We start from the raw sequence: 142,983 nt of genomic DNA, 5'->3' as shown, positions 1-142,983 counted from the left end.
ACAGTCTGCTGGTGAGGACAGGTTGCTCAGGGATATCAGATAAGGGTGCTGGTCATTAAGGTGTGCCAGATGTCCCACAGCTGAGGTAACAGAACATCTGTGTTAATATGATCTCTACAAGACATACTGGAGTAGGTGGAGACAGGTCTCATGCAGGGAGGGTATGGAAACAAGGTTAATGAGTCCAGTGAGATCTGGGATGACCTTGTGTGTAGGTAGTTGTATTCCTCAGCACCATGCAATCCAGTTGTGACAAATGGGAGCTCAGAGACCTCTGGGGTGAACCTCTGCGCAGCAGCTCTGGCTGGGGATGTCTCCTAACTTCAAGGTATCCCCAGCTCATTCAAAAAATAGCGTTAGCAAGTCCTGGCTTTCAACACCGTTATAGAACTGTCAGAGAATCTCAAACTCACTTCCTGTAGCCAACTGCTCCTTACCCTTACACTATGCTTGTACAAAAACATCTTCTAGACCGCTTGCAGATCAGGCCTATGGCCCATAGAACAGCTGTTCCAAGGTTCTCCCACCCACACTCTGAGTAACGGTGCTAGCTATTTCTCATCTTCAAGCATGGGCAACCTGCTAGCACAGAACATGCTCAAACACATTTAGCTATTTGTCCCATACCTCAGCAGACCTTGAGATGATTGCTAGAAGGCGTTTTAGGAATTTCACTGCATGAGATGTATTCAGATCGTGTGAGTTGTGCCTGGGTCAGTTGGGGCTGGGTGTGGAACAGCAGTTCTGTGAGTCACTAGGCATCTGTGAGATTGGGAGCTGAGGTCTACATAATCTTATTGAACTATAAGACTATAAGACAGTTGAAGTATTCAGGACACAGATTTGGGGTGGCTATTGTGGTTGTCCATGGAAAAGCTTGAGAGTTGGCAGAGTGAGTCTGGGCATCTGATCTAGAACACAAACATTACCTCAGGACTCATAAAATGAGAAACGGTTCTGTTAAGCAAGAAAAATGTGCAATGTGTTAGTAAATACAGCTCACCCTAGAGACCAGCTCTTGTCATTGCTTAGCAATGTTATGAAATCATACATTCCCCTCCCAGCACTGGGCTAAGCAGTGGAAACCAAAGAGTTTTGATTTTCCCCCACACAGAGGCACAATGCTATCATTCCAGTCCAAGCTATCATTCCCCAGGAGATGATAAGCACCCTCCGCTTTACCACAGAGGTGGCAAATGTAGTTGCTGAGCTCTTGCAAGTCAGGCTATTGCATTATGTTTTAAGAATAGACAAAATGCTTGATTTCAGACATCTGCATTCGAACACGTTGGCCTTAAATTGCTGCAGCCAGGTTGTCAGGGTCAGGATTTATGCCAGACCTTTTACGTGCAAGAACAGGATAAATAGCTGTACACAAAGCTGTAAAGAAAGCTAATCCAAAAGAAAAGGTCATTGATTTCAATCTGCGTGAGAAAAAGCTTTTGGACTGGAAATGTTAGTGACAAAAGACAAAATGGATAATTTGTTGTTATTGCAAGCTGGACAACTTATCCCAGGAGAGTAGAAACTGGAAGACTGGGATGGAGAGCTCAGATGTTGTGCTACCTTCTCAGGGCCACTGCAGTGCGGCAGAGAGACTGCTGAACTGTTTGATGACATGGCAGAGGGGAAGGCAGATTCCCTTCTGGCAGCACAACAGGCTGTGATAGATGAACAAAAGGAAAGAACAAAAGGTCTGTAAGAGGGCTTGGAAAGGGGGACAGGCAGGTTCCAGTTGAAAGGCACAGATTCAGAACGGCCTGCTCAAGACAGAACACCTGGCTTAACAGTTTTGGCTCCTGTTGGTACTACTCTTGGTTGCATGTCCCAGCTGAGGAGGAAACATCATTTGTCTCAACAGGTAGGTGACATATGCTAGGCAGGATGGAGCTGTGCTTTATTAGCTCTGTCTCCATGCGTATCTGTACATGGTATATGCTAGATCTGGTGAGAATCTCTGGGGCCAGTGTATTAAGAGGCCTTTCACACTGCCCCACTCCTCATGAAACCCAAATCTGTCAAAGGCGTGGTTGAGTTGTGTTGCCCCTGGAAATGACAAATTAACATCAGCTGTGAATCTAGATTCCTTTCAGCCATTTATGGCCTTATCTGAGCCACAGTCCCTGGAAAAGCTAGTCCTATTTGTCAGTGAGACATTCCAGAGAAAACATCATGTGTTCGTTTCACAAAGTGAAACAAGAGCTTTGTTCTGCATGTTTTTTTCCCCCTTTTCTGAATGAGGCAGTTTTGTCCAGGGATTACAAGCCAATGTTCCAATCCCTCACAGACGTTTCCCATTATCAGCGCTGCCTCTTGTCCTCCAAACCATTTTCCACAAGACTTCTGTAACTTAGGCTGGGAAACAAAGCCAGGAGCTTTGAAGAAAGGACCCTATTCCAGACTGCTGACAACACTGAAAAACGCTGCAGGGTGTTGCCGGGACCACCCAGATTGAAGCACCCTCAGCATGGGAGCAGCTGAAAAAGATGCTAGTGGTGAGAGGAGGCTCACTAAATGCTGTACAGCCATTTAAACAGCTTGGTAAATTAGCTTGATGAGATATAATTGCATTGTGCAGAACTAGTTAAAGACTGCTGATAGACAACTGTGACTGATTATTAACCCTGATGCATACAGCAGAAAGGGTCCTTGTGTTGCATCCCTGAGACCTCCTTACAACCAGTGAGACTCCCCAGTATCTGGGAGGCAAAATTAGCCCTGCTCTGGAAAGCTACTGAAGTGGATTAAAGGAAGGTAAGGAAAAAGTGGGGCTTTTTCTTTGCATTGTTTTTCTCCCCCTCAAAGCATCATCCTCTTCTTGGAAGAGCTGGACCACCTACTTACTGCACAATTGCAAACAAGTCCCTTCCAAACAGAAACCACCAAATGGCACAGCATCAGGCTCTGTTCCACGGATCCCCCTCCCACTGAGCTCAACTACAGCAGGGTTCATTAGGCTGGATGGGCCCCAGCAGCCTCCTCAGTGTTGCCATGTTTGCACACTCCTTCGGGGTATTCAGAGATACTTTTCTGAAAATTTACAGAGAAATGCAGTAATTAAATCAAAGGTGAGACACCTTGATTTCCCAACCTCAGTACAGATCCTGGTGCACATTCTGTTCTTTTAAGCCAAACACTTGTGAACTGAAATAGAGCTGTCAGCCATTCTGAGAAACTTCCTGAAGCTGGATAGATCTTGAGTTTAGGTAGCCTGAATCAGTCCCTAAGACTTTGGTACTATGGTCTACAGAACATTGAGAATTAGCTTGAATTTAGGCTATGACTCCAAATTAGGAGTTATGGTCATCATAACATTTTGTGTTCAGTACTTAGCATAAACTCTCTACAACTCTAATGCTGACTGAAAATACATAAATAACACATTCTTTCTTTCCTACAAATTTTTCCACTTTCTTTCGTGATTGTGAATAAATATGCATTTGACTGCACAGAGACATCTCCTGCTTCTGTTCCCCTGTTCTGATCAGCACAGGGTTCTTTAAAGGCCTCTTCTCTTTATTTTCGAGCACAGATACAGTAAAAGAAGGAAAACCAGGCAATTTTAGCATAGACTAATGGTGTACTGTTTCACCCAGTTGATTTACTCTCCCCTTTGGGGCTCATATCTATTCTTCCTTTTCTTGCAAACATTATACTGCAATGGTAAACAAAATTAAAAACAACTTAGTTACATCGTTCAGTCAGAGCAAAGATCAGGCAATTTCCCTAAAGCCATGGTGATTTTTCTGTGGCTGCCAAGATACGCTGCCCAAGTGAAATCTGTTCTGAACAGATGAGACACTCTGCTAAGGAAGCAATGGATTAGTTGTCAGCTCACACATGTTAAAGTAGAGATACCGGATGCCCAGGGAGAGATATCAGCTTTTGCAACCAAGAAGAAAGAAAAGGGGACAGGGAAAAAGCAAAGAAACATTGATGTTTGAAGAAACATGACAGAACTGAGGCAGATAAACTGGAAAAATTCAGATCTGGAGGGATGCATGAGAGAGTGCTAAGACTGAATGGGTGATAAAAGCTATGGAAAGAAAATAATTTTAAAAATGTTATCTGCCCTTCAGTGGGAAGGTGAAACCTAGTCATGTAAGAGAGTAATTAATATAGGAGTGTTTCCTTGGTGTAAGTTACACATGACTGCCTGCATGGCATGGTTTTCTTCTCAAAAATTGGTGCTTGTTTGCATTTCAATGTCTTTTAATCACTGCTCCTGGTAGAAAAAATTAGGGTTGAGGTCGTACTATCCTTTCGAGTTGTGGAGTGAATATTCAAGAGATCTTTACAAAGCCATCTGCAGAGCACCTTCTACAGCAGCTCTGGACCAGGAGCTGCCTCTCTCTTGGGAGGACACTTCTGGTAACACATTTCTTAGGCAGCTTATAAGGAGCCAGAATTGCTTTTCCTTCTGGACAGAGGCTCAACTTCTCTGGATTTCAGAGATGCTGGGCTGTGCAGACAGCAAGACAGCAGAGGGCACACTGCAGTCAGTCACTGCAGGTACAGGATATCAGAACAGCCTGAGATAAGACAAACCGCATACACAGATGTCTTCTGAGGTGCTGTTCAGTGAGAAGATCAGTGTCCTGATGGTTTGAAGCATTTCAACTTGGCAACGTTCTCACCTGTCCTTTCTGAGTTTTTCAGTAAAAAAACAAAACAACAGCAACAATAAAATTCCATGCTGTGGTATCAGATGGATAACTACCAAGGAAAACAGCGAAGCTGGAGCCTTTACCAGAAGATATTAAGCGGCAGTCTTTAAAATGGGCCAACACGAGGAGAGGATGCTGCCCGTGTGCCTACTGTGTCCCACAGATACCTGTGGACAGAGGAGGAGTGACTCTGTGCAGGAACAGACCCTGGAAGCTCCTACTGACAGCACGATCCAGCCTTGTGTTCCCAGTCAGATTTTATTTCTGCCTTGCCTTCTTGTTCCCCATGGCTGGTTTCTTTTTCCAGTCCCCTTTTCCCTCTGGTCATTGTCTCTCAGTCTTGGCCTCTGGTCTTTGTTCACTCAGTCCCCAAAGCACCTGCCTACCTGAGCCCTCAGGCCCACTCTCCCTCCTTTTCTCTGGCATTTCCCCAGATATACTTCTCCTGCTACCAGTGTCCCTTCTCAAGCTCCTCAGGCAGTCTGAGGTCCCTAAACCTCAGCTGCTTCTAACTTTGTCTCCACTCCTCCCACGGTCCAGAATCTACCCTTTCTATCCTACATATTCCTGGTCACTCCATGCTACCCAGAGTCACTGCCTTTTCTCTATTTCAGCGTAAGGAAGCTTGTACCATTATAACTCCTTTAATTCCCATCTTGTCCTTGACACTCTGTTCTGCATTGAAGGTAAATGCCCTCCCTTCTCTAAGATACTTCGGCAACTGACAAAAGCAACCTAGGAGTACAGAAAGAACAGACTCTGTCTGAAAACTAACTGATACTTTTCCACTATATTTCCTGCAAAAGAAAAAACATTCCAACAGGCACACTTTTATTCCTTAAAAATGTGGCTGTTGGTGCCAACAAGACAACCCCTCTCTTACAGTGTATTAAAAAACCCTGTCAGCTCCCAACTGCTAAAAACTCACCGTTTTTACTGAAATTTTCCGTTCTTGCTCTCTGCCTCAGACATGTACTTCCTTTTAAGTTCTCACAGAAATAGCATCATTGCTTTCTGAAAGAGGACTTGGGAAAAGAATAGTTTTAACAGCACAGACTTGTTTTTCCAACCATTCCAGAAAGGGGTAGAAATTCGGAGAGCTGTAACAGGAGCTTTAGATTACAGAGAGGAGGCATCTCCTTCATTTCTTTTCTTGGATCCTTGAGTGACCATGTCACACCCCTCAAGAACTTGTGTTTGAATTTATCAGCACAAATACTAGTCTTTTTGAGCTACAGCTACATGATTGCTAACTGCTAACTGGTAGAAAAAAAACACAGGAGAACCTGGTTAAAAATTGTGGATTTTGATTCCTCTGATTTTACAGAGGAGTTCACACTCCTAAGTCTTGGCAGCCCCACACATTCCTCAAGATAAAATAAAAAATTCCTCCCCCTTCATTTTGTGACTTTCCTTTTTTTCTTTCCATACTTGCAGCGTTGCAGTAAGACTATGAAATTTGGCAGGATACTTAAATCAGGGTGAGAAATACAACTTTTTTTTTTTTTTTTTTTTTTTAATGTAGTCTCATGAAAATCTGTTCAGATTTTGGGCTGAAGTACAAAATGTCACAAGTTTTCACTTCCCATCTGTGATTGGCATAGCGCAGCTTGCAATTCTGGCCACGTGCCATAATTCCGTGACAGTTTTACTGCCATGTGCAAGTCCTGGCCCTGTGTCTCATTCTACCACTTTCCAGAGAGCTTTACTCCAGCTGATCTGTTGCCAGCAGAGAAGATGTGGCCAAATGTGATACAGGAAAACTCTAGGATGGCTGACGTCTAGATGCATATGTATTTCTCCCCAAGCAAAACACTTGTTGGATTACTGGAAAATCGGTCAACATGGGGAGTTATGGACTAGATGGGTGGACTACAAAGTAGGAGAAGCAGGCTGGACAAGTAGGCTCAAAATGTAGTGGTCAACATTTCAAAGTCTACTAGGAAGCCAATTGCAAATAATATTTCTCAGAGGGTTAATTCTGGGACTGGTATCATATAACATACTCATCTATACCGTGGAAAAGGGGGGTAGAGAACACCTTGAAGAGTTCACAGATATCAAACTCAGAGAAGTGGTGGATGCACTGAAGGGAATGACTGCCTTAATAAGCTGGAGAAGCAGGCTGGGAAAAACTGCACAAAGTTCAATAGTGACAAAATGGGCATCTTGTGAAGCCCCCATTCCCAGTGCAGGCTGGATCCTTTCTGTCTAGAAGGCAACTTTGTAGAAAAGAGCCTCAGGCTCCTGGAGGACAGCAGCTGACAATACCCAGAAGTATGCCTTGACAGAAATAGGCTAAATGCATACTAGACTGCAGAGGCAAGAGAGCAAATTAGGGAAGTGATCATTCCCTTTTGTCAACTGCTCATGAGGCTGCATCTGGGACAGTTTCAATTTCTGGTCTTCCCTGGTCATGAGAGATATCAATATACTGAGCTGGGTCCTCCAAGAAGATCAGGTATCTGAAATAGAAAGAGAGGCTGAGGGACCTGAATTTGTTTGACCTAGGGAAGAGAAGGTTGTGGGGGACCTAATTGCTATCTCAGACTACAGAAGACGCTATGAGAAAGCCAGACACTCCATAAAGGTCCAGATTGAAAGAATGAGAGGAAATGAACACAGGTTGCAGCAAAAGAAATTCCAACTAGACTTAACACACACACACAAAATCCCATCAGCAGAGCCAAGGCGAGTGGCTCAGAGTTGGGATTTTAGGACTCATTTGAACATGAGCAACCTTATCTAACTTTAGAATTAGGCCTGCTGGGAATAAGGGAATGGATTTGAGACTCAAGTGGTCTCTCCCAATCTATCCTCTGATTCTATGAATACAGGCAGCAGTAGCACTTCACGAACGAAATGTCAGGACTGACATTTGCTTGAACTGATCTTCAGTGTTGGAGACTGGCATATGGTTAAGGTTGGCAATCCATAATTCAGAGCTACAAAACCTCTCAGCTCCCACTATTCTGAGCATTCACCTTGTAATTGATTAAAGCATCTTGACTTGCAGAAAGGAAATACAGAGTATTCATCATTCTTCCCTCTTATATGACATCCATTCTGGGTATATGGACCCTCTTGCTCACAAACTCTGCTTCCTCAAATCAGTATTGGAGACATCTGAGCCCTCCTGCTTAAGTAGTGCATTCTCTGGGAGCTCAACCTTTAGACATCTGTTGGCCAAACCCTTCAAAGACAAGTGCAGTGGGCTTGACGGTAATGGAAGTCCTCACAAAGGAATTCCTTAAATCTCATGAAAGAGCTTACATTTCTCAGTGTCTTAAATTACAGACCTTAGGAAACAAGAAAAGCCTCAGGAAGCACTGCTACGCATTTAGTGAGCCTGGCCCTCAAGGTTGGGCCAGAACTCACTTGTTTTTTCAAATGGAAATTGAATTTGATGTTGGTTACCTAGGTATCGAGTATGAGACTTAGAGTGCGCAGTCCTGCTGCCCACCTTTCTGCCCTTGCAAAATCATTTCAATTCTGTTGAGATGGACCAATAATTAGATGGCAGCTATCACAGACAAAAAGCACAGTTCAGGAATCAGAAGGAAAGTAAAATCCTTACTTCTTTCTTCCAACACCTGTAGAACGTGAATAGCTATTCCTGTTTCGGTGCTTGTACTGGCCCCTCATGGAAGTGTGGGAAATCTGAGGCTTGCTTCATGCTGAGTTGTCTGAAAAAAAACCCAGAAAAGTTGGCAAAGTCGTTCTTTTGTCCTTGATTCTAGATGGGTCAGGTTTTTTGGTCTAAAATTCCATTTTTTCTTGGAATTAATGGATGTCTAAGTCCTGACAAAATTAAAGGAATAGTTTTGGTACCACATTAAACATCCAAAGTCTTGTGTTGTCTTAGCTGTGGTTGCCCACAGCAGTAATCAGCATTTAATGAAGATAACATTTCAAGCTGCCCTCCCACTGCTCAGTTCATCTACACAGATGTACAGATGCACACATACAAGAGGAAACTGGATTCCAGAATCACTTTCTATGTCTCTGTTAAAACTTACCTCCCCATCTTTACATCCCCTCCACAAATAAAAGAGCTTAGGTCATATTTGATTAAAAAAGGGGCAACAGGAGGAGGCAGTGGACAGAAGACAGAGAGGTTGTTACTGCATTTAAACTGCATTTGTTTCATTTGATGAGCACAACCCTTTGGGCTTAAATGGCCTTCCTGCTGGTGACAGTGTTTCTAAGGCCAGCTTAGAAACTGTAAATCATAATATGTATGATATTGTATAGCAATTGAGTACATGTCTTCATCAAGTGCATTTTGTTGGCAACTCCACCCACGACAGGGGAGTTGAAAGTCGATGATCTTTAAGGTCTCTTCCAACCTAAGCCATTCTATGATTTTATGAGTCTGTGATCAATAGCTGGCTTCCCAGTTCATCACAACCCCATGACACATTAATTACACAGACAGCACATGATGTTCCGGGGACTTTTCCTAAACCACCTTACTCCGATACCTTTTCTGAAGAACTGCAGGCATCATTCTGTACTAAGTGAATACTGTCTTTGTGGTATTTGCCACAGTGCAGGAAAATCTGTAAGCTAACAGGGTAGCTAAACAAGACCTAACTTCTAATGATAAATCACAATTAGCAGGCTGTGGTATCTCTTGTATTGAATGCATCGATTGTCAGTTGCTGCCAGTAACACAAAAGATGATTCATTCCTTGCAGTTCTGTTTTCATCTGAGCAACAGCATCTCATCTTTCCTTCTACCTGAGCCTTCAAGCCATGACAAAACAGTATATTTACTTTTTACTTTCTTTCTGCAAAGCACTATAGTAAAATGCCCTTACCAATCCTTTTTTTTTCCTTCTCTTTTTTTCTTTTTTTTTCAGGTTTGTTGTATCCATTTGGCTAGGAATCACTATTTCTCCTTATCCTTCAGCCTCAGTCTTGTCTCTGCAGACAATGTTTTTTCATTCCAAGAGTCTGCAAGAGCCAAGGGAGCTTGTTATTCTTGCACAGGTCAGTCTGCTTTCTTTGTTTCCTTTTAAAATCCAGCACATACCACACTCTGCTTCACTGGCTATTTCTAATAATTTATTTGTAGACACTGTTCAGTGTTGGACTATCAGATGTATTCCTTCCTCATACTCTTCCTCCATTTTTTCCCTTATTCTGTATGAAATTTCAAGAAAGAAAATATACTAAAATAATTTGTCTTTCCCTGATTATTTTTTCACTTGCAGGTTAAATCCTTCTGATTTTAGAATTGTGTGCTAATAACTTGATGGTACAGAATCTTGAGGCTTGTGAAGAACATTCTGGAGGACTGTGATTTGCTTTCAGTCTTAGCCTGTAGTCAAGCATATGACAGAGAAAATTCAGACACAGGAATACAGTTTTGCAGCATTGGCTTTAGCTCATCTGTATGCTACCATCTTCCTATTATTTTAGCTATCTGGAGTGTTATTTTCCTTACTTTTACTATAACTGAACCTGATTTCAAAGCAACTGCTGTGGAGGTCTTGTCGAAGGTTTATTTGTCAGAACCCTTCTTAGCCTTCCTCATTTATACCTCCCTTCGGACTGTAAACTGTGCATTTATACTCCTCATGGTATAAATCTTGATAGATTTGTCAATATTCCTTGTGCAGTTGCTGACTTTGAGAGGGAGGTTGCTATTCATTAGCTGTTTTTTTCATTTTGAATCAAATCTGATGCCTCCTCTTTCTGCAGCGTGGCCAAAATAATTCAGTTCCTCTGTGTGGATTTGCATTTTGCCATGGCTGAATTTTAGATTGCATTATCTGCCTCTTCTAGGCAATGCTATTAGGTTTTTTTGTCATGTTTCTCTCTGGGTCTGTCACGCATGAGAACGTCATCAAGAGCAACTCCAGCTCTTCACAGTCTGTGTTATTTTGTGAATTGTTCAGGGCATATCGCCAGGATAGACAGTGTTTTAAGAGGCAGCTGCTTGAAGTGCTGTCTTACACTCATCAACATGCCACTTTCCTAGGCCAGCCTGAGCTGCCAGTGCCCAGATTGAGTGTTTAGTTCAAAGAGTGTATTTGCTGTATAGAGCAGACAGGTGATCTCAGCTTGGGTTTGTAAGTAGCACCGTTTTCTCTTACTGCTTTCTTTGTGTCTCAGTAGTCTACGCAGCTACAGATTATAATTACGTTTCTCTCTTTTCTTATGATTACTGTACAAAATCATTCTGGTGCTTCCACCACTCACTTACAGCACACATTCTGCTCTCCCATCCTTTCTCAGTCTCACCAGTGCTGGATGCCACTGTGTATGTGCCACTGAGTTCATAATTTTAGGTAGCTGCTTTTCTATTGCATGGAGAGGACGTTCAGGTATGGAAATCCCAAGGGAACCCAGGATGTCATCCTCAACAATTCCTCCTGTTTCTTTGCAGAAGGGGAGAAATTAATTATTCATTATCCCCAGCCGCAACACGACTCCACTGCTAGGCAAGTGCCACTTCCACAGCCTGGCAGCCACATGGCAGGGAGCAGCAAAGCCCAAAGTGACACCACTCATGGTGGTGTTCATCAGGTAGTCCAGGCTGTGCTTTTCCTTTAGACTGTCTCAGGAGGCAGTTGGCCTGTGCCCTGATGAGAATATCCAGCATCACATCTGTGCCTTGTGGGCCCTGCTGTGAGAATTACATATGGCTCATTGCTTTTCTCCTGTGTTGTGTCAGGGAGAGTGCAGTGCTACTGCTGCTGAATAACTGTCCTCAATGCTGTTCTTTAGTCACACACTCAGGTTCCTTTCTGGCTGCTTGAAGAAGCATTCACACCTGCACTCCTGAGAACTAAGTCTGCTTGTTGCTTTGTGTGATGCAATTCATGCACCAAAGTCCTGCTGATGTACCTTTGCTACGTGCCTCTCTTTGAATGCTGAACATCGCTCAAGCTCTCTGCTCTCTTCCCCCTCTCAGCAGAGTGTATGACTGTCTAATGTCCATGTTTAAGCAGTACTGCCCCATGTTCAGCACTAGGAAGATCTTCTCAATGCCTGTGCTCTCTGAGCTCTCTCTGTTCAAATGCTAAATGGTTCTTCATTACTGATTTTCTTTGTATGCCTTTCTGGCTTGATCCTCTTATGATCTTTTCCATCCGTACACTGTGAAAGCAGCTTTTGTTATAGCTTCAGCTATCCACTCACTACTAGTCCCAGCCTGCCTAGGACTTTTTTCCTAGAAAACCTGTGTTTGTGCAGAAACATTTTCCTTTGCAGAGCTTCCATGCACTGTTCCTCTCTAGATCATTCTGTCACCCTGTACACCCTTAGTTCCTCTTCAGTTCCCTCTGCTCGCAAAAGGCTCTGCTCCACCCCATCTCTTTTGCTGTCTTTCCAGAAATTCCCCAGTCCCTTGCTCTGCTCCCCTCTGCTACTTCTCCTACATCCTTGCTTCCTTTCCACCATACCCCCACATCTGCACTCTGCTCCTTTCAGGTCAAGCAGCCTTGCTGCCTTTGCAATGGCCTCTCCCTTCATGTCCACAAGGAAGAAGCCAAACAGCTGGCTTGGTCAGGAGATGTGGATTTGAATTTTTTTCTAGTCTGAGATCTGATTTCTGGTTTCTCAAGCACTGAAGTGAGCTTCCCTGCTTTATTTGTCTCTCTGTACTGGAAATTGGGCTTCTCATCCCAAACAAAAATGCTCAAGGAAGGCTGTGAAGATCAGGATCTGATTCTTGCACAGACTTCTTCCATGCCCCGGAAAGATGAGTGTGCATGCAAGAAAACAAGTGAGGCAATACTCATTCTGAATTACTCCTCCCTTTGCTCCAAAGGAAGCTACAACATCACAGCAACACAAGATGGCTCAACATGTCCTCTGTTCAAAAACATGTAGTTTCTGAAATATGGGATTTACTGGAAGTGTCTCATCTTACCATCTCAAGGGACATCGAACTATGGGTCACCACTGTAAGGCTAAATCCTGCTCCTGCACCCCTGCGAGCTCTCTCCCCAGCACTGCATACCTTAGCAGTGAGTCAGACCACCAATTCATCCACTGCACAAGTTCCTTGGTTTACTTCCAGCCAAATAACCAAGCCGATTTGAATTACTCAGCAGCCTCACATGCAAGCTCATGTGGGCCAATAAAAGGTGGTCCAAAATCTGAGAGGGAGTGGTAGAGGTGGAGAAGTGCTATGGTCTCTTTTGGCAGCACTCCAGCAGCAGATTAGCTAAACAAGACCATGCACAGTGGGAGACATCAGTGAAGAGCTGCTGTTGGGCTTCTTTTCATAGAATCATAGAATCACCAAGGTTGGAAAAAATCTTCAAGATCATCCAGTCCAACTGTCCACCTGTCATCAATATTTTCCACTAAACCAGGCAGGTCACTCGATCATAGGAGATGAGGTTGGTCAAGCAAGACCTGCCTTTCATGAACTCATGCTGGGTGGGCCCGAACTACCAGTTATCCAGCACATGCCATGTGATCTCCCTCAAGATGATCTGCTCCACCACCCTTCCTGGCACAAAGGTCAGGCTGGCAGGCCTGTGGTTCCCCAGATCCTCCTTACAACCCTTCTTGTAAATGGGAGTCACCTTGGCAAGCCTCCAGTCCTTCAGGACCTCTTCAGTTGGCCAGGAATACTCGTAGATGTTGGAAAGTGGCTTGGCTATCACCTCCACCAGCTCCCTCAGCACCCTCAGGTGTATTCCATCTCGCTGCATGGACTTGTGTCAGTCCAGGTGCTTCCACCTGAATCGTTGGGGGGGGAGAGGGGGGTTATTCTGTTCCCCACCTGAGACTTCCAGGCCAGGGGGTAGAGTACTCTGAGGATAACTGGTCTGACTTTCAAAGACAGATGTAAAGAAGGAATAAAGAACCTCAGCCTTTTCCTCATCCTCAGTGGTCACGTTCCCTGCTGCATTCAATAAAAGATTGAGATTGTCCTTAGCCTTCCCCTTACTGTAAACATATCTGTAAGAAAGCTTTTTGTTCTCTTTTACCCCAATGGTCAAGTTGAGTTCAAGCTGGGCTTTTGCCTTTCTAATTTTCTCCCTGCATATCCTAACAACTTATCTGCACTCTTCCCAAGTTGCCCGTCCCTTCTTCACAAGAGGTAGATTCTCTTCTTCTCCTGGAGCGTCAGGAAAACCTCCTTCTTCATCCATGATGGTCTTCTTCCCCACTGGCTCATCTTGCAGCACAGAGGGACAGCCTGCTCCTGCATCCTTAAGACTTTCTTCTTGAGAAGCAGCCTTCCTGGACCTCTTTAACCTTCAGGACTGAATCCCAAAGGACCCTCCCTACCAGAGTCCTGAACAGTTTAGAGTCTGCTCTCTGGAAGTCCAAAGTAGCATTTTTGCTGGCCCCCTCCTGAAAAGAGGCCAGCTTTGCTTGCCCCTTTAGCAGCCTGATGATGGTTGCAGACCTTCTGCCTTGCAGGGCTAGATTCAAATATCTTCCTTTTTTAGTAACACTCTCAGGCAACAAGCAAATTAGGAAATTTAGCGGCAATTAGTCTCAGAAGCCTGATCAGATAAAAAAATGTGGCTCTGCACACCTGAAATCCAGTGTTAGTAACAGCAAATATGGACCAATAGGCATAATAAAAATAATAAAGAAAAGCACCAGTGAGGTCTGGCTGTGTTTTGTTAATCTAGGGAAACTGTACTCAGACACTGTCTTGAAACTGGTGTAAAATGGGTGTAAAGTGAGAGCAAAATGAAGCCCTGTGAGTCTAGATCTTACTTCATGCAAGAAAGATTGTTCAAGAGGAGCTCCTCCCTGAAATCAGAGGAAAGTCATTGTATTGCTTGGCACCTGCCCAAAATGATTTCATTTTCTGTTGGGGATTAAGATGCATTAATAGCCTGAGGACAGCATTTTCCTTGCCAGAAATGTCTTTCTTCCCTCCTCTGATTATTTTAAATATGAGGGCTTGCAGGTCAGGAGTGAACACCCAGCAAGTATTACTTGAACCATCAAATGAAAGTGCAGCAGTATCATTTTCTCTTGAGCAAACACTGAATTAATTAAAATGTGCATTCTGAACTTGGCAGATTTCACATTTTTCATAAGAAAAGTACAGGTCTGTACATTGAAAAGGCAGACTAAAAATAACCAGAGATATGACACCTGAATGGCAGTCTTTAAGACTTTAAGCCACACTAAAAGTTTTTCTGGCAAAACGCTATCTTTAAGACTGTCATTTACCCTCAGCCCGCTCTCTACCCCTGAGCAATATAGCAAAGCTGGCAAAAGCCTTCATGTAAATGTGATTATGCTGGCCAGAAAATCCTTTCAGCGGCAGAGCTGTGCTCTCTTTGGGGAAATGGCATAACCTACATGGGCCAAAGCACTCCTGCCAGCCGAACAGTACCCCACAAGGGAGCAAGGCCGGTATAACAAATAATGCAGTGAAAAATGTTTCTAGCACTTGGAAGCCCAGGCTGCGGACATCAGCTACCAGGCTTCCACCAGCTCATGGCTGCTGTTTGTCTATAGCAGGCTCATGATAGCAGGAAGCTAATATATCACTATTTACATCTCTGTATCAACTTGGAAGAGCTGTGCAGTTCCCCCTTCAGATCTTGAGAGGGAACTGAGACCTCACAGAAGCAGAATGCAGGGTGGGACTGGACAGATATGGGGCAAGAAACCTGAACGGCTCAGTGCCACCAGAGCTGATGCCAAATAAAAGTAGCAGCAATCTATGTTGACAGAGCCAAAGCAATTTTTCTTCAAGATTTTGTGCAAAGGATACTGCAAAGGTAGAGGGAGAACAGCACTTCTCTTGAATACCACATTAATAAGTATCTGTACACAGACTGAAGGTTGACTTACCTTTTCTCCCCCTCCAAAACTCCTTTCTCTTGCTCTATTCTTATAATCCAAGTTCAGCTGATTTGTGTAGTGACACACAAGTATGAAATTTTCCTTCTCTTCACTGCACTTGTCATTCTCCAGCAGATTGATCTGAAAACACAAAGTCACTTTAGTCATCTGAAAATACCAGGCAAAATGTTTTCATTCCTACCTGTGTGAATCTGGGACAATCTCATCTGCTTCGGTACATTTGTATAATAGCTGAAGGAAGCCAAATAGCAAGCTGAAAAGGCTTTGAAGGTCGGCTGTCTTTCTGCACATCCAAAAGGCTTTTTTTGTTGTTGCATAGTGAGATGATGTGGACTTCCTGCTTAAATTCAGCCCTTGGCTGTAGCATGGGGAAACTGGAGGGATCCTTATAAAAGATGCTCAGAGAGGACTCAGTAAGTGGAGGTGAGGAATTCTTGCAGTACCTTGAAGCAGAGACATAGTAAATCTTTGATGAACTATGTGTCTAGGTTTACATTAAAGAATAAAACATTTGTGCAGCAATCATTCTGGGCTCAGCAGTTCCTAACCTGGAGAACAGGCTGGCTTGCTAACGGATGAATTTCCTAATTCTCTGTGTAGGCAGAGCAGAAGGGTAGAACTCTCCCAGCAATATATGAAAATTGCCTTCAGTGTAGGCGGAATGGCCAGCAGCACACCATGCCCATCCCAAGAGAACTGCCAAATGACACTGGGGCTATAGGAGCCACAGGAGGATGAGGGAATGGCTGCCACTCAGACCCGGCACTGCAGAGACTGGTTGGGATCACAGGAAATATCTGACACGGGTCTGAGCACAACAGCATGGACTGGGCTGACAGCTTGTCTGCACCAGGAGTCGTCCCATCCTCATCTTTCTGAGCGGGAGCTCCATAGGATGGCTTCTGCAGTACGGATAGGTGCCAGACTCCACTGTGATCTGCTGGGAGGCATCTGTTCATCCCCAGTGAGATGTTCTCTTGTGTCTGCCCTTGCCTCCACAAAGGAAATAGAAGCACGTGTGGTGGAATCTGCAGCATCTATTATGCATTAAGTGAATAACAAGGAAGTGTTTGATTTTCATCTAAAGATCATCTGCATTAGAATGCACTCTCACAGAAACCATAAGACTTTAGGGGGTGTGTTGGAAGAAGAGGGTATTAAGCAGAGTAAAGCATCTTCACTGTAAGAAAAGTTTTATCAAAAAAAAAAAAAAGGTGAGCCAACACTCAGCTACAAAATAAAGACAAGTGTTCCAGGCAAAATATGACTAAAAAAGGAGACATAAATATCTCCAAAGGCATCTACAAGGAGAAGAATTCAGGTTATGCACTGAAATCCCAAAAGGCTCATATTAGGAGAACATCTGTATAGGTACCCTTGTAAAATGAAACAGCTCTTCAAGAACTTGCTGAAATAATGAGCAGATAATAACTGTCGTGGGGCACCCAGGTTTCAACAGCATGCTTAGCCTGACTGAGAAGGTGTCTGGAGGTGTGAATGGGCAGAGTGCCACTGCTTATGGAAGACACTACACCTGATATTGACAACCTGGAACAGCTGGAGGCAGGGGCAGATGTGTCTGAGATGGCTGTTTCTATTGTGCGGGTGGAGATCAGACCCTGAAATGGGTCTCTGCAGAGAACAGAGAGCTGACTGCATCCGCTCTTATTAAGGAAGTCTATGGACAGTGAGTCTATATGTCATGGAGATGTAGCAGTCCCACTCCATTTCACGGTAGATTTGTGCCGCTCTGAATGTGAAATTGCCCCTTCAGCAGCTGTTCCAGAGTCTTCCAAGGGCTAATTTTGTGAAGCAATATCTGCCTGCCTGATATCCATTTGCTACTGAAAGCAAAGAAACAGAGCAAATGTAACTCTGCTCAACAAACAACGAGTCCGAAAAAGATAGTGGGAAGAGAATGGAAAGCTATCAATATCCAGGATGGTGAAAGGCACAGGGAGTAACTGGAGGCAGCCAGCATGGCATGAAAGTCAAAATCACTGCCCTCTCTTCCCCTCTTAAACTGACAGAAATAGAGACAGATGATAAATAAATGCAGCTAAGTGGGATGAAAGCCTGAGGGAAGCTCCAGGAGCAGCTCGGAATGCACCAGCTTTTAGCTGATCTCTAGGTCTGATGGAGCTGCCAGTGGCAACGGAGGAGCTGATGTTAATGCAAAACTGATTCAAGATGTTCCTTAAACACCAGGCAACGAAACTCGTTTGAACTGCAGCAACAGCATTATGTCTGCCATAGTTAATGGCCCACAGCAGCAGTTCTCCTCCAGCTCTCCTCCTGCCTACCTTCTCACCACTGCTGAAAGAATGTGACACCTGCTCAGGAGCTGGTGGTCATGAACTGCAGCACTGATCTCTGCTCCTTGTCCCCAGACTCTTCTCCTGGCTGGACAAAGTATTAAGAATATAGGTGAGCTGAGGACAGTCAAGAGCAAAAACATCTATTATGCTGAAACATTTATTATCACAGGCTTGCCCAGCTTAGTTTTTTCTAATTGAGCAAAGCAAACTTTGGTATCTGGATCAGTCTGTTGTAGCAGACCAACCGTGGTCTGTGTAATAAGGTCTGGAGAAGCCTGATGCCAGAGCTGCTTCCCCTGCTTATGCAGCAGCAAGCTTGGAAATGTTCCTGAATGACAGGAATAGTGCTGCAATCTACAGGGTACATTTTGCTGAATCTGGAGTGAATCCTGGGCTTTACCTCACATCCTCGAGATAATTTAGATATTAAAAGCACCTAGGATCAATCTCGGAGTGTGGTTTGCTTCAAATTTATGTTATAGCTAAGGACCACAGAAATTCTGATGCATATTCAGCAGTGGCATTTCAATAGCAGAGTTGGTTTTCTTAACCTGACCTCCTATATTCCCAATGACAAGCACAAAACATACAGGTTTGGTCTCATCAAAAAGCTCAGCAGCCGCAGTTGCCTTCAGGGTGAATGTTAATCCTATAATCTCCTTCATTTTCTGTGTTGCAGCATAGTGTGTGTAAATGTATTGCAGTAGAGACCATGCAGAATCTGGTTCATGGAACCCTGCATAAGCTTGGGTGAGACCAAACAGAAATGTAAAAGAAGTATCCCTGGGCTTTGTCCCTGACCCATACAGAGGGCTCTGCCATGAGCAGAATCTGAGAGCAGACTCAGAGCTGATTTGTTCATAAGGAAATAAATGGGACCAGTCTTGCACAAGCTCTCACTCAGGTGATGTCAGGGCTATCTCAGGCTGGAGCTAGTAGGCACAGGCCAACGTGCAGCCCAGGGAGCAGGCTAACCATTAAGCAATGCAGATGATGGCAGACAATCTGGTGCTTGAGCTCATGTTTAGATTTACTAATATGGAAAAACCTCTATTAATACAGGCCAAATCTGGTGTACTCTGTCTGAATGGTAGCTCAGTGTCATCAGCCAAGGGCAAAATGCACCTGAAAGCAGCTTGTAACAAAAAACAAGATTTTTTACTTGCAACATAATGAAAAGAGCTCATCTTAGAGCCTAAGAAGTAGGGCTTTGTACACGCCAACCAGGAAAGCTTAGCACAGGGAAGAAGTAATCACTGGCTGTGATGCCATGAGCTCTCCTGGCAGCCCAAAGCTTGTTTCACTCTTTCTTCTGCATGCAACAGCAAAACCATACGCCAAGTGCTAGCTGCAAATTGAAGTGTCTCAACTCCCTAGACAAGAGAAATGTCCCAGCATTTATGAGTAAAGGAATTAAGACTGAAAACAAATCAACACATTTGAATGAAGAATTAAGAAACAGCTCCTGAGACATTTTTTCCCTTAAAATTTTACCTTTTCCCCTCCAGTTAGTGCAGGCTGTTCAAGCAAAAGAGGTGTCCCTCTTAGGGAGGGGAAGAATAGGACAGGCAGACATTCTGCAAGCTCTTTCTCCAGTCTCTGCTGATGCACTGCATTCTGCTAATTTAATTCCTCCAGAACAGAGACAGACACAAGCTTGTGTAATTGGTTGTAGACTGGTGCTTGTAAGACTTACACCACAATCCAACCCCAGTGATGCCCTCCAGATGTGATTGCCTCCTTCAGGTTAGAAAGGTTATCAGAGGAGTCACATCTTTTAAATTCCCTGGAATGTAGGAAACAGGGTGTGTACAAGCAGGATTTTGCAGGCATTGTGTGCCTTTTCTTACCACTGTTATATTCCAAAAGGAAGCCTTTCAGCAAGAGTTGTATTACTCTTAGAGTCGAGCCCACCAGCCTATGTGGAGATAACAGTCCAGTCAAATGGCTGTGTGCTCCACTAAGGTACCCTAAGGACCTAAGTGGCAGAGGAGCCAAGACAAGTTCCCTTCCCTTTTCTCCTTCCTTTCCCTTCCATTACGTCTGCTTGGTGGCTAATAGTAAACTCACACTCAAGCTTAATGGGAATTCCTGCTGCTAATCACTTTTGCAGAAGCCTCAGGGTGGAATGGCAGTAAATGCCTGGGTGTATGGGGCAGTCTGGCTTTGCTTTAAAAATAAACTTTCCTTAGTTATCTTATTCTCCCTTGACTTTCACACTCTCTTTTTGCTAAAAGACAAGCAGAAGAAATGAAGATAGCTCTTCTTTTTCTCTCCCAGACAAAAACCATTTCTTTTCATATCCTCCATCCTGTCCCATCCAAATCTGTTTTGCACATACCACAGAGGAAGAGTTTGGCTGGACCCCAGATCCCCTGCCCTTGCAGGACATGATATGATTTGAATGCAGCTGGCCATGCTGAACAAACATCTGCCAGCTGACAGACAAAGTGAGGCAAGTGAAGATGTAAATAGAGCAGCAGAGGCTGCACAAGGCTTTGCAGGCCACCAAGTACTTGATGTCTAGCACTATGTATATGAAAATATATACCTGAATTCATGATCTCATTGCTATAGTAACTGAGTAATGTAGTTTTGCTGCCCCACAGCCCAGGAGACTGGTTAATAATAAGTTATTTCTCTAATACAGAACATCAGCTAAGTCTTGGCAAGAGCAAATGATTTGCCAAAGACCTTGACGGGAATTTACAGGAGGCAAGGGGACTGAACCTGATGTTTTCAGTCTAATGTTTGCATGAGATGTTCCTTAAAGCTAAATAAGGTGAAAATGGACTGAGAGAAGTGTGAAGCTCCTTTCAAAACTTAAGGTTGTTATTCAAGACTGAGAAAATGACATAACATTGCAACACAGGCTAGATAATGTGATAGAGAATAGGATTTTTGAATTTTGTTTTGGCCCCTGGTTGTAGGTAATTTGGACTCAATGGAATATGGACTACAACAGTATCCAGGAGTATACAGAAGCCTACAGATTATAGGGCACTACAGAAAATATAGGAATCTCACCTGGAGAACTGACATTGTTCATTAAGACACCTTCTAATGCACCATATACAGCAGATTGTATATAAGCAACTAGCCTGGCACTATCAAGGATGTTTTTTTTGTATGACTCAAGAAGACATCACAAATAAATGAATTAGTAGATATCAGAATCACCCACCACGTTACCTCTCAGACATAGAAAAGGATTCCAGCAGCAGGCTGCTTCCTGCAGTCCTCTGTTGCATAAAAGAAGAGTATCACAGAATCAAGTTTCCCCATCAACTACTAGGAGACACAGAATTTCCATATATTCTGTTGCTGTAACATTGCTATGATTCTGCAGAGACTGAGACGGTATTTTAATATTTACTTACCAAAAAAAAGAAAGAAAGAAAGAAAGAAAAAACTCCTTGCAAGCTGATACTTTGTATGTCAGATGTGTATTTGGTTCCAAAAGGATGGCTTTAAATCTATCATGAAATATATAAATAATTCAAAGGATTATATACTGAGTGCATGACAAAAAACAAGCAAACAAAAACAAAAAAAAAAATCAGTTCCCAGACAAGAAAAATCTATTCAAAACTGAAGAGTAGAATGGAATTATAGAATTATAGAATCACAGAATCAGTAAGGTTGGAAAAGACCACTAAGATCATCCAGTCCAGCTGCCGATCCATCACTACCATACCCACTAACCATGTCTCTCAGTGCCACATCTACATGGTTCTTGAACACCTCCAGGGACAGTGACCCCACCACTTCCCTGGGCAGCCCATTCTAATGCACTGCTCTTTCTGAGAAGAAATTTTTCCCAGTATCCAATTCACCTCCCATGAAGCAACTTGAGGCCTATCTGGGAAAAGAGACCAACACCCTCAGTACATTTTAGGGAGTTGTAGAGAGCAATAAATTCTACCCTGAGCCTCCTCTTCTCCAGATTGAACAATCCCAGTTCCATCAACCAATTTGTTGCCCTTCTGTAGATGGGCTCCAGGATCTTAATCATAGAATTGGTTGAGTTGGAAGGGACCATTAAAGATCTTTTAGTCCAACTTTCCTGCAATTAACACGGACATCTACAGCTAGATCAGGTTGCTCAGAGTCCTATCCAGCCTGACCTGAAATGTCTCCAGATTCACCATATCTCTGGATAAGCTGTGCCAATGCCTGACCACCTTTAGTGCAAAGAACTTCTACCTATATCCAATCTAAATGTCCCCTTTTTTAGTTTGAAACCATTTCCCCTTATTCTGTCATAGCAGACCCTGATAAGAGTCTGCCCTTTTCTCTCTTACATCCTCCCTATAGACACTGAAAGGCTGCTATCAGGTCTCCCTGGAGCCTTCTCTTTCCTGTAGCGAGGGGCCCAAAACTGGATGGAGTAAGCTGAAGGTACTCCTTTCTACTTCTTAAATGAATTTAGAATCCTTGAAAATTGCTTTCAAATGGCAAGAATAGCTTTTGCTGCAGGAAAAATATATAGTAAAAAGAGAAGTTGAAAGTTCTCTCCCAAACAATATTTTTTGTCCTCCTGGTTGCTTAAATTATGAATGCTGAATTTTTTACTGATTGTTTTCTCAAACTTCCTATGGTCATCAGACAAATTAGCAGTGTTACCACAAAGACAATATACCAGAGAGTTCAAATTTGAATTTACAAGTAATTTATTTTCCTATTAATCTGTTAAAATGACTTTTGTCTTCTTTGTGTTAAAAAACTTTATATCAAACAGCAAGGATTCCCTCTAAGGGAACTGATATCTTTTTAAGATTTTCATTCAGATCTGACAAAATTCCCATTTCACAACTGACTCTTCAGCAAAATCTCTACAAAGTTAATGAAATGTCAGGCTTAGCATTCTCACCTGAAATAAAAAATCAAGCAGAAAAAATATTAAAACAACAAGCCAACACTTTTATGTTCTTTGTATATTTTGTGAAGAAATATACTCCACAGAATTGTGTGGTCTTTTTCTGTTTGCAAGACACCTTTAAAAATAAGACTCAATCTATTATTTTATCATTTAAAATCAATCTTCTCAGGCCCACTGAGGTTTGTAGATTGAGCAGCCTGCCATGCAAGGAGCCAGGAAAATCATTTCTAAGCTAACAAATTATCACACCAGACTTTCCTGGCAATTATTTTAGGTGTGACTGATCAGATAGTCTTCTCAAACAAGCTGTTTTAATTATGTCAAATAATGCTTTAAGCATACCTAAGCTCTCCTGAGTGTGATTCCACACCAGAACCTCCTAATAATCACAGAACTATGTAATAGCCTACCACAGACTTCTCCACTTGACAAGAGGTCCTTGCAGCTGCAGCAATGTTCAAATTTGTTTTATTTGCTGCTACAGACCCACAAATGAAGTGCACCAAGCAATGCTGGATGGGTGTTACCTTCATAGTGGCCCTCTTACAACCACTGCAATGGGGACATGATTCCTGGGAACTGCTTTCTTCTCTCTCTCCCTCCCTAACTCTGTATATCATCCTCTCTGTACTCTCTAACTCCTGACTAGTGTGTCTCTGTGTGGTTACTAAGACGTTGTAGGTCATTTTGGAGGTGAAAATGGCTTGGTAAAACAACAGCATTTTGTTCAGGATTCAAATTGCAAAGTTGCATCAGCAGGAGTGGATGTAACATCAGGCAGCTCCTGTCTGAGCTGTGCTGCTCTATGAATAAAAGGAGAAAAATCAGTTACTCAAGTGACATTCAGATGCCACCCTCATATCTCACACACAACATTTGGGAACACATTTGGGAATAAGACTGTGTCTTGTGCAGCTCTGCTGATTTTATGCCCCAAAGCACAGACATGGCAGAAGAGATAGCAATGAAGCTTGGAACACTAGGGAGCTGCATTTCTGTTTGCTTCTCCTCCGTGCCAAGTCATGCACCCCATGCATGGCTCTCAACCAGTCCCACAGTAGGAACAGCACAGTATAAACAGATGGAAGACACCTACCTGCAACAGTTTTCTGCCACATTCATCACTGAGAAACATGGGCTGTAATCACCTTAAACATTTTGCCACATTCCTGTAAAGGAAGGAAAAGCAAACATAAAAAAAACTCATACCTCAATGACTTGCAGTTCACACTGAAAGAAGCAACTGAGGCAAAAGGAAAGCACCCAGGAAGGCTTGAGGCTGTGGTTGCAGGTGCAATGGGTGCCACCAAGGCCAAGAGCAGTGTGGCCACTGTGCAGAAGATTATTTTGGAAGACAGAGACCTTGTGCATAGGAAATAAAAGCTTTACAGTTTTACATATTTGGTCAGGGCTATCCTTTCAAGCAGCAAAACTCTTCTGCTTGCTTTTTAAACACATTTGAGACCATCAACTTTACTGTTCAGCATGGACTGTTAAAAGCTTCCTAATTGTGCCATTCAAACAGCTTGTGATATATAGAACAGAGTCGGTACTGAAGCCCTCAAATGATGCTAACCATGGCCAAGTATTTGGGAGCTGCAAAATCTGAGCAGCTTGGGAATGGGGAACATTCTGAATGAGTTGCTCAAGGAATTATCTGAAATCTGCCAGTCTGGCTGACACTGTGTCTAAGAAGAGCAAAGATGCCTTTTGCTGTTTCTGCCTGCAGCAAGAAAGCACTGCCTGCAGAGGAGTGGTCCCTTAGAGTGAAAATCAGTCGAATTTCATTGGCAGCACAAGTCTGACTGGAGGCATGTCCGAATCCTGCTGTGGGGCTGCAGAGAGGACTGGAGGTTTCTTACGGTTTTAGATTTATTTATTCTCTTTTCTGCCACTGGAGGGCACAGCTCACTTTCCTGCAAGGTGAAACAGAAATTACAGGGATTTTGCCTACTGAAAAGGTTTGGAGTCCTTCCCATCTTCCTCTATGCCTGCTTTGCAGCCCTTTGGCTGGACCTGAAGACCCGGCTGAGAAGAAGAAAGTATCTGTGACACAGGTGAATGACACATAGGCACAATTGCCCGTTGACAGGCATTTTCCTCAGCACGGCTTTTTGCTACAAGAGACCTGGTGCCTGCTGATATACAAGGTAGGGCAGCCAGTTCTCACTTTGCACAGTTTGAAAGAGAACCTGATATTACTGATACTCAATGGATTGCATTTAGAAACAGTTCTGCCAAAATGCCACATCTCCTGGTTTTGCTCTGCCCTGTTTGTATGGTGCCATGGGTTTGTGTGGCAATAAGAGCCCTGCTTGGGGGCAGTGATGGCTCTTGGTATCACTGGACAGGCTATGCAAGGGGACAAGCTGTGTAAGACTGTACTGCCCTGCTTTCAATGTCAGGGACTGATTTTTGAGAAAGAAGAGATGCCACCTTCTGCAGAGCAGAGAGTGACCTTTTCTGCAAACAACATTTTATCACCAGTGAGTTTTTATTTAATTTCTCCTTCAGCAATCACAGGCAGAACAGTGTGACAATCAGCACATCCTCTGTTTTGAGATGACAGTTAAAATTTAAAAAGAGCAACCACAGATTTGAGCCCTTTTTTGTCTTATTCCCTTTTACTCTCAGTGCATTTCTGAACTGCCATAGGCTTTCTGATGCTGTGTGAGGACTAAGGACTAATTTCCCAGATGTGCTTTTCATTGATGAGTGTTCATCCAAGTAAATATGCAAAAGCATTTCAGGTTGGGAAGTGCCAGGAAATTGCTCTGTTCCTGATAAGACAGGTACAACTGATCTCCAACAGTGGCATCATCAGTTTTTTTTGGCTTGTTGATTAGAATAATGAAACTTTGCTTTTAAACATTACAAATCAAAAGAAACAAAAGCTGTATTAGTGAAACTGCTTCAGCTTGTTGAACTAAGGTTCTGTGTGTCCTAGTTACTAATAATTTTGATCATGATGAATAGAATTGCTCAAATACAAATACATAAGGAGTTACAAATACTGTAATCTTCCATCCAAATGAACAAAAGTCCATATAAAATAGGAAACATGATCTTACCACAGCAGTCAATTAGTAAAAAACAAACATCAATAGTAAAGATTATTTCAGTTTTGTGGGAGTTCTTTTTTTCTTCAGAGAGAATGGATATTAATGAGAATTTGGCAGATGAACTGTAAAAGTAAAAATAAAAGACACTCCATGATACTGCTATGTCCAAGTGCCAGCTATCAGCCTGCAAAAGACTAGGACACTATGAACAGTGACTTTGAACATGCAGATTTCCCAAGCAACAAGACTGCATTTCCATGCAAACTATCAGGCTGCTAAAAATAAATGCCAGGAGACTGAAAGGATCCACATTATATAAGCAGAAATGCATATAAATCAGCATTTCATGAAAGCTCACCATAAGGCATCAGCAAGTCTTCAATGGGTGTCTTAAACATCTGTTTTTGTTCTCTGTCTCTGACAAGTTGGCTCTCCAAATGCACCAGCTGCCAGGCTACCAGCCCTGGAAACTCAGAGAAGGAACAGACAAGTATCACCAGCAAAGAAGAGCACGACATGACTGAACGGTGTGTTCCCAGGTGCCTGAGGGAGTTCTTCTCAAAAAACTCAGGAAATGTAGGTGCTAAAACTATGGGCTGCAAAAGCACTGCAAAAGCCCAAGGCAGGGCCCTGAAGACACTGTGGGTAGATGCCCACAGTGCCATATGGCCACAGATGTTACTCCACGCTTGGTCTCCAGTCTGGGAGCTGAATCCCTCCACCAAAAGCAGTAGCAATAAGAACATTCATCATCATGGTAAATATCCTGTAATGTGACCCATGAATTCTTTTGGTATCTCGTGTCCAACACGAGACAACTAAAACACTCCCTCAGTCCCCTTTCAAACTTACACCCGTTAGTTGCCAGATGGCTCTAAGTCTCCTTAGCCAAAAGTACAATATAGATGGTACTGAAGGACTTTGCTCTGACAACACTGAAATCCCACTGCATTAATCTTAGGTGAAAATCTCTGGTGCTAAAAATGGCTCTATACCCAAATATTAGGCAAAGTGAGTAATTTGAAACATCCCTGAGAAAAAGATTAAGAACTCAGAAAAAGCTGGACTTTCTCCTGAACTACATTGAGCACATAGATAATTTAGATGTCAAATCTCTTTCTAGTCAGTGTTTTAGCCAGGGAGGATCTGCTCTAACGCTATTTTGCAAGAACTAGAAAGTATCTTTACTGAACTTCCCACAGATAAATTTATGCTTCAGCTCTTTGACATCAGGCAGTGTCTCTATTGACAGTAGGGTTAAACCTCAAGATGATTATGCAGTAATCACGACACTCCAGATTTACTCCTGGGTTCCTGGGAAAATTGAACAAGCAATCTCCATTAAGAGGTCCCAGAATATGGGATGCAGTCTGCTTCTAATTGCCAACATGGTCAACAAAAAAATGGTTTAAAATACTTTTCAGAGAAACTTTAGTAGACAGTAGGAGAGATTTCCCAAAGTCAGTAAGAGATGCAGGAACAAAAGCAGGCCCTCCCACTGCCTGCTGTTAGTCACAACACACAGGCCACAGCTTGTAGTGGTGAAGGATGAATGAGCACCTCCAAAAAGGAGACAGACAGCTGTCACTGTAAACGCTCTTCAGTCACATTGGTTTAATGGGTAAGAACTTAAAACACATCTGAACCTGAATGTCCTACTGATAATGGCAGTTGGGGCCATAGGCCAGACTGCACATCACAAGCAAAGCCCACTGTGCAGGTTGATGGTAAATCCCTCAGTCCTGGTGGGAGATCATTATGCACAAACCTCTTTGCATTCCCCTGCAGGCAGCAGGGCTGCACAATCCTGCCCTGCTGAGAGCTCTTCTGCCTTGAAGAAATGGTACACAGCTCCAACTCACTCTTTTGTAGCGTAGCATGTTGTGCAAGGGCCTTTCAAAGCAGCCCCAAGAGTGGGTTTTGACGACATCACCAGATGGCCAAGGGTTTTGACATTTAATAATCCACCAAGACTGGGGACTGGAAGTATATTTTCTTCTCCTTCTAGCCCTCCCACACATTGTATCTTGCCTTGTCTACTTAACCCAGCAGAGATTGCTTCTGCCTTTCCCCTTCCTGCCTTTTTGCAGAGCCAGTGCACAGACTTCTTTCTTTTGAAGAATCCTTAGCTTCACTGCACTCCTGCTGAGCATCCAGCCTCCTTTTTTCACTGAATTCTTCAAAGCCTTCAAATATCCCTCTAAATGGATCCTCAGAGATCTGGTTCAGCTCAGCTCAAGATCCTGTGTATTCTTTTTTGCCTACAGTGAAGAAAGGGCTCTGTTTAAAGAAGGATCTTATATTTTCATTTTGCCCTTGATTATTTCTTTTGGAAAAGTTAAACAGCAGCTGGAAAATCTCTATTGCAACTCGAATATTATTTTCTGAACCAGATACTTATTTTAATGCTGTACACAGAAACAATATGGAGTTTCTCTGGAAGCAAAAGCACTGCAGCTTCTTTAAAGCCATCACTATTTTGGCAGCAGCTATTTTTACCAGCAGAAAGAAGCCTAGGGTTAAGAATTAAGCTTTAGAAACCTGACTGATCAGAGCTCCAGTCACCTCAGTGCTTCCTATCATAATCTCCCTTTTCTTTTTCCTCTGGGAATTTTTATTTGGGCTGAAACCCAGCATAAATAAAACTGGCCAGAGTTATTGTTGGTCCTTTAACTTTTACTGTTGTAGCAGCTCTACATGTTGAAAACACATATTAAGTTTTGAATTAGACCTAGGCTCCCTTCCCTTCTGAGCCCTTCTACTATTTTAGAAGTTTGAGGCTGTATTGCTCAAAACCCTAACTGCATTCACCTGAGCATACTGTTGACCACCTAATGGAAAATAATTCTCATGCTTTGTAAAGAGTATTTTTGCTAGAAGATGCTTAATGTCAACTATATGAGAATAGAGGCTGTTTCAATTCTCTTTTACTCTCTGAAAGGCACTGTGAACACTTGTAGACAATATCTCCTTTTCCAGGAAACAGTCTTGTTGCATCACTGCTATTAACCTCTTGTTTTCTGCAGAGTTTGATTTTGTCTCAGGAGAGGTGGCAGAAGAGCAATAATATTCCTCTCTGAGCAGGACCCAAGCACAGTTCTGCAAACCAGACCAGACCAGCATATGTGGAGTCTCAGCAGACTTCCATCAGTAGTGCAGAAAGGAGTAACTCCAGGTTAGGTCAGAAAGTGAAACACCAGATATGGGTAACTGCTAAGGAAATAAATAACAAGGAAATAAGCCTATCCTAGCAGCTGCTGTTTTCTGTTAATGCAAATCTTCAGACTTCCAAGAAACAGGAGCGGTCATTCTTTTTGTTTGCTATTTGTAATGAGTTGAAGAAATGCAACATTCCGGTTTGAATAACAATAAAATATGTTTTCTTATGAAGGTGCCCTTTCCCAGAACCCACAGGGAAATAGTTGGTGCATACACATTTGTTGGCACTTCTCTGAATCTACTTGTTACTCTCCAGATTTCAGAGAATGACCTGCTTCATACCTATCATTGATCTGTAAGGGGAGCAATTCTTTTCCAGAAGAAGTCACTGTGAAATATCCACACTCTGATCAACTACAGTTTTGAGCAAGTCATTTCTCACCCAGTTGCTGACTTTTCCTTTCCTCTGAAAATAAGTTATTAGTCAATGACAAACAAGTGCTAACAGCTGAAGATATCTGCTTTACTCTCAGAGATGGGAGTGTACAGCCAGAGGTATCTCTGCTTTCAGACTGCTCTTCAGGTCAGAATGACCTTTTCCATCATTGACTGATGAAAGGGAAGCATTGCTGCTAGGAACAGATTTTGCCCATATGACCCATCCATAAAATGAAAACTGTGAGTAAGAACAAAGGATCCAAAGGCTTCAGCTTCATAATTTCACAGATCTTACAAAATATGCAGTAGATTTTTAAGATTAGGGGATCAGTTTTCCTGCTTGGGCCAAGCTGTGGAAGTAAAAACAAGAATGGTCACAGAGTTGATGTAGTTCTAATGGGCAAAGCAAAGGGATGGGAAATGGAGTCTTGCTTTGTGCTTAGGAGTAGTTATAAAACTGCAAAGAACTTTGACTTGTGCAGAGTGATTTTTTTTTTCTTCTTTAAATTTCAAATATTATTTGAATTTGAAACTAACAGATTTTTGGCATATCAACTTCCCCCGTGAGTATATCGCATTCTCAGCCCTTGGTAGAAAGATCTTGGAAAGAATTAAGCAGGTTGAGAGGTGTGTCACTGCTCTTCTTCCTTCAACTAATGGCATATATTCACTGTCCAGGGAAATTATGGAGAAACACAACCTCCCTACTCATTGATCCAACAGAAGAAACATCCCAGCCAGTTGTGAAAGACTGATATAGACATAACATGTGGCTTTGTCTTTTCCCTTGGACTCATTCAGTGTGTAACCATGTCTATGAGTATGTCTTGACAAAGAGAAGGCTGCCTCTTTGAAGCAGCTTTCAGCAACCACACAGAGACCAGCGAGACAACGCTTGTGCCTGAGCAAAGCCAAAGTCACTCCTGACAGTGCAACAGCACACAGCGAACGGAAGAATTACTAGTGAGAAGCATTTTCACAGAGGTGGATGAGTCCTTCTCTTTAGCCCTCAGCATAATGCTGGTCTGTAAAATGGGGATGGAATGAGGGGTAACAGGAGTTTAGGGAAAGCACCACATCTAAAGCAGTCCTGCAAGGGTCACAGGAGACATAGCAATCTTTCCTCCAGGGCTGCAAATCACAATTATGTTAGCTAGGCTATGGAGACATAACACTATAAACAGAAGTAGTTTATTCAAAGAGCAAACCTCTCTTCTAAGATGCTATTCAGAGAGGTATGAAGATGCCAGTTTAGGAGGCAATTATTAACCTTGGCAGCTGCCTCACCCACTCTCAACAGTGAGGAATATGAAACCTGATAGATACAAGGTTCTGTAATGCTTAGGGACATTTCTGTTTTAGTTTATATTTCTGATTTATATAATAATAACAAGAACACTAAAAAAGAACCACTCTGCCATTCTGTCTTTATAGGTCAGAAGTTTAAGGTTTTAATATTGCCATCATTTTTTTAAACAATAAAATAGTCAGGCTGCACATTGTATATATATCCCCCTATCTGGCATTCTGCAGTAACCTCATTTGTATTCTGTCTTTTCCTTAGCAAAAAAAAACCCAAACCACCACTCTGCATTGCCACAACTAAGTAGTTCCCCACTGTGATACAGACATTGCCAAACATCTCACTAAATTCAGCATACCGCTGTTAACACATTTTATTCATACTGATGGTCTGCACAGTGCGTTCCTGAAGCCTTGCTTTAAAATTTAAGCTCCAGACCTTTAACAAAAAAATATAAAGCAAAATAAAGTGAGTATCTTTTCCTATGCAGCTGTGCAGTGGAACTGTATCTCCTTCAAGGATGATCTATCACAGTTTTTAGGCTTTTTTTTTTCTTTCTCCTCCCCTCCCACCCCCCAAATCCCATGAATGGCTTAAGTGTCTCCCTGTACAAAGGAGAACACCTTGACTTCTTGAAGAATTATTGCCTATAAAGTCCTTCTTCTTTTCCATACAAAAATGAATTTCAAGCTGTGGAGAAGCTTTAGACTGGATGATTACACGAAGTGAGACCCCCTCCAAGACTGTAGCAGGGTAGCTTCACCAGCAAATTCTCCAACACACAAACCAACACCTGGGGCACTGTATTTCTGCCTTGAGGATTGGGAGTGGGCAGATCTACTGGGGATTAAAGTCTCACTGGCCCTCTTGGTTGGTTCTTCACAAACATGCCAGTAGCCATCATGCTCCAATTTTGTGAAGGGAAGTCCAGCTAAGCACATGAAGTAACTTCAAGTAAGGGAGTGTAGGGAATCGAATGACTTTCTGGGCCAGAATCATTTACTGTAGAGCTCCCCTTTGCTGTCAACAAGGTAAAGTTTTCACCTGTGAGTCTAAGCAGAATATACAGGAGGATCCCTCAGCTAAATAAAGGCTTTAACACTTGGTTCAGAGATATGAAAGCCACAGCACTCCGAAACACGTTGGATTCTCTGGGGGTTGGAGAAAGGGAAGAATTAACCTCACCTAATTTTAGTCCTTTCAAAGTAGAGGTGGTTAGGCTGAATTAGACCCATCCCAGAACCCATGGTAGGCATTCTAGGAGATGGCTCATAGCCTCTTAGACTCATTTCAGGATAAGAGCATTTACGATCTTGAGCTCCCTCTATCATGTCAGATAGAAGCAGTTGAAGTTCACAGCGGGCACCTCAGATATTCAAAGAAGTGAGATCTATCACTTCTTTTGTGGACAGAGCAAAACATCTGTGGAGAAATGGGAAAAAAAATGTCAGTGATATGTGTCGGGAGCAGCAAGACAGAAAAGATTCTTCGCTTTACACTGTGTGAGACATTTTCTGCAACACTTTCCTTTCCTCTGAATCTGGGAACCACTTTTTCAGTTTTTATTTGCATCACTCTTACTCCACCCATTGATGCTACACACAGTCCCTACAATTATTAGATTGAACCCTGCTTCCCGAGTGACAGTACAGTCGGTAGGCTATAAAAATGGGCTGCTCCACAGAGGACAGTGAGCAAGAGCAACAGCAAGGCAGGCAGTGCAGGGACCTCTCTGACCTTGGCGTAGCCCCACAGCACCCAAACAATGTGATCAAGGCAGATCCAGTGCCAGTAACCATCATAAACCACTGTACAGTGATTTCCAGGCAAGTCCAGAGTAATGACGAAGGTGTGAGATCAAGCCAGGAACTCAGGCCATTGAAGTCAAGAAATAACGTCAATCCTTGGCTGGTTAAGTACTTCTTAAACAGACTTGGACTCAGCCAGTAATAGAACCTATCTTTAAACATTCAGCTTTTTAATTATCAGGATACTTTATTCTAATCTCTCTTTCCCACTCTCGTTTTTCTTTAATGCTATGTCAACTAACAATCTCCCCTAAGAGGAGCTGGAAGCAGAGAGAGAACTATGAAAATGAATTATAATATAAGATGATACATTCAATGTCCTGCAAGCAAGCAAGAAGAGACGATCACTGCTGGATTCTCGTTCTTCCACTAGAGCTTCACAAGGCAGCACCAGCTCCATAGCTTGGGCAGCTCAGCCACGGCTATAATTCAGTGTAAGTCAAAAATGTTATTTCAGCAGGAACAGCTGAAATAGCAGAGGGCTTCTTGTCACCATCTCTGGACAAACCCAGGAGAGAGAAATGGCTTGTTTTATGCTGTCTCTCATTATTCCTGGCACTTTATGACTCATTAAGTGTCCTAGTTTTGTGACTAACTCCTGCTGAGCTCAACACTTGATATACATTTATGGGTGGCCTGTTGGCTGTAATAACAACTGAACTATTCATAATTCCCCTAATCATGTTAACTCCTTCCTTTGTGTGCCAGGTTTCCTTTAAACAATAGTAAGATAAAGGTACTAGGGACCTTGGTTCTAAACACAGAATGAATTACCTTTATCTCGACAATTAATTAAAAAAGCTTTTTACAAGAAAGGGAGAAAGGAGGACCTGGGCAACTAAAGGCCAGTGTGCCTCATCTCCGTGCCTGGGAAGATCATGGAACAGATCCTCCCAGAAGATATGTTAAGGCACATGAGGGATGAATGGGTGATCTGAGCCAGCCAGCATGGCTTCACCAAGGAAATCTTGTTCCTGACCAACCTGGTGGCACTTATGATGGAGTGATGTGGACAAACGGAAGACAACTGATGTAATTTAGGTGGACATCTGCAAGGCCTTTGACATGATCCCCCACCAAATTCTTATCTCTAAATTGGAGAGACATGGACTTGAAGGGTGGACTATTCCTGTAGATAAGGAATTGGAAGGCTGCAGGCAGTGGGTTGTGGGCAATGGCTCTATGTCCAGGTGGAGGCTGATAACAAGCAGTGTCCCCTAGGGGTCTGTCTTGGGGCCGGTGCTCTTTAAGATCTTCATCAATGACATTGGTAATGGAATCGAGTGCACCCTCAGCAGGTTTACTGATGACACCAAACTGAGTGGTGAGGTTGATAAAACAGAAGGAAGGGATGCCATTCAGAGTGACCTTGGTAAACTCAAAAGGTGGGCCCTTGTGAACTTAATGAGATTAAACAAAGCAAAGTACAAGCTTTTGTGCTTGGATCAAGGTAATCCCAGATATGTATACAAACTGTGAGAAGAACTCCTTGAGAATCATCCTGCTGAGAAGGACTTAAGGGTCCTAGCTGATGAAAAACTTAACATGAGCCAGCAGTATGCGCTTGCAGCTTGGAAGGCCAATGAGTTCCTGAGTTCCATTAGAAGAGGAGTGGCCAGCAGGGCAAGGCAGGTGATTGTCCCATTCTGCTCTGCCCTCATGAGACCCCATCTGAAGTACCGCATCCAAGTCTGGGGCCTCCAGCATAAGAGAGATGTAGAGCTTTTGGAGAGGGTCCAGAGGAGGACCATGAAGATGATCAAAGGTCTGGAGCACCTCTCCTATGAAGAACTGAGGAACTGAAGGAACTGGGCTTATGCAGCCTAGAAAAGAGAAGGCTGCAGGAGACCTCATTGTGACCTTCCAATATTTAAAGGGACTTTATAAACATGAGGGAAATCAACTTTTTACAAGGATAGATAGTGATAAGACAAGGGGGAATGGTTTTAAACTCAAGGAAGGGAGATTTATATTAGATGTCAGGGGGAAGTTTTTTACTGAGAGAGTGGTGAGGTACTAGAACAGGCTGCCCAGAGAGGTTGTGGATGCTCCATACCTAGAGGTGATTAAGGCCAGGTTGAATGGGCCCCTGGACAATCTGATCTAGCAGTTGATCTAGCAGCTGGCAACCCTGTCTGTGGCAGGAGGTTTGGGACTTGATGATCCTTGAAGTTCCTTCTAACCCAAGCCATTCTATGATTCTACGCTTCTATGCTTCTATGATAGCTGTATATTGCAATTAGACACACTTGTTCTGAGCCTAAACAAACCATGCTGTGTCCCAATACATTTTATATTATTCCCCTTCTGAATCAAGCATTCTTTTAAAATCCATGTAGATGGATGACTAATACTGATTCCACTCAGAAGGCTTGGCAGCAGACACATAAGTGTTATATATGAGAATTGGTACCAAATGACTCTTCCTGTCCATTACAGGTAGGAATTCAGAGTAAGGAACCATTGTTTGTGAATGTTCTTGTGGTATTAATGATCTTGTCAGCTTCTGCCCTTTTTTTCAGCTTGCATTCTTTGCAAAAGGTCAATGACAATGCAAAACAGAGCCCAGCAGCATGCTGATCCAATCTGGCAACCAATGCAAACAGGGAAACTACAAGCAGTCCACAGAAGCTTGACAGACACAAGTATTTTTTGAGATTACTGCACATTTAACCTGTCTCTTCTAAAAGCATCATGCACAATTATCTCAAATATAGACATATCTGTGCCTTGGCTTAATTTTCCTTTCATTCATTTGAAACACAGAGCCACTTAGCCTGGCCACTCTGAAAAATGGCAACTTTTGTGTTATCAGTTGAACAAAACTAGTCTATTTTGGAACATAGCTGGTAAGTCACCACCAGCCTCACAGAGGTCTAAAATGAAGATTATCTTGTGTTACTTTAAAACTAAGCTTGAGCCAGAGTCTGCCACAGAAGTGTGCCCAATTTCAGATTTCTGATTGGGAAAGCTATGTGCAGAACTAAAGATGCAAGTTCCTACCATATACTGTGTTTTGCATTTGTGGCTAAAACAATGCTGGTAGCACACCTATGTTTTGTCTACTGCTAAGTAGTACTTTCATAGATTGAAGCTTTTCTCTTTAACATCTTTCCACTTCCCCCAAAGGCCAGTAAGCTGGAGCTGGGCAAGAAGTTGGGAAGGGACAGCCAGGACAGCTGACCCCAACTAACCAAAGGTCCTACGCAAGGGATATGACATCATGCTCATCAATAAAAGCTGAGGGAGATGGGGAGGAAAGGTGACAACTGTGGTTGCAGTTCTTGTCTTCTCAAGCAACTGCTATGTACGCTGAGGGCTTGCTTCCCAGGATGTGATTGGACATCTGCCTGATGATGAGAGGTAGTAGGTGAATTCCTTTTTTTGTTCTGCTTCTGTGCAAAGCTTTTGCTGTTTTTATTAAATCGTGTCTATTTCAACCTGTGAGCACTTCTGTCTTATTTTCTCCCCCTGTTCTGTGGAGGAGAAAGAGAGAGAAGTCAGCAGAATGAGTATCTTACAGCCAGTCAGGGTCAGCCCACCACAGAGTTCTGGATAAAGATTAATTTTCCTGACTGTTTTTCTCCATTTCTATTGCTGCTTATAAAGAAAACAGATGATATACATTTCAAAGGCACTTCCATGTAAGAACTGTCAATTTGGGGTCTTACTTTTTAAGTCTTCAAGTTTGAGCCCACAAGGATGTGGTTTTATGACCAGCATATTCTCCTTCCAGCCTGTGTTCCCCTCATGAGAGCAGCCCCATGCTCACTGGTGTCTATTTTTACATTGTTTGACTTAGGTCAACAATAGCTACTGTACAATCAAGAGGAGAGCCAAATGAGCTTCCTGATCTGACTGGGAAAAATAAGTACAGTTTGTTCATTCTTGCAAAATATTTTGATTCTAAGTTGTTTTGTACTGTGTTTTGACTCTGCCATAAAGCATCCCAGAATGAGCAGATGATGCAGGAAGCCTGCACAGAAGTCCAGTTTGCCACTACAGCATTTCTCATTATGTGCAGCAGTTCTATCAGCAGGAAAAAAACCTACAACCAATGATTTCTGTCAAGGACTTTAACTGTGATAGGTTTTTTTTTTTCCTTGCATTGTTTTATGCAAATTTTAAACCCTTTTTCTTGGTATCTGGAGCTTTTGCTGAAGGATGATGGTATTCTGAAGTTAGAGACATGGCTGTTATTAAACAGAGAAAATGCAAAGATCACCTCTGAAGGAGTGAGAGCAACAAAGTGCAGTGCACAACCTTGAGCTTAAAGGCTGAGCAGGTTGGAGGTGTTGAGCCTGGAGAAAGGACAGCTCTGCAGAAACCTCATTCTGGCCTTCCAGTACTTAAAGGGAGTTGATAAACAGGAGGGAGAGTGACTTTTGATATCGGTACACAGTGATAGGACAAGGGGGAATGGTTTTCATTCAGAAAAGGGGAAATTTAGTTTATGTGTTAGGAGGAAAGTCATTACTCAGAGGATGGTGAGGCCCTGGCACTGCTGCCCACAGAGCCAGAGAGACCCAAAACTATCGGCACCTGGTCTATGGGACTTGCCTCTGACCATGGAGGGGTTGGGGCTGGGGAGGCTTTAAAGGCCCTTTCAGCCCAAATCAGGTTGGAATTCTATGATTAACACTGCCCTGGATCCACTTCGACTGTTTGTGGGACAAATTTGGGGCAATTTTGCCGTGTTTGAGTTAACTGTGCCATTTTGTTGCCAAGTGGATAGTTGGATCCCACATGGTTGCAGGACACAAAGACCATGGGATGCTGAAATCCCATACCAGCAGCACTGGCTGAGTAGCTTACACTTGGGTGGCACATTGGTTTTTGGGAGTGGTGAAGAGAACTTTAGATAGAAAGAGCTGTCTTAACCCATTGGTTTTGTTTGAAATGTAAGTACTGTCCTAGTGCTTTTTAAGAATAAATTGTAAGTTCCATGCTAAAGCAAGGAAGAACTTCACTGACAGAGTGACACAGCACTGGAACAGGCCGCTGAGAAAGGTGGTAGAGTCTCCTTCTCTGGAGATATTCAAGACCTCCTGGATGCCTTCCCGTGCAACCTGCTGTAGGAAACCTGCTTTATCAGGAGGTCAGACTCTATGATCTCTAGAGGTTTCTTCCAACTCCAACAATTCTGTGATTCTGTAATATACATCTCTGGAAGCAACTTAGTTATTTTCTTATCCCATAAAACAAGTGACGTTGCTCAGAAAAGACTCTAGGGAATTAGATCCTTTGAGAAAGAGGATGAGTTAGTACTGAAGATGAAATGCAAATTTTTTTTAGCATAGTGTCTGGTTATTTGATTTTCAAATACAATAGATTACACTGTTAATGGAAATGTAGCTTTGCACCTTCTGTTTTTCTCCCAGTAGACTTAATCTCAGCACTGTTTGCATGCCAAGCATGCACGCTCACAGCTGTAAGCTCTGGAGAGAGGGAGAAGGCACAGCTTGGACCTGTGCTGATAAGATCACACAGGGTCTGTAACGAGGCTGGGAACCGGCCCCATTGCCTTTGCCAAGTGACTTCACCACAAGACCATCTTTGCTTCTGCCTGCAGGAACTGTCCCACACCATTACAGATAGATCTCAGAAGCCAACAGATTGGGGGAAAAGCATGTGGTTGTTCTGGAGTCCTTTGGGAGATCTGCAGGAACAGGAGTCTTCTGTTCCACTCCTGTGCTCCAGAAAAGAGGTAAAAAACACAGTGTTGCCTACAGAGCAGTTATAACTTCCAGTATGCCAATTGTCTTTCCTAGCTGCACCTGCACTCCACAGCTGCCAGAGTTCCCTCTGTTTCAAGGCTACATGTGTCAGTCACTCAGAAATAACACAGAGCATTGAGGCTTTTAAATTACAGTGAAAGAAGCAGGCCATGCCTGGACAGGAAAAACACGAGCCCCTAATTGCTTGGGAGCCCTTGGAGATGAAAGTACTACAGGAATGCCACATAGCAGTGCTGCTAGCATTCATGCTGTGCTGCTAACTAAAGTAGCTTTCCATATGTACCAGTTATGGAGAGAGACAATAATGGAGCTGGAGAAAATCACAAAGCTCATTAAATCTGATGGCCTGCTATGTAACAACATGGGGAAGTACAAGGAGTAAGCTTCTTCATATAGTGGAAATCACTGTTCAAAGCACTGGCTGTACTGAAAGCGCCAGGAAAAAATGCATTGGGGGAACAGGGAAGATCCTTTGGAGCTAGCTGACTGCAAATAAAGCAGCTGATTAGATTTGTAGCTGTCTCTTTGTGAAGAAAACCAGGGTGGAAAAGCCAGAGGAACATTGTGTTTCTGGAGAGGACTGCAGGGTTGTACTGGAGAGAGGGAGAAGTAGCCTCCTGCTGCGCTGGTATGTGCAAGGTACACTGAGGGAATATCCAGCTCACATTTCCTCCTGCTGGAAGTAAGGCACCGAATTCCAGCTGCCAATTAGCTGCTCAAACTAAAAGCTCATCTATTTTCCAAGCGTTTAGGTAAAAATAGAGAAATCATAAGTTGCGAGGAAAGCTTCTGCTCTATTATTGTACCAAAGCAGAGCATCTTAAATAAAGCCGGTGATACTACTTTGCGTGCGCTTCGGGCAAGCTGTAATCCCTCATCTAACATCACATGAGCCTACAACAGCCCAGCTAAATGGAGATAATTACCATACAAAGACAGCCATCACCCTGCTTGCTTCCAGCAAGGGATCGACTTCTTTTTGCTGGGAGACCCTATCTTCACAACCAGCACTCTGAGCTCTCCGGAGCTTCCCCAGGAGGGAAGAACTGAGCTCTCCAACTTCATGCGGTGTCGTCACCGCTCCGTCAGCCGTAAGGTACCCAACGGCCCCAAGGGCAGCAGGGAGCGCACTGCCCTCGGCGCGCCACGACTCCGCCCGCCGTCACGTCGCGCCTGCGCGCTACCCGCCCGGGGCGGGTTGTGCAAGATGGCGTCGGAGCCGCGTCGTACGGCGGCTGAGAAGTACCGGCCCAACCGCTACGTTTCGTTGCCGGCCGAGCTCGACCCTGCCACTTATGACTCGTCACTGGAGAAGCACCGTGCCGAGGCCGAGCGCTTGGCCATCCGCGCCCGGCTCAAGCGGCAGTACCTGCTGCAGCTGAACAACCCGAAGCCGCCGGCCGTCATCGTGAGTGGGGCGGGGGCGCGGGCGGGGGGCGCCGGGCTCCGGGCTCCGGGCTCCGGGCTCGTCCGCCTCACACGGACGGGGGCGGCCCGCGGCAGAGCCTGAGCCCATCCCGGGCCCTTGCGGGCGGGGCCGTGCCCTCCTCTCCCTGTGACCTTGGTGTGTGCCCCTCCTGGCCTGCGTTACTGGGTCCAGATGGCGCGATGCGGCCTGGGAGGGTCTTGCTGTGCTTCTGGGCCGTGTTTTGGGGCTCACAGTTTTCTCGCTATCTCAGGAAGATCCTGCCTTGCTCCGCTGGGACTATGCCAGGACGCACAACGTGTACCCCACTTTCCGCCCGACGCCCAAGACGTCCTTCCTAGGAGCTGTATTTGCGATAGGCCCTATCCTTTTCTGGATAGCTGTCTTTAAAACTGAGAGGGTGAGTTCTGCTGGTGGCGTTGAGCATCAGGGAACACCAGGTTGTAAAACACAGGTCTGCCTTAAGACTTAATTCCCCCTGCATCTAAAAATGCTTAATACTAGTGAAGTATTAAGGGAAGGAAGGCTAGTTAGTGCCGAACCTTTGCAAAGTCTCATAGCTGAGTTGCAAAGTTCCACTGTGCTAAGAGGCCTGTGTTGAATCCGCAGATACAGCCAGTCACAGTTTCTCTGATTTTGCTCATATATGGAAACCATAATAAAGGTTTCCATGGTTCCACTGACTCTAAATTAATCATAGGATACCACAGTTTTCAGCTATTGACATGCTTTAGATATGTTCTCTAAAGTAAAAAGTAGGGAACTGGTGGATGACAGTCTCCCTTTTTCCATTTTCATGAAGTAGACAGAAGAAATAGTGGTTTTCTTTACAGGTAAAGCTGGAGCAGGCTGCCCGGAGAGGTTGTGGATACCCTGTCCATGGAGGTGTTCAAGGCCAGGTTGGATGGGGCCCTGGGCAGCCTGGTCTAGTATTAAATGTGGAGGTTGGTGACCCTGCCTGTGGCAGGGGGTTGGAGATTCGTGATCCTTGAGGTCCATTCCAACCCTGGCCATGATTCTGTGATAAGGAGGAGCACTTAAGCTGATGACAGTGTCTGATCTCACCTGGGTTTTTGAGCTTTTGGAAGCTTTTGTAACTTGCTTCTGTTGTAAATCTTGGAATGAGGATGTCAGAATCTAAGCAGCGGCAGATCTTTCTGAAAGTAATGAGCTATATTCATTAGAATCATAGAATTGCTTAGGTTGGAAAAGACCTTAAAGACCACCAAGTCAACCACAACCCAACCATACTACCCTAACTCTTAACAGCCCACCATTAAATCATGTCCCTGAGCACCACATCCAAATGGTTTTTAAACACATTCAGGGATGGTGACTCAACTACCTCCCCGGGGAGCCTATTCCAGTGCCTAACTACCCTTTCTGTAAAGAAGTTTTTACTGTACTTTGGGGTATGCTAGGTGAATGCCAGTCAGTGGCTGCTTTTATTTCCCTCTTCTTTTCTTTCAGAAAAATTTTAGATCAAGTCATAAACCAGGAAACACAAACATCAGTATTATTTGGAATAATATTTTCTAGAATGAATCTAAGTAACAAGTGCTAACAAACTTACCAAACATGTTGATACAAATATTGTTGGAACTTCAATATTTCCACAGTTCTTTGTCACTCTGGACTTGTTTCATATGCTAAACCATGCTTGGGCTTAGCCACAAAGTGTGAATCGGCACGTGAGCGTTTGAAAATAAACCCTAATGAGTGACATCCCTGACATACATGACAGAGAATACTGAATCTGAAGTGTTTGATGCTATCTCTAGAACAGTGTGTTTTCTGATTCCTTTATTGGTGTTTAGGGATATTTCCAGTGGTTTATAAAGCACAGTATTTGTTATGTTTCTCCCTGAGGAGTGATTGTTGTATGTCTGGGAAGCTAAAGACAGACTTCTCAGTCTTAAGCAATTCTTCTGTATTTATCCAGGTAAGAAAGAGTCAGGGCAGTTTTCTGTGTGCAGTAACAGTACGTCTCTCTGAAATGGTAGATGACTGCCGTGTGAGATACAAATGGGCTGAAAGTGAGCACATGCAGTGAACATTCCGGCAAGTTACTAAGGAGTTTCACCATACTTTAAACTTGGTGTGGTAATATATTCCTATACTCTTTGCTGAAATATTAGAGTTGTTTTGCTCTTATCCCTGGCTGATTGAAACTTCCTCTCCATTAGAGTAATGATGAATGTTCTCTCTTCCACAGGATTATAAAGAGAAGCTTATCCGAGAAGGTAAATACAAGCGACCATTCAGTGTTTTTTAAGTTGCTGGAACCACAGTGCTGCTCTTGAGACAGAAGTAAATAAGATGTACTGCATGCTGATGTTTCTCCTTCAGAAGAATAAATCTTAATTACTCCTCAGTCGTCTTTCATCTTTAATAATTACGGAAAGTGCAACTGTGCAGAATCTTTATATCTACTGCAAATAGATACAGAGGGCATGTCCTGAGCTTACCAGTTAACTCTTTTGTTACAGAGATTTCTTTTAAAATGTGGAAGTTGCTGCAGTTCAGGCTCAAGTTTAAAATTAATAGCAGGTTAAAATATTAAGCAATCCCTATACAGTTTCCTAAAAATCAACTGCTCATTTACTAGGTACTTCTGTTGTTGGTTTGACTATGTAGTTTGCCCAAATCAGGTAATAGACAACTCCTTTTCTATATTCTAGTTAACTATTTAGGAGCCTGCCTGCCTGTTGTCAATAAGTTGATTTTTCCTTTTCTGAAAAAATAAAATCCTACACCCTATATTTGAAATACAATTACTGTACCAGTGTTGGAAATAGTGAGCTGGACATTGTCACTCTTTATGTGACTAAGCATTTCCACAAATTTTGTGATTCCTGTATGCAGAGGATCAAGAACTAAAAAGATGAGGTGCTTCTTTTTGGCACTGGTTTCTTTGCAGTATAAGAGAATTCAATTTCTCCCCTGGAAACAAGCTATGATATTTATAATAAACATTTAAAAAGCATAACTGAACCTTGTGTCTGCAAAAGTATCTCCTCTGCTTATTCTGTGCCAGGGTCAACTGGTGTAGGGTGGCTACAGAATAGTCACCACAAAGTAGTGAAATGTGAGTGTGAGGAAAAGATCTTAACTCAGTCTTGAATTCTCAGATGGCCTCTAGGTGCCATCACAGTCCAAACAACACTCATTCTTCAGACAGTGTAAAGGAGCTTTTTTTCCTCAATGTTGAGGTCAGTCAAAAATGCAGCCTTAAACGTGAGTTACAAATCCTCCGTCTGCTGTGAGTGCAGCCTACATTACTGACTGCAAAGCAGGTCAGCTCTGGTAGGCATTCTGTCTTGCATGATTAGGATGTTGGTACAGGCCATTTGGAGTCTCCCTCCATCTGAGCAAACTGATGAGCCTCTTCACAGACTCACAGAACAGCTGGGTTTGGAAGGGACTGCTGGAGGTCATCTTGTTCTCTTCTCCTGGCTCAAGCAAGGTCTTGTAGAGCTGGGTCAGAACTGTCCAAAAGGCTAACCTCTCTGAAGCAAGTGTCCTCTGTGGGAAAACTGCTCCAGTGCTGTCACAGTAGATGTGTGTTTGCTGATAGTTAAGACAAAAAAAAGTTTTTAAAGAAGTGTTCCCTGTTCTAACTCCTCACTTTCTTGCCTGGGTCATGAAATGTTTAGGCTGGCTGGAGGCTTGGCACTAGTAGTGTGCAGCAGCTACTCTGGACTTTGGCCTGCTTTTGCAATCCCATATGTGCTTCCAGCAAGCCCTCTGCACCTGTCTGCAACTTGCTCTTCTGCTGCCTTAGCTAAAGCACACTTCAATTATTTTCTTTGCAGAACTGCTTCTAAAAGGTTATTGCAAATGATGCTACAAAATAGAGCTGTGGGTCATTGCTAGAGAAGAGGCGTCAATGCATGGAGAATGTGTTATGTAGGGAAAGAAATAATTGCTTGTCTGAGCATGCTAGATTAACTATCTTCCTGCTGCCATAAACTAATTTGATTTCCCAGGATTCATTTCCTCAGCTAATTGGAACTTCAGTTGCCACACATGTAAATTTTGCTTTGCAGCTGTATTGTTTTAGGCCAGTTGAACAAATTGTTCAGGTGGGTTGTGGATGGGAGCAGCACCTCTGGTCTTCTAGGCCAGCCTTTGGCTGGCTTGATGTGCCTGCAGGAGTGTGTGCTATATCCCCGTGGGTTTGAGCATGGTGCTTGGAGGAAGGCTGCCCTACTTTTCTCTTGTGCTACTTCCAGATCTCCGAAGGCTGTTTTTTGGTTGTTTTTTTTTTTTTTTTTTGTGAGGAACAAGTATGTGTTGCTGGGGGTGAGGTTGGTAGTTTGAGTCTGTGGTGCTGGGTGAGCAGGGGAAGAAGAGGGGGGTGTTTCCCTTCAGAAATGAAGAGAGAAGACAGAAGGGTAAGTGTGCCTGATGGAATTTTACCCTTGACTGATGTGTAACCACTCATTTCTGCTTCAATGATAATACTGTAGCAAAAGAAACCCAAGCCTGCAAGTAATTGGATCATAATTTATGTCCCAAACAGAAAACAAGCTTTTCCTCTCAGCCTGTGAAACATTTAGACCTCATTTATCCCTAGATCAGTCTGATTAAGTCAATTTTTCTGACAAATGTAGCCTCCTGATCGTCATCTTCTGAGTTGGCTATTTTAAAGTAAACATATCCCTGTAGATTATATAACGTAGTGCTTTGTTCCAAGCTGATGTTTTTTTTTTCCCTGAAGGATCTGGTGTAGATCCAAGTCTGATGTACGTAACTGTTCCAGCTCTGCGTTTCCTTCTCTTTTGGGAAATGGAAGATTGCTCCTTTGGAGAAGTAGGAAGCACAGATCCTCCTGGTACCAAACTTAGTAACAATTTTGCATCCTAGTCTGAAACGTACACAATCTTCTTAGTTTTCATGGGCTCAGTAGGAGAAATCAGTTCCCTCAGAAAATGAAATGAGCATGATTTTAAGCAAATTAGTTCAGGATCTGAGAGGCAAAGTGCTTGGCAGCAACATTTAGCACTACCTGTCTGACTAAATTTGACATTTTGAAATGCTGTTTTGATATCACAACAAAGAGTGCATGTGCTAAAGCAGAGACCTGAAGGTTGGTTGTGCATCTCATTCCTAGAATAACTGTTTGGGGTTTCCTTTTCTGCCCGCACCCTGTGGAACAGGAGAGTGGCTCAAAGTCACCACCGAGGCGTGAGGCTAGAGTATTCCTGTGGTTTTTGAGGTTCTTCATAAAAGAGACCTCATCAATTGTTGACAAAGAAGTCAATGTTGATGGACAGCTAAAATAAGATTGAAAAGGAAGCTTTCCCTTAATTAACAGTGAAGCGCTTTGGATTCTTTGACCTTTTCTAATCTGCAGAATGCTTTTCTGACCATAAGGGCTCTTCCTGGCAACCATCCACAGCCCAGCAGGCTGAAATGCCCTGTTCTGGTAGGAGGCTTACATCTGATAGAGCTTTCAGCTCTGTTTGGAAAAGTCTTCCCTTGCAGGTGGCATGAAATGCCTCACTGATCTTCAGCTTCTCCCTGTGAAAGGCACATCACACCATATAGTCAGGAGCCCTTGGAATGGTGGCTGTCACCTTGCATCTACAGCAAGTATAGCATTCATACCAACTGCATATGATGAGAGGCACTCAAGTATTTCAGCTCCAGAGTGGCACCAGGATAGCTTTAATTGGGTACTTGAAAGCTAAAAATAGTGGTTTTAATTTCATTTCCCGAATTACATAGGCATGGTCATTTTGTTGACTTGGTGGCTGCTGAAAATGCCATTCTGCACTCTTGTTGTCTGAGCTGGCTGTGCTGCCACATATAGGTGTGCTGGGTTTCCCTGTTTTCGTTCATACACTGCAAGTGACAAATCCATCTCTTTACTTGCAGTTAGGGTTGAAGTGGCTTTTCAGAGGTTCCCAGCACTTGTAGTAGTTTTTATCTAGGCAGTTGGAGGTCTTGAGGCCCCACTCAGTAACAGCCATACTGAGGGAAGATTCAAACATGAAGGCCTGGTGGGAATAGGAAAGGTAGGTTAGGACAAGGGAGAGTCTGAATCCAGGCAAGGGGGGTCTACTCTAGCACAAACAGGAGCTGTACACATGTCCAGCTCTGCCAAATTCTTCATCTGACCTGATCAGCCCAGGGGAAGAAAACAACTCCCAGCAGGGATAGGCACATCTCTTCAGAGCTGATGCTATAGTGCTGGTCTTAGCCAGGTCCCAGGAGTGACTTTGGACTCTGCATATCCTGAAAGCCAGGTTGCTCAACGAGCTCTAGCTCTGAGCCTGTTGGTGATGATTTAATTTATTTTAGGGAGTAAGAAAGGAAGACAGTTATGCGTTTGACTTCTTTGTCCATAGACTAAGACAAAAATTAAGTTAATCAGCATGAAAATTCCCAGCTTCCTGCTCAGGCAACAACTTATGTGGTCAGAAGATCAAAGCTGCCACATCTCATATCCGATCAGCCAGAAGTGTGAATGCTACAGCAATTTGGTCCAAGAACTTTTCCACCTTGCTTGTAAGAAGCTAGGCTTTGTGAGTGTCTCAGCAGCAAAATGCTGTGCTGGGTACAAAACCTTCCAGGCTCCTTACCATAGTCCCTTCTGCAACTCTCTCAGGCTCCAACTTGGCTTTGCTCGCCTTCTCAAAACAGTCAGCGTCCGGCCCATGTGGAGTCATCATGCTGTGCAAGCTGGCCCCTCCAGGCTGGAAGCCCTCCTCCTTTGCTTCATAATGGCCTTTGATGAGCCCCATGAACTCACTCATGCAATTCCCTAAAGAAAGCATAGAGAAGAGTTTGTGACACAAAAGCAGCCAAGAGCTTGAAACCCACAAATTGGGCAGTATGGGGAGTGGAGGTTAATAAGCATGGCTGCACAAGAGAAGACATCAGGGATCCTACAGGCAGTGCTCGCAAAGTGGTAAAGATTTTATCACACTTTCAGTTATCTGGAGTCAGAAACAGAAAACTCCCTAATATGAAGGTGCATTGATGTGGGTAGACCTGTGTTTTTCCTGCTACATTGAGCTGCATAAGTACTGAAGCTGCATATAGACTGTATGGGTAACTTGGTATCTACAGACCAAAATTAGAGATATTAGATATTAGAGATCTGAAAGCACTGGAAAGGTAGTTCAGTGTAATCATTCCTGTGTTGCAGGTACAAAGGCACAACCACCTGGTGAAACAGCCTAGGCTGGAAGCACAAAACTGTTTTGTTCTATGTCCTTTTGCCACTCCAGTCCAGTCAGTGACTTCAGTACCTTATGCTTTTGATGTACACAGGATCTACTTAGTTCTCAAGAGCCACCATGTGCACAAAGACAAGGAGACAAATTCTGTCTTTGCCTGAGGAAGAATACCTTACGCAGACCCTCTGAAACTAATGGAGTGATGTACCCTAACTTAGCTACAGATGTCCAAAGCCAATAATGCAGTACTTATTAGTTATACTCTCTCTGAAGAAAGTATGTTAACAACTGCCATTGCAGCCTTCCAGCTTTAGTAGATCTGATGTGACTAAACAATATGGCAGCTTTCTGCTGAGTGGTCAGTTTGCTGCAAAACCAGGACATGCTTCTGCAGCTCTGCTATATATAGCCCTTTTTAACCACTTGTTCTGTCTTTGTTAAGTACAACCTGAGGCCTGAAATATTTAACAACAATACTAATTTAGCTCAGAGCACAGTTGGCCTAAAAATGTATGCAAACAGTCATTTATTTTCATCCCATGTTGTCGGCATCTCCTGTAAGAGTCAATTGTACAGGCTTTTCATTGAACTCACTTAAGTGCTGTGCTTGGAGCAATCAGGGAGCAGTACAGGCTGTGAGAGCTTCATTACCAATGTGCCTTCTACATAACTCATCATATCACTTGGGGAGAATGGGCTGGTGAGTAGGAAGCCAGGCAGGGACTTATGTGTTGAGCAATTTCTTGTTCAATTGCAGGTTTCCCATCGGACTTCCAACAACTTTGGTGTGCTTCTGCTCCCTATCTGTAAAATAGCACTATCCTCTCCAAAGACAATGTTGCGAAGTAAAAAACCTCAGTGGCTATTAGATATTTTGTCCTACCAAGATAAGAATCATACAAACACTCTGTCAGACACAGATGCAATATATATTCCTGGTATAAAAGAGGTATCAGATATATTTCTACCTCTGGCCCAAAGACTTTAGGAGTAATTCACAGCCTCCAGGCATGTAGAAAGTGATCGAGAGAAATTGTACTTACAAGTTCCACAGCCATCTTTGTATTGAAATAGTTGTGGTGTCCAGGGATGTCTGCTAAGGTGGCAAATTTTTGGAATACCATGCCTATATTCCTGCGTGGGGCAAAGTTAAGGCACCAAGAAAACTGTAACTCTGAGTGCACCAAAATTCTCTGAACGCTTCTTTGAACAGACGTATTAATGCACACGAGAAGAAGAGGCCGAAGGGGATTTCTGGGAAAAGAACTCTTGAACTCTCTTCAAGACCTCTTGAAAAATGTTCGGAAGAGAAGATTTACTGAATTAGTGTTTCTCCTATCCCCCAGTTTCTTGTCCTGCTATGTCTCTGCAGTGACACAAAGTTCTCATCACAGCACAAATTTCTGAGAGAACTATTAAGCACAGTGTTCTGAGAACTAGCTGTTGTGATGCCAACTGTACCCATTCAAGATTTAGTCCTCTATGCCTGGGCTAGAGTAGATGCACCATGGTCACCGTGGATTCAGTGCTAAGCCTATGGCCAAGGCATTGTGGTCAAACAAATACCTGTGGTGGCTATATGTGTGGACTCTGGTAGGGTAACCCAGTGTGGGGAGCCAGGTTTCTAACATCCATTCAATGCAACATGTGGCAGGGACTACCAGAAAGAAACTACCCCTAGGGGTGATGACAAAATCCCCCAAATACAGCCAGTTCTCAGTCTGAGAAGGAGCTCAGTTCCTCCCTCTGGCTTTTGTAAATGCCAGTGGTACCTCCACCACTGTGCAGGAGTGAAGGGGGGCTCAGGAGAGCCAACCCAACCTTTCACTGCAACTCTGAGCTCACCCTGCTAATTCATGGGCAGCTCTCACAGTGCTTTACTCCATGTGCGTTGTCATATTTTCCATTCTCCCATTCTTTTGTACCCTAATGAGTTGTTCTATAGTTCATGGCTGGATGGCAGGATAGTATCTGTCCAAGTCATGCAGTGCAATTTAAGTGTGCACCCCATCTCAGCAGGAGTCCCTTGGGTACAGGCACAACCACCTATGCAAGCACAACCAGCCCTCACCTCTGAGTTTTCCAGAGATTTTGCAAATAATATCATCTCTGGTTTTATTCATTTTTCAAGGAGAACTCACTGACTTCAAGAAGCTGTGTGTAACTGTGCCAAGGGCAACAAATGAGACTTTTTCACTGTGTGCTTTCAGATAAATGTAGGCTAGGTTTTTCTGCGCCTCTGCACTCAAACAAAACCCACAAAGATCAGACATACTGTGGTAGTAAGGTGGCCGGAAGGTGTTGTTGGCAACCCCCCATCGTGGGGGGAATATGACAAAGTCAGCGATCGCCACTCCAGGACGGGTCGACTTGGCTGTCAAGACAGTGAAGATAGATGGATCCTGAAAAAAACAACAAAGCAAAAAGCATCAAACAGAGCATGACTCAGGTCACCCCATTGATAAATCTGGATATGAATATGCATAACAGACCTTGGCCTTTCCCTACTTTCTTCAATTTGTGGATCTCAAAATAATTTGCTTTCCCTCCCTTCTCACCCTAATGGGTCACAATTCCCCCTTGTGTAGAGGAGAAAGCTGAGAGAGAGGGAGCAAACATGGTATCCTTAGGATTTGGGATGCAGCACTGTGACTCCAGGAGCAGTCTCCAGTGCTCCTACCACCTCTTTCTTGGCAGCTTTTGGAGCACAACATCCTATCAGGGGTATTCGCCTCACAGCACCAGTGGCTGACTAACAGGGAGAACAGAGTGCAGATAAATTGTCACTTGCTTCAAGGATTTTTGAAGTTTCCACTCCAATAGAGCGATTTTCTGGGCTTTGATCCCAAACCTATTTTTCTCCTGGCAGGTTTTTTCAGAAATTAAACAATGCTTTCTGCTGCTTGTCTCGCTAGCGGTGCTTCCGTCTCCTTGCACACCCACTTGCCGAAGCAGTGCCAAGAGATGGTATGGCTGTGGGCACCTCTCCCACTGGGCTGGTTTCCTTTTTAGAAGAGCTGCTCACATTGATTTTGGCTTTAGTTATTTTCCATAAGATCTAGAAATTATTGCAATGAGAGCTGCCAGCTCTTGGAATGTGTTTCAAGAGCTCAGATGAACCATGGGAAGGAGCCTGTACAATTGCAATAAAATCAAAACAAGAATTTTAAGCACACATCTTTTCTCTGAGTTGCATGTTGCATACTGGCTTCAGTATTCAGCCCTCTTTCAGAGCACAGGCTTTCTATGCTAGGCTGTTTAGGAAGCTGATCAAGCTCCAGTTCTGTCATTGCACCACCATGGAGGCTGTCTTTTTTTTTTTTTTTTTTTTTTGGCAAGGGCTTGTTTGAGGCCCAGGAAAACAAATGTGGCAGATTTCACAGTTTCTTATAGCATAACGTATTTTTTAACAGTCACTGGGACCGTGGAGCTCTGGATGAATTCTGATGGTACAGCATTCACAAAGCCTTGCTCTGCCTTGCCTGGCTACAGAACTTACCGCATGGTCAAAGGCAACAGAATTAATGACCATAAAGTTTTCCAGATGGTATTTGTATGGTGTGTAGTTCCCATGCCAGGCTACAACGTTGAAGGGGGAGAAATCCTATCAAAGCAATAGGTACAGAGAGAACGTTACCACACACAACTCTCCACCTTTCTGCACACACACGGGATGCTGCCCCTTCTCAAGTTAAAATGGGTTTAGTGCTGGTGAGATATGTACTGACAGCCTGGAACACAAGGCCCTTCAGGCACAGCCTGATGCTGCAAGGACATGGTTTTCCTCAGCATTCCCACCTGGAGAGCCTTAGCCCTCTCTCCAGGGCTCCACCTCCGAAGAAATTTGAGTGCCAAAGCAGTGCTTGAACAAGGTGGACTCCAGCGCTGGCTCTCCAGCAATTTAAAATTGGCATTGGATTTCCCTATCTGGGAGAAACATGGCTATGTAGGAATAAGGAGGCCAAGACCACCACTGAGTCTTTGGATTAAGTTTCCATGGACTGTTTTTGCAAATTGAGGAGCCTCAGCTGGGGAGATAAAGGAGCCAAGGTGAGAGTACAGTCCTATTCCATTTCAGTCAGCTCAATGTCCTGAGACAACATGCATGCTAACAAGCTGTAGAGACCACATTATGCACTGGTGGCTGCTCCAGTGTTTTCCTGTGGCCTCCTTACCTGCTGGGCTGTGAACAACTTGCCCTGGTACTTGCTGATAACTGTGTAGCCTCTTGGAATTTTCCGGTCTTCATACCATGCAACTGGAACCAAGAAGTCACGAGGGTTTGCCAGGCCATTGGCTCCTGCAAAAGAAAGAAATGTCAGAGCATGCTGGGCAACCTGCTAACAGGGCTCTGTGGGTGCCCTTCTGCACTGGGACTGACCACACTTCTTCTGGATCCATCATGAAATCTCCAATATTCATGTGCTTCTTTGGCTCCTATAAGTAGCTAATTTAAATATATCCTAGCATTTAGGTCCATGCTCCCTTATGTGACTAAGACAAGTCTCCCTCCATTCTTTCCTAAACAGGATTAGTCTTTCAACCTTTATTAAAGATGTGTAGATATTGGGAATTAAGCAAAAAAAAAAAAAAAAAAAAAAAGGAGGGTGAATTGCTCTCTATTTCTGGACATCCTGCTGCTTGGACACTTAGAAATGCAGAAACGTGTCATGAGGGAGCATAATGCTTTTCTGAACAAAAAAGTAATAAAACGAGGGCTAGTGATACTTGTAGACTTTGAGCATACTGAGGGGTGGTTAGAGTAAGGAATGCATTTTCACAATGCAAAGCACCATATGGGTGCTGCAATATTCTTCTCATTAGCATTATTGTTGCAAAGTGTTTTGAGTTTCTTGGATAAAAATGCAAGACATTACTACCTGCTGCTAAAGTTTAACAGTCAGTGCTTTTCTCCAGCTGCCATTTTTCAAGTGAAAAGTGAAGTTAGAATAAAATAAGAATGAAATACAAAGAATCTTGGTCTCTGAGGAGAAGGCAGGTAGGTGGTAAGAAGAGGAGCTCTCGTAATTACCATCTCCTGAAAAGGTCTACAGGCAAGGGCGCTCGTTTTCTTTTCTGCAGAAAGTAAATGTTATAATAGATTCCTGCCTTCTGGAGACCAAAAAGCCCTCCTCTCCAACAGTGTCTGAAAAACTAGCTAATGGGAAAACTTCCCACGAACAGGCAGGTGTAACAATAGCAATAATCAAGTGGAGCAGGCACATAGCATAAGAAGCAAAGTGAAGGCAGGCAATCGCAACTTGCTAAAAGAAAAGCTGATGAAAAATCAGTATAGATTCAGTGTGGGAAAAGCTGTGCAGAGCATGTCGCATGGGACAGATGCTGGAGTGGGGCCCAGCCAGGGGCTGCAGGCTGGGTAGGCTCCTACCTGTGGGCTCCACAGCTCCAGCTTCACTGTGAAAGCTGTGAGGTGCTTTCATAGGCCTTCAGTGCTTTCACACTGTGCCAAGCTTGTTACCAGTTTAGAATACCTATTCGGCTTAGCTCAAGCACAAGCAGTACTTTAGATCTCACTGGGAGCCATAAAACATGCTCAGCCAAGGGGAAAAAGGAGGCAGATGAGGTCTGAGATATGTGAGAGCCCTGGGCCTGTGCTGCCTGAAAGCAGCTCTGCTCCAGCAGCCCAGTCTGGAGGCAAGGCTGATCTGAGCCTTGTGCTGCTCATGTTGCTGATCCCTGCTTCTCCAAGAGAAAACCTTCTGACACTTCTTCCCTCCTTCCTTTATACACTTATTATGGCATGAAAAATAAACACAGATCATTATTTTTCAAACTACAGGCAATTCAGCAAATCCTCAAAGATTCTTAACCAGAAAGGAAAGTTTCACCCAACACTGTGGTTTGTGACCAAACGTTAATGAGCTTTAATGAGGCACGGTGCCTGTGCAGACAGCAGCAATGTGCTCAGCTTGCACAATCAAAACACTAGCCTTGTACACACACACAGACATTTTGTGTTCTCTGCTTTTCATCTGGCATTCCCATTGTGGTGAGTCTCTGGCTGTGCATTAGAAAGCTGAGTCTGGCTATAGAGACGAAAGTGTTTACATAGGCGGGAGGGTTAGGGTTAGGGTTAGGGTTAGGATTAAGATTAGGGTTATTAACTCTAAAATAAGGCTTCAAGTGTATCTGCTGCCTCTGAAATTCAATTTTCCTTTTACCAGCTGACCTCTCTCCAACTACTCCATATCTGTAAGAAGGAGCCATCAAAGAGTCATCAGCCTCAGACTTGCAGACCAGAGGAGGAAAAGGAAGGTGGAAAAATGAGTGGGAGAGAAACAGTCCCTCCAGCCCCAGGGGAAAGTCATGATGGCTGAACTGTCTCTGTTCCCCAGTGCTCTGCTGGGGAATAACAGTGCCAGGATGGAATCTGCCTTTAGGGAGGAATGCGTGCATGGGTGGATGGATTACATGGGAGATAAGAGATAGTTTAGCAATTCCTAACTCTTTCCCTTTGGAATGCACTGTAGGTCTGATAGCAGATGGTTACCAATGGGTCCCAGGTCAGGTAGCTCAAAGTGTGCCCCGTACACCTCCAGGATGTAGCCTCTGGTCTCTCCAAACACCTCCACACTAAAACGCATTCCTTGCTGGAAAATAAAGGAAGAAATCAGGATCATCCCTGTACTTTGCTAACAAACCAAAAGCAACTTAATGCAGGACATGCCAGACATGCTGTGGCTTTGGCTGCCTCTAGCAGGCCCTCAGATCGCCCCAGGCCTACACATAGCTGTGTGACCTTCTGTGGCCACGCATCCCAACATGTGAGGCGCTGCTCTTTGAATTGGGTGCCACTGCATTCTCCACCTGCAATGGGTGCCATCTAGGGCTCTGCTACCTAATGGAATTGGCTTCTGCTGGGTTCCTCTGGTCCCTCCAGAGCCACAGAACTCAGCATGAACCACACAGAGCTCAGGTTTTTGCTGTTTGCTCCAACAGCGGGCCCTCCAGCTAATCACAGCCCTTACCTGGATAACACAGATTTCATTGGGCTCCACTAGCATCTTCCCAAACTCAGTTGTGATGAGCAGTTTTCCTTGCTGGGGCACTGTGAAAATAAAGTGGAGGTAGAAGAGATGAAGGAGCAGGCTGTCACTGTATGTGATGGCTTCCTCTCAGCCCCCTTAGAAGGGGACAATTACATTAGCTAGGTAGTAACTTATTCTTCCTGCTTTCTGAGAGCATAAGTAGTACTTCACTAATGTCTGCAGTACTTTCTTTGGCTTTTTTGGCACCAAATTGCTCACATTTTGACATGGAAATCTGACAGATTTACAAAACCCGCCCTTTTACCTCAATTACTAAAGGAGAGTGGGCATGAATACTATTTTATCAGAGAAATGTTCCCACTGGTGACCAGGAAGCATTTCTGTCCCTTGGCTAAAAAAGATGCAGGTAAATATCAGGCTCTTGGCCTTGTGATGATGTACAGAGTATTTTTCTGCACGCACACTCTTTATGTGCCAGTCAGCTCTCATCATGGCAGTGTTCTTTCTTCAGGCTGGCAGAGTGTGGGAGCTAAGCTACCATGCCAAATCATCTTGGATTAAAGCAGTGAAGGCAATTCGCTGTAAGCTGTTCAGAAATTCTAGAGCTTATGTTTTCCAGAAAACCTCCAGTGTTCCTGCTAGGGATCTGGGAAGGGATTTCTGAGAGCCAGGCTGCTGCTCAAAAGCAACAATGAGTTTTGGCTCCCTCTGTGCTGCTTGGTAGTGATGGGACAAGCCTGACAGCCCAGCTATTGCCAAACCACCACATCTGGATGGCATGTGAGTGAAATCATCCATCCTCAAGTCTTTGCAGATGGCTGCCAGGCTCTGGCTCTGAAGGAGGAAATAAGCAGGCAGGTGGCAACCCAGATATGTCCTGCATGAGAAAGGAGAAGCCAGTGCATCGACTCACCGATCAGGAAGTCACCGTCTGAATTATAAAGACATCTAAAGGAAAAGGAGAACAGGAAGGTCAAGGCTTCACTTGTACATATGCTCCTACAGAATCACAGCACAGCTGGAGCTGGACCTCTGGAGGTTACCTGGCCCAACCTCTGCTCAAGCAGGGTTACCCAGAGCAGAGTGCCCAGGACCAGACCAAGACCATTACAGGGGAATTTTGACCTGGGAGACCAACAGAAATGCGAAACGTGGGTTGGGGAAGGTGACACAGGGGCAGGTGCAGGTTTGATGTGTACAGCCTGGTAGCAGGTTCTTTTCCTACTTTGGTGCTGTCTCTGTGGCCTTGGATGAAACAGCCTTTGGCAATGGGTAGCGATGCTCTCCAGAGGCTGTATTCACCTCTGAGGAACTTTGGTCCCTGGGACAAGAGCCTGTGGGCCTATCACATCTCCTTTGCCTGCATCCCTGCATCCATCTCCCTCATTCAGCCCAGCCTCCAACAATCAGTCTCTGACCTGTCAAGCATGGAGGTGTTGCAGACAAAGATGTGGATGGCGATGCCGTTGCGTCCTCGAGGCTCTCCAGCGCCACACAAAGTGTGCAGTCCCTGTGGGCAGACCCCAGGCCTTGGGAGTGTCAGGCAGTCAGGATGTGCAGCCCCATCCTGCTTCATCCCATCCCTTTGCTGTGTATCAGCCAACTGCCTTGCCACTTTTTGCTTTAGCCAGGTATGCAGTTGGCTTTTCTTTGAAATCCTAAGCCCTGGCACCCCAACTTACGCTCACAAAGTCCAGCTTGTTCTGGGAGGCTTTCGGTATTTCAAAGGGCTTCCATCTCAGCTAGGTTGCAGCAAACAGAAAGCAAAAAGGGAACACGGTGGTTATAAGGTAAATAATGGCAATTCAAAAGGAAGCAGTCTGCTCCCCCTCCCTATTGCCCTCTACTTGCTGAGAAAGCTTCTGTTTCCTCTTTGCCTTGCTTAATTTGGTCTGCAGGTTTCTTTTGATTTATGGAGCTCTTTCCCTTTGAATCATAATTTTGTAAAGTAATTGGCTGGCCTGTCTGAGAGCCAAGGTTGGTGTTGTTTTTTTTTTTTTGTTGTTGTTGTTTTTTTTTAAATCCTATTTGAAAGCTGTCTGTTACTCTATTACTAACAACACTGCTGAGAACAGGGAATTTCCTCCCAAGACCTAGTGGGACCCCTAGGCAGAAGGTGCCAGAAGAGTCCCCAGTGTGCTTGTTACCACTAAAGAGCATCATGAGGGTCTCACTGTATCTCTTCAGAATCAGGTGCCACAGCTATGAACCCATTGCAGGAGGGATTTTGGTATAAATTCACTCAAGCACCTGAAATCTGCAGGATGGAAATAGCTGATGGCCAGATCCTGCTGGCTCTGGCCATCAGAAATGTCTTCTGCACAGATATGCTGTGCCTCAGATGAAATGTCAGTAGCTCTGGGCATGCAGAGCTGAGCATTTCTTTACTATGAGAGTAGTGAGGTGCTGGAACAGGCTGCCCAGAGAGGTCGTGGATGCCCCATCCCTGGAAGTGTTCAAGGCCAGATTGGATGGGGCCCTGGGAAACCTGATCTAGTATTAAATGGGGAGGTTGGTGGCCCTGCATGTGGCAGGAGGGTTGGAGATTCACAATCCTTGAGGTCCCTTCCAACTCTGGCCATTCTGTGATTCTGTGATCCAGGAGAGTGGTTGGGATTGGGCAGCCACTGACAGCATGGACACATGGATGGACAGACAGCAAGAGGAAAACAGAAGGCAGCAGGGATAGAGTGGGAAAAAGAAGAGAAAAAAATTCAGGTTATGAAAGTGGTCTAAAAGTAAGTAAACAGTTGGAGAAGGAGAGCAGAGATCAGCTTGCAATCCAGCCCACAGATCATCATTGAGGATGGTGCTTCTCCTCCCAAATTTTTGCAAGCTGCTAAGCCATTGACTGGTTCCATGTGCTTTTTACCCAGAGGGTCCCTTTGAGTTTACACTTTACCACTGTAAGTACAGCAGAACTGGGGTGCCGAGTCAGACCTCTACATGGTGCTTAAAACAGGGAAGCTATCAGTGGTGTTTCATTTTCTCCCTGCCCAGAAATCGTGGCTTCCTTTGGCCAGCTTCTTTTTATGCTGGAGAGCTTTCTTCTGCATCAGCATTCCTTGCATGGATGCCATGCCTTATTTTTTCACCCTCTTTGTCCCCATCTATGTTTTGTATACACTGTGCTTTTTATAACTTTGCCATTGTCTTTAGGCAGCATTCAAGGCTAAGGGTTTTTTTGTTTTGTTTTGTTTTCCCATTGACCTCAATGAGCTGTGCATGAGATGGCTCCACATGGTAATCCCTTTAGATGGATGACAGTGGGGAAAGCTGTGGTGTGAACTAGGTGAAGCGCAGACTGCCATGGGGAGCTGGGGATGGGCTGGGAGCCTGCACAGCTGCAGTTGAGCTGTGTTTGGGAAGGAAAACTACAGGAACCTAAACAGCAGCCTGTCACCTCTGCTCGGTCAGTGGCTGGAAAACATGTTCCAGCAGAACCAGAGAAGTATTTAGACAAATGGGGAGGCCACCGGGAGGCTGCAGGATGGCTAACGATGATGCATCAGAAGAGGGAGGAGCAGAAATCAATGAGCACAAGGTTATGTCAAGAGGAGCACAGCAGGAGGAGAGAGGCAGATTAGCAGAGCTAAATGTCCTGGGGCTGGCAGGAAAGAAATAATGATTAAAGATGATAGCAAGGCCGTAACAGAGGGAAACAAATGCTGTGCCTCTCCAGAATGGAGTTTGATTTCCCAGGAGGGCTGCAGAGGAGCAGGCTGGCAGCCAGCAGCCTCCTGATGGGAGGTGATGGCAGTGTAGGCCCCAGCGTGAGCCTCTGATGTGGGAGGATGAAGGAGCAGCCTGCATCCTGCAATCCCACATCATACCAAGGGCTGTCCCCCTCCCTGGCTGGAGGGCGAGGTTACCTGGTTGGGGTCAGGCTCCACCTCATCCCAGTTGTGTGTCAGATGGCCCTCCTGCAGAGGCTGAAAGGGCTTGTGGCAGACAGAGGGCAGGATCCGATAGAGCCAGCTGTGGGGAGGAACGTGGATGGGATGAGGCTGGGGAAGAGGTGAGGTCTTCTGCACAAATGAACGCGAGTGGGCAGGGGGAATATTTGTGTTGGTGGCCACTGGAGCAAGTAGTATATTAAATATTGAATGTTGTCTCACAGTCAGAGACTTCCAGAGAGGTAGGGGGAGTCTAGAGGGATTTTATTGTATCTGTAGCTGAAATACAGCTATTTCTCAGGTGGGAACAAAGGCTACATAAAGACTGAAGTTCAGGCAGCACAAGGATGAGTGTAGTACTTAACTAAAAGACCAGAGGAGCTTCAGGAGCTAGAAGATCACAGCCAACACCTGAATTTGGGTGGATTGCTGAAAGTAGCATCCTGTATAACTACATACAGCTGTGGAGTCAAAGTTTTATGGGAGATGAAGTCTCCTAGCACCACAGAAAGTCCCCCATGCCTCCATCACTGTCTGTATTATCTGGAGGTCTCTTCCTGATCACTATAAGAGCTGCCAGCCCCCTGCCTAGTGTGATTCAGCTGCCCAGTTGGCTGTTGAACAGTTTATGCCACCATCCTTTGAGGTTCAGCAAAGTGGTGGGCTCACCATGTCATCCTGAACCACTGGAGCCCATCACCCTTTGCAGGGCAAGCTCTTCTGATAGAGGGCAATGGCAGCCCAAGAATGGACATCTCAGAAGCCCCTCAGAAACACATGAGTCTGACGCTTGGTTTGTCCAAAGCAAAGGTTTCTCAATCCAGGGCTAATGTCAGTGTCCTGCCCCCATGTCCCAAGACATCCAAGGGCACCTGCATGGGTCCTGATTTGTCCCCACACATGCCACCATCGTACCTCCTCCTGTTGGTGGCCCGGGGACAGGTGAAAGCTGAGCCCGAGAGCTGCTCCGCGTAGAGGCCGTAGGGGCAGACCTGCGGGTTGTTCTGCAGCGGGGAGAAAGAGGAACCAGCAGTGAAGGATGTGAGGCACTCGCAACCCCATTCAGTCTGTGAACAGCCCAGGCAGCCCTATATCCCCACTCTCAGGGTGCTGGATGCCCAATATGTACCAGCCCAACCTAAAATCCATTCCTTTGCAGCATCACCTGGAAGCTCTCACGGCCATCAGGAGCTGCTAGCACCAGAATGCAGTGAGAGCATCACAGAGTGTTATTCCCAGCACTTACAGACTGTATATTATTACAATTACAATTTCTCTCTGTCTCTCTCTTTTTTTTTTTTTTTTTGCAGCCATGCACTGTTCACTGCTTCCCTCCCTTCTGCAGGTTCTGGGTGAGAATCCTGTCCCTCCATGCAGGGTCACCCTGCAGCATCACCTGCCGGGGAAGAACCAGTAAGAGGAAAATCTCCCATCACATATTTCCCAGCCTCCAAACTCTGTCTTGTTGGCAAGGGTATGCAGTGGAGCAGGGGGATCAATAGCCTTTGTCATTTTTATCTGAGCCAGCATGACTGCAGATGCTGGTCTTACAAATACTGCAGTGGAGAAAGGATCCACCCTTGGGACTGAAGATTTTCCATCTACTTCACTGTCAGATTTTCTATTAACTCTTTCCATACTGAGCCCAAACTCTGTCCTGATGAGGGCTCTTTGGTGGAGTACTTCAGCAAAGCCAGCCTGGAAATTCCTGCTGACATAAGAAGACCCACGGAAAGGAGAGAAGGGACTGAGTGCATAGCACCAAGTGAAAAGTGAATCCATTAAAACAATCCAACATGGTGCATTTTAATCGAGTGTATTCCAAAGTTGTTTATTTCTAACCACAGATCTGCCTACTTATGACAGCTCATAGAGGGCAGCCGTCATCCTGCCAAAGGCCAGTAACCCCACTGAATTAGATCCATTCCTGCTGAGATCCACAGCAGTGTGCACGGTCCCCAAGCCAAGCCTCAGACTTCTGCTCTGACTCAACCCCCACCAGTTCCCTCCTACTCAGCGTGCTCAAGCCACTTCCATTCCCAAATCCTTTCGGAAAAGCTGCTGCTGAGCAGAGGAAAGCCAGGCGAGTTGCAGCTCCTAAGCAAAACTTGGAGTCTCACAAGTAACTTTAACATAGAAGGCATAATGGGAAGTATTTAATTCTGATTTTTGCCAGCATCTTATTATTCTCATCTTGCATAAGGGAGGCTCCTGAAGACTTTTATTGTGGAAGAGAAAAAGAAAACACATTAATTTAGAAGGAAGCCCAGGGAACAGATACTCATTCTGCTCTTCGTCTTTTTAATTAAGCATTTTCACAAACTCAAACTCTGTACCTGTCCCTCTGGTAGAGCTCCTGGATAGCGTGGGTCCTCAGAAGCATGTTCGTTTCCAAATCCTGACATGTACTGTAAAGTAAATCACACAATTCTTCAGTGTTTCAAAAACACAAGTGAAACCTCCCCAGACAACTCACCCCTCCCTTCCCCGTCCTTTTTTTCCACAATCTTTGCATGCACTGAGACTTTCCCCAAGTGGCCTGCTCGCTTGCTTCCATGCACCATCTTCCCATCTCCCAAGACAGTTTCTCTAGTCAACCCTGTGGTGGGCTGAGAAGCACAATCAGGACCTGCTCTTCTGTTAGACCTGCATGTACATTTTGTTGACATTCTGTGCCAGGGATTGAGACTGGGGGTCATTTGGTTGCATGGTTCTCATGACACGTCTCCATGGCCATCACAAGAAAAGTCAGGACTTAGCTGGGATGAGGAAGGAAAGGAGGCTGGGACTTAAGCATCTCGCTGATTTGCCCTAAATGAGTGTAACCCAGTGGGGTGCGAGGTGCCTACCATGGCAGCAAGCAAGAATTAAGGTGACCATCTAGGGCCCTAGGGCAGTGTACAGGTGAGGAACCCATCCAACATGTTCTGTGTGAGGGCTCAGTGGGGGGCTGCAGGACCTCAGGGGAGGCAGCCCCTCTGATCCTACAGAACGAAGCAGCCCCACTGCATCCTGCATGAATGCAGAGGTATTTTGGCTGCGATCAATTGCTCAGCCTCATGGCCCAGCAACAGAGTTAAATATTCATGCTGCCTGCTGTCCCTCTCCATGCACGCAGCCTGAAGACGCTCATGGTACCGCTGGGAGGCAGCTTGTTCACTCAGACCTCCCAGCTTCAGATTGACCTTTTCAAAATTCTTCAGTTTCAGTGTGGAAACCACTCCCCTGGCACAAAACTTGCTGCAGCCCCGTCTTCTAGGGTAGGCAGGAGTGCATTTAGCTTGAGTTGGAGCAAGGTGCTTGCCCAGCTGTCCAACTTGGACAGAACAGTGCTGCCGTTACCTTGAGCAGAGCCGGATTGGGTTTGTTACTGCGGTGCCTGGATTTCTTCCCCTCATTCTCAGATTTTGCTGAAAAAACATGAGTTTTTCTCAGCTGCCCGTCAGCTATTTGTAAAAAAAAGTCCCTTCCCAAAGGGACTCATGCTGGCCAGAAGCCCTGCCTCACCCGAACCTGCTTTCCGTAGGACTGGGGAAGATGGATCTCTCCTTACGCACTCTGCACTCCACCTGCTTCTGCACGAAGCACATTGATATGCATAGCAGCAGGCCACCTAAACACCCTTGGCAAAGGTATTGCGCTGGAGCATCTCTGCCTTTTTTTCTTTTTTCCCTTCCTTCTGAAAGGAAATGCAGCACTACCTGCTGGAACTGCAGCAGTTCCAGAGTGAACCCACATCTCCCCATTGCATTCTCCTTCACCAGCTGCAAAGGATGGAGGCAGGAGGGAGCCCAGAGGGAGCCCAGAGGCCAGCCTCTGCAAAAAGGGAAAGAAAGGGGCAGGTAAGGGTGCTCAGCATAGGGAGGGTTAATGAAACTGCTTTGCAGAACATCACCCCTGTCTGCAAAATACTCAGGCTTAAAGCTGGTCGTGAGTCTTTTCTGGGGAATGCAGGGAGAAGCTGCTGCATCGTTGTTCAGGCAAATCAGTTTTTCTCTGCTGAGGAAAAAAAAAAATCCTCAGGTGACTGTATTGAGAGGGCTAAAAAAAAGAACTTCCCTCTGGCGGGCAGGACTGCAGTTGTGGGAGTCAGACGATTACCTGATGGTGGTTTATTGTCCTGTAGTTTCATTGCTCCAGGTTTTACCTGGTTGTTTGGTGTGGCTTTTCTCATTCACTCACTTTCTTTTGTCATTCCCCTGGGGAGGGTTGCCTCCTCGCCTTTCCTTCAGGGGTCAGCACAGAACACGATGTGGTTTGCCAAAAAAATCCTGCTCAAGCTCCCACGTGTAAATGCATGGCTGGGGAGTTAAAGCTTGCTATTTGCATGCTCATATTCTGGCTGGGGAGTAGAGAATTTGTTTATTTATTTATCTTCCTTTTTTGATTTTATTTGCCTGTTAGTTTATTTTCTAAGTAAACCAGTGCTGAAGGATAATTAAAACATCATAGAGCTCAGATGTTTTGCAGCAAGAGGAAACAGCTGCTCAGGTCCAGCTTTGAACCCGTCTCAGAAAGGCTGAAAACCTCCTAATGAATGGCTTTCCTTGTCTGTTGTCTCTAGAGTGCAGCCACAGTTATTGGGCTGGCTGTTCTCATCCCCTGCAGGACAGAGGGGCAATGGCGTGTTTTGGGGCATTGCAACCCTTCTTCCCCATGGCCAAACCTTCTTCTCCATTACCTCTCTTTCATCTCCACGACCACTTTTTATTCTCCACAACCAACCCTTCTTCATGACCAACCCTTCTCCATGACACAGCACAGGGCAGTGACCTGCTGCTCAGTCCCTGCTCCTCCTCCATGGCTCCTAGCTGATCAGGGACTTTTTTAGTAATTGGGCAGGTGATTTCTCCGTGAAACAAGAAGTTCTCTGTGGTCCTTTGCTTTCCCTTCTGCTTTCAATTATTGTCATTATTTTGTTCATGATCCCATAGATTTTTATGTAAGCAGGAGTATGTCTGATTCCACCTTGTTTTTGTTTTGTGGCTTTTTCAGTAAAATAGGAGAGATGAAAGCGCAGCACAGCATTAAAAATTCAGCAAAGCGCATTGATTGCACTAACTGGGATGCAAAGCAGAGAGCTCGCAATGGGTGTCACGCTCTGACCTATAAACCATAACCTTTTGTTCACCAGATTAGACAGCAGGGATGGGAAAAAAAATGCATTTGAAGTCTGAACACATGGGCTGCAAGATAATTAAGGCCCTTCTTCAAACGCTGCATAATACATTTCTCTATCTGCTACTGCTGCAGGATGCACGAAAGCAACATTCATCTCTGCACAAACAGCTCACTGCCTTGTCCCAGCTCAGAGGGGCCCACACTGGCACGTTTAAGGCAAACCCACAGGAAGATGAATGAAAATAGGGGCAGTAGTGGGGTGAAAATAAACGGGCTTCCTAACAGTGCCAGCTCCTGTGTCTGGGGAGGAACACGGTGGTCCTGGGATGAGATGTCACCCACTGTAATGATGACCTGGTCCCCTACACCACAAAAATTCTGGCAAAAATTGAGATTGCAGTCCTATAAATAAGCAATAGAACAACATCCTGCCCTCCTTGCAATTCACTCTGTGCTGGGAGAGGAGGGCATGGCTTGTCAGGAGGAACTGGCACTGAATTTTCCATTTACACTGAGCCATCGACCAAGGATGAAGCTTCCCTGGGCCACTGGGGAAGATTGCACCAGGGTTGCAACAGCTGGGCAGATGTTAGTGGCTAGATTTCATAGGCTGAGGGGGAAACACCTCCTGGCAGCAGGGCAAGAGGGAGAGGGGAAGAACAAATAAGGTAATGCAGAGGTCCTGAACAGGCCTAGTCAGATCAAGAATGATTTACAAAGGAGAAGAAAGTGATAACAGCCCATTTGGGTGAAATATAGCAAAGTCCTATATCTTGAGAGGTCTTTTAAACACACCTTAAAACACAAAAGGGGGACAAATTGAAACTAAATGGGACGTTACCTCCAGCTAAAATCTATCACCAGGCCTCAACTGCACAGCTCACTGTCCTGCACCTCACTTCCATCAGCCCCTCCAGAGGGACCAGTCAGGGAGGTTTGGTGCTAAAAGAGGCACGGAGAGGATGACAAGGGCAGGCAGCCCCTGCACTTTCAGTCCCAGCACTCACGGTCTCTCACCTTCAGGCTTGTCATGGTCCTCTTGGTCTTCCTCCTTTGTCGGCAGATGGAAACTCCAAGCAGTTAAATAGCCAACACAGCCTGATGTGGTTTCAGAAGTCTGTGAGTGCGTGTGTGTCCAGCCAGGAGGGCTGCATCAACTCAGCTGAGCTGATCACAGACTGGAAGTGAGAAAGTCCAAGAGAGCTCTGGAATTGTTTGCTCAGCCCAGTCTGTGTTTAATCAAACACCAACCTTCCCCTGGGCCAGTCCCGGGAAGGGTTTGGAAATAAGAAATGGAGGTGAGGGGGACACTGTCACTGCTGCTTTTTCTCATCAGCTTTTAAACAAGGGGTTGTAGTTCCTACACACGGGCGAGAAGATAAGACAAGGCATTTAAGAACAGTCATTTTTGCAACTTATTTATGAGCCTCTACTATAAATCACACCCCTAGCAATTTTTGTGTATGGCCCTCTAAATGAATAAACACACATTTGTTCATTATGCCTCTCAGCCATGTCGCATCTGGTCTTAGGGGACAGAAGGGATCATATCCCCGTGCTGGCGAAGTCAATGATATTGGTGCAACACTGCGTGGCAACATTACACAGCACTTCAGGGGCAGAGGCAGGGGATGGCTCTGTACTTTACCATTAGAGCTGGTGAACAAAAGTTACAAAACTCTGAAATATTAATATTTTGCAGGAAAGCTGTTGCCAAGGAAGGAGCAGAAGCAAGCAGGTGGCACAGAATACTAATGAAAGCAACTCTGCATTTCCAGAAGTAGCAGGAAAAACAAAAGAGCAATTGATTTGATTCGATTTTTCTTTTTTACTTTGAATTCTCCTCTATCTTAAAAAAAAAAAAACAAAAAACAAAAAACAGAAGAAAAAAAAAAGTAGCAATGTTTTTTCCTTTCTGTGTCTTGCTCTACAGGGAGGCACACATTCAGATTTAGATGTGACACTGTGGTCAATGTGCTGTGAGAGGGACAACTCCTAACAGCCTGCCTTCTCCAAAAACCTCCTTACACCACCCTCAGTAACACATCAAGGCCACTGAGGCCTGTCACTTTTTAAGGTCTACAGAGAAAGGGAATGCCTTTGCTCAGTGCTAGTGCTGGGTAGATGCATTGCTCTAAAACAGCTCTTCTCTGTGGATGTGACAAAATGGCTCCAGCTCTGCTGCTTGTTCTTCCAGTGACAGCTCTGACAAACTAGGCTGACTGTTATGAAAGAGTGAATGGGGTATATGAAATAGTGTAGTCAGCAGGACTAGAAATGTGATCATCCCTCTGTACTCAGCTCTGGTGAGGTCACACCTCAAGTGCTGTGTTCAGTTTTGGGCCCCTCACTACAGGAAAGACATCGAGGCCCTTAAGTGTGTCCAGAGAAGGGCAATGGAGCTGATGAGGGATTTGGAGCACAAGTCTTAAGGGGAGTGGCTGAGGGAATGGGGATTGTTTAGTCTGGAGAAGAGGAGGCTCAGGGGAAGCTTTAATAGTCACTATAGGTCCCTGAATGGAGGTTGTGGTGAGGTGGGTGTCAGCCTCTTCTCCCACTTAACTAGGGATAGGGAGAAAGGTAGTGGCCTTTAGTTGCATAGGAGAAGGTTCAGGTTGGATATTAGAGAAAAATTATTCTCAGAAAGAGTGGTGAGGCACTGGAACACACTGCCCAGGGAAGTGGTGCAGTTCCATCCATGGAGTTGTTCAGTAACTGTAAATGTGGCACTGAGGGACATGGTTACTGAGCATGGAGAGGATGGATCGATGGCTGGACTCCATCTTAGAAGTATTTTCCAACCTTAATGACTCTATGATTTTATAAGACTGTGATTAATGATAAGGGGGAGGTAGTTTGCCTTTGATATCCTCTCTTAGGATGACACAATAATACTGGTCAGGAAGGACTTGAGAAAGTCACTACAGCAATATTCAGCTTAAATCAAGGTCAGCTTTAAGATCATACCAGGCTGCCTAAGGCTTTATGCAGTATTGTTTTGAAGACTTTTAAGGATGGAGAATTCACAGTTTCACCTGGCAGCTGTCCTTGTGGTCAAAAAGTTTAACTTCTATGCAGCTCACTCTTCCCATGTTTGAGTTAGTGGTAGATGTCTTATCATGCACTGCTGTGAAGAGGTAGGTGCTATCTATCTTCTTGGTATCCTCCCCACAAGTTTTGGTTCTCCCAAGGCTGCATCATTTACAGGCCAAACCAGCCCGGTCCCTCATCAGAGGAAGGCTCCAACCCCTGAGCACCTTGGCTGGCCACCATTCAACTTAAAGCCATTTGTCAGTGCTATGCTGGGGAGGCCTAAAATTGGATGCAGCGCCTCCTCTTGTCTTCCAAGAGCAGGAACACTACAGCCAAAGCAGTCTACAGGACCTCACCAGCTCCTTGATTGCTTTTTTTTGTTTGTTTGTCCATGTGGCTGACAAGATTTGAGGCAGTCTGTCTTCATTTTTGCTGTTTTGTCTTCATTGTGCTGTTTCACACATGGCAAACACCAAGTGAACAGAAACACAGCAAGCACAGATGCATCTCGGGAGACATGAGCTGTGAGGAAATTACTTGGAAATGGAGATAGATGTAGTCAAAGATTTGTCTGGAAAGATCCAAGACATTAATTGACAGCACTGTCTGGAGTTGGTGCCTCACAACCAGTAGAGACAATGAATGTTGTGGAGAGATGACCTAAGAAAGGAAGTGTCCCATTCTTTCTCAAACTCTGTGGGGATTTCTGTCTGTTCGAGATCAAGATTGGCCTACTGTCTCCAGCCTTCCTTGCTTAGACACTGCTGGGACTGAGTTTAGCTCTTCTGGCTTCATGAAGCTAGAGGTTATGTCACGCAGTCATCAGGAGCAGACTTGGCTAACCTGATCACGCAGTGTAAGGCAGCAGTGCCTAGCTGATGTTTGCTCTAAAACAGATAAAAATTTATTCATATTACAATGTGGGTATACTGGGGACAAGTTCAACTGAGAATATCGATTGTTTTGTTTTGGCAGCACCAGAAAGTCTGAACCATAGACTTGGACTCCCTTGTGCTAGACTCTAGAAGAACGTAGACATAACAATTTCCAAGTTATAAGCTTTCTTTAGTTCTCAGTTACTGATTGCCATCTTACCATATGCCCAGGAAGGCTCTCTATATACACTTACCTCTTCGAGCATTACCATAAGAAATCATGTCAGCACCAAGGAATTCTCCCCTTCAAACAAAGCTGCAAATAATTTAGCTAACCCTGAACAGCGATTCATCATAGCCAAAGAAATTCATCATAGCATTTGCCAGCTACTCTGGAGATTCCTTTCCTACCAGACAGTATGTAAGGGTAGAGTTTATCTCACATTTTCTGACATTGAAGAATTACCTGTTTTGGAAAACAAAGTTACAAAGTTTCAGGGGCTTCAAGATCCGCTTCCCCTTTCTTGAGCCATGCAGTAGGATTTCATCTTACATTCTTTTTTGAAAACCTACATTTCATTTTGCTCAATAGGTTTTTACAGGTCCTGCTCACTTGTCTTCTTCTGATGTGACAGATGAAAGTAAGTACCTTGTTTTTATGTACGATGCTTCAAAAGTAATGCCTCCCATTTATTTCAATGAAAACTACGACAGGTACAAAGAGCACCATAACACTATTTGATAGAGCAAATTCTCAGCTACAAAATACTAGTTTTCAACAGTTACCACCACTAACTATGCATTTTTGCCAGCAATGAACAAGAGCCTGCATGCCACACTTGTCAAAATCTTCATGGCCACCTGGGACATGACTTGTCTTTCATGTTGCTTTGACACCACTGACACCCACCACCACTGCCTCAATGTGTTCACATCCACTGTCTGGTCCATAAATGTTCAGCAAGCATTGATGAATATCAGTGGGTGCCATTTTTTCTTCATGGATGAATTCAATGACACACCTTTAATTCACCCACAATTCCATGTCAGATATCATTTTGTCAGATTGCCCGTCTGCTGCTGGTTGTCACACAGCCACAAAATGGAAGGTTAAACCTTTATTGTCATACCACCAACATCCACCTCTGATTTTGTGAGCTAACATAATCAAATAGGAAACATTACTTTTGGACCATCCCTCCTAACTATGTGCAGACCTACTTCCTACTTGTTTTCTTCTCTAACATAAGGAAATACATGGTGTAATCATTTTACTCACTGGACATGCTACATCAATGTTTCAAAGCTTATTAGCCTGTCTACCCTTGCTTTTCCATTCTACTCAGGGAAAAACATAATGAGATGTTGCTGAACTACTATTTCTGGCCTTTTTGATTTATTGATCTCCAAATTATATGAAATGCAGAAAAGAAAGGTTTTTAACATATCTGTGGTGTTTCTGACCCAGCCTATCCAACTTAGGAGGTAAATCATAAATCTATAGACTATTCCCCATTGCCTTGTTGTCCTTCATGTGTCACACTGCAATATGTTGCCGAGAGCCATTTGTGTCTCCAGGGATGAAGGTATTCAAAACTCAACTGGACATAGTTCTGGACAACTTGCTCCAGTTGTTTCTCCTTGAGCAGGGGTATTAGATGCTCTCAAGAGGTCTCTTCCAACATTAGTGATTCTGTGATTCAGCTTCGCCAACTCCTTTAGTTAGTTGCAGGGTTCTAAAATATAGATCTTATGAAATATTAAGTACAGAGGTACTTTATTAATGTTATAGCAACTGTCTTTGTTGCTATATGAATCATAAATATGATTCATAGTCACAATGAATTGCTATCACATAAACATGATTCATAAACAAAATGAATTGATGGTGGAAGAATGAGCTTTAAGAATATGCAGTGTTTTTTCAGCTATCTTTCTAGGTTTATGACCTTTGTCCAGTGCACTGCTTCACGTGGCTTTTACCCCAGAGAGATTCCAGCTGCAATGTATGATGAAAGTCATGAGAAATGTGAAAAATCAGAGCATTGGCTGTTACAGCCATGCATCTCATGATATATATGCACCTGCAGCTGAGTAGCTGATATCTATTCTCACAAGCATTGTGATACAGATTTACAAAGATGTGCAAGGAGCTCATCTATGTCAGGGAGGCAGAATGAAAGTACCAAGGGGTTTGCTTGAAAATGTAACAGCTTGAAAATGGCATCTGGTGTTCAGCATATCAATGGTGAATGGAAGATTAGAGGGAAAATAGGAAAAGCCTTTCAAATGGAAGATGAGACAGTTTATACTGGCCCAATAGACAAGGGGACTCAAATAACTTGACTTTACAGCAAATACATTGAAACACATTTTTTCCTGCTAAATCACCTTCAAGTTCAGGTGGTGGGGCATTGAGGGGTAAATGACATGGGTGCTGAGGAAAAAGGGAAGGAAAGACAAGGAACTTCTGACCTTTCCTTCCCTGCGTACTCCATAAGCATTTAGTGCCATGTGACAAAGGGAAGGCTATTATGTTTTTCACTGTCCCTTCACTGTAATTCTTGTCCCTTAAAGCATACTTTAGCCAGATCAGAGCCTACAGCTTCTTAAGCAGGTGACACTAAATAGGAAGGAGCTGTTGAATCCTGTTGAGCTGTTGAGGATTGAGAGGCTTTGCAGAGAGATCTTGGCAAACTGGGCAATCACCAACCATACGAAATTCAATAAGAGCAACTGCACCTGGGACGAGACAATCCTGGATCTCTGTCTACAGACTTGGGAAGGAAAGGCTGGAGAGCAGCCCCATGAAATGGGATCAGGGGGTACCGGCTAATGGCAAGTTGAATTGGAGTCAGCAGTGTGCCCTGGCAGCCCAAAGGGCTAATTGTACCCTGCGGTGCATCAGGCCCAGCACTGCCAGCTGTCAAGGGAAGGGGTTGTCCTGCTCTGCTGCATTTCGTCATTTTTTCCTCTATTTTTTAACTCTTTACGCACTGCCAAATCCTACTCTCTAGAGCAGCTGTCTTTATTTATTTACCTTCATACTGCCTAAAATTAAATCCTTTCTTGGAATCTCTCATCATAATATGAGACAAAAAAGTAGTAATATTCACTTTTTTTTTTTCTTTTCTTTTTTTTTTTTTTTTAAAGCACTGCCAACAGCTTTGTGGCAAAAAGGCTCTTCTTAGTAACGTGCACTTTTTTTTGTAGAGTAGTTGTAATGAAATATGTCCTTGTCATTTTTCTGGGACCACTCAGCAGCAGATGCCAGACAGGTTAATTATTATCATTTATTTGTGCAGGAAAGGTCATAGAAGTCATCTGCAGCAGAGAGCACACGCTTCTTGTCACAAAAAAACAGATGCTGCATGGATAGAGGCTGGAGAAGCCACCTGCTCACTTTGCTGTGTTCCTGTGATGCTTCTGCCTTCAGGCTAGAAAAGCCACTTCCAGGAGATGGAAGAAAATTTAGTCACCTTGGTCTGTTCTGCCCTTCCCCCTGAGCAGCCAAGAAGGATGGCTCCTGTTGGACAGTCGCTGAATTTTGTGATACAATCTTCTTTTTTTCATCAGGGATAGGAGAGCCCATCAAGTCCACGTAAGCCAGAGTAGAATGAACCTCACGAAGAGAGGATGGCATCAGATGCCAAGATATAAACTCTGAGCTTAGTCCTAGACCAGATCTACTAGGCTTCCTTGGCTTTTAATAAATCTTTAACCCAAAGCCAGTGGTTCATTTCCACTTTGTAAACGTTAACTTTCAGGTCAAAGGGAACAAGAAGTGCATGATTTAATTGCACACTGTTTTATTTCATGCTCCATCTCCTAGTCAAAAGAAATGACTGCTTTGGGTTCACAAAGCACTGACTTCTGTTCAGTTGATCTAGCCAAGAAAGAAGCTGGATTTTTATTTATGTGTTTGTACTGCATTTGATATCTTGAGAGAAGGCTGTGCTGAGGAGGAATTTGCACACTTTCATTAGGTATGGAGCCAGAGTTTCTGTACATTGACAAGCCCAAGGGGCACAACAAAATCTATCTCAATGAAATAATTTCAAAGCAGGAAAAAGAAAATATGCCTGTACTTCATGTTATTTGCAGTAAAGGTTGGCTAAGAAACTGAACTGACAAAGATAGAATTTGTGGTCTCTTTGAAGAGCACACATAGCTTTAATAATCTAAATCAGCTTCCAAGTATTCTGGGGGACTTTTCCTCCAAGCTGTATTAAAGAACATCTTTCAGAAAACTAATTCTACTCTGAAAAAAATCTAACAATGACAAATGTGCTTTCCTCTACTGTTTCAGGTGTCATCACTCTCACTGTTAGGAAACTACATCTAATTTCAAGATCTGTTTAGACTCTGGCTCTGGGAATCACAGTTTATTTCCCACACCACATTCCTATCACTTGAATCTATCATTGAAAAGATATGCATTTGAATGGTGAAGTATTTGGTGGATAAATAATTGGTTGGATGGCCACAGCCAGAGGATTATGGTAAATGGCTCTATGTCCAGGTGGAGGCCAGTGATAAGTGGAGTCCTCCAGGGGTCTGTCTTGAGATAATGCTCTTCAATATCTTTATCAGTCACATGGGCAGAGGGATTGAGTACACCTTCAACAGGTTTTCGAATGACACCAAGATGAGTAGTACAGTTGACACAGTAGAAGGGAGGAATGCTGTCCAGAGAGACCTGGACAAACTTGAACAGTGCATCCAACTGAACTTAAATGAGGTGCAACAAGGTCAAGTGCAAGGTATCGCACTTGGGTCAGGGCAGTCCCAGATATGTGTAAAATCTGAAAATAACTCCTTGAGAGCAACCTTGCTGAGAAGGACTTGGGGATTCTGGTGAGTGAAAAACTTGATACAAGCCAAGTATATACTTGCAGCTCAAAAGGCCAACAGTATCTAGGGCTGCATCAAAAGAGGGGTGACCAGTAGGGTGAGGGACTGGTCTGCCTTTGTGACACCTCATTTGCATTACTGCATCCGGACCTGAGGCCACCAGTACAAGAAAGACACAGAGCTGTTGGAGTGGGTCCGGAGGAGGGACACTAAGATGACCAGAGGGCTGGTCTTCCTATGAAGAAAGGTTGAGGAATTTGGGCTTGTTCAGAGTAGAGAAGAGAAAGCTCCAGGGAGACCTCAGTGTGGCCTTCCAGTAGTTGAAGGGAACTTATAAACAGGATGGAGACTGACATGGTCTGGTAGTGATAGGATGAGGGCAAATGATTTTAAACTGGAAGAAGGGAGATTTGTATTAGATACTAGGAGAAAATGTTTTACTCAGAGGGTGTGAGGCACTGGAACAGGTTGCCCAAAGAAGCTATGGATGCCTCATCCCTGGAGGCATTCAAGGTCATGTTGGATGGGGTCCTGGGCAACCTGATCTGGTGTGTGACAACCCTGCCCATGGCAGTGGGGTTTGAACAGGATGATCTTTAAGGTACCTTCCAATCCAAGCCATTCTATGGTTCTTTAATGTTATGATTGCAGCTCTGCCTGCACAACTGCAAAGCCTGTATGCTGCTGTTAGTGATGTTGATGTTAGTGATGAAGACTTAGCTCCTTCACTGACCATTCTGATGCACGATGAAGAAAACAAAGGGGTCCCATTCTTCATTTTCCCTGTTTGCTGATCACATATTACAATAAACTACAGTAGTGCAAATGGATAATGCAAAGAACAATGCTGTTTTTAAAGCCAGTGTTTTGGCTATGTAGTGGTTTCTCAGTAGGTAGATTAGTGTAGTTGATAGGACATTTGAAGAGAATTGGGAGTTATTTTTGTCCTCCTTTCCCTCTTCCACTTAACATCCACCTGATGTTTTTTCCGAAAACAGTGCTTGTCAGAGAACCTAATACACAGTGCTGCAGCAAAGAACACCCTAAGGAAAGCTTACCTCTGAGTACTTTCTGGTAACTTGCCAGCCAATGACAGGTTCATCAATAATGATAATGGCGTTTGTCAAAGAAAACTAGTGCACTAAGCTGTAGACATGCTCAGCACTATAAAGGAATCAAAGAATCCAGTATCCTCTTATGGAAAGTAAGATGGAACAAGAGCTCTAATGGGAAGAGCTGGCTAACAAAAGAAAGGGAAATAGAAGGATTAAGCTCTCTTTACTGAATAGCAGAAGCAGCTTTTCTCCTTGTAAAGCCTGTCACCTCCTTATCAACAGAAAAATGATGACTCTAGCACAGACTGCACCACACCTCACTGAAAAAATCTATTGACTGCAAGCTCCAGCACAGCAGTTCATATCTCATTCGTCATAAATGGAGCATATTGAAACTGCCTCTGCAAATATTATCAATAATGAAAACTGATAGTAAAGTTGCCCCAAAACTTCATTACTGCATAGGTTCAACACGCTTAGAGCCAGAGGCACCTTTGCTAAAGAATGCTGTAGAGCAGGCAATCCCGTTGTTTGCTACTAAGCTGAAAACAGCTGAAGAATTTAAGGTTACTTAATATATAAGTTTCCTGTATTTCTGTTCAGAAATCAAGAAGGCAGTTCTGAGGATTTTCCATATTTAGGACATATTCATGCTTCTATGCCCTCAGTGAAGAAGCTGGACATAAACCAACCAGAATGTTCTGCCAGGCCCTTTGGGAAGAAAGGATCAGTGCTCATTTGCTATTCCTCTCACCTGTGCGCATGTTGAAGTCCTTCACATCTTGAAATACATCCATGAATCATTTTCCCTAACACTTTGCACTAAGCATTAGGTACAGAGCATCTGGGAATGTATTTCTGAAAACAGAGATGGAGAAGTTCCAGTTTAGACAAAAGGGGTAAAAGTAATGTGTGTGCCTGTGACAGACACCAGGGAGACAGACAGGAGAGGGAGAGAACAAGAGAGAAACAGAGACAGGGAGAGATGTAATGGGGCACACAAAAGACAAAAAGTCAGAGATAGAAAGTGAGACAGCAAGACAGCAAAGTGGAAAGAAACAGAGAAAGATGGAGGGGCGGGGGAGCACAAAAAGAATAGGGACACGGAGAGGTCAGACAGGGAAAGAAATCAGAGACCAAGAAAGGGAGCTGGAGGGACAGAGAAAAGACAGACAGTAGGCTCACACAAGGCATGAGGAGGGGAAGGCAGAGAAATGGTAGTTGAAACACAGAAGGAAGAGCCAAGCGTGGCACAGAGAAAGTGCCTGGTGCCACAGCCTCAAGCTTGGAGCTGCAGTGTCATGTTGGCAGCTGAAAAGAATGAGGGGCTAACAGCACTGAAACAGATTCTGGTTTCTTACTCTGATTTCTGAAGTGGACCTACCACTTCTCTTAAAAATAAATGTAACTTCATCAACATGTATGACTTTACTACACAACAAAGAAGTTGTTTTTTCCTAAAAGGAAAAAAAATACACATAATTGTGGCAACCTGCTGACATTTAAATAAGTCAGAATCTTTATCTGGACTAGAGATCTATTTGCATTAAAATAACTAAGATGTTAGATTCACAACACTGTGTTAACACAAGCATAAGATGATCTAGCTAGTTACTCTAGCTTATGATAAATAAAAACCAAAACAAACCGGGTTGGGCTGCACAATGAACATGTAAGAGAAAGATGAACATAGTTTTTCTCTAGTGACAATTTCAAACTAATGTTCAATCAGTTTAAGAGAGGGACAAAGCTGAATTGTGGAAGGGATGGGACAGGGAGTAAAGGTAAAATCAATGGAAAAAAAAAAGAGCTGGGATGGTTGTCCCACACCTGGATACACACTACACATATTGAGCAGGCTAATAGTGCCTGCTTGAGTTTATATCAATTCTAGTTTGTCTAATTTATTATTCACTACCCATTCTGCTGCTGTATAACATTTAGCAAAAGAGAAGGTACTACAAATCAAACTACTGCTACAAATCAAAATAGGATGGAGTTATTTAAAGAGAGCTAAAGTGTATGCTAGCTGTGTAAATGCAGAAACCACAAAATAGGGATAGAGCAATTATCCTAACCCCAAGCATGGGAAAACTATGAAATTTCAGAATTATATTTAAGCATAGCTAGAATATGCTAACACCTTTAGCTCAGTCCTGGTGAAATGCTACAAGAAAAGTGGGTAAAAATACTTGGGGAAAAAAAACCCACATACATAAGTATTTTATCAATCAATCTATTTTAATCTGGGACCTCAAATACTAAAATGCTGTAATCATGGTCAGATGGGTCTGCAGTCACTTTTCAGGGCTGCTGACAGAGAACACCACAGAAATGTAGCCTTTGCCTTTTAAAATTACAATCAAATGACAGCTGTCTAAAGGATTTCTTTGCATTAAAATTAACCATATCAAAATTACGACAATGTTAACAGCAGAACAGAGTTAAGGGTAGTGCTAATGGAATATTTTCACAACACAAAGAGCTTGGAAAAACTTTTGTTCTCATTTTCTTAAACATACAGAATTTTATATATATATATATATTTTTTTTTTTTTTGAAGTAAACTCTTTAATTCCCAGTGTATTGAAAGCGCTACAATTTGATAAACAGATACATCAAAGCCATGCCTCCACTTAGTAACTGAGATAGTGAGACTGTCCATGAAGTCATTTGTCAGACCATGCAGCAAGTCAATTCACTAGCAAATGGAAATAACCTGGCATGGACAATAAATATTTGGGAAAAAAATGAACACAGCTTTTTCTGATGACAATTCAAAACAAATGTTTAGACATTTTCAGGCCATCCTGAGTTATATGGCTCACAGGTAGACAAATGAGCCCCAAAAAACATAGCTGGCCCTATAGCAGGAGCCCTGCCCTGAAGCAAACTTCTCTCTCAAACTGCTAACCTTGTACTGCTCGCACACCTACTCTACTCTTTTCAGTACTGTTTTCTTTGCCTTCTCTTCTTCTGTCCTAATGGCATATCTATTTCTAATATGCTCCAACATCCCAACTGTCATAGCCTTCAGTCCCACTTGAGGGACAGGTCCTATGCATTTTTTCCTGTTCCTGGAGCGTGAACTGATAGCTCACACTATGACTTTGTTTCTTCTTTGGGGAGCATCAGGATCAAAGTGCTTGAATACAGCTGAATTGGAATTAGGACTTCCCTACAACATGCTAGACAATGTTCTTTTATTGATTAATTGAAGAGGGCTACTTTGGAAAGCTGTTTCTTACAAATCAAAGACCTTGTGCAACTGTTGTTTCATGTAGCATTTTCAATTAAATGTCCTTCCTTACTCCGCAGCACTGCCAATTCTCTTGAAGAAGCCAGAGGGTGAAGGAAAAAATACTCCTTCCCAGCTTTCTTGTCCTACCCTGCAGCTCCTTGGTAACAGGAGGGACTCCAGTTCTGATTACCGTAAGACAGGATCTGACCTTGAGAAAACAATTCTAGCTTTCGTTATCAAAGGAGCAGAATCAGACATTGGCACTGCCCTGATCTGCATAGCTCATAGATTATCAGCTATGAGTTTTTCAGTACCTTATTTTTTTCTGCTCATAAACTAAGTGTAAATATTTTATATATGCACCTGAAAACTTAATGAACTCAAGTTAGCAAATTTCCAATTTCTGAAAATGGCCTAAGGAAAAGAAAAATATTCATATTTTTAATAAGCTAGACGGGTATACCTAACTGTCATTTTTGTGCCTGATTAGTAGCAATAGGCAGCTTTCCATTTATTTCCAGGCAGCTGCTAGAGAAGGGCTGCAGGCAGATGTAATCTGGAGACTGCAGAACTCAGCTCACTGTCAATTTCACACCAGCATTTTACTTTCGTCTACATCTATTTATTATTAATCTGTATTTATATCTAATTCCAGCTCTTAGTTAGCCTTCGTCACAGGCTTAACCATTAGCAGTGACTATGAGGAAGGAGAGAAAAGCAAAAGGAAACAATGAACTGCCATGAATCAGGTTCTCACCACTCTACATAACTGTGGGGAGGTGAGAAACTCTACAAAGCTTGGGCTATTTACAAAACCAAGAGCAGACAAGGCCAATACACTTTCCACGTTCTCAGCACTAAATATGAGAAGGAAACATCACAGAACTTTCTTTATAGTCATACCTCATTTCTACTTTTACAGGGATTTGTATCTCTTTTACATTTCCATCCATTTGAAGGCTGGATGTTCTTATATTTCACATTTTCTGAATCCACTAAGCTCTCAGACTCAATAAGACCATGCCACATTTGTTGCATATACGCACTGTACAAAAACCTTACTTTTTCCATCAACTTTCAAGACATTGCCCTTTACCTTAACACAAAGTACAAGAACACTCAATTATGAAAAGATAAACGGAAGTATCTGATCTACTTCGTCATCTCTAAAGTAAACAATTCTAATTAAAGCAGCAGAATTTGTTTTCCATTTGTGATTTTTTTAGGCTTAAATACATTTTAATCTTTCACCTATCACTTTTATCCCTTTTCAATATGGCTGAATATTATATTTCAGGTGAAACAACACCACACACTTAATGACAGCATTCTATTATCTTCCAGACCACTCCTTACTCATTCTTACATTTTGCTCACTTGTTCTGTTCATTTTACTGCAAATGAGAAGCCAATTCAGTATCATTTTTCTGTTAGAGGTAAGATGAATATAATTCATTGCAAAGACTATCCATAAGTCTTCTAAATGGAGAAAAAGATATCAAATATAAGTGCTAGGCATGACAGTTTACCACTGCATTGTGGGAGGCACAGAATTTATTGCACACTTTCCCCAAATGTTCCCATATCTTCAGGCAATCTTAAGAAGGACTTCAGGTTTCAAGTTAGGTTTCTGGTAATTCTTCCTAATGTCTTTTCTGGCAAAAGTAGCCTCAGCAGTCTACTTGGCCAAAGCATGATTTCATTTTATTCTGCTTGACATAAGAATTATTGTCTTCAAGCACCCAGTAGGAATGAGAATGTTGTCAGAAACTCAGAGAAGTCATCTTCCACTTCTCTTTCAGTGTTTAGTCATAATGAAGGCTCTTCAGTGTTCCTCCTCCAAATCTCTTTCTTTCCGAGAAGCCAGGAATCTACAGACAGAAAAGATAACTCATTAGAAGTAGCAGGAGTTTCCCTCTCACTCATATTCATGTTTCTCTTACTGCACTCACTGCAACAGTGCCATCCTTTTCCACACTGTTCCCAGAATCAGGACTAAAACACTTCAGACTAGTACTAGAAAAGCATTAAACAAGATGTCAAAGTATAGTATGGATCTTTTGTCCTGTAGAGCTCCTTTAGGAGCCTTTAGGCTTTTTTGGCAAGGTGTGCAATGAATCCTAAACCACTTAATTAGAGATTTCAAAGTTCATGTTTTCCCCCAGATTCAAACGCATAAAAGAATTTCTCCTCCATTCATTCTTAAAACTATAATATCACCACATTCTATTAAACAACTGTTGAGACTTAATGCCTCTAAACTGAGACAGCAGCATTTCATAGTACATTTCATTGCACAGTTGAAAGTACGATGTTATCAACTGGTGAAAGCTTTGAGAAAACCATCAGAATAGAAAAAGCTGCAATAATACAAAGGATTAGCACTCTTATTTTTGCAGACTATCTGTATACACTGATTACATTGTGACAATGAGTGCTTACCAAAAAAAAATCTACTCAAAACCATCAAAAGCTTCTCTGGTTTAATGGTATTTCAAACATTTGCAATCCAGTACAGCCACAAATCATCCAAAGGAAAGAAATATGCTGCTCTCTAATACTGTACTGGATGGCTGTCCTATTGGTGACTCTTAAAACTGTGTGGTTATGATTCAGAATAACTTGAATGTCTAACTTGACATAAGCAGAAACAGCAGAATCAGTAAGCATCCATATTCTCACAGGATATATGAATATTAAAATGGAAGGTGTCAGCCAAGCATTACAGATCATGCTAGGACAGTAAGGGCGTTTGTGGTTGATATGGGGAGAGAATGTAATTCACAGTATGAAGTAGACTGATGGGTTATGTAATTCATTGGTAAGCTGAGACAGCAAAGAGCTTACCCAAAATAAAAGTCCACTACAGAAACACAAGTTAAATCTAGTCAGGCCTAAGACTAAGGTATTCATTCAAGAATTATTTTGTTCAAGCCTGAAAGGCAGTAATCCCTGAGAAAAGCCAGGTAGTTTTACACAGAAGTTCATCTAATCCAAACTGCTTTGGGAATTCAGAAAAGAAAAATGCTGACATTATAACTCAAAAGTAGAAAGACACCATAGCTAAAAACTTATCTGCTTCAGCATTTTCTATGTCAAAGCCAATTAATTAAGAGTAACAATTATTTGTTTATATGAGATCTGATTGAAGCCCAGCTACAAGCAATTTGAAACTTATTGTTCTTTTCATCCTGGAGAATTCTATTAACAATAAAAAAAAAAAAAAACAAACAACAAAACACAAAAGGGATTGAAGAAATCCATTGCAGAAAACCCAAAAAGACATTCATAAGATACACATGAAATAGCTCATTTCAAATCATTATGAATTTATATTGAAGTCACCCATTCCAATTTGGATTTTGTCTTTAAATATGGCTGTCCACAGCTTAAGGTTTGTTTTAAGCTTTTGAGCTGTTGTCACTGAGGCAAATGAAAGTAGTCATCAGCAGGCTGTAATCTTTGGCATGAGATCATAAAGAATGTAAAGTTAATCTGGCTAGCTACTAGAAATGATCAAATAAGAAAATAAAAACCTTACACCACGTAACAAACAGCACACAATCAGATTTCTGCATTAAGCTATTATTCCCACGAAAGGGAATTTTTCTAGAACTTGAGTAGGAGTGGAGAGGGGAGAAAAAAGGGAATCTTGCAGAACTGAAACAGAAAAAAAAGCAAATTTATTTCTAAGAGGCATAAGAACATGCTCACATAAGGTAAGCATTTTATAATTCCAAGTTCACTTTTTCCTGCTCTCCCAAAGGAGTTTTCATCTCAGCTACACTTACTGATACATTTCACACTACTTCTGTGGTGCTATTCACCATAATTTGCAAGCACCTCACAGACCTGATGAGTAGAACTTCACTGTTTTCTGTATGTTAGACAACACATGAGAAAACAGGGGCAACAAAAAGTTGAAACGACTTGCCTGTCAAGACACTCATTTGACTTGTTCTTTACCAACTGTACGGGAAAAAGTTAATCTAACCATTTAAGAATTAATTACAGTATGGTATCATATTGCCATTTTTTTCCTGCAGTTCCACTGGTTCTATGAAAACTATCCATACAAAATAAACAATGCTAGTTTCATCTGTGCAAAAAAGCCCTTTCATTGACCTTCATGACAGCATCTCTGGCTTAAACTTGCAAGCCGACAGTCAGAAGCTGAGAGATTTGAAAGAGATCCTGTTAACCCAATTTATTTCAACTATGTTAGCATACTTAGATTACTGCTGATCACATTACAAACATTTCAGGTGACAGAAGTCAGACATTTTTCTGCCTATCCAAAGCAGTTGTGGTCCCAGATAAAAAAACCCACCTCAACTACTAGCATAAATTAGCATTTAAAGTCACATGAAGTCCATGTTTTAAGAAAGGTCTGTATCAGCAGTTCTTGACACTGGGAGAAACAAAATAAAAAAGAAAAAATTACAAACCTGATTGCCATCTCTTAAGAAGTATCTCTTCTCTATGACCTGGAGAAACAGTAAGAGAATAATTTTAGCAGGCACAACATATGCATAACCTCAGATTTCAACCAATACTTTACACATGAGCACTGAAACTCATGGCTAACAGGGGAGAGATCTGGACCCAAGCCCCATGCTCTAGGCCTACTGCTTTAATTACAGTGCTTTGTTACACACTGAAGGAGTTGCCACCTTCATTGATTCCTGGAAAAGCTGTCATCCTCAACTTCTATACTGCAAATGAAAGTAGCCCTCCTTTAATAATGGGGGGATTGGTGTCTCCTTATTGCATCAGAGTGAAAGTTATTCCTATCTGTCTCTGCAGGTGCAGTAGTTTTGCCACAGAAGCTCAATTTGCAGATGTCCACTGTGCAATAGGTGAGGTTTGACAGAAGGTAGCCATACTTCTCTCTGTGAGAATGATACACAAACTGACCATGCTGAAGGGCACCTATGCAGCCACCACCACCAGTCTAAGAATCAAAAAGCAATTTGTATCATTTTGTATAACCTGCACCCTCCTCCCAAGAAAATTCAGGCCAAATTTCATTTCTGAAGAATGATCTGTTACGGGACATCATCTGTTTCACTATGATCTCTTTGTGCAGGGGATGCAAAGTGCTTTAAGCCAGAGCAATCCTGTCATTTTCACAGTAGGTCTTGATGCTCTCTTGTTGAGGAAAGAAAAGTAAGATACTAAATTTCTTCATTCCTGAAGTTTGATTTAACCAGGAGAAATAGAGCTAACCATCGTCTTCACAGAATCACAGAATAACAGAATGGCCAGGGTTGGAAGGGACCTCGAGGATCATGAATCTCCAACCCCCCAGCCACATGCACGGCCATCAACCTCCCCATTTAATACTAGACCAGGCTGTCCAGGGCCCCATCCAACCTGGCCTTAAACACCTCCAGGGACGGGGCATCCACAGCCTCTCTGGGCAGCCTGTTCCAGCACCTCACCACTCTCACAGTAAAGAACTTCCCCCTGACATTCAACCTAAATCTTCCCTCCCTCAACTTAAAACCATTTCCCCTTGTCCTGCTGTTATCTATCCTTTCAAAGAGTTGATTTTCCTCCTGTTTGTAGGCTCCCTTTAGGTACTGAAACGCTGCAGTGAGGTCACCCGCAGCCTTCTTTTCTCCAGCTGAACAAGCCCAGCTCCCTCAGCCAGTCTTCTTAGGGGAGGTGCTCCAGTCCCCTGATCATCTTTGTGGCTCTCTTCTGGACCCTCTCCAACAGCTCTCTGTCTTTCTTGTACTGGGGGCTCCAGACCTGGACACAGTACTGCAGATGGGGCCTCACAAGGGCAGAGTAGAGGGAGACAATCACCTCCCTCTCCCTGCTGGCCACCCCTCTTCTGATGGAGCCCAGGATACCATTTGCTTGTCTTGTAACTCTTCACATTACTCTAGCTCACTGCAAACCCTCTGGTCTTCCAAATGACTTCAAAAGTATATGCACTGTTTTTGCACAGTTGTGAGTTGTTCTTCATTAGTCTGTACAGATAAAAAATCATATTTTCAAGTTGATCAGAGATCTCCTCTTCAAGAGAAGACTAGCCTTTGGCCTGCCCATACCTGGCTTGAGTTGATTCAAACTCAAAAAGCACAAAGTGAAAGGAATAGCTGTTTTCCATGCTCAAATCACAGTGTTCAATATGTAGAGCAGTAAAACCTAATTTAATTGACTTACCTTATCAAAAAATCTGCTTAGTTTGACAGCATTGGATGAGCCTGCAGCCAAGTAACGAGGATTGGTGCAATCCTAGAACACATGAAAGTCAACAAACCAAGCACAAGAAAATCAATGCAATGAAGACAGACATGTGGAAATTACCATAACATTTTTCCTTACACATGCACATACAGTCAGTGAAGGGAAACAGTCTATCTGCTATTATTTCATCTCCAAAGTCATTTGAGAGAAAAATGGATTGAGAAGAAATAAAAACAAAAACCTTTGGTGTTTTAAGTTTAGCTAAACCAAAGTTTCCTTTTTCTCAGAGTTTTGGGAATGAGAAGTAAGGCAAAATCAATTGCTTAAGACAAGGAGCAGTCAAGTGACTTCAGAGGTGCAGTATCAGAAGATGATACAGAAATAATCCTAGCCAGGTATTATGCAAGGTATTGGTTTGACCTGTGGACCTAAACTCTCTACTCATGAAAGGCATGGAAGCAGCAGCTTTTCTTAGTACTGTGCTTCATCTAGATCTCTGCCTGGAGGGTAGACTCCTTACACTAGATGCAAAGTCAATTCTACACTGCAAAGTAACTAGAGAATTCTGATTTCCCCTATGCTCTCCATATCTACCTTCTGTCACCAGCCACAAAGTCAGCTAATAATTTGTACTGGCCACATGAGATTGTTCATGTGCAGAAACATTTACACAGCACACTGATAATGTTAAAGACTGTAATGTTTTGGCTGGAATAGAGTTTATTTTTTTCATAGTTGTTTGCATGATGCTATGGTTTGGATTTGAAAACAATATTGATAACACATCAATGTTTTAGCTATTGCTCAACACTATTTACACAGCATCAAGGCTTTCTCTGTTTCTTGCTGCTGCACCAGCAAGCAAATTGAAGCTAGAAAGAACCTGGGAGGAGACACAGCTAAGGAAACTGACTTCAACTGACCAAAGGAATATATCACACCATAAGGCATCATGCTCAGCCATAAAAACTCTGGGAAAGGAGAAAGAAAGTGGGGACACTAGGACTGATGGTGTTTATCTTCCCAAGTAACTGCTACATAGGCATGATAAAGCCCTGCTTTGCAGGAAGTGGCTAAGCATCTCTCTGCTGAGGGGAAGAAGCAAATGAATTCCTTTTTTGCTTTGCTTGCACAGTTGCCACTTTCATTTTAAACTGTCATTACTTCAACCCATGAGTTTTCTCTCTTTTATCTTTCTGATTTCTCTCCGCCATCCTATCGGGTGAGAGTGAGCAAGCAGTTGTGTGGTACTTAACTGCCTGCTACGGTTAACCCACTACACATATGTACCCATATACAGAAATAAATAACATGGTCTTGATGTTTCATTCAAAGATATTTTGTGTCAGAACTAAGAAGAGGGAAGAGAAAACTCTCAGTCATCAATTCCAAGATCAGGAGCTTTATCTAACCCCTCTATCTTTCTACAGTGAAACAAAGACCATCATTTCATCACACAGAGGTGTCAGCTAATCAAAACGTGCATGACTCCAGCACTACTGAGAAAATCTCTAAAACTGCAATTTTTGTAACAAGTTTTACTTAACAGAAAATCAGAATCACTGCCATATAAAAGAAAAACACTGGTGACAAGGATACTAACCAAATTTATCTCTTCAGCATTGAAATCCTCAGCCAAGAAAGCTGTTCTGGTCAAAACTTCATTACGCTTAGTTTCTGGGATCTGATCCAGCTTAGTTCCTATAACCAGCAGTGGAATCTGGTTATCAGCAAACTGTTCACGGTCATAGTCACTGAAGGAAACAAATATAATCCTGAATGGAGTGATGGTCATCTAAGTGAGCACAGGGGCACCATAAGATTCCCCCTTCCTTTCAAATAAGAGCAATTTACCAACATTATTTATCTGAGTGAGAACATGCTGTATGCATAAATTAAGGCTTCGGCATCTAAGACCTTACACAGAAATTGAAAGAAAAAAGAAACCATGGGATTGGATTTCTCCTCTGCATAGAATGACCTGCAGGTCAGAAGAAATGCTAGGTAATTTAGACAAGCAAGAAAGAAACAGGGGTTTCATTCAGTATTACACCAGGCATATGCAGCCATCAGAGAGTAAGCAGGGAGCAGCATCTCTGAACATCCAAAGTTCCAACATTTTTAAGGCAGGGCAATGAGGTAAATCACAACTGTGAAACATTATCCCTTCCCACATTAGATCAAAAGGGCTGCAATAACACTGCTGAGGTCTCAAGTTACTAATTTCTACATTCAAGTAAAGGTAGTTACTGAACCCTGAATTCCAGTAAGCTTTGATTCAAGTATGAATTATGATCAAAGATAGTCTTTATAAAATAAATTATATAGTAATTAAACATCATTACAAATCCATATACCAAGCATTGCCCTTAGGATACCTGTCAGTTTTACTTAAGACAAGCTAAAGTGAAGTAATTTTATGAGTAATAGCAACAACTTGATCAAGTAATTGGTAGGGGCTGAACATCTGTCCCTGAAGTTAAGTTTTAGAGAAATTTTAAGTTTGCTTAAATGCAAGCCCTCCTTCCCTTCTCCCATGTTTCTACAGAAGCACCTGTGTACCAGCACAGGCAGATAAACAATGAAATCTACCCACAAAAAGCTGTCCTTTATTATTGCTTCTCTGCTCGTGCATGTGGTTTATCAATGACTTGATAACCCCTTTGATTATATATATAACACACAGAGAGACAAGAGGACATACTTGACAAATTGCTTGAAAGCTTATTATTAACACGTTCTTTACACGGAGTTCTTTAAGCTCTTTTTTCAGGTACACTCCTGAAATGACTCCCATCTACCAAAAAGTGAATGTACTTGGTCTTGGTGCATTCAGGGGAAGCCCTTCCAAACAGAGTCATGCCATTCCACGACACTTACTGTACAAGGGCTTTGCATCTCTTCAAGTATCAGGGAATGAACACACTCAGGCAAATGAAGGGCATAGTAAACATCTTTTCCCTTAAAGCAAGGTTTCTGCTACGCAGTTTGGGAATCTACTGAGAGAATGGCCTGATTAGCAGCGCAAAAAGAAAACTACAGTGAATTTCTTTGGTATGTCCTCATTTTTTATTTCTTTCTTAAAATTCCAGCCACATTTAATTTTGCGTGGTTTTCATACTTAGGGATGAACAAAGACTCCCACAACAGCTTAGAATTACTGTGCACATACTGTGTATGTTTTCCACTCACCCGTTTGTCACGAGTACTCCTGTTGGAGCGACATCTCTGTTGAGTGCTTCCAAAGACCAGCGATATAAATTCTGGGATGATTTCTTGTTGGTTAAGTCATGCACTAAAATTATCCCTAAAGTGAAAGAGTAGGCAGAAAGATGCTATTTAATGATGCGTGTCTTTTTCTTATCTTCACAAAGTGACATCTGCAGGTCCCCAGATGTCTGACAACCAGGAAAGGGAAGTATAACCAGTTTGGTTACAGTAAATAAGAAAAACAGAAAATATTGCGATGCAACAGTTGTTGTTTTTTTTTCCCTAAAGTTGCTTATCAGGAATTGGATAAGAATAAAAAGAAAAATCTCACAAAAAAAGGGAAAAGAACAACCACCTCAGGATTTAATCTGCAAGTGGCTTGCGTGCATTCTCTGATTCTGCTCCGCCTAGTCTTAAGGATACAGAAACTGTATTGCTGCAGCAGAGAAGTCATCCTTTCTCTGCTTTGCCTAATTAGTAAACATAACCATTCTTTTGGTCACACCATCTGAGAAGTCCAAAAGTTCTTCCTCTGCTTTGAAGGGTTTACACAGTGCTACTGCTTTCCTGCATTGTCAAGAACTGATGCCAGCTACTTGGGGAGGTATCCACAAGGGAAACTCACAGACTTTCACAGTCCACTAAATGGCTGGTAGAAATATGAATGAATATGATTTCATGTATTTAAGCTTCCAGCATTTTTCATCACTATCATCTTTCACAATGTAAAATCAGAGAGAGGAAAATTGCCAGCCAAACTTCCTAGCGGTGCTATTAACAGACACCCACTTCTGATAACCACAGTTCCTAACTCCATTACCAATTCCTGCTAGCAAATTTCTTCTATTTATTCACACCTTCTGAAACCTGTGCAATGTTCCCACTTCCTCCAGACTTTAAATCTTAATTAATTCAAGGCATAATATCCTTATCAGGATTTGTTTTAAACACATTTAACAGCCCATAGGTGTAGAATACTAGTCATTTTATCTTTCACCTTAATTCCTAAAGATGCCACCCACTGTACACACTAAAAACAAACACATTCTCCACCACTTCACATCACTGTGCACATAGACTCAGTGCTATGAGATTTCCCATCACATCACAACCATATCCTTATTTCAAAGCACTTATCTTAGTAATTGCAAGAAAAGACAACACAACCGTCTGCCCACCTCTAGCGTAGGGAGAAAAAGCATGACACAATATAACTTGGCCTGTGTCAACAGATTCATAGGTGCATAATCTGTGAGAAACTTGCTCTACCTCCAGACACTCTTCCCTAGCCGTGTTTTTGATAGGTTGGTTCCATTCTCTGCTTCACTGAAAGCCTACAGAGATAGCTGCGCCAGCAGAGAAGAGAACATCAAAAAAGAGCGGGAAGGACCAATGACCACTCAAGGAAAAGTTCCTCCCACAAAATGTCTGCAATCCATAGCCTTGCTGCCTGTTCACTGTCCTGAACTATCACAATCCACACACCACATGCAGGAACAACTAAGCTGAAGAGCTGAGGTAGACTCAAGAGTAAACTGTATCAAGCTTCAAAGTACCCAGGTCTCCCTGGAAGCCAGCAATGATGTTGCTGCAACCAAACACCAACTGTCTTTTGAAGCCCTATAAGGTGAAGCAGTCAGGCAGAAGGAATGCATTAATCTTCTCACACCAGGTGAGAAGCAATCTGTGAGACAAGCTGACAAGCTCTATCAATGGAATTTATTTAATGAAAAAAAAAAAAACAACCCAAAAACCACAACAGTGCCAAGGCTAACTACCAAAGCCAACAGTTTTCACATGCAAGCTAATTATATTATTTGGGCAGTAAAGATAAATAGCTCTATTTTAATAACTTCATTGATTATAACATAGAGACATAACTTTGAAATTTCATCTCCTAATGTGCTGTTTTAGGATATTTCCAAGTCCGATCTACACAGGCTGGCATGCCTGCAAAGTAGGTGTCAAAAAGAACTCCATTTTTTTTCATGTACAATAGAAGCTTATTTTGAGGCCCTTGCTTTGAGGACACAACTCAAATCAAATCTTATTTAGAGATGTCTGGCTAACAGTACAAGCAAGAGATACCTGCATACAGTTATCCCCTTGGGAGGGGGAAAGAAATAACTAATTAAATAATCACAGTGCAAAAATTGCTTACTATATAGCTTAAAATATTACTGAAGGCTCTCAAATGATGAGGAACAAGAAACGAGAGTCAAAGTGTTTGAGAGAGATTCAGAAGCAGATGTTAATCAGGTATATATCTATTTTCAGTGAACTATCCTTGGATGCCAAAAAAGTAATAACTGAAATGCAATCTCTTATTTGCTACCTTAGTGATACAGATGAACCACCAGACCTTTAAATCAGTATCTCAAGGGAACAGATGCCATCCTTTTAAATGGCATAAAATGTAACTTTCCACCAATCTTGCAAGTTGCAGATTCAACTACTACAAATCACTTGACAAATTAAATGAGCAGAAGGCAAGATGGTTATCAGAATATTGCAATTTTATGGGAGAAGAGTTCAAGTTTGACATCGTGGGATATAACTATCATAGTTCATACCATAAATTCAAGTTCACATTTATAAATTCAAATAATTATTTCTGTACTGTAGGTTTTGGAACTAGACAGACAAGAAAATATAAATTGTATTTCTGCACATATATCAGGCCTGGAGAGGTAATGGCAGCCTTTTACGTCTGCATGCGTAGCTGGAAAGGACATCACTGCAACACTGCAAAGATTCCTCATTGCGCTAGCTGCATGAGACTGAAGGGGAAGGCTGATGAAGCTCATTTGTACAGGTTTGTCTAAAATAGCTTCCCAGTTCAAAACGGAAACCATAAAATTCTAAGAATGCTAGCAGTTGTTCGTTTTTTTTTTTTTTTCTTTATAAATATGCTGGAATCAGAAAAGAGAATGGGACAGTCCTCAGCTAGCCTTAAAGTAGTCCTGCTCCAGAACCAAGAGAGCTCTCAACAGAAACAAGTGACAAAAAGAGATTGATACCAAGCAAACTTACCATTCAATGAGTTATAAAATACTGCTCTTGTGCTTTTCACACTAGTGGCACTACCCACTGAACCTCCAACATCCCACAGCTCAATATAGTATGTCTTCTCTTCTGGAGTCCCTTCTTTGTAGTCATGGATCTAATGGAAAATTCACATCATACATAATCACAGCATCAGCTTCTCGGCGTTAATCTGTACAATACAGCTCAAAGGACTACAGCACTTGGATAGAAAATTGCAAATTTTAACAGTGGCAGCATTTCAAATCTCTCAAGTGGAAAAGGACTGGCTGGACAGAGTCAGGCAGTGGCCAGCGGATATCAGAGATCTTTCTCAGATAAGATGGAGTTTGGGGAATCGGCAGGAAGCATTCTTCCTACCCAAATATTAGCAAATCTTATGCCTCATTATGTAATACTGTATTGCTAAAATGGATGTAAAGAGGTAGTCATAACTTCTTGTGCTAGTACCACAAGATTAAGAACACTGACATACTGAGTTCCCACTGGCCACATCTTTTTCCTCTCCAAATTCTCACTGACATCTCAACTGAAGGAATCAATCAACAATTTTTGTTTTATTCTGCAGTGAAACAGAATTGCTATGTTTCCTTCCCCACATTTAGGAAACATACTGTGGGATTCTCAGAGATTAAACTCACAGCCAGTAAAGCAGGATCAGTCCTAACTGACAGCACTGCATTTCAAGGAAAATGCAGGAAACACTGATGAAAGATGAAAGCGGTCATTGCTGTGCTGTGAGAATGAGGTGGATAACCTCATCCTCTGCAATGAGCAGGAAGGGAGACATCACACTGAGTACCCTCAAGTTCAGAGTGAGAGGGAATGGCCTTAAATTGCACCAGGGGAGGTTCAAGATGGATATGAGGAAACATTTTGTCTCAGAAGGAGTGGTGAGGCAGTGGCACAGCTGCCCAGGGAGCTGTTCACCATCCCTGGAGGTGTTCAAGCAACATGTGGATGTGGCACTGAGGCATGTGGTTAGCGGGTGTGGTGGGGAGGGGTTGGAGGTTAGACCAGATGATCTTAGTGTTTTTTTCCAGCCTTAGTGATTTCTGTGCTTCTGTAACGAGGTACCAATTTTTCCCCAGCGCATTTGGCTGCCCGGCACCTACTCGCACATCCACCGAGCAGCCCACCGTCCAGGACGGGTTTCCCAGCACCTGGTTGTGGCACAGGAGGTGCACGAGAGAAGACTTCCCAACACCTGCAAAGGCACACAGAGGACAATGCCGATCAACCGGGATACCGCACGACAAAGGGACCGACGGAGACCGGGACAATCAGCCCCGGAGCGGCGGTTAACGGCCAACGCTTAAGAACCCAGAGGCCGGGTCTCGCGGGGATTCTTCCACTCAGGCAGCGGCTCATTGCGCATGCGCCCCGGCTGCAGGTGGGGGGCATGGGAGAGAAATGGGCGCCCCCGCCCCGCGCTGTGCGCGCGCGCATCGTGCTGAGGGATGGGAGGGGAACACGCACTCACCGGAGTCGCCCAACACCAGCACCTTGACCCTATCCAGAGCCGCCATCTTAGTCTACCTAGCAACAACTCCTTCGCGTACCAGTCTTCTCGCCGTGCGCTCAAGCGATTCGCTGGCTGCTCGAGAGAGCGATGCGGCGCTCGCTTTCTATTGGCCGAGCTCCCACCTGGGCGGGGACCATCTTGGGCTCTGAGAGAACGCGATTGGTTCTCGCGGAGGGTCGGGCGTCTCGCTGACGCAAACGGCGCGCAGTGCTGACGCAAACGGTGGAGCGGCCGGAAGCACCGCCCGGAGAGGGAGGGAGAGCTGGCGGCGGCGGCAGGTCAGTGCCGGCCCGGGCAGGCCTCGCGCGGGGCCTGCCGCGGTGCGCGCCGGGAGCCGGGCCCGGGTGGTCGGGGCCCCGCCTGGTTAGTCTGGAGCACCCACGGGAGCCGCGCTGACCGCATCTTGAGGGGTTGCTCCTCTCCCCTGCTTCGGCCTGGGCTCTGAACCGGCAACCACCTTGCTTCCTGTGTTCTCTGTGGTGGCTTTATTTTTCTATTTTTTTTTAATTATTTTTATTTTTGATGATACTGCTGAGCCTCTCGAGTCTCCCATCCCAGAGGGCCTCGCAGAACCCGGTGTTGAAAACCTCATTTGTAACAGCCGGTAGAGCTTAGGAGCCTATGCACGTGGCATAAGGGGTGCTCTCCTGAGCTGGGCTGTCACGGCGGTGTAGGAGGCCGGCCCAGCACCTCTTGTGGAGTTGGGGCTTTGGACGTGCCGTGCTAGAACATCCAGGTTGCAGCCAGACGAACCTGGTGCTTTGTGACAGCAAAGTGCTGCTACCAAAAGGCACGTGCTTAACCTCCCTCTTGTGCAGGTGTTAACCAGTGCCTGAGCCTGGGCTCTGCTGCCATCCGCTTCACAGGCTTGCAAGCTATTTTCTCTGTGTGTAGTAGTTTTCCTCTTACTTTGTGAGGTTGATGCTTCCCAGGGGAGCTGATAATGTCTCATCTCATGGTGGGCTGTTAAATTGATCAGTCAGTGGGCTGTCAATCCTATGTCATCACAGTTGGCTCAGAATAAAGGAAGATCAGCGTTATAAAGAGAGTGTTCAGCAGTGCACTGTTAGGGTGCAATTTAATGAAGTATAGGTGATTTAGCATCTTTCAGCCCGAAAAAGTTGAGTATCTCTTCCCTGCGCTGGCATTCTCTCACTTTTGGCTCTAGGGCTCATCAGAGTCTTCCATGAGCATTGACTAAACCACTGAAAAAAAGGCCTTTTTTTCTGCCTTTAGTGATTTAAAATTGATGCACAGAAAAGTACCATGAGTGCCAAAGCTGACACGGGAGAGGGCAGGACCACATGCTTGGAAGAAGGCAGTAAAAAGGAATGAAGGGCAGTTTTACCTACTGCTCCCTGTAGGATGCTACTTCCAGTTCATTTTCATGGAGGCTGCCTCAGGAAGTTCTTCAAAGCAAGAAGCCAGAGGAATTAAAGCCAATCTGATATTTTGTAGCTATTTAGTTTCTCTATTTCTTACTGTTGCTTGTATATGCTTATTTACTATACCCTCATAAACTTTTCTGAGCCTAATACTTTCATATACTTTGTTACTACTTTTCTGAATACCTGAAAGTCAGACTTATGTTGTGGATGCCCCATCCCTGGAGGATTCAAGGCCAGGCTGGATGTGGCTCTGGGCAGCCTGGTCTGGTGGTTGGTGACCCTGCACATAGCGGGGATTGAAACTAGGTGATCATTGTGGTCCTTTTCAACCCAGGCCATTTTATAAGTCTGTCATTTACGTAATCTGTCTTGGTGAAAGGCATGATGTACCGGGTCTCTTCAATCTAGTATATGAAAGGGAATTACTGCTTCTTTCCAGCCCGAAGTTTAACCATTTAACCAGCAGCACTGGGTTAAGCCCATTGTACTCTAAGTGTAATCACAATTTCTTAGGCTTGATATTTTTGAGAAAAGCGGTTTTTTTCATAAAATGAAGGAGGAAAAAGGAAAACCAACAAACACACACAAAAAAAGCATTGTCACTTGATAATGTGGACCAGTGCTGAGAAATCTAAAAAATGAGTGTGCTTCTGCTAGTATATACATAAGAAATGCTTTACATTGTGTAAGCTAATGATGTCCCTGCTTAGAGTATCTTTTTGCTACCACCTGCAGAAGGCTCACTCTTCTACATCCTTAACCATGCTGTCTTCTATCTGCCTTGCATATGCTCTAGTCTAGTAATTTAAGTAACGTGGTCTTCGGTCTTTGAACTGCTCTGCATCTAAAATACCATAATTTTGGTTTTTTTTTTGTGTGTGTGTGTGTTGGTTTTTTACTTTTTATCATCTTGATTCACTTCACTACATAAACAGCTAATCACTGAAGTCAGCACAAGATGGGAGTTGGATTGTAGCTTCAGGCAGCAAAGGAAGAGGAAGATCTCTTTCTGTATGAGGGAATAATTTAACTTAAGCTGCAACAGGAAACTGTATCTTCACCACTTCAGATACTAAGTTTCACCTTCAGTAAATGGTACACTCCACCTTTTTTTCTATATCTACAACTGAACAGTTTGTTAATGCTACTACGCATTTGATGTACTTTTGAATATATGTTTGTATGTATACATACACATAGGTAGTCCTTAAATTCATTGCTATTGTTATGCAAGGTTAAATCATGAATGTGATGATGAGTGCAGGTTCAGAATGTAATTCTCAAGCTTCTGCTTGCATGGTCGGGCTTTGTTGCCTTAGGTGAAGTTCCATATATTTCTGCTGAGAAGATTAGGTGAAAACATCATATTTTCAGCTGGGCTTTTGTCTCGCTCCAATTTATAGGAGGGAGAGGAGATTCTTTGATATCTATATACCTGGCGTGAGATTAAGAAACAATGGTTCAAATGGTGGTCCGACCAGTTTATTACGAATCTTAATCAGGGAGATGAGAAAGGGGAGAAGGGCGGTAGAAAAGATAGGAAATAGAAGCAAGGAGTCTTTGTAGGAAGCAAGAGAGAGATAATCACCACCATGGATCCAGCCTGGTTCATAGTTCAGTCATTGCTCTTTAGTAGTGGTGGGTCATCGGGAGTAGTTGTTCTGTTGACGACGACGACTTTTCAATGGTAGTACCAACTTATTTATAAGTCCAAAGTGGTCGAGTCAGCTCTCTTTGGAATGACAGCTCAAATCCAAAGTGGTTGAGTCAGCTCTCCTTGGAGTGGCAGCTTCTGGCTCTGGAATCTCAGCAGAAACTTCTTTGTTCCCATTTTCCGGACCTTGCCAGCAGATAAGAGGGATGCCCACCTGCATCCTGTTTTTCACAGGATGTGATGGTATCATTCCCCAGTTTTCCATACTGAGCTGGAGCTATTTAGTCATGTAAACAATCCTGAGTACTCTTTTCCAAAGCCAAGCAGCTCTGGAGGAAGGTGCTTTCCAGTGTCCACAAAGTGATACTGATTGTCACGCAGTAGCACCGATCACTTGCCTCCTCAGTAAATCAATTAGAGTCTTATCACAAGAAATACCTCAGGAAGCAACCTTTGAGCCAAAAAAACAAAGAAGGATTCTCACAGCTTTTCAGCCTTTTTTTTTGTGCAGGAATGTAATTTTTATTTAAAAGAAGTGAGCTTTAAGAAGAAGAAGATGTACCCATGGCTACTTGGTTTCTGTTTCTATAATACTTCAGGGCAGGTAGGTCTTGCAAAGAAAGTGAATGATTTCACATCAAATGCAGGCAAGTGTTCCTGCAGTTTACAGGAAAAGGAATTCAGTAGGCTGTTGATGAAATGTTGAAAGACTTTGGTTTTGTAAATGATGTGGTATAAAGGCAGTTCTAGGTAATAGGGATATGTTGCACAGATTGTGATCTCATGCCATTTTTAAATTGTAAAATCATTCCTGTTATAAAAGATGTTCCAGCCATTACCCTGACCAACCAAGTCCCAGCACTAAACCACTTCCCTGGCAGCCTCTTCCAATACCTGCCCACCTACCCTCTCTGTGAAGAAAACCTTCCTGATGCCTAACCTAAGCCTCCCCTGGCAAAACTTGAGACAGTGGCTGAAGTTACTTTGTGCATACATTTGAAGTTTCGATGAGAAGTTTTCCCATTCCCATTTTGTGCCTCCCTTCTTTGTATTCAGGAAGGTTCAGAATCACTCCTGTTGGCTCAACCCATTCATCTTCCTGAACACAGTTATTAATTTTATTAGAGTTAGATATTATAAAGGTAGGTTTGAAGTTTGCAAGTGACAACTGGAAGGAGGCATGGAGCATAGAGGATCTTAAAAGCCTGTCATACTGAGCCATATTTAAAGGTGAAGGACTCTGTAAAACGTCAAACATGAATACAAGAAAGACAGAAAGTGAACAGGGAAAGTTAATGGCGAATTACTTGAATTAACTAATCAAGTAATAGGCCAATGCCTAATACTCCAAAATTCATATTCTGGACAAAATAAAAAAAATTAAAACCTGAAACTGAAATTTTCTGACATCTGTAGGTATGCTCAAGACCTGTGTCTTGGGCATTTCATTCAACCTTACGTATGATTTCTATTTTGCAACCTATTCCCTGCATTTCTTTATCCAACAGATCTTATTATCTTGTGTAACTGTACACCTTTATTTCCAGCAGATTTTTCAAAAAACAAATGTTATTACAAAAGGACTGTAGCACCATATGCATCTGTGTTCTTCATATATCCATAATCCTGAATTGTATTCATGTAATTCCAATAGAACATTTCCCCCAGTAGTCTTATAATCAAGGCCATGTTTCGATTTAGAAACTGGGTGTTCCAGAGCATTGTCCTGCCTAGTGTGCTTTGTTATTGGTGTTGTAGGTGCATATTGCATAGTGCTTTGTCTTGGCCATTGCTTTTCTTCTGGTTTTTTTTTTTCTTCTTCCCAGATAGTGTCCCTTCAAGTTCATACATTAAAGGCATTACAGATGTTATTATGAAACAGATGCACGTCCATTAAAACCTTGTTAGGAGATGTTATCATATTTCCTTGCCCATGTAATTAATTCAAGTTTGACTTCAGCGCTCTGATGGGATGTAAAATCACTGCTTAAGAAGACAGTGGTAAAATCCTTTGCTTTTGTATTTTATAACTGTATTCTTGTGGTATTGGATTACTGTTTGTGAGATGGATCCTGTCCTGGCTAATGAAAGGCAGCAAGGAGTTGGGCTCGTGCTGCAGCCTGAGACTATTTGTAGTAGGGTGGTAAGATGTCAGCTTCTCCTAGAGAAACCGTGCTAGATTCTGGCCTTGACAAGGATGTTCTTTGGCTTTCTTTCTTTTAAAATACTAGTCGTATTTTTTTCCACCCAAAGGCTCATCTTCTTGAAGGGAAGTTTGATGGGAGAGTGATTTGTGGTGTTTCCAGTATGTGTGTATTTCCATATATCTGTGCCTGGAGGAAAATCAATGTTACATGCAGGATATACCCAGTATAGTGAGAGGATAAAGGGGATTTGGATGTAACTAGGAACTCCAGTAAGGGAGAAGAAATAATTGTATGTAAACTCCTGGCGCTGCTTGATGAAGAGTTTTGAATCACAGCACATGATACTAAGAAAATTTATTAAATCTCTTCCATGGTTCTTGGCAATAGTTAAAAGTACATCACTCTCACTACAAGAAAGACATTGAGGCTCTGGAACGTGTCCAGAGAAGGACAACAAAGCTGGTGAGGGGTCTGGAGCACAAATCCTATGAGGAGCAGCTGAGGGAGCTGGGATTGTTCAGTCTGGAGAAGAGGAGGCTCAGGGGAGACTTCATTGCATCTACAACTTCCTGAAGGGAGGTTGTGATGAGGAGGGGTTTGGCCTCTTCTCCCAGGCTACAAACAGGACTCGAGGAAATGGCCACAAGTTGTACCAGAGGAGGTTTAGGTTAGCCATAAGGGAAAACTTTTTCTCTCAGAGAGTGGTCAGGCACTGGAATGGCTGCCCAGGGAGGTGGTGGAGTCGCCGTCCCTGGCGGTGTTCAAGAGGCATCTGGATGAGGAGCTGTGAGATATGGTTTAGTGCTTGTGGTAGCAGTGGTGATGGGAGGGTGGTTGGACTAGATGATCTTGCAGGTCATTTCCAACCTTGTGATTCTGTGGTTCTATGATTTTAAGATTCTACATACTCTTACAGAAGATTTTTTTATTAGTGTCCTGTAGGTCTGAACATAAGCTTTTAAGGCATAATTCAGTAAATTGTATCTTAGATTTGTTTGGAAAATGTCTGCAGAATTCTACAGCTGTCTAATCAATGAGATTGGTGCAGAGAAAATGCTTTCCATCAGCTCTCAGGTGACATATCTACAGTGAGATGTGCTTAGAATTACAGAGTTCATAGAGGTTTGTTTGTTTCTGGGATCAACACTTAGAAATGTCTCGACTTCCAAAGTTTGTCTTTTTAAATTACTTCTGTGTTGCCAGGTGTGACTTCAAGTCAATCTTATTAGTTTAGGTACAGTGCAACACTCTGAGTAAGTAGAGTTATTCAACTTGAATGAATAAAGCTTCTGGCTAGATTCTGCATTGACACAGTTTTATGGTGTCTAAATGTTGCTGATGGATTCAGTCCAAACCAAAGCTTAGCTCTAAGGGATTGTAAAATTGTTGAAAATACTAACAGAATGAAAGAGATTTTCAGGGACGATGTCTGTGACTGTATTCACATGGACTCTGGCTTCTTTATGCAAGAGTTTTCAGTCCTGTATGGCTAATTCATACTGGGCCATTCTTTATTGCTAACAATTTTATCTTCACCCAGTTTAACACAGAGCTCCATTAAAAATGACCTTTGTGAGCCTGTAACCATTATGTGTGAGGCATGCAGAAGAAGGCTGACTTGAGAAATACTTGCTTCATAGCTAATTCATGCTGGGATAAACATAATTAGATTTCCTTGAAGGGAAGTTGGAGCTGGACATCCAGGCACTGTTTTCTATAAGCACTTCTGCCTGCCAACAAACAGACAACAGATTTTGTTCAGTTCCTTTCAATTTGAGCACTGTGAATAATATTTGGCCTTAAGACAGAAAAAGAGATAGCTGAGGCGGGGAAGTGTTTTAAAAGAAAAGAATAAGAATGTCCTTTGTATTCAAGAGATGAAACCAACAAACCACGGTGCAAGGCTGAATTGCTTTGTAGTTGTGCTGGCTGTAACCCTTGAGAGAAATGCAGAGGAGGGTTAAAGAGAAGTAAAGCTTCAATGACTAATGGCGTTTAAGGTTTTTGAGGGGGAAGCATTTTTCATATGAAAGATAAAATCCAAGTGGGTTACTGTGCTAAGTGATAACAAAGCTTTGAGCAGTCTTATCTGATGGAAGTGAGTCATCAGCTGGGGGGTAAACATACAGAGCTTGATAATTTCAGGGGGTGTATGAGTGTGGGGAGTAAGAAAAGTACTGTAAAAATACTGTTTGTCAAAAAGGATATTACGGGTTTTATGATAAGGATGGAAAAAAAAAACAAGACACCCATCCAGATCCTTCTTTCTGCTGTCTTTTCCCACTTTTCTCTATTTAAGACTCGAGTGCTTGGGAGGTACATGCTCAGTGTGGGAAAAATCTAACAATCTCTAAGTGAGATTGGCAGAATTTAACTATTTTTGACATTAGCTCACAGATAAAAATTACTTAGCAATGAAGAACAAGCATCTTCATATGTGTTATGTTTTTTTTTTTTTTTTTGAGACTTTTTGAGGAACCTTTTGCTTAAGAAATGGTTATTCATACCCTAAAGCAGAATAAAGGCTGTTATTGAAATAGACCAGTCAAAGGTTTATTTGATGTTCACTGGAAGTACAAACCTCTGCGTGTTTCCAAAGCATGTATAATACTCATGCTTACCTTGAACCTTCCATATATACGTGCATTGAGTGGAGGGAAATTCTTTTATTGGCTAGAGATAGACTTGAAATTGAGGTAATATAGGCTTGAAATAGCAGAGGGAAAATGCACAAAACCTGGGGAAATGACAGTAAACCTTTGCCTTATGAAGAGTTGCTTCCCTTTGTTACATCCACTTGTTACATCCACTCTTGTGGGCTGTCTTATGGCCTATCTTGTTGTAGCCTTTTTCTGCTTCTACCAAGATAAAAGTTTCATCCCTGAGGAAGCTGTCTGCTGGAGCTCAGGTTCAAGACAGCTTTCTTGTTCCAGGTCTGAGTAGAACTGCAACTGGCTGAATGTTAAGGTAGCAGTTTGTGTGCTATTGCTTTCCACCATTTTGTTATGAGTTTGAGGTACCACTTCCTAATTCTATCATTTTGTTATGAATTTGAGGTACCAATTCCTAATTCTACGATTGTTGCATTGACATTATTATCATCTAAGGAGGGAAAATGCCACGTCCTTTTCCTAGCTGTAGGAAAGATACATGAAAACTAGTCTTCTGACTTCAGAAATTAACTGTCCTTTTTTTTGTTGTTGTTGTTGCAGTATACATGAAGGTCAAGATCTGAAGCTGCTATGACTGACCCAGATGTCCTCACTGAGGTCCCTGCAGCTCTCAAGCGCCTCGCCAAGTATGTCGTGCGTGGTTTTTACGGCATTGAACACGCTTTGGCTCTGGACATTCTCATCCGAAACCCCTGCGTGAAGGAAGAGGACATGTTAGAGCTCCTTAAATTTGATCGGAAGCAGCTGCGGTCTGTACTCAACACCCTCAAGGGTGACAAATTCATCAAATGCAGGATGAGGGTAGAGACAGCTGCAGATGGAAAAACCACACGCCATAACTACTACTTCATCAACTACCGCCTGCTGGTGAATGTGGTGAAGTACAAGCTGGACCACATGAGGAGGAGGATCGAGACGGATGAGAGAGACTCCACCAATCGCGCCTCTTTTAAATGCCCCATTTGCTTCAGTACTTTCACAGACTTGGAGGCCAAACAGCTGTTTGACCCCAGGGCAGGTAAGAGTATGGGGAGCAGTGCTCTGGCTTTCTCATTTGTGAGTGCTGGGTGTTAAAGAAAGGGAGTCTTAGAGCGATTCTCTCAAGCCTGGTGGGAGGTGGGAGCACTGTTTCTGCAGAGTTAAACATGTGAGTACAAAAATACTGAACGCTGTTGCTGTGATCTAAAGAGTCATACTTTGCTGCCCTGCTGGTAGTTTTGGTAATGGATAGGGTAGTTCTTACGTTATCTGTACAGGCAAATAGTAATTCTGATAAAATGATTGTAGATAGATATGCTTGAGTGATAAGAAGCGGGGAAATGGAGGACTCATCCTGGTCAAATTCAAGAATGAAAAAGGCAGTGTGTCCTTTTTGGTGGCTTTTTGATATAAGCTGATCTTGCGGTTAAACTGTCGCTTTCTTCTTGACTTCTCGGTTGCAGAGAGGACATATAAATTGCTGACTTTATATGAAAATTTATAATGTAGATATGGGCATGCTGGGAGTAAACTATTACCGTTTAATTTTCTTCTAGCCGTTTCATTATACTGTATGACCTAGTTTCCCTAGTGTAAAGTATTCTCACAAAAGTTAAAAGGAATTAATTACAGACTTCTCTGTGGTTGGGAATAAACAACTTTTCTTTTTTTTTTTTTTTCAAGTCAGTGTCTCAGTGGAGATGTGTATCTGTCTCATGCATATAAAATCAGTCATTGCAAGGTGTCACCGCTGGCGCAGTCCAAATGCTTTGAGTCTGAATCTGTGCTGGTGAGGGAAGAACACCTGTGCCCGATGAGATCCTATTGTGCCTCTCTAATCTGGGATTATTTTGAGGTGAAGGCAGGGAGCAGAGGTTGGGCATCAGGCCTCCACCCTCTGAACTAGTTTTCTTACTCTTTAATCTTTTCATTTGAATTCTTTGCCCTGTGTGCGCATATATATATTTTTTTAAGTAAAAACGGCTGCTTTCTAACATAGATTTGTGTTATCCACATGCATTCCCTGTCCTCTAGAATTTCCTATCAGAAAAGAACTGAGACTCTTAGGTCGCTCCCAGAGAGAACTCTGAACAAAGTGTGCAGGGGGACCGGGTTTTATTGTACAGTGAATAACCACCCTTTTTCAAGGATGCCTTATCAGTGCTGTGCATTCACCTCTCCCACTCACTGAAACTCCTGGCAGCACAAGAGCTGAAGGGCAGCTGAAAGCCCTGGGTATTTCAGTCATGGCTGACCTGAGCTGCTCCTGGACAGCAGCTGTGTTGATAAAATATTGTGAATCAGAAAGCAGGGCAAGAGAGGTCTGTGGAGCAGACAGAGCATGGAAAGCATCTTCTATGCTAGAAGCTATACTTAATGGCAATTTGCTGTTAAAAGGCATCTTGTTCTATTATTTGCTTCTTCAGTGTCCTTGTCATGCAGAGCTGGAGACAGTTCAGATTTCTTGGCTTTCCTTCTGCTTCTTTCTTCTTTTCTGGTTAAAAATCAAATGCAAACTGACCAATTGTTCTAGAATGAAAGTAGGATTAGAAGAATAGGCTCTCTCTTTTCCCCTTCCTTATCGGTGATGGTAAGAAGGTTTCTAATGTCTGTCTGTGCTTGAGATCACTCTATCACAATCACAAAGTTATAACTGCAGCGTCTCTGTCAGCCTCCCAGCTTCATCCGTTGTCTGTTTCATGTAGACTACAGGTCCTCTTGCTTCACGTCCGCTTTACTCCGTTTGTGGATAATTTTGGAATAAAACTGAGGTGTTTATTTTTTTCAATACAAGTTGTGATTATTGTTTGAAGGCTGGGAAAATGTTCGCCAAGAGAAACTGAATGATAGTGATGAGGGAACACAGAGGTGTATTGTCATGCTTTGATTGCTGTTCAGTTTTATTTGAAAAATACTTTTGAGCAGACACCAAGTTTGCTTTTTGTCATCGTAGTATTCATGTATCTTAACTAAAAGATTATCTGTCTGAGAAGCCTGGGTGAAAACTTAATTAAATCTTGTGAAAACAGTGGAAAAAAAACAACCTGTAATGTGCTTTAAACAAGGGACAGAAGTTGGTTTATTATAATCCATGAGCGTGGGTCAGACTCCTTTGAGCATTTTTAACCTCCCAGGTCAAATGTTACAGGCAATGCAAAGTAAGTTTGCATTACCATTCCAACTGTACCTGGAGAATTGACAGTAACAATGAAAACTATATTAAGAGCTTTCATTTGGATGAGCTGCTCTCTTTTTGCAGGTAGACTTGGTGTTACTGTAGAGGCTTGCAGTGATGGTTTAAAAGTTGCAGTTATCATTCCAGGCTTTTGAATACGGAGGTGAATATCCTAGAGTCTTTTTGAGCATGCAAGATCACACTTGTTTCACTCAGCTAATTGCAACAGAAAACATGTAGAAAGAACTTGAATTCATGAGGTTTCAGGTTTGCGTTCTGCTCATTGACCCGACTGTGCTTTTGATAGGAATTGCTGCAGTCTGGCTTGCTGCACGGTGCTGACAGTTCTTACCCACTTTCAATGTTTTGAGAACTACAGTAAGAAGAACCCAAATGCTGTGTAAATAAAGTCTGTCTTTGAGCCTTTTTTTGCACGAGTTGACTGAGAAAGGAAAAACGCTGTAGTCTTCCAAAGAGATCTGTTATAAACACTTGAAAACTGATCATTGCCTTACCTTTGTGCTGTGGCCTGCTGGCTGACCTGCGCTCTGATCTTTCATCGCTTTGTTCTGCACACATGCTAGCAATTGTCTGCCATTGCCGTTGTGAGGAAGCCTCATGCAGGCAGAAAGCTACAGCCATTCCCTTAAACAAGGTAAGGACTGTCTCTTGAGGCAGAGCTGTACGAGAAAAGGTTTAATTGAATAACAGTAAGAAAAGTCAGGTGTTAAGTGTGTACTGTGAATAACGCTGCTGAACTGTCTGCTTCCAGATCTGGGATTTCAGTGAACACTGACATAAGGGGCTCTGGTTTTTCAAGTGTTTCACCTTCAGCTGGGATGTTACTTCATCTGGCTCTTCCACAGATCTTTGGAAAGATTGCTGTTTCGTGTGGTTTTAAAAGTAGAAACTACAGGAACTTATAATTCCTGGAATTATAGAGCAGTCTAAGCAATTAGACAGTAATTTGTGGATTGGCTTAAAAAATAGACATGTAAATCTCAGAAGTTTACATATGTGCTGGTATGGTCTCTGTAGGGTGAGGTGGACCCAAGAGCTGCGTTATCTCACCCAGTAGAGGGAGCTGTCTTCTTTTCTCTATGCATACTGGCTTAGGTTGGTTGATTTGTTGAATGTCATAAAAATGGAAATTATTTTCGTGGATATGTGTTCTGTAGCTTGATTAAGTGGGTCTGGTTGGGGAAGGTCTCTGATGTATCCTGTTCTCAAATTCTAATCATATTTGTAAATCTAGACTAGCGTTGGATTTGACTGTCAAACTCAAGGTCAATTTGAAAGAAATGATGTGACTAGAAACTGCAATTGGGAGAGTGGGGCTGAAGTGGAGGAGTGAGAGAAGCTAGATCCTGCAGTGCATTACACTGGCTAGTATTAAGCCCAGGATTTCCTTGTGTATACTAAATACCAAACTGTGTCAGCGTATCTACCAAGGTAGTAAGTGAATTTGATTTTTGAAAGAAAATAAATGCTAAATAAAGTAACTTCTGTTCATTTCTATGTTTGCAATCTAATTTTTATACAGGCTTGTTTTCTTTCACTTCTCTTATTCTGAAGTATAATGTTGATGTTAACAGTAAATGTACTTGCAGTTGTCTCTTACCTATATCATATGTTGTGTCCTCACCATAACGCTTGGTTAGGTAAGATGTGAATAATAATGGAAATAGGAGGATAGAAGGTAAATGGGTAACATGAGTTAGGGAGATGATGCTGTTGGAATGTTCTTAATTATGGCTGTAACTACTAGAGTCTTTTGTTATTGGGTATTGCAGCAACTAACTACTTATATCCACCTTGCCTTCCCATGGTTTGGTCCTGGTTTGATGAATAGCTATTACAATCTGATTGCTCCTGGAGATGCACTGTAATACTAGCATACTGTTCATGAGAGTTATTAGGTGTGCTGTTAGGAAATGTATCTTGGGAAGAATAGTTAAAGGTGGCAGTCTCAGTTTTCTAGAAGGGGAAATAACACCTTGAACTTCATCCCTCCTCTCCTTTTACTGTCACTTATTACATGCATTCCTGTTACGAAGAAAACGTATGTTCAGATGCTGGTTTTCTGTACCTGGCACAAAGTATCTTATACCATACTCAGGCATCATTTATTCAGCTGAGCTTTTACATGATTTGGGCCCTATTATTAAGATTAGAAATTTGACCAGTCTTTAATTTTTGCCTTATCTGGAGCCCTTTCTGCTGGGCACTCAACTCCTCACTTCATCCTCAGCAAGCTATTAGAACACAACCGTCTTATTGTTCTGGATTTCTGCTTACTCGGGCAAGTTCTTCAAATCTTCCTCATCCAATTCAGATGACTTCTATTTTGTTCTCTTTCCTTATGTCTTATCTGTTTTGTTGTTTTTTCCTATGCTCCCCCTTCTACTTGTTTTTCTTTGTCTTGCCTTTTCTTCTGGAGCTCTTCTGTCCATCTCTGGTACATCTCTGTGGTTTCTCTCTTTTTCAGCCATTAGAAAAAAAAATCATGTTGAGCTATTCATTCTGTGCATTCATGCTTTATATTCCATCCGATTAGTTTTTGCTTGATTAATTCTTATCCTTTACATCGAACAATTTTTCAGAATAGGCATTCTAGATAGCTCTGTCTACCATATACTGCTGTCTGTGTGTTGTATGATACTCCTACTACAACAGTTGACAGCCTTACCAGCCAAAAGCAGGACTTAAAAAGTCTGTGTGAATTGGCAGGCCAGAAACTTTCCCTGAAAAAGAAAGGATTCAGAGCAATTCAGTTTTGAACAACTTTAAATTCTGTGAGATTTTTTTCATTGTCTTTGTTGTTAGTTTTCCAACTGTTTGCAAATGCATCGCAGTGTGATTTTTCTTGACTTTTCAGGCACATTTTGTTTGTCTGCCCTGCCACACAAAGCTTTTGGCACACGCCAGCAGAAGGAAACTATCCATACTCTGCTTAGTTTCATTGTTCCTATTCAAATTTCTGGCAAAAGCTGCAAGAATATTCCTGTCAGCTTTGCTCTGCTCCAGTGTGATAAGGCCTGGAGCTACAGGGAAGGAAAAACTGAAGAAAAACATCAAAATTAATGCGTGTTTTTATGAAAGTAAGAATACTCTTCAGAAAGCCTTACAAGGAGTATGTAGGTTCTATCTATAACCTGAAGGGAATGAGTTCAAGCTGGATGCTCTTTCTGAAAGGCACCTTTTTGTCTAACCATGGATTATTCGAGTTGATAGAGAAATAGGTGACAGTAATGTTAGAGACTCCAGGGTTGTAAAGGCCTCTTTCGAGGCAAAATCCAAAACTCAGTGCTGTTGCCTGTGGAGTGCTGGCTGGTCCCTTCCCTGTACTCCAAATTGTTCTCTGGCTAGTGTGCCTTTACTTTTATTTTTTTAATCTGATAAATGCAAGCCTTTACTTACAATATTGATACGATTTTTGTCTGCAAAGGACATCTTATTATTAGAAGCGCAGGCAATATTTGTCCTTCAAGTAAGGGTTATCGCTTTCACTTTTACTTTGGCTTTGCAAATTGAAATAGATAACAGTAAGATCTTTAGATCTGTGAACATTGCAAAAGCGTTTGCAGTGATATCCTGAAAGCTGGACCGCACCATTCCTATCTTTTACTCTGATATCTTGCTGTTCTTTTGATACTGCATGCTCAGTAATAGCATCTGCAAAGTGTCATCCTTTTAGTCATGGGCTTCTGCTTGTAAGTCAGATTAGGAGCACATCTGGAATCCTTTTACTTGTGGGACAGTGCTTTTACTAGTGCACCGAGAAGAATAAGTGATAGAGTTCCTCTAGATAATACCAAGTGGTTCCAAAGTGCTTAAAAAAACAAAAACAAGCAAACAGATTAATACTGCTTTTCTGTAACGCACTTTAAATTTGGTTGATATCTTTTGAATTTTTTGATGTTTGCTATTTATACTGTGTCCAAGAAATAATTACAGTGGAGCAACAGTAAAAAGTAATTGGCATGTGTGTGAATCCTTTGTGAGTCTCTAAGTCATATGATATTGGGAAGTAGGTGGTAATGGGGCTTTACCATGAAATGCTTCACTATGTAGATTTCTCCAGCTTTAAAACTGTAGAATCATAAAGTTTGGAACAGACCTCTAAGATCATCTAGTTTAGCTGTTTACCCCTCCCCACCATGCCCATTAAACCATGTCCTCAAGTGCCATATCTGCACATTTTTTGAATATCTCCAGGGATGGTGACTCCACCATTTCCATGGGCAGCTTGTTCCAGTGCTTGCACATCTCCTATTTTTACCTAATATCAAATCTGAATGTCCCCTGATTATCCTCAGGGTATCCCCACAGAGATGTGAAATGCAGAATAGATAAGGATCCTGCTTAACATAAGCCTTCCATGTTATCCAATGTGTGCCCTTCCAGTTCAGCTCTTGGGAAAAAACCCTACGTTGTACAGGTTGAGCAGGTAGATGATATTAGGGAAATCTTTAACGTGAGTTAAATGTGAGACCAAAAAATACTTTAAAAGAACTATTTTTAACAGTTTAAAAGCTAATATTAAAAAGTTTCTTCAAATCTGTCAGAAATAGGGATGATGATGCAACAGTAGAATTGAAGGGGAAAGAGGTCAAAGAAAAAATGCTGAGATGATTTTCATCAGCTTTGCCCATGGGATGGAAAGTTTCTTTAAGAGGAACTGTTTGCACTTTCTAGAATAGTGGAATAGCAAAGAAGCTTTGCTCACTTGGTATTCCTTCAAGAAGAAGTATTTTTCTTGAGGCTTTGGGGGCTTTTTTTTCATTTGTTTGCATTTTTTTGTTTGGTTTTTGAGTTTTCTGGACGTACTTCTTGTATACACCAGCGCTGCCTCAGGCTTCTCTGGGAGACAAAGAAACTACTTGCCCATCTGACAGTGCGTTCTGAAGAGGTCTTTCGGAGCCTTGAACAAAATATGATTGAAACAAACAGAATCATTAAGATTGCGAAAGACTGCTAAGATTACTTAGTCCAACCATCAACCCAGCCGCAACACTAAGCCCTGCCCTTCAGTGCCACATCTGCATAGTTCTGTCTCTGGGGACAGTGACTCCGTCACTCCCCTGGATACCCCGTTCCAATTGATGGCACTCGGTTGCACAAACCTGTGAAGGGGCTGTCAGAAGAAAAGTGTAATTGAGTAAAAAGATGTCTAAAAATGGAGAAAACATGGTAAATGCTAAGGAATCTAATCTAGGGCAAGGGAAAGGTGAGAGATGACTCCCATTGCTTTTATTAAAAGGGGAAATGGACTGGGTGATTCCTGAGCGTTTCTGACTTGACAAAACCATTGCTAAGCTCCACACAAATATTAGGACACAAATGAAAGCTGCCTACAGTGATTTCCTGAAGCCAGTTCCATAGTTAGAATCGTTCTGACTAACTTGTTTTTGGTCTGGAGACGTAAGAACAATATATATATTGTATATATTATAATATATAATAATTATAATATATATTATAATAATTATTATAAATTATAATAATATTATATTTTAATATATAATATAAACATTATAAATATATTTATAATTATAAATATAATTATATTATAAATATATTATAAATTATTATAATGTTGTTATTATAAATTATTATAATAATTATACTATATATATAAGCTTATAATCTCTCTTCTTTTAATTTTTTTAATGAAAAGTAGATCCTCTGTTGACAGAAATACGTAGCATCTTGCATTTTGCTTCAAGATCAGTTCATTCTTGTTAAAGGAAAATGACTTCACTATACGTACTGAAAGTTATATTCTGAAGTGATAGTCTCTTCTTTGAACTTTTGTTTCAACGTCTGAGATGGGGAATAACTGAAGGAAAAGCATTTATGCTGCAGAACAATGAAATCCTTGCCCTTGAGGGGAGGGAGGAGAGTCCTTCTGTCAGTCTGGTAAAATGCTTTTAGGTTGTCTTGTTGGTTTGGGGAGATGTTTGGTTTTGTTTTTTTTTTTTTTTGGGGGGGGGGAAGAGGGGGGTGGGAGGAGAGGGGCGGGAGGAAGTATTTTTTGCTTCTTATACTTCAAAGGAATGATTTTTTTTTTTTTTTTTTTTTTTTGGTCATGTGGTGAAAAGAATGTCAGAGTTGGTCCCTGTTGCCATGTTGCCACTCAGTTCTGCACTTGAGGATGAGCATTTGAACCTTCATTTGTGAGCTTGGAAAATACCCTTTTCCACTAATTTGTTACACTCTCTGAAAAATTAATGACATCCCCTCTGGCAACATTCAATCAGTTCTTTGTGTTATCGTGTCAGTTCAGACCTGTTTCCAGCTTACCAAGAAACATCGGTTGTATGAGTGAGTGAAAAACATGGGGTTTCTATAGTGATCTGATCAATTGTGCAGCAGGATTGCCAATGATAATATAGCTTCCCTGAGCCAATTTTCAAAGCAGCTGAGGATTGTGAAGCTGAAGTTTCTTTCAGTAGCATGCCAGGTGACACTGTGGCAGGTGTCCTGATGAAATGCCTGATAACTGGCAGTAATGCCATCTCCATACATGCCAAACATATACTCCTTGCACTTGCAGTCCACATGTATCCTGCCAGCTCATAAAATCTGCTTCCTTTCATTAGCAAGAATGAGCACTGCTCGTCTCCCAGCTCCATTAGCCTTGATTCTTGACTGTGGTGTTGAGGTAACCAACAGCAATCTCAACTTATAAACAATGCTGAGTTACATTTTTATGGGAAGATGCTGGTTCCTTCTACTTTTGATAATGTTTTGGGACTGGAAATCGGGTTTTCCAAAGAGTGGCCGACTGCTATGTATTCATTGCTACCTTTTTTCTTTTTTTTTTTGTTTGTTTGTTTGAGTCCCATTACAAAATAAAGCCAAATAGAAGGTAAGATTTGTACGGATGAATGCACTCATAGTCACTGATCAGCTCACAACACAAACATTTGTCTGAATTTGTTGGAAGTTTAACATTAGTACCAGCTGATGGAATCTAGCTTGTTGTCAAATAGCATAAATTTCATAATTTGTTTCAAAATTGGGGAAAAAAAAAAAAATAAGTAGTCTTCTTTTGTTGTTTTACAGCTGCTCATAAATACCAATTTCTCAATTTCTCAGTGCAGTTTTCAGTCTGGCTTTAAACATAGTGGTGATTCAATATGGCTTTCAGTAGTGACTCCAGGTGAATATCCTGCAGCATGTGGGCTTTTACTTTGGAGAACTTTGTCTTGATGCACACAGTGCTTATAGCTGGCTATTGAAAGTAATTGCCCTTTTCTCTACATCATCCTCCACAACTGTAAGGTTGAAATTGAACCTAAAGAACAAAACTGTGTTCAGAGTTTTCATACAGACACTTATTTGCTCCCTGGAACTGTCAAAGGTGGTTCAGTGTCATCTTTTCTCCTGTCCTTTTCTAGATGATTGGTTTTCCTCATTCTAATTAGGATGCTTTTTAATTAAATGATTTTCCCAGGCTCTCTAAAAAGGTGTAGAGGAAGAACTCTTCTGTTAGTGATGTTTACTGTTAAGGTCTCAGCAGTTGACAGAAATAGTTAATATTTGAGGGGGGAAATTCTGTGTAGCCATATTGGCTATGCAGATAAGAGAATTAAGCTGGAGGTTCAAGCTTTATCGTCACCCGAAGGTATCAGAAGCTCTTTTGCTTGAAAAATGTGAGATTTGGGAAGGAGGAAAGAAAAAAAACGACAGAACTTAGGGTGTGATAAGTGTGAGACCGTATTCATTTTAGAAGATAATCAAACCGTCCTCCGGTCAGTGTTCCACTGAACTGCTCTTCAGGGTGAAAGGCATGAAACCTATTTGGTGAAGATTTGCATTTCAAAAGGGTTGGCAAGTCTTTTAATTCTCTCCACCGGGGATGGCCAGGAAAGGCATTTCGTCAGAGCGCAGCATCCTGTCTTCAGTGATTAAAGGAAATCTCGGATGCGGAAGGAAATGGGCAACTGCCTTGGCAGAACGGGAGAAAGCTCAATAATACAAAATAGCTCTAATAAAGCCGATCTGAGATCACGTAATGGAAGAATTTTTCCCTCTTTGCAGTCCTCCAAAGCTGTTTTATGGTTATATTCTTAGTCACCTGCTTGTTCCTAAGGAATTAAATGTGTCTAATATATTTCTTGTTGTGTTCGCTTGTGGGGCTAAGGCAGAGCATCTTTCCTCTATTACCTTTGCTGTTGGTCTGAATGTGTGTGACCCAGTTTGCTGAGTTCAGACTGAGAAAAATCCTCTGAACGCACTTCTGTTGACAAGAAGATAACTACTTTGCTGCAAGACTGAGTATGAACTCTTGTGTCTGTATTTATGGGAATACATATTTGAATAGCATAGTTTTAAGTTGCAAAAGGATGATTAGCAACTTCTCCCAAATGCAGTGAATTGTATTGAGAAGAGAGATCTGCTTTTTCATTTCCATAATAATTGCACTCAGCTGGTGAAACTGATTCAAAAGGTGTTTGCTTGTCAGCCCTCAGGCCTAAGCAGCAGCACACCTGCTGCTGCAGTGAGTTGAGGACAAGGTTATAGTCTGACCGTAAAAGACAATGGCTTAGGTGATTTGTGATGCTTCACCGCTGAAATGGAGATGGCTGTCTGAATGGTTCTCCCTGCTTTGTGAACACCGTTTTAGGAATAAATGACATTTCTTCTTGGGAATGGATTACATCAATTTTAAAAAGATTCCTATTCTTATATGAGAAGTCAGCAGCAGTTCTATTTAAATTGTCTGGTATGTATGTAAATACTAATCTAAAATCTTAAAAATATTGCAGTGAAGCTTTAAAAAAAAAAAGGGGGGGAGGGAGAGAAAGGAAGCTGTGTTCACGTGCTGTATTTGATGCTGTATGTAAAAATTTTGGAAGAGTTTGAGCTGGTTCTGTGTTTGGCTTGATTCTTTTGGGAGCTTCAAAGTATTTAACTTGAAGTCTATTACACAGTGTTGTAACTGAACATCAGATGACAGCACAGGAATGTTTCTGCTGAGGAGTGTTCAGCAGTACCCTGTCCTTCCCTTTAGTTAAAGGTCTTGCTGCAGGTAAGTGACTTAGTGGTTCATCTGAATCTGCCTGCAGCTGAAAGAAGATAGCAGATAGGAACTTCCAAGGGATGCTTCTTTCAAGGGATGAAGGCCACTCGGTTCCACAACAGTTTAATATTAACCTCCAAAATGAAATCCTAATCATGTCCATCTGTAATACATTTGGTTGTTGCAGTGTCAAGGATTTGCTGCTTTGCGTTGACAAGACTGTCCCTGGATTAGACTGTCATCAGCGCGAGCAACTTTGGTTCTGAAGCCAGAGAAGATGTGGGCTGAGACTAAAGACCCCTGTTCATATCAGTATGCAAATGGGATTTAGGGGATCCTCCTAAATGTTCCTGGGGTGACTGTGGTATAGATACCACAGTAGAAGCTTGCAAGTTTATACAGAGGCCATGAGCTCCGGAGATCACCCTTCAACCACATATTTTCTTGTCTTTATGACTTATTACTTAGGCTTTCCACCTTCTCTCTGAAAGGGAAATATAATCACCTTCTCTTTACACTTGCTTGATTTCACTGGTTAAATCAACAGCTTTTTGAGCAGAATTTTTCCTACTGGGTTATTTTTTGCTAGTTTCCAATTTTGTGCAACTTGGAAGCTCTAGATCCCACACAAATACAACTCATGCCTTAAAAATACCAATGAGCCTCTGCTAATCTTCAGCACTGTTGTAAAATTTCATCTTTGTACTGTTATATTTAATAGGGACTGAAGTGTTAGTGGTACCAAGTGTGAGTATGTACTTAAGAAGATGGAAAGCAAAAGGAATTAACATGAGAGGCCTTCTATTTGAAACTCCCTGTGAGAGCTGAGAGATTTGCAATTAATGTCAGTGTGTTTGTTTATAATCAATTTGGGAAGGAGCATTAAGACTCTGCAAATTTCTCAGTGTGGAAAAACAGGAATATCAGTGTTAGAAATGCCTGAGAATTCCTTTAACTAGCAGGTTTTGTCTTTGTCAGATTGCTGCTTGATTCTTACTTAATATGTGATACAGTTTCAAATATGCATTTGCTGATTCTTTTTTGAAGGCTATATAAAACAGCTTTCTTTAATGCCAGTGTTTGCATGCAGATATGAAATGCAGTTTCTCATTGTCAAAACATTGATTTTTTTTTTTTTCCAACTTGCGATGACTCTTCATTTAAGAACTATTGTCAGCTGTGATGCAAAATCCTTGAATACATTTTTATTATATGCTTTTCCTTTTCAGGTTATAGCAGTTAAAGCTTAGAATTGTTATCTTACTCAGAAGTTCTCTTGTTAGAGAATATCACTATGGCACAGTCTTGAGCACAGGCACTCACTTTGATCTTGTCTGTGTAGATCTGTGTAAGTGTTCCAACATTGCGGTGTCTGAAGAATCAGTTTATGACACCGTTTTCATCCCTATTCTGCCAATCTAAAGGTGTTTTTATAAGGTTTATGGTGAGTTTTCTTAGGCAGTATAGAAGGGGAAAATGCTGGTATGGGTGAGTAATATAAAGGGTGTGATGCTTTGGACTTCAGTAAATGTCATTTTTTGGACTTCTGACCATATCTGTAGTTTGCAAAGACTTTTGCATTTTAAGACTTGTAGACTTCCAAATCTGTCTCATTAGAACACTGCATGTGCATATCCTGTTCTACTTTCAAAATCTTTAATAGAAAGTATGAAATAGAAGTGAGCCAAGATAGACTCTTGGAATGTACTCTCAGGTTCATAGAAAACAGTGATTTAGTCTAAAAATGCTGTTCTTCACCAGTTACGCAATCATTTAATTATTAGTTAATCTGGATATTTCCTCAGTTTCTTAATGAGAATACAAAGCAGTTGAACATCTTCGCTTTTCCCAGTTGAAATATTTTGCTTTCTGTTTTTCCTCTTATCCTCTAGCACATCCAAAACTTAAGATTGAGCTCACTCTTTTTCTATAATAACTCATGGTCATGCTCCGTTCCCTCTATCCCAGTAGATTCTCTTCTGTGCTTTGGCCTCCAACTTGAGTGTCCCACCGTTGCTGTCACCATTGTTGAACTGCACCACCCACTTCTTCACTGTGCTCACATCCACTGTTCTCTGGAAGTGTTCAGCAAGTGTAAGTGAATGTCAGTGGGTGCTGTCTTTTCCACATGGAGGAATTCAGTGTCACACCTTTGCTTCGTACGCACTTCCATGTCAGATGCCATTCTGTCACATAGCAACAACATGTAATAGAATATTGGTGGAAAGGTTCAACCTTTACTGCCATACCAACCACCAAAATCCACCTCTGACGTTGTGGACCAATATAATGCCATAGGAGGCATTACTTTTGGAGCAGTCTTTGTATATTAGTTCAGTAGTACATGTATAAAGTTTCAAAATTACATTAGTGCCTATTGAAAAAAAAAAAAAAAAAAAATTACTGATGGAGTGAGCAATCATAAAAGCTCAGAGACTGATCTAGCATATTCCTGTAGCTTCCTTCCCTTCCAGTGGCAACTTCTCATCCCTTGTCCGGTGTCAGGATCTTGAGCAGGAGGAATACAAAGCAGTATCATTTTCTTATTAAAGGTTTAAATCAGACTCTGTTTGAAAGGCAGTGCTTTGGCATCTTTAGAAGACTCATATGGTATTTAATAAAGTACCCTGATCTTTTGCTGCCTAGTTTTGTCTAAGAACTGAAACTTTCTTCTTGCTTCCAGTCACTTTGTCTGGCTTTCGCTGACCCTGATGTAAATCCTGTATAAGTACTTGAATGCTTTGTTGTGAAATAGAAGGATGCTTCTCTTGCACCTCTGATCTGTATTGCCATGTTTTTGTGATGTGCATCAGGCAGACAATGAATGGATTAAGTGGGGATGGTTGTTAGAACTTCTAAGTGATGAATTAGCTGGAATTAGTCCTTGGAGCATACAGAAGTGGATGCCACTAACTTTGTAGTGCTATTCTTCATCTTGTGCCCAAGGAGAATTGGAAGTATTCTGGGTTGGGATTGCAACGTCAAGAAGTGATTCCTTTTGTGCCTGCTTCCAGTTAAAAGCTCCACTTTTCATAGCACAGCCAGTGACTGGTGCAGGTGCCAGCAGAGCGAGGTTATGTGGTTTGGGGTTTTGTTTATGTTTTAATTCTCTGTTCGCCTCATTTAGTTGTAGCTCTAAGGCAAAACATCCCTTGGTCCCTGTGTGATCACATAGAACCAGAACAAATTGCTGCATTCCCCAGATTGTTGTGAACGAGGCAAAATTAATTTGAAAATATGTAGAGAAGTTAGAGTTTTTGTTTTTTAAAAAAACAAAAAGCTGATGCAAAGTGTAGAGAGATCTTGGGCTGTGTAAGTGAGGAGGGATGCTTCATCTGAGTGGGAAGAGAAATTTTTGGTCCTTGTCCTGCAAGAAAGGAGTGTATTTAATAGCAGAATAGTGAAGTACTCAGGATCCTTACTATTATTAGATTTTTTTAAAAAATGTATACATTCTAGGAGGCAAGGCGGAGCACAGAGGAGAACTTACTGATATGGAGCTCAAAAACATTCAGCTACTGCAGTTATGGGCATGTAAGATCTAAACAGAACAGTTCTGGAGCTTTCTGGCTTTGAAAAGAGTGAGTAGTGGATGCTCAACCAACAGGAAATCAGAAATGGTAGAGGTAGAGCTGCAGTTTTATTTCTTCTGTGAACGCACATCTAACACAGTATGCAAATGCCATTTCTTCTCAAGATGTCCAGTATATTATGGTTTTCTACAAATGACTTTATTCTTGTGTACTGTATTAGACAGTGAATTCTTGCACTGAACTACTGTGGTGGTATTCACATTACAGCTCAGCTATGCTGTGCCCCCTCTTCATCATAGTGGGGGAGAAAAAATGATGAAGAAAAAGCTGAGAGGTTGAAATGAGAATAGAGAGATCACTCTCCAATTGCTATCACTGGCAAATAGATGCAGCTCAGAGGAAATTAATGTAATTTATTGCCTGTTGCTAACAGGGAATGAGTCTGCAGTCAGTCCATAATGCTTTTTCTCTGCCACTCCATGGTTACCCTCTGCCCCTGTGCCCCTTCACTTCCATGTGAAGACCCTCCCAGGGAATGCTGTCCTTCCTGAACTGATTCTGTGTGGGCTTCCCACAGGTTGCAGCTCTCCAAGCACTGCTCCAACGTGGCTTCGTACTATGAGCTTCATTCTCCAGGAACAGTTCGATATGAATCCTCACAGGTGGCAGCTCCCCCAGACCAGTAGGGGCTATCTATGGCCACATCCTTCTTCAGGCCACTTCCACTGTTACATCACGGGCTCCTCCACGGCTGTGCATGGAGATCTGCTTCATGTGGTGCCCTGTGGGCTGCAGGGAACAGCTTGCTCCATCATGGGCTCTCCTCAGGCTGCAGCTTCCTTCAGGCTACAGCCACCTGCGGTAGCCAGTGGGAGCTGGCTCTTATCTGACACAGGGCAGCTGTGGGACTCTGCTCACAGAAGCCTCCCTGTACCAAAACCTTGCCACATCAGCCTAATGCACTTATTTACATGAATAATATTAAAATGTGCTAGTATTTATTAGCAGCAAAATTAAAGAAAAAAAATTGTCAGTGTTATTCTCTGAGGACAATTACTGACTGTTACAGTGAGAGTATATGAAATAACACACTTATGTAAGTATACATATCCATCCAACTTGTGTGATGCATTCTGGATACTGGATATAATTTGGTGATGAAGCTCAGAAGAGACTCTGAGTTGAGTCTGTCAGTCTCATCCTCAGAGAAAGCTAGATGTCTAGACATATCATCATTTTATTCCTCAAGTCATAGTTTGAAGCTGTAAAACCTCTCATTTGTCTCTACTGCAGACTATCAGTTGTAGGACGGCACCGTTTGTTAGTTAATGCTGCTAAAATAAAAACAAAAGGCAGCTCAAGAAACTAATACAGCTAACATTTCTACTATTTTGAAGACTTTGGAAGGAAGCTAAAGTTAATAAATAAAATTGGTTTTAAAATATAATTGCAGGACCTTAGATATTCCAATAACACAACTGAATAAATGAGAATTTCCTCTTGAACATGGGCACTGATGCTGGGCAAGATATTTGACTCTCCTAATGAGTCATTTGCAGACCAGGCATGCACAGCTTGTTACCAAGGCTTTCTTAGTAAATTTGTGAGAGAGGCACTTTCAAGTCCAGCATGGCTGTACCAAAGCAGACATTTGATCTAGTCTGAAGTGGCCAGTGGCAGAGCTTCTTTCTTGATGCTGCCAGTAAAGGAAGCCCTGCTATTGAGTGAAGTAACTTATATGTTCATGCCTGCCTTTTAAATGTCTTATGTTCAGTGAGAAGAATCCTTCCCAGCTGCCGTAAGTACCAGATGAATACAAAGCCTGCCAATTTTGTTCTAAGACTCTAGAGGACCTATTAAAATGGCACATGTTAGATTCAAGCTCACATATGGTCTGATGTAGTTAAACTTCTCTTTTGTATGGAACAGTTCAATCCAGGCGAGATGGGGAGCTGCTGCACAGAAATGATGTTTGAGTTTTATTAAGAAAAAGCTACATTCATTAAAACAAACAAACAAACCATAATATATATAATAATTAAAATAATGACTTACTACTTTATCAGTGACTGGCATAAAACTATTTTTTTTTACTCTTTTGCACTTTATTTTGGCTTCTTAAAAAAGCCTGTTGCAAACGGAGAGCCCAAGTGTCTTGGCTCAGATTTTGGATAATGTTTTCAGCTTTATATTAGATTACCTTTAGGGGATCCTTTTGGTCACTTTCTACATCTGTAAATTTTTGCCTTCACCCTTAATTTTTTTTTTTTTTTAAGTAGTGATCAGTTCATCAAATTCCACCTGAATTAAGCTTTTTTCCAATCCACTTTCTAATCAGCAAGCCCACTCTATCTACCAAAGTGAAAATGCATGACTTATTGCATAGCTCCTAAGTAAAACATGCTAGAAACAGCAGAAGAGAGTAGGGTGAACTAGAGTTGCTCGTACAATTCTCTGCTCTTCTCCTTTTAGCCTGCATGTGTTGAAAACTGGAGAAACAGGACGAAGGCATCATGAGGTGTTTGGTGCTGAGTCATGTGCAAAATACCATGTTAAAGTCAAAAGCATTGCTGTGACTTTAAGTTAAACAGGTTAGCAGATGGTCTGTATCAGTCATGTGTAATGTGCCAGTTCATGTGCTTGCTATGATTCCAGTAAGGAAGGCACTCAGCCTTGGTGAGGTATTGACTGAAATGTCATTTGTTGGAGCCAACAAGAAAGGAAAGGGGAAAAGGTAATATTCTGTCCCTTGGGACGCTGAGAAGTCCTATAGCATCAGATGGACTTCCCATTGGACAGGGTGCAGTGTTGCATGTATGGAGAGGTTCAGCAGTATTATGGCCTATAGAGTTCTTACAGGATTTTCTTGGAAGAAAACAACTTTATTAATCAGTTCAGCTGTTGACTGAAAGAAAGTTTGCACATGAGCATGCAGTTTTGATGTAAGGTATTAAAACAGGGACACAGGCTATGCTTGCTCAGGGTAATTGGCATACCTGCATTGACTCCAGCACCATCTTAAAGGTTCAGATTTTCTGACTCTATGCATGCTGTTGCATACTGAACAGTGTCCTTTCTGGACACTGTTTTGATGCTGCTGTTGGATTGGTTTCCATAAGGAGTGCAGGGCTCCAGAAGTGGTGGGCGATTTGATACCCTTCAAATAGCAGAAAATAGGCTGTCTGGCTTTCTCCAGAAGCACAGTGGAAAAACGAGCTAAAACTGGAATCCTGAGGATTAAAAGATAGAGCAGATAACTTAAAACTAGTGAGAAAACATTGATTTGTGAACCAGAACGATGATACAGAATCAAAATTTTTCCAAGGGAAGTTATTGTTAACAGTTGTTATTTATCTAAAAGCCGCCAGCAGTGGGAGAGAAGTTCTGTTTGAATTTTTCTTACTAGGTTGTCAATTTTATGTCTGTTGTGGCTTTTAAAATGTTATGTTTTTTCTAGTTTGAAAAATAGGGACAAAGTACGGAAGGAGCAGTCAGTAAAATATATAACTCAATTTCAGTATGTGTTTGGGACTGCTTTCAATTAGAGAGAAGGGCTAGCACAAGTAGCCCATGATGTTCTAAAGCAGAATTCTTGTAACCACCAAGGCTGGCAATATTCCAGGGCTCCTTATCCTCAGTCTGTCTTAATATCCTAACCTAAATTTTCTTACAGAAATTGAAGAACAGTTTGTCATCGTTTTTGTTACTAAAGCATACAAAATATCCTAAACTTGCTTTTCACGACCTTCATAAAACTGAACAAGTCTGTCTTTGCCATTCTTTTTTTTCCCTAATGAAGCATATGTGTTCAATTGTCATTTTGTTCCTTTGGAATCATTACAGTATCTGAAGCTGCAGTCTCTTTATCACCACAGGTGGTCATAGGGCAGAATGGAGCAGTGTAACATACCATTGTCTCATGCTTTGCGTGACATAGTTATTAATATACACAGCAACCAGATTTTCTTTTACTGTTTGCAGCAGCGCACACTTGATTCCTGTTCATTTTGTCCTTCATTTTAAGCCTGAGATTTTTGCAGCGTGTTGCCTTTCTGCTCACTCTCCTTGTTAAAACCTAAGGACAGTACCTTCTACCTGTCTCTACTGAATTTCATAATGTGGATTGCAGACATTTCTTCTTTTGGTTTAGCAGCACTGCTTCCCTAAGCATGTGAACCCCCCTCTGTCCTTGTTTTGTTCTCAGTCACTAGAAAACATTAGCTGTCACAAGGACCTGGGCAGACCTTCAGAGTAGGGTTATCTCCACTTGAAACTGACTACTTGTTGAGAACAGTTTTTAGGTGTGCATCTTTCTTATTATCAATTCATTTTCAGGTTTTTTTGCCTGGTGTGCTTATGAGGACAATTTCTTTCTGTACTTACAGAAGATGACCAGGAAGATGAAGCCAGGCTCTCCACGGTGGTATACCTGTGGGAGGACGAGAGGCAATGGGTGTAAATTTGTTCCAGCTATATGTGAGGTGGAGGTTTTTTCCCCATGAGAAGGGTCAGGAGGTGCAGCAGGTTGCCAGAGAGACTGTTCAGTTTTCAACCTTAGAAGTCTTCCGGATGATTGGATAAAGTCTCAAGCAGCCTGGTTCATCTCAGAACTGGCCCTGGTTTGAGCCAGAGGGTAGACTAGAGACCTGCTGAGATCCCTTCATCCTGAACCACTCTGATCCTAGTCTTTCTCGCGTCCCTCTTAGCTTTTCTTTTTGCCCTTTGCGATTGTCACTGGAATTTTGACAGTTCTTGCTCATATCACAGGGAGTGCTTTCAGCAGTTCCTCATTTTCTGTAGGGTAGTGCTGACACTACATCAAAAATATATAGCTCATTTCACCAACTGCACAAAACCTTAGACTCTACCTGATTTGTTTTTAAGTCTGTATGACAACATGACATCAGTTTCCAAATGTGTTGTCTCCCTGTGGTTTGCTGGTGGCATCAGCACTTCTCAGCAGTGACATAGCTCCAGTGAGACTGTGATTGTCACCTCCTGGGCTGCACTGCTGTACTTGAAAGTAGGTGTGAAGGCAGCGAGCTGTCCTGCAGTCTCAAAACAACTTACTGCCTTACGGCTTCACAGGTTTGATCTTGCATTCTGCACAGGCCTCAATAAATGCAAGGATCTGTATGCTCGTCATACATATACATACATATACATCACCCCTCCCTGCTTCTGCTGCAGATCCTAAGAAGGAACTGAAGAACGGTGGGGCTTTTTGGGCTGTCGACTGGAGGGGATCAGGCACTGCCTGCCCCTGGGGAGAAGCAGCAGTTTTTCCTTCCTCCAATCCTGCCTTTACCAACGTGGTTTCCATTCATCGCGGTGCTCAGTGGCACAGGGCAGGATGCTCCCCCCGCTCCCATGTCGCCACCTCATAGCACATCACTTCCAGGCGAAGTGGCACTGGAGGGGGTGATGGCTGCTTAGGAATGTATCTGTGAGCAGATGGCAAGGCAGATTATTGTTCATCCTAGGGCGATGATGATGATGATGTGCCAGCTAGCTGCTGGTTGTCCATCAGAATTAATCAGGAGATTCTGTGGCATGTGATCAGCAAAACCACTCCTCTCTCCTGGGAAAAGGGAAGGAAGAAGAGAGAAGCAGCTCTGTAAAGCGAGTTATCAGAGATGCACATATTTCCAAAGATAGGAGAAGCTTCCTGTGGAGAGGAGGCTATTTAAGAAAAGCAGGAACATTTTTAGTGTTTTGTTTTTAATATGTTCTCGTGCTCTTCTATGTTTCTGCTCTATGCCTAGCTCCTAAAAAGCAACAGTAAATTTGATCGCTTTCTTCTTGCCTTTATCTCACTGGAATTGTAGAACACCTGAAATAAAAATGCGTAGAGGTTTATAAAACCTTTATGAATACTAGCTGCATGTATAGCATGAAACATTACGCGTGGATGTGCCTGGTTTGGGTTTTTGCTCTGTCAGAGGAAAGGACTTGAGGCCTGCTGTGCTGAAAACACTTCACAAACATGAGTTCCTTGTATACTCACAATATAAACTAGGCAAAAGCTGAGTCAACCCACTGAGCTGAAAGACAGTATCAGAGGTACAATTCAGAAGTTTCTACGCTTTGCTGATCTGAAGGGTAGTTTACCCTTCAAAGTGGTGTTTCTTATTTTTTTTCTTACTGTTTGACTAAACTGGTTAATGAAGTGCTGAAACAATTAGCAGATTATGTTTAATCAAAGTAAGAAAGTAAATAGGAATTACATTTTTGGATATTGTTTCTGTAATGGAAAACAACAATAAATTGAAATTGCTTAGATAAGCTGTCTATCTTACTAACTCAGTAAAATTTGTTAAACTTTTTACTCAGCTTCTGTTGTCCAGTCATGGCACATCCTTTTAATGTACAAGAACTCTGACCTCCAAGAATACGTTTTGCTGGAGTGTGATTTATGGAGAACTTATGGTATTGTGTCTGAAGATGTTTCAGGTGGTACATTAAATACTTTATTACCTAGAGCTATTGGACATATGTACCATCTACCTTAGTACTGCGTTTTCAACAGGCATGCATTGTGAGATGTAGAATATGGGATGGAATTTATTTTCTTAATCACTTCTCTTTCCTTTTACGCTTTCTTTTTAAATGATGGCGTAGCTTTAGGCCATTAAAAAGGTACCTCCTGTGTCAAATAATCTGAGGTCTCTGTCTGCGTTGCGACAGGAAATAGAAAGCAAGGCAAAGGCAATTTAAGCTTTTTTGGCTCTTATTTTGCAGGTGATCAAATTTGAGACATTGGCCATAAGAGGAAATTTACTTGAAACAGAAATGAGATAGAATGATATCAAGAGAGGTAGTCCCTCTGGACTCTCAAGATTTGCAGATGTCAGGGAGGCTTTTTATTGCTTTGTCTGGCATTACGATAAGCTTCATCAATATGTCTCCCTAACAGCTCCATGAGTGATATGGCAGATCACCAGCATGTTATTCGAGACAGCAGTAATCTGTAGGTCAGAAAAACTTATAGAACACTCCTGATGCCAAGAAGTCCTTTTTTCTTGCTTATGTTACAGATGATGAGAGTTGGAAATAAATTACTGGCTTATTTCTGGTTGGGTATAGGTCAGGCTGAACTGGTAAATCAGTCTTGCAGGCTTTGTTTCTGATAAATTCTAACTCTATCTTTGCAGAAGGATTCTTGGTACTTTGCATCTCTAGTACCTGGAATTTTCTGTCCTAGTTGTCTTTTAATAACAGATGTAATCTCAGGAATTAGTGTATTTCTGTGTCTCTGCCCTTTCAAATGTTTTTTTCTTTTCTTTCTTTTTTAAATTATTCTTGGTATGCAGGTTGCTGGAGTGAGACAACTTTAGAGACAGTTATATACTCAGGGATGCTCTATAACTCCTAAATATTTTGCTGCTGCTAAGAAGATTGTTACACATCTTCTGCAATGAGAAGTTTCCTGTTTCTTTTCATGAACATTACATGCTTTTACCATGAAACCTGTGATAAGAGATTGCAGTGCAGTAGGAAAGAATTGTAGAAATGCCAATTTTTAACGTGTGCATTTGGCACTTAGTGCTGTCTCACTGCACCATGCTATCACTTCAGTTCTTTTCATTTACATAGGGCCATGTGGTTCTCACTGCATGAGTTAGAAGAAAAAGGGATGGGTCAGGTAGGAGAGTTCCCCCGTGGTGCTTTCAGTACTGTTCCCTGTTACTCTGATAACATAGCAAGGGAAAGTCAGGCAGGCTGAGTGCACCACCTTTGGAGGAAGCTTTCCATCTCATTGCTTTGGACTTCCCTTTCCACCCTTCTTCTGGTTTGGGCAGTGACCCTGAGCAGAGGGTTTTGTGCAGAGGGCCCAGGAGGTAGGGTCCTGCTCAGCTATCATCCTTTTCTGGCCACTGGGTGCAGATTTGGGTGTTATGTTAGTCATGGCCAGTTTTTACGAGGAAGGGGGAAAAGATGGTAAAAAGAGTAAAGGAAAAAGCACAATTTGTCCATTAAGGGATTTTTTTAAAGGCATTTCACTAAGAAGAAAAAAGAACTTGAGAAGCATGGCTGTACAGAAGAGTAGCTAAAGGAACAAAAAAGATTACACTGATACTACAGTTTTCTTGATTGCAAGTCACAAATGAGGTTTCATGTGATAAAAGGTAACGTATTATTAATACTTTGCAATGCAGCAGAGCTAATAGGGCATTCAGATAAAGTGTGTGTGTACACGTCAGAAGGGAATTGGTCAACTTTTGTACAACTGAGAATACAAGGCAATTGATGAGAAAATGCTAATCTGCATCCTTTTTATTACCAGCAAAAAATGAGTCCCCAAAAGTAAATTGGAGAGCAATACCTGTTCTTATTACACGCTATTGTATAGCTTGGCAGTGCTGGGGCACCCTTCAAAAACTGCAGGCTGGGAGCATGGTCTGTTGCACCAGTAAACAGCAGATTCGGTGAGTGTTTCTGTTCCAGACCTTCGGACAGGAAGGTAAGAGAACAACGTCTGCTCTGATGATATGCTGCCTTTGTTTTGAAGTAACCAGCATCTGAAAAACCCGCTTTGTTCCATGTCAAGGGCTTCCAGAGCCTCTCAAAAAACAAAGAAGGGAAAGCAGACTGAAGAGCAGTGCGTCCTCTCTGCTGGCCCATCTTGCAGTGCCATTGAAAAGAGCTAGAAAGAACACGGCGTTGCTTCCTCCTCCTCGCTGTTGCCAGCTGCTGCCATCAGGCTCCCAAGGCCTGCTTCTGCTTGAGGCCCTAGTATGGAAACCCACGCTTCTGGCAATGGCTTCTTGGCCTTTCAAAAGCTGCCTTGGGAGGAGGGTTTAAGCACTTCCTTCTTGCTCTTTGTTATTGAAGAGATTCCTGGTGGGTATGTGAGCAGATTTGCATGAAATAAAAAGCCTCAGAATCCCTTGTGTAACCTTCTTTTTAACTGGAGTTTATTATAATGAGAAGAAAATGACATTTTAGATTTTTTTTATTAATCTCCCTTGTTCTCCATTGGTGGCCCTAGTAGCCTTGCGGATTGGAAGCTCAGACAGTAGGGAATTTTCCTTGCCACGCATAAACTCTGAAGGGAATTTGAAAGTAAAGGTTTTCAGATGTTGGCATTTCTGAGCCATCTTCTGTTGAAACGGATGTCCGTTTTGATGACAAGTAGCATAGCAGGTGTGTCAGAACTGTAAATCCCTGTTCTTGGGGAATCTCTTGTATGCTTCTAAAGGGATTCAGGAATTACAGTAAACATGGAGGAACAGATCTCTCTCAGAAAATCAGAAGTTGTTTGTTAGGCTGTTGTGGCTTAACAAACTGATCTCAGGCATGGGAAGTATTTCATGTTTACCTGAAACAGAGGAGTAGGAGTGTGGGTGGGTCTTAAATGAATCTCAGTACGTTCCTCTACTTTGATTTCCCTGCCCCTAAGTGCTCGGGATTTTCAAGGATGAGAAATGCTGTCCTTACGTATTCTAAGGTATTGCCAAGGGTGTCTTATCTCAGCAGTTCCTATTTTTGTTAACAGCAGGGTTCGTTTTGTGCCAAGGAGGTCCAGAACAAGTGCTGGACACTATTTTTGGCCATCTGTACTAACATTCTAGCAGCACTATTTTTCCAAGTTATACCAGTGATAACGTGACTGCCTGAGTAAAACTCACTCTGCAGCTGAACAGAGACCTTCTGTTTTCAGGACTGGCAGTTCCTCAGTTTTTATACGTTTAGACACTGCTCTCAGTCTTTATGCATTTGCACACTGAACATATGCACCAACTAAGTGCAGTTTTATTCTGATTGCAGTCAGACACTAGTTAATGGCAATTACAAAATAGATTTGTTTCACCATTTGCTAATAGTGCTGTGTTAGAGAGTATGCCTGTATCTCTTTTTTAAGTAGCCATTTTCTTACATTTTAAACAAATTGTTTTGATCATTCTTTGAGTGTTGGAGAATTGCAGTTTTGAGCCCTCTTGAGCATGTTTCTGGCAGTATTACCTCATCTAACTCAGAAATAGTGCTGCTGTGTAAGGGCCCTTAAATGCTGTGTCTGCTACATCTATATTATAATAATAGAAGCTTTGAAAAGAAACTGATTGACATTAACCCCAAATGAAATGTTTACTCTCTTTTTAATACCTGTGGGCAATTCAGTGCTCTGAATCTATATCAAAGAAGAAGAATGTTTAAGAAATATTATTCAGGCTGAAAAGCAGGAACTCAAAAATGAGAGCTGTATCGTGGCATGCATATATTATGAAACGTTGTTGAATTGTATGATTAAACACTGGGTTTTGCCCTCAATGAATTCACAAAATCAACCTTTTTTGGAGGCTGATTTAGTGTGTTTTACAGCAGAAGTATATAAGACTGCTTCCCAAACCTGTTGTACCTGTGGGTTAGACAGCGAATGCAGCCCTGAGGAGCTAGATCTTATTCCTACCTGTGCTGTGGATTCTTGTATCATGTTGAGCAGATCAGTGAAAAAGCATTTGCAGCTGAACGATCCTTGCTCATCACCTAATTTGCAGAAAGCTGCCTTGAAATCTTACGGTCTGATGCTGGGAAGTATTGATCTCATAAATGTTTCAGTGGCAGAGCTGGATGTTTTGTTCCAGAAATAGGGTTCCCTAAACAGTGTCTTTTCCTACATGTGGCCCAGTGTTTGTACCCTGAGGGGCTCTAAAAACAGCGTGTGCTCTGATCCTACTGGGGTGTCCAGACAGGACTAAAGTAAAACCGTACACTTTCTGTGTTATGTTTCAAGACAGAGTACTGCAGTCAGCCTTGGGCTGTGGCATGTCCTCAAGAGCCTGAGATCCAGTGGGCCATGAAACCTCTCTTAGAAAGATGAGATGTGGCACTGCGTTTTATGTAACACACTGTGCTCTGTAATTGGCTTTTTTAATGCATTTATAGAAGCACTGAATTACTTGCAGGGAGAATAATATTGCTGTGGTGTTCAGGAGACAGGTTTATTTGGTGGGTTTTTCTGTCCTTTGCCTTAAGCAGAAGTCAAATACGAATGCAGATGGGCCTATGTCTCCACTATGGGGAGAAAAGAGAGATGGGGGGAGAGAAGGTTAGGCGGTACAGTTGGCAGGAAATTCATCTTTCCTGGGGTCAGACGGGTTTCCCTCTCAGGCGCACTGAGTTGCTTTCTCACTGAGATGCTAGGGATGGATTCATGAAGGCTGAGTAGTCCCTTTAGCTGGGAGAGTCTAAAGATCAGCACATCCTGAAGTCTAATCTGCATTATCATTAATGCAATCAACCGTCAATTGTTTTAACAATTAGCTCTGCTGCTAGCTTTGTTCACTAAAGTCATTAAAACTCTCTTTAAGCTTCAGTTTAACCCCTTCAGGTTCCTATTGCTAGTAGCTGACTGTCCTTATATGCTAACGTGGAGTGTGTTGTGGTAAATAACGATCCAGGTCTGTGTAGCCACTCGACCTACTATTTCTGTCAGTAATGATTCAGGGGAGAAGTGCCTTTAGCTACTGTCCTAAATAGTCCTCTAAATCCTGAAAATCAGTGAGAAACAAAAGGAACTTAATTATAATTAGTACTGACAGCTCTGCCTATTACTTAGACTGCAAAGTATTTCCATTAAATTAGTTTGGATTGTTTGTGGAGGGAGAATACAAGAATTGCTCTGTTTTCCTTTCCTTTTTTTTTTTTTAAAAAAAAATATATATATATTCTGTGCAAAACTTGTCGAATGCTTATTTTATGCTGAGCTTTTCCATTCTATGCATCCACCTAAGTTTAAACTGCTTAGGAAAAACTCATCAAAATCAGTTTGGCTGTTTTGAAGAATGGGCTGAGAAAGCAGAATAAGAGACAGGGGAAAGGTAGCTTCTTCTGTCTGTGTTCTAAATGGCAAATTCTGCTATGAAGAGATCTTTTGTCTCTAGCTTGTCTGACATCTTTCTGGATCCCTGTTGGTAGGAACCTAGGAACTCTTGTCTTTTCCTCAGTCCTTTAATAGTCCCTTTCTCACATCAAATGAAGCACTCAGAGTTAGAAAGTGCTGAAATTCATGTTCCTGGTGCATCCTGTGACATTTTCTCTTCCACAGATTTTTTTATTTTCCGTACTGTGAAAGATGAGCTACGTGCATGTAATAGACTTTATGTCTGATTTACTGCAGAGGAACTGAAAACTTGTGAGAGTAGGGGAAATAGTGCAAGCAAATGGCAGTAGCAGTCACAGGAATGTGATCTGATGACTCTCCAGGCCAGCTATGTTTCTGTGTTGTTTCGGACTGGTCGTTTTTAGGTAAACTTCTCTAAGGCTGTCACAAACTGTTTTTCCTAGTCAGTTGTCATGCCCAGTTCTAGAGCCTGGATGATGATGGATTAAATAACTGCATGCTTTTTGCTGAAACAAGATTCAGAGAAGCAAGTTTCAGTATCTAAAGGGGAACTACAGGAAGGAAGAGGACAGACTCTTTAGCAGGGTCTGTGGTGATAAAACAAGGAGAAACGGCTTAAAGCTCAGAGAGGGTAGATTTAGGTTGGATATAAGGAAAAAATCTTTTACAGTGAGGGTGGTGAGGCACTGGAACAGGTTACCTAGTGTTGTGGTTGACAGCCCTCTCTTGAGACTTTAGAGGCGAGGCTGCATAAGACCCTGGAGTTGGACTGGAGGGCCCTCAGAGGTCCCATCCAACTCTAAGTGTTCTATGTTTCTATGAGTCTATGATCTCTTAGGTATCTCAAACCAAGTACTGCTCCAGTCAGCAGATAGTGCTGAAATTCTGCTATCTGTGCCTTAGGTTCACCCCCCATGTAGTGGTAATAATGCTAAAAGAAGGTCGTAGCAGATTTTGAAATAAATTACCTTAATGTTTTGTGCTTGTTGTCAAGAATAAAGAGTTGGGTGAGATGAATGCTGGAGTAATAAAAATGACCACAGTATAAAGTACAGTGTGATGCACCTAGCATCTTTTGTAAACATCTCCTGTACACATGGAGCTCATCAACTGGAAACTGCAAAGGCAGAAGAAAGGTCTGGGAGCATTGCTAGAGCTTGTGATAATTGAAACAGCTCTTCCATGATCTTAAAAGGTCTCAGTGGCCATTGAAGAAGAACTAATGCCTTTGGGATTTTGAGATATCTCATCTGGAGAGTTACATACACTTCAGCTTTTTCTGTATAGCAGAAGGATGAGAGCAAAGTGGAGAAAGTGTGTTATGAGGCAGATAGCATGGCCAAAGGGATGGGTGGCCAGTTTTATTAGGGGGAGACAATGCATGGCTTGTTTAGACTGGCAAAATGAAGGTGGAGGGAATTAGTAGGACAGCAGTTTGTAAATATATCTGAAGGATTAACAACCAGATGGAAGCTAGCTGAGGTGAGGTGCATGTTTTGGCACAATAGTACATAGGTTTTAAATGAATGGGAGTAAACTGAGCTTATAAGTATCAGAATAGTGTGAGTCTGAGGCAGCATCCCAAAGAGCAGAGTGAAAGAAAAACCCCTTTGGCTGGATATGAGCTTGATCCTTCTAGCTACTGGAACAGGCTGCCTTGGGTGCCTTATCCATGGAGGCCTGTAGCAGGGGACTGGAACTGGATGGGCTTTAAGGTCCCTTCCAACCCTAACAATTCAGTGTTTCTATAGAAGGCCTTGGGCAGATTCATTTCAGTTAAATGTGTAAATATGCAATGAACCAAGCTAACATAATGGAAGCAGTGTTAACTCTGATGTCTCCTATCTCTGCTAGCTCCTGTTGCACCATCGCTGCGTTTTTGCACTCTGTAGAATTACAGCAGATATAGCACACATGCTTTGGGCATTGGGCGTGTAATGCATTGACCTTTTCCTTCTCTCAAGTGAAATAAAGTCATTGGGAATTGTCTGTAAATATGCTGGCCCTATACTTCAGAGCTTGAGCTGCTTTAGTCACAGCGTGCCTCAGGGAGCCAGATGACCAGTGTATCTGTCCTTGAGATTGTGGGAGCAGATGAGATCTTTCACATGGCTGGTTTTTAACATGCTTTTGTATGTGTGCCTGAACAGGATGTATGTGCTCTCTGTTGGTATTTCCAAGATGCAAGAAAGCTCCAGGTTATCTTCTTGCCCTGCCTCATGCAATGTCTTTGAATGGAAAGCCATCAGTTGTGGCTATACTGAAGGAAGAAACATGTCATCAGAGTGGGAACGTTGCCATTCTCAAGCTTTAGATGGCCTTCACTTCACGTTTGTCATATGCAATGCATGTTCGTAAGGAGCATGTGTCACTGCTGATGTGATGTGCCATGTCATAAAAGCTCTGCTGACATTTTGTGACCTCTTAATGTCTAACAGAAGAAGTTTGTAAGATATAAATGCCATCTGCCATGGCAAACCAACTTCTCAGTTCTCTAATCACATACGCCTCTTCTGAAATGCTACATCACCACAAAAAAAAAATCAGCATATTAATGGAAGAAGCCTGTCATTTCACTCATTCTCAGATTCTTTACATAATTCATCTATTAATTTTATTTTCTGCTTATGACAAACCCTGAAAGGTGGAAGTTGCAGAAAAACCATGATAGCTTCAGGAGTTCCGTTTCATTAGAGCTCTATTTGTTGTCTGATTTTTTGGTGCTGTGAATTGGAACCGTTTTCCCTATGATTTTTATCTCTTGCATATACTCACTCATGGGATTCACAGATGGACGTGTTTTCACAGCACGAGCTGTCTCAGGAAAATGCAACAAGACTTTGTGGCTGAAGTTAGGGAGTAGGTTGTGAAAAGTAGAGAGTTTTCCTCGTCTTTGTTCATTTAGACTGTTATGGCAATTGAGATGTGCTTGTTATTTTAAATTGATTTAACTTGTGCCAATTTTTCACACTGATAGCCTCAAATGTGGGATAAGGAGACCAAACTTTGGCTTCAATTGTTGCCAGGCTGACATCTTGTATAGTTGTTCTGCTTTTGAATCAGTAGTGCAATTTTACTAGGATGAAAAAGTAAGCAGTGTTTTGTGCTTTGATAGGAGAAGAGAGCACTTTATCCACCTACCCTTTACGTTGCTTACTGCTGGTGTCAGGTGTTCTAGCTTTTACATGTTGGTGGGACAAACTTTATAAAGCTTTTGCAGGAAGTTTGCACATGTTACAGTCCCCACATACAGCACAATTGGGTATTTATGAGTAACAATGAGCAATACATATTTTAGACGGTGCTAAGGTACAAAACTGCATTTCTACAGACTGGTGAAAGGGTACTGATTCTGCTTCCTGTCCTGAAGTGTTTTTATGTGTTTTCCAAGAGCTGCAGAAGCATGATCTAGCCCTCACAGCCAAGTGGGCCTGTTTTAATCACTCTGCTACAGGTGGGGAAGGAGATACGCTGAAAAATTAGGTGATAAGACCAACAAATCTGTGAATGCAGCAACGCACGGTGCTAGAAGTCCTGGTTTGTATACTTATCTCATTTTATCATGCTCCAATACCGTGGGCCAGCCCCCTCCATCCAACTGCGTTTGTACTTACCATCAGTAATATAGCAGGCTTTAATACTGATCCTAACACTTACTGCTGGACATAAACATAGCCAGAGGAGGGCCATGAAAATGATCAGAGGGCTGCAGCAACTCTCCTATGAAGAAAGGCTGAGAGTGTTCAGCTTGTTTAGCTTGGAGGAGAAGGCTCCAGGGAGACCTCACTGTGGCCTTCCAGTACTTGAAGGGAGCTTACAAGCAGGACAGGGCCAACTTTTTACATGAATGTGATAGTGACAGGACAAGGAGGAATGGCTTTCAACTAAGAGAAGGGAGATTTAAGTTAGAAATTAGGAAGAAATTCTTTACTCGGAGGGCAGTGAGGCACTGGCACAGGCTATCTATACAAGCTGTGCATGCCCCAATCCCTGGAGCTGTTCAGGGCCAGGTTGGATGGGGCTCAGGGCAGCCTGGTCTGATGGGTGACAACCCTGCCTATGGTAGCAGGGTTGGAATTGGATGGGCTTTAAGACTCCCTTCCAACCTAAGCCATTCTATGATTTTATTATTTCCCTGATACAACTTATCCTCAGGCTCCCTGTTAGTGAAAAAGGCTTTTTTTCTTTCTTTATTAGGATACTGAGAGATGATCCTATATATTTTTAGGTGCCATGGAAAGGGTAAGTGAAAAATGACACAAGAAATCCCAAAGTCTCAGAGCATGCTGGCGTATGTAAGTAAGTTTTGGGGAGGCAGCAGGATTTGCTATTGTACAGCGTTTCAAGGCTAAGTCATTGTGCTGCGCTGCTGCCCTCATAGCGAGCCATATGGCGGGGTCCTACTGTGCAAGTACTTCCCTAAGGTTCCTGCTCACAGATGGAGCAACGGAACCAAAAGGCCTGCTGTGCAGGAGTTCAGTCAGGTTTTGTAACTGCATTGCCAGGCAACCATTTCAGTCGCCTTTCTGTTTGACCTGTTTTTCTAACTCCTGGTGAGCTCTGTGAAACAAGCTTATTCTTAGTTGATTTCATACAATTGTTAGTTTACCATTCTTAATTTCAAGAAATTAATGTGAGCAAAATTAACTTTTGCTACTCTGCAGTAATGACTGGTCTGCTTGCCATGGCCCTACTGTAGGAGGAGAAGCCATCCTTTTGCATGAATTTCACTGTCATGGTTGTACTAACAGTTACTGCAGAGCAGTTTGGGCAGTGTCAAGCTGCAAACCACTTCATTGTGGAACTGAATTGTTCCAGAGGCCTGGGAGATAGCAATTCCAGCACCTGGAACAGATGATATTTGAGTTCCTAGTACTATAATGTGAAGCTTTTTATCGCAGCTTAGTCGTAGATAACATTTAAAATGTCTAGCAAGAAAGAGTGTGTGGGATTAGGGAGTGTCTCAGTAGTGGTACTGTAGCACATCTAGGCATTTGAGAGCAAGAAACTGTACCCCAAGCTGGGTTTCACTGGGTGACATCAGAGTGCTGGCTTTGTTTTCTGCTTAAATAATAACCAGGTACATCCTTTGTGGAAAGGGATTGTCAGAGTGAGAAGAGCTATTTAGCATCAAGCCAAGTAAACAGTGAGGCATTGCTGTTGAAAACGCTGCATAAAGAGCTGGCCTTGTTGCTTTTCTTCTGATATTTAGCAACTTTTTTTGTTTTAGGAACTTTCCGTTGTACTTTCTGTGAGACTGAAGTGGAAGAGGATGAGTCGGTGATGCCAAAAAAGGATGCAAGGACACTCGTGGCAAGATTTAATGAGCAGATCGAGCCCATCTATAAGCTACTTCGTGAGACGGAAGATGTCAACTTAGCCTATGAAGTCCTTGAACCAGAGCCCACCGAGATTCCTGCCTTGAAGCAGAGGTGGGAACAGACCCTGTCTTCTTTCACCATACTGCTTTCTCGTAGTGTGTTCATATGCTCCGTGAGGCTTTCCTAAGCCTTGTGCATTAGGGATCCACTTGTTCAGCACCAATGGTGCAAGCCACTGACAAATTCCCTGAGGAATGTATGGTTTATAAGGAGATGACTCATCCACTTACCCACAATCACTTTTTTTACTAAACAAGGCAGATTACTATTCTTCTAATCAGTCTTCTGCATGCACTTTTCTGTGGGGTAGGGGACATGGATCACCTATGGCTAGGATGTATTCCACATTATAATCAGAAAATCAGGATGGGGAGTGACTGTTTACAAGTGTGGATAGTGATAGGTCAAGGGGGAATGGTTTCAAACTGAGACAGGGAATGTTTAGGTGAGATATTAGGAGGAAGTTTTTCACTTAGAGGGTGGTGACAGACTGGAACAGGTTGCCCAAGGAGGTTGTGGATGCCCCATCTCTGGAGGCATTCAAGGCCAGGCTGGATGTGGCTCTGGGCAGCCTGGTCTGGTGGTTGGTGACCCTGCACATAGCACAGGGGTTGAAACTAGGTGATCATTGTGGTCCTTTTCAACCCAGGCCATTCTGTGATTCTATGATCTTTAAAACATTCCTGCCCTGGAATGTGGGAAATGACACTTTCTTTCAGAACTTTTGTAGTTGTACAAAAATCGATGATGTTTATAATAACATAATAATGCAGAAAGATGTGGGGAGCTGTCAGTTTTGTCAGCTATGGTGAAATGTGATGTGCTTCTCTCTGTTTAAAAAAATAATTAATTAAACGCCCAAGAAAAAAAATCTGTACCACGGGGAAGCATTCCCACTGCGCCTTAGGATGCTTGACTTCAGTTAATGGGAGAACAAGCAAGAGACTCTTTACTTTCAAGCTAACCTTGAGAGAGAATGTTCATCATATATTAATGCTAGACAGTTTCTAATTAGTATAATAAAAATTACTTGTCTATTCATAGTCTTTTTCTAGCCAAGGATATAGCTAATTTTGCTCATCGTTCTGATAAAAAAACAGAAGCGATATACGGAGGGGAGAAGATTTTTCCAAGGTCACTCAACATTTCTTTGTTGATATGGGGAGTCTTTGAAGCCTTTGTTCCCAAGCTGACTCACTAAATTTTGCTTTAAAAACTAAGTTCTGTAGTTTGTGTACTAAAACTGGGATAACCCCACCAAAAAAAGGGTCATTTCTCAGTCTTCCCCATGGCCACCTTGTCTCGGTGCACAGGAAATCAGCACAGCAGAAGCCTGTCTATGATTAAACAGGAGCACCCACTTACTTGACTCTTAAATACTTAAAAAAAATTGTAAATGTTTAATTACTCCGAGCAAGGAATGATAAAATAAATAAGCATTTTAAAACCCTTTCTTGAGCACAACTTACTTCAGCACATATGATGATTTAATTATTTATTAACTCTTATTAATTCAAGGCAGATAATTGCATGAAAGTATTGCTGTGAGATTATTTTTTTTTTAATGCCAAATGTTGGGTTATTTATTATGGCCATTTTTATGGAGTCTTGAATTTTTGAAATCATTGACAGAACTGACTTTTGATGATTTTTGAAACTGACAGAAAAGGTCACAAAGTGCCCACGCCTCTCTGCACAGACACAGGTGTTGAAGATGGTAGCTCTAACCAACTGCACCAACAGCATGCAGTTGTCATTCACCTGCCATGTAATCTGGTCATACCTCCATCTGTACTTTGCTAGGAGTCATTAATTTTTTTAATCGTGCGAGTTAGCCACGTAGTTTATAAAATATACATGCTTTGTCTGAGCCATTCTGCATGGTTTCCTAAAACAGGTGGATTTTAATCATAGAATCATAGAATGCCCTGGGTTGAAAAGGACCACAGTGATCATACAGTTTCAACCCTCCTGCTGTGTGCAGGGTTGCCAACCACCAGACCAGGCTGCCCAGAGCCATATCCAGCCTGGAATATCCCCTTCATTTTCTTATGTCAGAATAGCATGATGTTAGATAACATAAATCTTCACAGAATTCGTTTTTTGTGGTCATGCTATCTAGGACCATGAGTTGTTTCCTTTGAAGCTGAATCTGTTAAGAGTAGCTAAATGGAAGAGTGCTTTGTTTCAAATATGGCACAAAAAGAGTTATCCTTGTTTTGCAAGACCTTTAATTAGTAGCCTGGACAGGCTTGAGGTAAAAATTTCAACTTGTTTTCCCACTGCACAGTGTGGTTTCTGTGGCCCATACTTCAGCTATGTTAAGAATTATTTATGTCACCTTTGAAGACAGCTTAACCACTCACAGAGCAACTTCCATCACGGTAAAACAACCAATGGGTAACGGAGCAAATGTAGCTAGAGCTGGGCCATTGAGCTGCTGCTGTCTGAGCAGTTCCTGGCTCCAAAGTGGCTGTGCAATGTCTGGAACCAGGGGAAAGAGTACATCTTGGATCCAACAGAGGAATTCCAAGAGTGCACTGCCCTCATCTGCCCTGTGCTGCCCGTAAGGCAGCTTGCACATCTGGCCTTTTGCTGGTGCCTGATGTAGGGTGTTTAATGCCATCTCTTGGATGAGTGTGCTGAACAGTAAGATCTCTTCTTGCAGTAAGGAACGTTCTGCTGGTCACATAGCCTTGAGGCTGCCCACTCCTTCTAGCAGTACGGTTGAAGACGCAGTTGCATAAATGATGCAGTGAGTTGGGATATGCTTACAAAGTTCACTGAGGTCTGAGAGTCGACAAAATGTCTACATTATTCCAGGTGAATGTGACACATTGCAGTAGATAGTTTAAAGTAATTCATGTTGTAGGTGTTTCTTACAGCTGTTACCTTCATTTTGAAATGTCCCTGATATTACGGAATAAAAAGTATTTTGCTACTGAATGATACTGCGTGGGCAAAAAGTCCATTTTGAATATACTTCTGGGCACCTCTGTGTGAAAGTAGTATTAGGCAGCTCTTGGCGCTGGAGAGTATTTAGCTGTCACACTGCAGCGTGGAGAGGGAGAGGCTGGGGGAGAGTTGCATTGTACATCTTGTGGAGGAAAGTGGATTACATAAAATTGTCAGGGAAACGCTGGTTACGGATTTCTATTGTGTGGGAAGCAGAGCGGTGCTTTTCACAGAACACATGCCTGTCTTGGAAAACTGAAAGGTGCCAACACTTGAAATAACACACTGGGAAGAAGGTCTCTCTGTGTGGTTCCTTAGGTTATATAAGCAGTGCATGTGCACGAGTCTTTTCCTTCAGCCCAGAAATTCAAGGTTGCTGTGAAGCTTTCCCAGCAGGGGCTGCCTGTGGGAGAGAAGCAGTTAGTGTGTGGACACATGCTAACACAAACATTGTGAAGTATTTTGCTATCAGATCGCAGTGAATGCACTAGTAAGAGGTTGTGAACAGTCCTCAATCCTAACCGAGGCTCAACACGCTGACATTTCGTATCTAGGGAAGAAAAATGATCACCTGTCCATGTTTCCCCCTTGTTTACACCTAAAAATTGTGCAGAATTAGCTTGTCAAGCAGTGGTTAAATCCTCGCTGATATAAAAAGATGCATATTACTCAGGTCTCCAACTGCAGCCTTATTTTAAGCTTCTCCGTTGGAGGAAAGGTTGCTGGGTAGATAGCAGCAAATGAACCGTGCTCACTCACAACTTGTGTCAGCTCAGCTGATAGCAGCTGGCAGCAGAGCAGGAACACTGCTAGCATCCATCATTGATTTCCTCTGGACAAAAGGAGAAACCCAGGCAGTTCTGGTATCCGTGAAAAGCCTTAGCTTTAGCTTAGCAGCCTTCGCCATTGGCAGTCAGATGGCTGCAATTCTATGGCATCTAATAGGGGTTGTGGGTGGCCTCAATGTGCAGTAAATCTACTGTTTTTCTGTGAAGATGAAATGCAGTTTGGAAGTAGAGGAATAGTTATCGTTGGCTTCCTCCACCTGGAGAGCAGAGAGCTTCCATTCTTCTGCATCTGTAGCCAGACAGTATTTTCAGCTCATTTCCATCAGTATGCAGAAAATACCCCGCCCGATGTCCTCTTTCCATCAGATTCAAGCAGGACTGTTTCCTTTCTTCATCAGTCTCCTGAGCTAGAAGGGAGCCTGAAGGAAAGTGTGCTGGCAGCAGCTCCTCTCAGAACACAAAGGAGTGCTAGACTGTGCCTGTCCTACCCTCACATTCTGTTATCACCTTTCTCCCTCCAGCTTTTCTGCTGTGAAGACAATTCTGTCTTATCTCTTCCTGCTCTTCAGCACCATGCGAAGCCCTTTGCCCAGCCCATGTCCTTGGTTTGAAGCTGTCCTCTCATTTTTCTCTGCATGGATTTCCCACTCCTTCCAGGGCAGTAGACAGTGCAGATATGCTGCATAATGGGGGAGATGTGTTTTGTGGGGGCACTGTCACTCACCATTCAAGCAAGAGTTAGATCAGTATTTTTCTCGACGAGTTAACCCCTTCAGGAGCCCTGAGGTTAGTGTCTCACAGATTGAGCATGCTGGGTCTTTGCTCCTATCATCTGATTTGCTTAGAATTTAGTACTGGATTTTATGCAATATAAGGTTGCTTTGTAAAAGCAAAGACAATATCAGATGCCAAACACTAGATTATTGTGGGACCAAGTTTTGCTGCTGTGACTTTTATTTCAGGGTATTCTGGAATTTTACATTTGTTTTTATATTAAGTGCATCAGCATCCTTAATAGTACTTGTTCTCTTCAGTAGCTGTTTTAGAAGTTGCCATGGCGTTATGTAGGGCTCTCTACTAAAGACCACAAGTTGCCCAAATCTGCAAACTGATGTAGAAACTCCTGGACCACATGCTAGAAATGAAAATTCTTGGTGATAGTCCATTCAAGTGTTGCAATGCTGGCCAAGAGGGACTTGTTCTGAGTGCTCTGTTTTTGTCTCTTTGACTTTTGTGTAGCAAGGAACGTACAGCTGGGACTGGTTCAGGGACAGCTGCTGTTACGGGTGGACACCATCGAGAAGCCTGGACTACAAAAGGACCATCCTATGAGGACTTGTATACCCAGAACGTTGTCATCAGCATGGAAGATCAGGAGGATGTTAACAGATCTGCAAGTGAAGGAAAACCAGCACGAGAGAGGCCCATTTGGCTACGGGAGAGCACAGTGCAGGGGGCTTATGATCCTGATGAAATCAAGGATGGTAAGAAAATTCACCGAGCAGAAGCACTGCTCTGCTTACCTGATGCCAGAAATACATTACCCTGTGTGTACAGCTGCTGCTCCCAGCGCTCCGGGTTTTGCCAGCTCCCTTCTCCTGTGCAAAGCACCTGTGGTGTAGGTAGATGTAAAAAATCCCAGTTGATTAGATGCACAGAATTGTTTGTGCTTCTGAAATGTTAATTATCTGTTACCTCTTCCTATACCTTTATTAATGGATGTTCTCCTGCCTTGAGAGTTTATTGCTTTTGGATGAAGGTCTTTCAGTTTCATCAAGAAAGCTGGCCCCCGGTGGGACACTGCTGGAAAATAGCATTTATTAACATTTGGTGACTTTGAAGCCTATCAAATCTACCAGCAGTGTTTTTGTGCTCCCAGCATACAAAATATTTTATATGAAGAGTATGTCAGAAATAAATTTTCTGGAAGCACAGTAGGAAAGCCTATTACAGGTGGGTCCTTGCTTTCTGTTGGTTTCTCATTGTCTTTGCTTTTATTTTCATTCGTGTTGAGGACACGTTGTTAGCTGACCGTAGCTAAGATCTTGTAGGCATTAGTAGAAACTTTCTGCGTTGCTAAGTTTGCTATTTAAGCTTACACACTAATAATAGGAGAGACTTTTTATCGTTTGTATGAGTATAAATCGATAGATACAGTCTTCCAAGTCACTTGGGGATTATAAAATAATCCCTGTTGGTGCCCTAGGAACACAAAATGGCAAAAGGGAATCGTGTATAAGTGTGAGATCCTGAAATAGTTCCTTTCCTAGCACCGAAAGTGGAATGGAGTTCTACAGGTAGAAGCAGATGTGAAAAAATGGTCAGAAGATACCTGTTGATGTTGTTTGCATGCAAGCCTTCAATACAAATGGATCCTATAACATTATCCCAATAGATTAAACAAGGTGGTGATGAAATGAACCTCCTCTTGCAGTCTGTAGCAGATGATGTTACTCAGAAGCCATAAAGTTCTCATCACGTTTTTCTGCTAGACATTCAATTCACCTCTGCTTTTAAATGGGTGCTTTGAGATGACTTTTGGTGTATACAGCATAAATGTTTCTCAGATGACACTGAAGAACATGGAGGGAGAGTATATCTCCTACAGTGCAATTGCATCACTGCTTCACCTCACCTTGGAGATCCAAGAGGGAGCTTGTGGAAATAGCCTGAAATTGCTGTTGAAACACATTCCTATAACTCTTGCATGTCATAAATGGGAAGGAATAAAATTTGGAGCCACTGAACGAAAACATTGACTGCTTGGGTCTGGCAGGAACAGTTCTCACAAAAGTCTTTTGTGCTATAGAATAACAGGCAGACAGCTAAACACAAGGCTGCCAACCTAATGCCTTTGCTCTTCCTTTCTTTCAAGAATTTTGTCTGTGTATTAGTAATAGTTGTGGTCATCACCTGTTAGTAAGCTTCATTTACAATAAAACACAGTTCCCATGAAGTTAGAGATAGGTCTTTTGGCCTTTATTGTACCATAGGAAAGGAGAGGCCACATACTCCCCTTGCTTTGAGTGCAAAATGCAGGACTTACTTCCTCGGTTTACCTGTTTCTCGGCATATTTTTGTCTCAAGTTGAAAAAAGTAACAAGTGCATTTTTGAACACTGGAGGGCTTGGGTGTCAGCTGCTTGGATGTGGTGCTCACATCCCAGGCTTTGGAAAAGAAGACACGGCATGTTAATTTATGAAAGCAGAAAGCCATCACATTGGCTCCAGGAATTGTTTGCACACAGCTTCTCTTGGTGCAAGAGAGAGAGTTTGCCTTGGGGAGTCTGTCCTACTTTTTGGGCCTTTTTTGTACATAAGGTTTTCTGTATCTCTTTTTTTTATTCTGTAGTTTTTCCTTCCTCCTGCCTGTAGGTTTAATGATATTAAGAAGACTCACAGTACTCAGCAAACATAGGAAGTTTTTTTGCAGAAAGCCACTTCTTGAGCAAGAATTTCAGCTTTTGAATCTGTGAACTGCATGCACCCTGCCTGCTCAAACCTTGTCAAACCCTTCCTATAGCTATTGTGCAGCTAACCTTACTGAAACAGGGACACAGGCTTTGCATCTGCCAGCTTGGAAACCACAGTCCCTTTCAGATAGAAGATGCAGGTAGAGAGCCAGACAGACAGGCCTCGCTGTTGTGGCTGGGCTGCAGGTTATCATGGGGGAACAGCAGCTCTTTTAACACAGCCTTGCACACTGTGCTGCACAGTGTGGCTTCAGGCTGTGAGCTTCATCAGCTTTGCAGGATAAATCCCACGCGCTCTCACCATGATCCTCTAATGAACTTTTCCCCTTCCTGCCTGATAAGTGCAACCCTGAGCTTACCAGACTGTTTTATGCAGTCTGTAAACAGTGCTGTTTTATAACACACGATTTTCTCACTCTCCCTGCTTGGATCCATCTTAATCCTTATAGATGAGGAGCTCAGCAGGGTAGGGCCAGGCTTGGGCTTTGTGTTTGTAGCCTGTGCTGGAAGCTCCCCATGGTCATAGAACCACAGAATCATATAATGACTTGGATTTGAAGGGACCTTAAAGGTCATCTAGTTCTAGCTCCCCTGTCATGGAGAGAGTTGCCACCCACCAGCTCAGGCTGCCTAGGGCCTTATCCAACCTGGCCTTGGACACCTCTAGGGATGGGGCATCCACAGCTTCTCTGGGCAAATTGTGCCAGTGCCTCACCACCCTTTGAGTAAAAAATTTCCTCCCAATATCTAACTTAAGTCTCCCCTCTTTTAGTTTGAAACTATTCTTCCTTATCCTATCAATATCAGACCAGACCATGTAAAAAGTCTGTCTTCCCCTGTTTGTAAGCTCCCCTTGAAGTACTTGAAGGCCGCTGTGAGGTATTCCTGGAGGCTTCTCTTCTCCAGGCTAAACAAGCCCAACTCCCTCAACCTTTCTTCACAGGAGAGGTGCTGCAGCCCCTCTGATCATCTTTGTGGCCTCCTCTGGACCTGCTCCAACAGCTTCACATCCCATCCTTCTTGTGCTGCAGGCCTCAGGCCTGGACACAGTAGTCCAGATGGGACCTCACAAGGGCAGAGTAGAGAGGAACAATCTTTTGCCCTGCTGGCCACCCCTCTTTTGATGCAGCTTAGGATACAGGTGGACTTCTGTACTGGACCAACACAGGCAAGATGTAACACCTTAACGGCAGCAAGTGCACAGATTTGCTGACTCGTTTCAAACTTTTCATCCACTAAAACACACACAAGTCCTTTTTTGTCAGGGCTGCTCTCAGGAAGTTCTCCCAGTCTGCGCTCATATCTGGGATTGCCCCAATACAAGAGCAACACCTTGCACATGACCTTGTCGAATCTCATTAAATTCATTTGGGCCCACTTTTCCAGCTTGTCCAGGTCCCTTCCTTCTGTTGTATCAACTGCACCACTCAGCTTGGTGTCATCAACAAACTTGCTGAGGATGCACTCAATCCCACTATGTCATTGATAAAGATGTTGAAGAATGCTTGTTACAATACAGACCTGTGGGGGATACCACTTGTCACTGGCCTCCACCTGGAGATACAGCTGTTGACCACAATCCTCTGGCTGCCACCATCCAACCCGTTCCTTATCCACTGAATGGACCACCCTTCAAATCTGTATCTCTCCAATTTAGAGAGAAGAATATGATGCATTCTTATGCTGGGGGATAGAGTGCTCTTGCGCTCTCAGAAATGTGTTCTTAAAGAGCTGTCACCTCTGTTCCATTCTTTTGTACATGACAGTTTCCCAAGGGATCCCATCCAATAGTTCCTTAAACAGACAGAAGTTCACTTTCCTGAAATTCAGAGTTCTGATTCTGCTCTTTGCAAAATCCTCGAGATTACGAACTCAAACAGGGCATGCTTCCAGACTGCTTCCAGTCTTAACCTCTTTATGATCTCCTTTACACTGGTGAGCACCAGGTCCAGTAGTGCTCCAATATCTGGACCAGGAAGTTGTCCTCAACAGATTCCAGGAGTCTCCAGGACTTGCTTGCAGCTCACTGTATTGTTTCCCCAACACATACCTCATCCACCACCAGGATGAGAGCCTGTGAGTGCAATGCCTCTTGCAACAAAAGCAAGAAGACCTCATATCAACAAGCTCCCCTTGATCAGGCAGTCTGTAGTAGACTCCAACTAGATGTCATTTATTGGCCTGTTCCCTAATTTTAACCCATCAGCTCTGGACCTGATGATGTCTGTTACTCAGAGGCAACTCTTCACAATCTATCTACTTCTTAATGCAGAGAGGAACTCCCTCACTCCTTCTGCCTATCCCTTCTGTAGCCCTCAATCATAGTATTCCAGTTATGGGATTCATCCTACCATGGTTCTGTGATAGCAGTTCATAGTTTTCTAATTGCACCACGGTTTCCATCTCCTCCTGCTTATTTCCTGTGCAGTGTAGAGGCGTTTTAGCTGTGCTGTTGGCCGTGTTACCTTCTTGGAGGAGCCCTCCCAAATATCTTTGTGACAAATGTTTTTTTTCCCCTCTCCTTCTTCAAGTTACAAGTGTTCCCTGGCTCTTCTCTGTCACTCACCCCCTTCCCCCATCAATTGGAATTTAAAGTTCTGCCCAGAACATTCTTGCTCCTCTTGGTCAGTTGCATCCTATCCCGATCTTTGTCATCTCCAATGGCTTGGGATAGAAGGGACCTTGAAGATCATCTAGTCCTCCAGGCTGTTAAGAGAAAACTTCACTCTCTCCATCTCTTAAGGGAGCCAGCACAGAGAAGGGTTGTGACGCAGCCAAGGATGCACAGCGGCAGAAGGGAAATTAGGATTCAGAGCATCTTCAGTGCCAGCACCTGAATCTCTCTGAGGAAACTTTCATTCCTTTGTATCTCTTTGCAGGAGGGCGCGACCTGGATGCCTTCCAGGAGCGTGAGGAGGGCCGGGCAGCTCTGGATGATAATGAGGAGGTGATGCGTGCCCTGCTGATCCATGAGAAGAAGACACCTTCTGCTTCTACAGTCACCGTTGGAGGTGCCGCTCCTCTCTCTGGTGCCAATGCCAGTGACTCCGAGAGCGAGACGAGCGAGTCGGAGGAAGAAACTCCTCCCCGTCCTCCTGCTGCAGCCACCACAGCGTATGGGCTGGAGGAGGAGGATGAGGAGGAAGAGTTCGAGGTGGTGGCAGAGGACCCCACCGTCACAGTGGCTGGGCGTCCGCACTCTTACAGCCAAGTGAGCCAGCGCCCTGAGCTGGTGGCCCAGATGACTCCAGAGGAAAAAGAGGTTTATATAGCCATGGGGCGACGCATGTTTGAGGATATGTTTGACTAACTGCTTCCTGCCACAACCTTTTTTAAACAGTTTTTTATCCAGAGACTTCCTAGTAAAACAGAAGACTGAATCTTTCCTCACCTGTGCACAGGGACACTGGGGCTTGGAGCTACTGATCTTGGGCATCTTGCCCACCAGAGAAGGGGAGCAGGAAGGCTCTATGTGCCAAAACAGGTAGGGGAGGATAAGTGAGGATGTTTGTGAGGTAAAAATCTACTTCAGGGTGCCCAGCACAGGCACTGGTTTAACCCTCTCCACGGCCGAGTAGCTGCCTCTCCCCAATTGCTTGGGTCTATTTTTGTTGCAGGTCCTAGTGAGCTCCATGTCCCTGCCCTCAGAGAACACAAGCACTCCATGGCATGGTTAGAGTGCTCTGCAGAGGGTGTGCATAGCCTAGAGGAGAGGGAAGTAGTGCTCTGCTTGGACAGTATGTGTGGTTGACCTCCTGCCAGCAGCCGCTGGCCATGGTGCAGTTGTTGCTGAGCAGCCCCTGTTCTGAGTAGCAACCTGTTCCTTTCTTGCTCCCCCTCTCTCCTTAGTCACCTCAGCACCTCAAGGTCAAGAGTAACTCAGAACACAGAGTGAAAGCCTTGGCAACACGCAGCCACTCTTTGTCAATGTAACAAAAGCCTTTCATGGATCTGAGCTGTCAGGGAGCTCTGACTTACCAGGAGCTACCTTCATTTCCCAGCAGTGCTGCCTGGCACTTCTGTCCAGCTCTGTCCAGCCTCCAGGGCTCCAGTGTCTCGCTGCGGGCAGGGCTGCTGTCAGGCACTACCCGAGAAACAGCATCGCTAGTTTGTATTTTCAGTCACACCCAGGTTGCATCAATTTAAAGAGGAATCGTGCAATTTTAAACTCTGCTTCGGCATTCTCTCTTACCATAGAAAACCATGTACCAGTGCCTACAAAGCAATACCAGATTTGTAATGTTTTCTCTACCAGCTGAAAGTGATGGTTTTCTTTTAAATTGTTGTGTTTTCTTATCCGGTAAGCGAAGTGATAAAAGAATTCTGTGTTTCAGAGGGTAGGAGCAGCATTGCGTGCTGCTCAGTTTACATGGGCAGTCTGACTTTGCTGTTCATTGAGACTGTAAATCTGTTTTACACTAAATCTGCTTTTTAGGTTCTGCTAACCCTGTAATGCCGCCTTTATGGTTTTATTTTCAGCTTCTTGATTTTTGAATTCTTTTTTTTAAAGTGTTTTAAATTTGCTTTTAAGTCATTTTAAAGTGGAATAAATAAATGGAAACTTCTCCCCTCTGTTGTCTTCTGACTTGTCATGTGTCTTGTTGGAAATCTTCACTTATCATTTTGATTTACTTGATTCAAGAAAACAGCCCATTCGAGGCCCTCCTTTGGGACTGTTTTAAATCCCACATTGTAGCTCTGCTCCTCATTGGTTCCTCATTAGAGCTTCATGGATGCCTCCTGCTATCTTCCGCACTTAGGGAAGGACACTTCATTAGAGTAGTGCTATGTGGGCCCCTTTGACCAGTGCCTCCATTCCCTTCTCTTTTAGAGTTTTGCTATGGAGAGGCCTCACTGATATTTGTTCCCAGCTAAAATTATGCTCTTGCACAGATGGATCTAATATCAAGCTTCTAGAATCAAGCTGATAAAACTCAATGAGCAGTTCACAGAAAAAAAAGTTCTTTGCCAGTTCTGTCTCAAATCTAATCTGAATTCAAGGTTAACCCTAGAGAAAAGCTGCTCCTTTTACAAAGAGCCAAGGATAGAAACTGAGAACTAATCCTGAGTGCTATGCAGAAACTCATGCTCATAGCA

The 142,983-nt window shown here is 42.7% G+C and overlaps 4 protein-coding genes and 1 long non-coding RNA gene across 8 annotated transcripts; 2 read left to right on the top strand and 3 right to left on the bottom strand.

The window, feature by feature from the left end:
- Nucleotides 1-15,467: 15,467 nt before the first annotated feature.
- Nucleotides 15,468-26,572, bottom strand: LOC109369225 (uncharacterized). Of its 2 annotated transcripts, none has more exons than XR_014886581.1 (3): nt 26,097-26,572; nt 23,773-23,845; nt 15,468-15,596 (listed from the first exon to the last, which is right to left on the bottom strand). It is a non-coding gene; the product is annotated as an uncharacterized LOC109369225 (long non-coding RNA). The 2 variants fall into 2 exon arrangements; XR_002118018.3 differs by lacking the exon at nt 15,468-15,596 and adding an exon at nt 22,257-23,479.
- A 12,766-nt stretch (nt 26,573-39,338) lies between these two features.
- NDUFB4 (NADH:ubiquinone oxidoreductase subunit B4) lies at nt 39,339-41,984 on the top strand. The gene is made up of 3 exons (XM_085236763.1): nt 39,339-39,592; nt 39,864-40,010; nt 41,826-41,984. Exons 1-3 carry the CDS (start codon nt 39,392-39,394, stop codon nt 41,883-41,885), a joined length of 408 nt encoding a protein of 135 aa, XP_085092889.1. The 5' UTR covers nt 39,339-39,391; the 3' UTR covers nt 41,886-41,984.
- Nucleotides 41,985-44,105: 2,121 nt separating this feature from the next.
- HGD (homogentisate 1,2-dioxygenase) lies at nt 44,106-64,020 on the bottom strand. Its single transcript, XM_003202689.5, has 14 exons — nt 63,845-64,020; nt 60,043-60,114; nt 58,622-58,710; nt 57,683-57,788; nt 55,493-55,552; nt 55,229-55,320; nt 54,724-54,758; nt 53,790-53,869; nt 53,312-53,411; nt 50,976-51,100; nt 50,300-50,404; nt 49,076-49,202; nt 46,201-46,382; nt 44,106-45,615 (listed from the first exon to the last, which is right to left on the bottom strand). Exons 1-14 carry the CDS (start codon nt 63,857-63,859, stop codon nt 45,484-45,486), a joined length of 1,320 nt encoding a protein of 439 aa, XP_003202737.1. The 5' UTR covers nt 63,860-64,020; the 3' UTR covers nt 44,106-45,483.
- Nucleotides 64,021-75,189: 11,169 nt separating this feature from the next.
- Nucleotides 75,190-89,979, bottom strand: RABL3 (RAB, member of RAS oncogene family like 3). The gene is made up of 8 exons (XM_010718985.4): nt 89,825-89,979; nt 89,457-89,548; nt 88,330-88,459; nt 85,279-85,393; nt 83,690-83,840; nt 82,063-82,134; nt 80,334-80,372; nt 75,190-77,756 (listed from the first exon to the last, which is right to left on the bottom strand). Exons 1-8 carry the CDS (start codon nt 89,868-89,870, stop codon nt 77,691-77,693), a joined length of 711 nt encoding a protein of 236 aa, XP_010717287.1. The 5' UTR covers nt 89,871-89,979; the 3' UTR covers nt 75,190-77,690.
- Nucleotides 89,980-89,997: 18 nt separating this feature from the next.
- On the top strand, nt 89,998-142,458 carry GTF2E1 (general transcription factor IIE subunit 1). Of its 3 annotated transcripts, none has more exons than XM_085236731.1 (5): nt 89,998-90,144; nt 98,268-98,745; nt 130,521-130,722; nt 135,654-135,898; nt 140,766-142,458. In XM_085236731.1, the coding sequence occupies exons 2-5, from the start codon at nt 98,298-98,300 to the stop codon at nt 141,194-141,196; spliced, it is 1,326 nt and encodes a 441-aa protein (XP_085092857.1). In that variant the 5' UTR covers nt 89,998-90,144; nt 98,268-98,297; the 3' UTR covers nt 141,197-142,458. The 3 variants fall into 3 exon arrangements, with proteins under 3 accessions (XP_085092857.1, XP_003202736.1, XP_010717277.1); XM_003202688.5 differs by lacking the exon at nt 89,998-90,144 and adding an exon at nt 90,226-90,656; XM_010718975.4 differs by lacking the exon at nt 89,998-90,144 and adding an exon at nt 93,375-93,512.
- Nucleotides 142,459-142,983: the final 525 nt, after the last annotated feature.

The sequence above is a fragment of the Meleagris gallopavo genome, chromosome 1 (genome assembly GCF_905368555.1).
Source record: "Meleagris gallopavo chromosome 1, MGAL_WU_HG_1.1, whole genome shotgun sequence".
In the NCBI taxonomy this organism is placed as follows: Eukaryota; Metazoa; Chordata; class Aves; order Galliformes; family Phasianidae; genus Meleagris; species Meleagris gallopavo.
Note: the sequence above shows the minus strand (reverse complement) of the source record. Positions and strands in the feature narration are given on the sequence as shown.

Coding starts and splice junctions, on each gene's coding strand:
- RABL3 (XM_010718985.4), bottom strand. CDS start 89,870: ATGGCGGCTCTGGATAGGGTCAAGGTGCTGGTGTTGGGCGACTCCG. Junction 85,394..88,329: donor ATTTTATAACTCATTGAATG/GTAAGTTTGCTT, acceptor CTTTCACTTTAG/GGATAATTTTAGTGCATGAC. Junction 77,757..80,333: donor TCTTAAGAGATGGCAATCAG/GTTTGTAATTTT, acceptor TTCTGTCTGTAG/ATTCCTGGCTTCTCGGAAAG.
- NDUFB4 (XM_085236763.1), top strand. CDS start 39,392: ATGGCGTCGGAGCCGCGTCGTACGGCGGCTGAGAAGTACCGGCCCAAC. Junction 39,593..39,863: donor CGAAGCCGCCGGCCGTCATC/GTGAGTGGGGCG, acceptor TCGCTATCTCAG/GAAGATCCTGCCTTGCTCCG. Junction 40,011..41,825: donor CTGTCTTTAAAACTGAGAGG/GTGAGTTCTGCT, acceptor TCTCTTCCACAG/GATTATAAAGAGAAGCTTAT.
- HGD (XM_003202689.5), bottom strand. Junction 58,711..60,042: donor GAGCTCTACCAGAGGGACAG/GTACAGAGTTTG, acceptor TCCCCGCTGCAG/AACAACCCGCAGGTCTGCCC. Junction 49,203..50,299: donor CTGTTGCCTTTGACCATGCG/GTAAGTTCTGTA, acceptor TGTTTTTTTCAG/GATCCATCTATCTTCACTGT.
- GTF2E1 (XM_085236731.1), top strand. CDS start 98,298: ATGACTGACCCAGATGTCCTCACTGAGGTCCCTGCAGCTCTCAAGCGC. Junction 98,746..130,520: donor GCTGTTTGACCCCAGGGCAG/GTAAGAGTATGG, acceptor TTTTTGTTTTAG/GAACTTTCCGTTGTACTTTC. Junction 130,723..135,653: donor ATTCCTGCCTTGAAGCAGAG/GTGGGAACAGAC, acceptor ACTTTTGTGTAG/CAAGGAACGTACAGCTGGGA.